Below are 101,880 nucleotides of genomic sequence, written 5' to 3'. Positions count from 1 at the left end.
AAGGAATATAGAGTAAAGTGGTATGGCAGCCGCCTAGGCTGTGGGAGAGACTCTGCTCTTATGGCTCACTACGGAGCAAAACTGTTTCCCAGCTTTTTTCGCTAAGTGCCTTATTCTCCCTCCAGGGCTCTCAGATAAGCTGCACGTGTGGCGCAGCACAGCTGCTAATGATACCAGACAATTGATAGGACACACAGTGGCAACAAGCATCTCATTCGCCATCGGGGTGCTGGTTCTGGTTCTGGTGGGAGGCAGGGAGGCGAGCCCAAGCTAATGACCCCTGGAAGGCTCTGGCTTCTTTCCCCCCCATCTCTGGCCCAGACTTCATTGCAGCGATGCTGAGAAAACTGCTGGATCTCCCTGTGCAAACTCTGCTCGCCCACCTTCCCAAAATGGGGAAGGATAATAAGCCCACCCACCTTGCGGCAAAGATGTCAGGACATGTGATGGATTGCTGACTGCAAAGCAATCTTGAGATGGCGAGGATGAAATGAGATGTGCAAAAACTGCAGAGGAGGCTTATTACAACCATGGTAATTGGGGGCGGAGTAGCAAAAGGGGAAAAAAACACACAAAAACCACCAAATTTGAGTTTGCAATAATGTTATGGGGAAGGATCATGGGCACTGGGTTTGGGGCAGTAGCTTGGGTCCATGGACCGCTCTTGAGCTGGGTTGAAAGCATTGTCTTGTCCCAGATGTACTCTGACCTTTTCCACTGTCAACTCAGAGGTCAATACCAAATCATAGGGGCCACAGCAGAATGCATGGTTTGCATGCAGAAGGGCCTAAGTTGACTCCCTGGCACCTCCATTTCAAAGGATCTGGTAGCAGGTGAAGGAAAGACCTGGAAACACTAGCGCAAGGGTTGGGATGGGGAACCTGTGGTCCTCCAAATGCTGCCGCAATTCAACTCCCATCAGCCCAGCCAGCTTCACCAGGGTCTGAGGATTATGGGAGTTGTAGTCCATCAATACCTCGAGGGCTCCTCAACCTCTGCTTCAGAGACCTGCGGCCAGTTTGGGTGGCCAAACAGATAAATAGCCTGAATTGGCTTAAAGCTGCTGCTTCCTGTGAAATTGCCTGAATGCCTTTCTATTTCCATGGACAGAATTGCTGTGCTAATTTTCATGGGTTGGTGCTAATCCACACTGCAGATGTGGAACAACTCTGCTGACCACGCAGCCCATCTTTTTCCCCTGTCAAAGGAAGGGAAGTGTTGAGGTTTGCAGCTCTTCGTGTGTGCACCCTCTTATTTAAAGCATAATGTTGTTTTTGAAAGAGCTGCTCTGCATTTATTTATTTATTTATTTGTAAAAAAGAATCTGATTCTCAATACAGTGGTACCTCGCAAGACGAATGCCTCGCAATACAAAAAACTCGCTAGACGAAAGGTTTTTCCGTTTTCAATTTGCCTCGCAAGACGAAATTTCCCTATGGGCTTGCTTCGCAAGACGAAAACGTCTCGCGGCTTTGTTTCCTTTGTCTAAAAACAAAGACATGTTTTGTTTATAAAATTAATTTATTTTCCCTTCAATTTTTGAACTGCTCTTTACAGTATGTGTGACTTTAAAGAGCAGTTAATAAACTGTTGTTGTACCAAATTTGGCTTTGTTTCGACTTTTTTTGACCATAGGAACGCATTAATTGATTTTCAATGCATTCCTATGGGATTTCGTGCTTCGCAAGACGAAAAATTCGCTAGACGACAAAAATTGCGGAACGAATTAATTTCATCTTGCGGGGCACCACTGTACCGTATCTCTGTTGGCCCAACTGTACCTTTTCACCAGATGGAGCCTGAGGAGCAAGGCATCGCCGTGCGCTAGCCAGAGAGAACATTCTAGGTTGTTAGCAGTCTCTTGCCTTTGTCTCTTGCCACAATGACCGCTTCCAAAAGAGTCCTAGCTAGTTTGATAGCTGTGGTGGTTTTCCTTTGAGGTTAGGTTTGTTCATTTGTGCCAGGCTGAAATTGACGGGATTGCTCTCATTGACTCACTGAGGGGGGGCAAACGGCCTTGTCACTGAAAACGATTTTTCTCACCTCTGGCCCCTCAGTTGTTGGGAATGTCCTGCCTTCTTTTATTGTTAAAACGACGGCAAAAACACTGGGCGAGCTCGTCGTGAAACCCAGACTGCAGTCCGGCCAGAAAGGATGCTGTGTCCTTGGAGTCCAGTATCTTCTATGCCTTGTTTGGGCGTGGACTATATCCATTGGTCATAATTCTTCCATGTAGAACGAGCCTTTATTTCTGGGCCACAAGCGGTTGTTGTGTTCTACAGTATTGATGGCCTCGGAAAATCAGATGAAGCAATACTGAATGCTGTCGTGTACAAAGCACTGTAAACATGAGGTTGCTTCATCTACTAAACAAGCCTCTCCTGTGAGGTAGAGGGATATCGTCATTCCCCCTCAGATGCAAGAGAGGGAAACGAAGCACCTTTGCTGTGTGTTTCCACAACTGAATGGAGACCACAGTAGTCAGGGTGAGAAGTTGGTTGGAATAGCACCTCAGATTTCTTAGCTTCCCACCCTAATGCCTTTAGAGAGAGTTGTGTTCCTTCAGTTGTTTTTCTTATAAAAATTAACCATGAAAGTGTGCGTAACAACAGAGAGAGAGGGAAAGAAAGATGTTGCAGGACAGTCTTCGTCAACTAGAGGCCCTTCAGATGTTTTGGACTACAACTCCCATCAGCCCCTGTGCCAGCAGGGGATGATGGGAGTTGCAGTCCAAAACATCTGAAGGGCCTCAGGTTCCCTGCTGTAGGGAATTAGATGAGTACGGGCTATGTCTGCACCTGCAGCTGGATCAGGATGAACTTTTAAAAGGAGAACTGTGGTGCAGAGGAGAACCTAACGGTGACACCACTGTAGACATGAACAACATGGCTGTACGAGCCATTGCACCTGCCTGCCGTTCCGAAGGCATGGGTTGGCTGAACAGGTTGGTTCAACCTGTCCACATGGCCTTGCACACCTCTGATGATCTGATCCTCTGCATTTGAGCTGCAGCTGACGCAGCTCGATTGGATTAATCTTTTACAGTCCAATTATGCGAGCGGTTAATTGTACCTGCCTCCAATAGCAACTGCTTGGATTGACCTGAACGTTAGCTGTGCAAGTGAACGTTAGCATGCTGCAGACTGCACAGGTGTGGAACCAAAACTCAGATTTATGCCTCACATCAATACAGGTGACTCCCCACTTACACAGGGGTTATGTTCTGGGGCTCCGTGTACATAAGTGAAATGTGTGTTGTGGGGAGCCCCCTGGAGAGTTCTTGCGGGCTTGTGAGGAGACCCTCCTGAGACCTCAAAGAAGATGTCCTCTTCAGGTTCCAGGGAGGGTCTCCACAGGAGCCAGAGGGACAGCGGGGCTTTGTTGAGGCTGCTCAGACTCCCCGCCTAACAGCTGATGTGTGAGGTCAGCTGAACTGCTGCGTGTCAGCTGAGCAGCCTCAACAAAAGCCCCATTGTGCCTCTGCCTAATGAGGAAACCCTCCCCAGAGTCTAAAGAGATGTGCGCATGCACAGTTATGCACAAGGACATCTTGCGCAAGTGGGGAGTTGCCTGTAGTGGCACTGTGACATCTCAAATGCCAAATGGAACCTATAAAGAGGCAGGATTTTTATTTTTTTTTGGCTCTGCATTATTGATCTTTTTTGGGGGGGCGGGAAACAGGTGCAAAATTGTTGGCACAAAATTGCAGCTGTTTAAAGAAACAATGGAGGGGAATTCTGAGAGGGGCGAGGAATGCTGGTGTAAGATTTGCAGTATTTCCTAGCCTGCAAAGCACACTTTGGAAACAACTATACATATGGAGAAGAAAATGGATTTTGAAATGGCAACCAAACATTCCTGATTGGTCTAGGCAGAAAGGGGCTCCCCCTGCCTTCGAACCCTCGCTCACATAAGATCTCTGACAATATTTGAAGGAAGAACATCCCCAGCCACACTCCTAGTCCCCATCCCAGTCTTCTTCCTCGTCACGAGCACCATGACCTGCACGGTTCTCTTCAGACTTGGCCGGCAAGTCGTTCCGTCTGCCAGGATCGCCAGCGGCTTGGCCTTGGCGGTCGTGTCCGACTTTGGAGAGAGCCTGTAGCACCGGGGATAGTTACTGAAACATTCAAAAGTGTCCGTGCAGTTCCTGCAGGATCCACGGTGGTCGGTAAAAGCGGTGGAGAACTTCATGGAAGCCCGGCCATCTCGGGTGTGGAAGGACTGGAGGGTGATAACCCTTGGCCGGCTGCAGCAGAAGACGGCGCAGACAGCTTGCAACAGGGACAAGTCCTTGGAAAGGAACTTCTGGAAGTTGGGCTTGAAGAACAGATAAACCAGAGGGTTGTAGGTTGCCGAAGACTTGGCAAACACAGCAGAGAGGGCAAAGGCCAAGACGGGCACCTGGCTGGCGTCGCCAAATGCTGACCACATGGCAACAATAGCGTAGGGGGTCCACGCAGCAAGAAATCCAATGCACACAGAAACACTAAGCTGGAAGAGAGAGAGGACAACTGTTAAGTTGTGGGTGAACATATCAGACGACACAGTGATTCTTCAAACAGCTCTTGTTTATTCACAGGCCAGAACAGAACTGAACTGAACTGAAGGGTTCAGCCAGCCTGCTTATATAGAGCTCCACTAAAACGCAACAGTAACCACTTTCTGTAACTATCCAATCACTGAACGTCACTTTCAATCCCTTATTTGCATATGTGGACCTGAGTGAAAACTCTACAGTATCCCCCTGCTGGCCCAGGGTGAGAACTTCGGTACATAACAACAACCAATTTAAAAATGGTAGAACAGCCTACAGGCACTTTCCCCCATGCCAAGACTCCATGGCTCTTCCACTGTCAAATTTGACTCCGGTATGCTCATACACCATTTGCAGCACATGTATTAATCTGGCTCTGCATGTGGAGCGTCATGGCATATTGGTAAGGAGTTACCGTAAGATCTGCAGATATTGCGATGAATCAGTACAAAGCTCTGCAGCTCACAACACACGCACAGAGAACTGCACTCCAAACTTATATCAGACACAAAACCATTTAAAACCAAAATGTATACTTCACCCAGCTCCGCAAAATATAGAGCAAGCAGCCCACCAAGGAACACATTGTGAGGGCAAATAATGTCCAGGCAGACAGAGGCTTATCTGCAGATTGGGAAAATTAAAATTTAAGCAGAGAGGAGGGAGGGCGGACTCCTGCTTAGATGAGGACATAATGTGGATGTAACAACAACAAACCTTGAGACACAAGCAGATTCGAATCCATGTTAAACTCCTGTGCAGATGAGCACTTACCGGTAATTTTAAAGGAATGGGATTTTCCCAGCTTCCGCGAAGAATTCAAGGAACTGTGGTTTGATGAGAGTGCTGAGAGTTCTTTGTTAAACGTTCATAACTTCCTCACAGAACTGCATTCCCCCCCACCCATTTCCCCCGCGGAAAGGATGCAGATTAATCCAGTTTTTAGGTAGGTAATATGCCCAAGGAGGTGGTGGTGTGAGATTAATCTGCTGCAGTCCGTATCATGGAAGGGAATTATGCAAGTATCAGTACGATGAAGGAGGGGAGTCAGGGTTTCTCCTTTTTTAAGTGTCGCCTCCATCCAGTGTGGGCAAGCCATGATCAGTGTCTTTCTAGAGGAAAGGACATAATTTTGAAAATCAACTCCTTGAACCCAGCAACCCAGTTGAGTCCAATAGGAACATAGGAAGTTGCCCTTTACTGAGTCAGGCCATTGATCCATGGAGCTCAGTACTTGTCTACACTGACTGGCAGGGTCTCTCCAGGGTTTTAGGCAGGGGACATTCCCAGCCCTGCCTGGAGAAGCCAGGGATTGAATTTCTGCATGCATAGCAGACGTTCCAACTCTGAGCTACGACCCTTCTTCGTGTATGACAAACTAGTTTGCTTTTTAATTATCTCACCTTAGAAGCAGGATACCATCAAATAGCACCAGCTGCCTTCAAAAAAAGAAAGAAAAGAAAGCCAGCAAACCGACCTCTCTCACCTTTGATGAGAAGCTATACATTGCGGCTGCAAATAATATTCTGTGCATGTGTATATTAATTGCATTAGTCTGTAATTAATGAGTTAATTAACTGAACCTGTGAATTGGTTAGTGCACTCGGCTGGATTATAAACAAGCCCTGGAGCTCCTCTTCTTTTTCAGATAAGCAGCCCTTAATCTACCGATGACAAAACGCTTGCAAATCAGGAGGGTAAGGTGTATGCACAGTTAAATTAAGTTGTCAAGTCGTGACAGACAGCCGTGCAACATGAGTGAGCAAATCATCCTGGTGTGATAGAAGAGCCCGGTTATATTTTACTTTTGCTCACTCCAGAGCATGTATCACTCCCCTGCTCCCCCACCCGCCACCATATGGCATACAGGAAATATGTGTGGGTGAAACTTTTTTTTTTTTGAAAAAAGTAATAATACTCTGTGCTGGAGATTCGTTATACTTCGTCCCCAAGGGGTTCTGAAAGAACAAACTGTCGGCACAAGTAAGGACCAAAGGCTGCATTTCTACTTGTGGTGAGGATGCCATGGAAATCAGGTGCACTATTTAGAAGCAAGCAAATGGCTGCCACCAAACATTATGTGCCCATATGGAAGTTTATGCACTCTAGGCCAGGGATGGTGAACCTAGAGCACCTCCAAGTGTTGGACTTCAATTCCCATCAGCCCCAGCCAGCTCAGTCCATGGTCAGGGGCCGACCAACAAGATCTGGAAAGCCACAGGGTGGACTCCAACTAAATGCTACAATTCTTGATTGTTAAACCGCTCTGGGGATTGCATTTCTCTGCGGAGAACAGGGTTCTCCTAGCAACTCTTAGCACCCTCAACAAACTGCAGCTCCCAGAATTCCTTAGGAGAAGCCGGTGTTTTAAAATGTTTGGTGTGAATGTAGCCTGAGCCAGCACAAACAGCATAACCCACAAGTGTCCCACAAAAAAAGGGGGACAATCCGTTTTCTCACACAAGAGCACGGCGGCCATTTTGGGTGCCAAGATCTTGTGCAATTTCACCTGGAAAAAAGTGTTTTTTGGGGGGCCGCAATCTCACAGAGCTCCCCAAAATGTGCATTTTTGTGAGCACGGCCCTGAAAAAGCACATCTTGCGCAGGTCACATGACTCATGCAGGAGCTCAGATGGGAAGGTGTGCGTCCTGGTTTTGGCACTCAAGTTGTTGGTGGGTATGAAACAGGCACTGGCTGCCATTTCGGCATAGTCCATCAGCTTGGCAAAACTGGCTGGAAAACTCAGGAACCAAGAGGTCAAAAACTTTAAAAAAGAATGGGAAAAACTTGCAAGTTATTTAGGAGACCACTGTAAGCAGATGGAAACGTTGGCAGGATTTTGATATAACAAATACCATGGACCGTATGGATTGATATAAAAGTTAGCATATGGAAAAATATGCAGTTGCAAATGTTCAAAATGGGACCCCATGGAGGGGGTGAGGGGAAGTCGTGAGATTCGGAGTAATCTCTGTATATGGATATATGGTTGGATTTTTATAACTTTGTATTTGTAAAATCAAATAAAAATTATTTCCAAAAAAAGAGAGAGAGAGAAAGAAACAGGCACTGATTGGAAAGAGAAAGCAGTTTCTCATGCCCTGTGGATTTTCGACATGGTATTTACTGAGACCATTCAGAGGCACTGCAGGAGGTGCTGGCTGGCGTCACACTGGCGACCCCAGCACAAGGGAGTTTTAAGACGTCAGGAAAAAACTTGAAGGTTACACTTACACATGGTGATGGTTATAACAATAATGTGCCCACCTATGCCTTTGTTCCCAATCTAGTTCTCTTACCTTAACGATCAGAGTGTGGACGCTGTTGGCTTTGGTCCGCGGGGACATATGCTGCCTGACAGCTCTTCGGGACACTTTCACAGTCCAAAGGATGAGGGAGTAAGAGATGAGGATCAGGAGGCAAGGGATGATGTAGCAGAAGACAAAGAGGGCCCCGATGTAGAACTTCGTTTCTCTGGTGGACACTTTCCACTTGATGCAGCAAGCTGTCCCGTAGGGCTCTGGCCCATAGCTGCCCCAGTTGGCCAGAGGGGCCACGGCAAAGATGAGGGCGTAAACCCAGACACAAGATAGCAGTGCCCCGGCACATGCGGGAGAGAACTTATTGCCTATAAGGACAAACGAGAGAGACAGAAAGTGAGAACCCGTCTGCTCAGAACTTCCCCTGACAGGAGGTTTTCGTTCTTTCAAAAATGATACTGCTGAGATAATGTGCTCCCCCCCCCCATCTGCACTATACATTTGAAGCAGCACCATACCACTTCAAACAGCCAGGGCTTCCCAAAAGGACCCTGGGACTTGTAGTTTGCTGAGGGAACTGAGAGTTGTTAAGAAACGCCTGCTCCTCTCTCAGAGCAACAGTTCCAGGAGCCGATTGGTTGTTAAGCCGTTCTGGGAACTGTCACTCTGCAAGATGACTAAGAGCCTCCTTTGTTAAGCACCCTTAACAAACTACAGTTCCCAAGGATTTGTGGGGAAAGCCATGACTGTTTAAAGTGGCATGGCACTGGTTTAAATCATAGAATCATAGAGTTGGAATAGACCACAAGGGCCATTGAGTCCAACCCCCTGCCAAGCAGGAAACATGCTTAGTACAGATGGGGCCTGGAATTCAGAAGCAAGGTGAGTGCAAATGGAACTAGCCATCTAAAATATGGATTGAAACCTGGCTGTCATTAAGCCTCTTGTGCCAGAACTGGTTCACTGGGTGGCGCCTAAAAGTCCCTGCCTTCCAACAGCTGCCTAAGTCTCCTCCTCTCTAGGGTTTTCCCCAAGCAATCTGAGACTCAGCCTTTGCTCCTCCCACTTCATGCCTCTCCTGGTTCTGGGAGACCAGCACGGAGGGGAGCTAGTTGCAGCAGGAGGGGGACACCCTGGCTTCTTCACCAGCCTGACTTATCTCTGCCTCTTGGCCTCCCTCCTCTCCTGATTCTGGACTTCCCTCTGACACAGAATCTCCCTGCTCACGAAGCCCTGTTACCTCTTCAACTCCCTGCTTTGCCTCCTCCCAGTCTTCTCCCGCTGCATCCTCTGACCACTCATTGTCGTCTTTCCTGGCTCTGAGCCTTCTTCCCTTGGCAGCTCTCCAGCTGGTTCCTTCCACCATTCCTCTGTGTCCAACCAATCCATGACACATCTGGAAGGCAACAGGTGCCCCACATCTACACTGACCGGCAGTGGCTGTCATCTGGAGTCTTTTCCAGCCCTACCTGGAGGTGCCATGGATTGAACCTGGGATTTTTGGCATGCAAAGCATATCCTCTGCTATGGCTCTCCCTGCAATTGTTGGAAGTTTGGTTATCCTTGATCTTAGGGTGGGGGGAGGTGAGATTCAGAGATAACAAAGTAGGTATATGAATCATGCCCTACAGAAGTTTGATTTTGCTGAACAAATGTCACAAAAGAAGGCCACTGGTTTCATTATCCAGAACAAAGGAGAAAGAAGACCTTGAAGGTGCTCAGCCAACGATAGATTAAGGTCCAGCACTTTTATTTCCCTGGCTAACAATAGGGTAACTTTTAAAGAGCAACTTCGTGTATTACACCGACGTGGTTGAGACCTGTGAGCTTCAGAAGTCATTTGAAGGTTGCAGATTGTTGCAGGTAGGAAGGGCAAATCAATCAAACATGACTTCCTCCAAGGTGTTCATTGTTGGACCTTAAATTGTACCTGTGGTTATAATATGGGAGGAAGCCATTGAAATGTGGGAGGGCAGTAACTCTACACATAAGGCTGTACATGCACAGGCTCTGGGCAGAGGTTCAGATCAGCCTGCAGAACAGCGGTGGCTAAACTTTCTTGACCCAAGGCCACCCTTGGCCAATACTCCATGGGCTGCGTGACTCTGATGGGTGTGGCCAAGATTGAGTGTGGCCGCTCCCACACTTATTTATTATTTTTTGTTGGATTTATTTGCCTCACCTTCTTCCAAGGAGCTCAGGATGCCAAACACATCAGTAATAATACAATTAAAATTTCAAATAATAATAATACAGTGGATGCTCAGGTTGCAAACATGATCCGTGCGGGATGCACTTTCACAACCCGCAGCATTCACAACCCGCAACTGCGCATGCGTGGGTTGCGATTCGGCGCTTCTGCACATGCGCAAAGCGCGATTTAGCGCTTCTGCGCATGCGTGACCGCCAAAACCCAAAAGTAACCCATTCCAGTTCTTCCGTGTTTTGGCGGTCCGCAACCCGAAAAAACGCAACCTGAAGCAGCTGTAACCCGAGGTATGACTGTAATAAGGGGGGGCAGTTTAAAACTTGCACTGTATTCCATTACAGTCCCAGAGAATATAACGTGGAATTTAACTGTTAGGGGAAAGTTGTGAAAATGGAATAAATAAACTGTTGAACAGATGGGAAGGAGGTGGTAGAATTCCTTGAGGTGGGGGAAAGAATGGAATGTACTAGTTAAGACTACGGGTTGGGGTGGGGATTCCATTTTTAAATGCTTCCTCTCTCTGTGTGTGTATTGCTTGCTTGCAAGTAGGACAATAGTATAGTAACCAGGAGTTTAAGAGAAAAAATTGTTCTTCAAGTGTCGGATCTGCCTTTTTTAAAAAAAATGCAGGTTGCCTTTTTTGTGGGGTGGGGTGGCTTTAAAATGGCACCCTCACCTTTAGTCTGACCCTCGGTAGAGCATGAAACTCTCAGCGTTGTGGGTCCGAGCCCCTCGCTGGTCAAAAGATTCCTGCATTGCAGAAGGTTGCACATAAAGGGCCCACACGGGCTCTTCCAACTCTATGATTCTAGGATGCTACAGGTTCTACCACCTCAGGGCCTCTATCAGCTCCTGCTGAATCTACAGACCAGGTCTCAGGCCAAATATCAAAGACAAGCCTTGCCAACCTGGTGTCCACCGTTTCCACCATAACCGTAGTGAAGTGGTGTCCCAAACATCTGGAATGCACCAGGTTGGTAAACGTTAGCCTAGAGAATATAATAAGGGGTTGTTTTGGAACCAGTGGTGCACTAGGAATCATCCCAAGCCCTTGGCTACCAATTGCCTGTTCTTAGGGCAAACTCACATTTAGATCTCTCCCCACCCCCAAAAAAATACTGTTTGAGATTAGGCTGCTTGCACCCAAGAAGTGGTTTGTGTCATGTGCCCAACGTCTTGGTTGAACCCACCCACTCCCTTATTGGGAGTGACTATGGCTATTATGGGATGCGGGTGGCGCTGTTGGTTAAACCACAGAGCCTAGGACTTGCCAATGAAAAGGTCGGCGGTTCGAATCACCGCGACAGGGTGAGCTTCCGTTGCTCAGTCGCTGCTCCTGCCAACCTAGCAGTTCAAAAGCACGACAAAGTGCAAGTAGATAAACAGGTACCGCTCCGGCGGGAAGGTAAACGGCATTTCTGTGCACAGCTCTGGTTCGCCAGAAGTGGCTTAGTCATGCTGGCCACATGACCCAGAAGCTGTACGCTGGCTCCCTTGGCCAATAAAGCGAGATGAGCGCCACAACCCCAGAGTCGGCCACGACTGGACCTAATGGTCAGGGGTCCCTTTACCTTCACCTTTATGGCTATTATATGACTATCCTTAGTTATCAAGGATTATTTGGGTTGGGGGGTGGCGGAAGAGGTGTTAGCAGCCCTATCCTCTTAGGAGTTGTTTCCACCTTCCCATTCTCAGTTAGGGCCATTATTTGAAATAACTATTATTTTCCGTTTTTGTTTCTCGGAGAATTGATCTCGGGGAAACGATAACGAACGTTCTGCTGAGGGGAAAAGATTTACATTTGAAGCCCTGAGATTTATGTTGGCTCCGAATGACCTTTTCCAAAGAACTGCTGGGAGAAAATAGAGCGGGGTGGGGTGGGGGCACCACTATTTGCATTTGTTGCCCTCCCTCCCTCCCTCCCTCCTTCTTTTTTTTTTTTTTTTTTTTTTGCAGAAAAGCCACAGCAAACCGCCTGACAAATAGCCCTTTGAGCACGAAACTGCATATTTACACGCGCATGCAGAGCTGCACTGGCAAATATTTTCAGAAGCCCTTTCAACACATTACCTTTAATGTCAGGTCTGATAGAAAGCTTCAGATGTGAGGGCTGTATTATCCTCTCAGTATGCAAGAGTAACTCCCATTTGCTTCGAGATGAGCGATCATACAGACACATCAACGCCTGCCTCACAAAGCAATGCACACCATATTGATGCTGCCCTTGTTAACAAGGAAACATCTGTCCTTCCTTCAGACATGCTTTTATCCGTGCCATAATCAGAAGCAGTAAATGGACTACTTGGAGTCAAGTTGCCGTGTGGGGACAGATCAGCAGCCCATTGATCAAATTCGCATTTGCTTCCCTTTGATACTAGAGCAGAAGCAGCAGAAGCAGCTTTAGGGTATGTAGATGCTGGAAAAGAGAGCTTTTCCTGGTCACTCCACAATCTAGACATATCTGTGCTGCTATCTATCTGTCATCTATCATCTGTCTATCTCTCTATCTATCATCTATCTATCTATCATCTATCACCTATCTATCTATCTATCATCTATCACCTATCTATCTATCTATCATCTATCTATCTATCATCTATCTATCTATCTATCTATCTATCTATCTATCTATCTATCATCTATCTATCATCTATCTATCTATCTATCTATCATCTATCTATCTATCTATCTATCTATCTATCTATCTATCTATCTATCTATCTTCTATCTATCTCTATCTATCATCATCTATCTATCTACCATCTATCATCTATCTACCAGCAATCGACCGACCTACCTACCTACCTACCTACCTACCTACCTACCTACCTACCTTCCTATCACTTATTCATCCTGTGTCTGGAGCAGAAAGCAATCCCACGAATGAGATCGGTACTTGCTGCTGCTTTCAGTCCGCAAATGTTATGCAATTGATTGTGTTATTCTCCTGCTTTGTTTGCATTGCTTTTCCTTTGCATTGGAATGAACGGGGTGGAATAACACAACGACAATGTAATTGCATATTTTACGCCACAAATTATGTGAAAAATACTCAGGTCACATCGTTTTGCCAACCAGCGAGCCGAATGACATCGCTTTTGGTGGAAGATGAACTGCAGCGGAAGAGAAACAGCGCTGCAAACACCAGTGTTACATGGGGTGGAATGCATGGGATGTTCTAGTACAGACAAGTGTGCATGAACAGACACACACGCTCTTAAATTCAGTTCTCCACATTTCAGCAGCAACTTGTGAAACTTCATCAGCATTTCAGTGCAATTCCCCCCCCCCCAAAAAAAAAACACAGGACAGGCTTCAGTTAACGAGTCGTATCAGCGGAGCCCTGTACAAGGACTTCCATGTGGGCAACAGGAATCTCTATCCCCCTGTGCAGCCCCTGAAATAGGCTTGAGGGGTGTCAGGAGAAACTCCAGAACAGCACACAAGGCAGATGAGGACAAGGGAGATGGTTCCATCTGACAAGCCTGAATAGTTGCTCCGATGGAACGACTGCCTTGGCACAAAGTTGAATCCCTCGCACACATTCCCATATGCAATTTTGAGTAATATACACATTTTTGCAAGCAAGTTCCCCCTAGTACACATAAAATTGATACATTATTTTCCACTAACGTATGCATCTTTCTGTACACTTTCTCCTGATACAGTGGTACCTCTGGTACGTTCTGGAGCCCCGTTCGCATCCTGAAGCGAAAGCAGCCCACATCTGCGCATCTATTTCCGTGCAAGCGCGTGATGTCATTTTGAGCGTCTGCACATGCACGAGTAGCAAAATCCGTTACTTCCGGGTCGCCGCAGAGTGCAACCCAAAAACACTCATCCTGAAGCATATTCAACCCGAGGTATGACTGTATGTGCATTTGCATACGCATTGGTTGGCTCACATACTGCATTGCAAAATTAGGAGAAATTTAGTGAATTTCTAAGGAGAGTTGTGTTTTGGTTGGTGCATTGGCTTGAAATTAGAATACATGGGTTTCTAATTAAAAAGCAAACAAAACAAAAAACCCCTCCACATCCCTAATACATACACACTTAATATATACTACACACTTGTGTAATGTGTGTGTGTGCATGCACTACAATCCTATATTGGGTGGGGGTGGACTTCAATTCCCATCATCCCTGGCCATTGGCTGTTCTGCCTGGGGTTCATTGGAGTTGGGTTCCAACCACATCTGGAGGTCCACAGGTTCCCCATCCCTGCTATATTGGTTCTAGACCAGTTTGTTATGTTTCTCCAATGGAAAACCCAAAGGAACCAGGTAACAGAAGTTTGGAGATACCTCTGCAGGCAGTGAAGGGACGCGGGTGGCGCTGTGGGTTAAACAGAGCCTAGGACTTGCTGATCAGAAGGTTGGCGGTTCGAATCCCTGCAACGGGGTGAGCTCCCATTGCTCAGTTCCTGCTCCTGCCAACCTAGCAGTTCGAAAGCATGTCAAAGTGCAAGTAGATAAATAGGTACCACTCCGGCGGGAAGGTAAACGGCGTTTCCGTGCGCTGCTCTGGTTCGCCAGAAGCGGCTTAGTCATGCTGGCCACATGACCCGGAAGCTGTACGCCGGCTCCCTCGGCCAATAAAGCGAGATGAGCGCCGCAACCCCAGAGTCGGTCACGACTGGACCTAATGGTCAGGGGTACCTTTACCTTTACCGCAGGCTGTGAACAGGGCAAGTGGGAATTTGATGAATGCTGCTGTGGTAAGGAAACTCCCCTTGCCATGCAAGGCCCCATGCAGGAGTGTAGCTAGAAACAGTGTTAATCCAGCTCTTCCATTTTTCATGAGATGCAGCGTTGGACAAAGTGAAAGCTTAAGTTGTAATAAATTACCTGCAGGAAATTGGTAAGGCTTCCAAACTGAGCAACGGTGAGGACTAGTAGTAAAGAGTAGAAGTTAAATATAGCAAAGGAATGGGCTGGAAATTATACTAGGGTGAAGACCGCTAGCCAAGGGACATAAAAGCGGTCCATATATTTCATATTATTTTCCTTTCAGTCATTTTTACTGCTCATGTTTGACATTAAAGTTCCATTTGTACATTTGGTAAAAACACTTTAAAAAAAATGGAGAAAGATTTGCATACTGAGATGCAAAGTGGCAGAAGGGCAACTTATTATTTTTTTATGTAAAATAAAATGTTTGTCTTATCAGAATTCCCCTCCTCTAAAAGACAGTTTGTGCTAGGCAAGCTGGATTTTTCTGTGCGCTCCCTTGCTTAAATCCTAAACTCTCTGATCTTCTAAAGGCTTAATTTAAAAAACAACAACAACAACCTTCAGACATATGCAAGGCTAACATTTCTTTGAAACCAGGCAATTAAAGATATGCTGAGATTAGTCGTTTCCTAGTGGGGAAATGCAGTAGTGCATTAGAGGAAAGATAAGATTGTGAGGCGGTGGAACTGTGTTCCATAGTCCTTGGGAAAACAGAAGCCGTAATCGCAGAGGGGAGGCAGAGCTGCTTGTTGGCTGAAGCTTAGTAGCTAAAGGTAGCCTTTATCTTTCTTCCACCTTCTCCAGTAATCTGTCCAAATAAGAAGAGATGTCCCTTGAGCTCCGTGTTGGCTGCACACAAAGCCCATGTGCTTCAATGTATAGTGGGGAGGTGGGGAATCTATAAATGGCATACCCTCCAAGTGTCCCGATTTTCAAGGGACAGTCCCGGAATTACGAAAGCCACACCAGGTTCTGATTTGATCCTAGAAGGCCCTTATTTCCTCTGCCAGTGCCCCCACTGTTGAGCTGGGGAAGGAGGACGACAGCGGTGGCTGCAAAGGCGCATCCCGTTGCCTCTGCATGGCCGCCACTGCCAGCCTCCTCCCTTGGGCAGCTTGTAATGGCTGCTGGAGAGCAGGCAAGGAGGGAGAGAGGCCACCACTGCCAAGGCCCTGCCCCATGTGATGAGGGGCAGGCAGAAGGCAGGACCACCCTGGGCAGGAAGGAAGGAAGGAAGGAGGAGCAGAGTGGAGTGCAAGGAGTCTTGATATATTTATTTTTAATGTTTGTGTGTCTACGTCAAATCTTGCCCTGTTCTAAAATTTATTTATTGGTACGTGTTTTTCTTCCTATTTCCTCTGCGAACAGAGCTGTCGGTAAAAGCATTTAGCATCTCTAATAGCATCTTGGATGTGGCTGGATTTCAACTTTTGGGGGAGAATCTGGGTTGGAAGAGGAAACAGGCCACATGTTTGTAGGAGCTGGGAGGAGAAAGAAGGTGCTGCTATTGATCCCTTGTGCTGCAATCTCTGGGCCCCTTCAGACTGATGTGATGTTGCCGGCGCATTCTGCCATGCGCTTGTGACAAAATAATAACAGTGCATTAGCAGTGGATTTATTCTGCTTTCATGGGGTGCATTCAGACGTAGAGAACATTGCATTAGTTTTCCTGATTATGAGGCTACTGCTTCTCTGCAGTTTTCTAATGTTCCTTTCACACTGCAGTACCTGTTGAATGACCAAACTCTGAGTTTTTGACTGAAATACAAGCAGGTCATGCTAAATTTCGTTCACACAAAGTGCGCATGGAGTGGCACGACAACAAATGTCCTACAGCCACACACACACACACACACACACACACACACACACACACACACACTTTACTGGTTTTCAGATGAAACAGAGCTAAGAAAAGGCCTGATTTATATTTACCGTATTTTTCACTCTATAGGACGCACTTTTCCCCCTCCAAAAATGAAGGGGAAATGTGTGTGCGTCCTATAGAGCGAATGTAGGCTTTCGCTGAAGCCTGGAGAGCAAGAGGGGTCGGTGCGCACCAACCCCTCTCGCTCTCTAGGCTTCAGGAAGCTATCCTCAAGCCTTCGGAGAGCGGCGGGAGTTCCCACCGGGCTCCAAACACTTGCGGATAGCAGCCTGAAGCCTGAAGCTTCTTGGGAGTTGTAGTCCAGATATTTTGGACTACAACTCCCAAGAACCCCAGACCAATAGGGCCAATGACAAGGGATGATGAGACATGTAGTCCCCAAAAAATCTGGTGAGCTCCAGGTTGGGGGGAGCTGGGCTAAGGGCTAGAATAACCCCACACTGCCCAAAAGGAAGCTTTTTCTTTTTTCTTTCGCTTCCTGAGAGAGAAAATGCACTTCTTGGCTGGGTTTACGGATGGACGGACCTGTCAATTTCCCTTATTATTTTACCCATTTCTGCAATGTGTAGTATGGGGTTTTCCCCCATATAATGCATATCCGCATGCTGATTTCACCAATATAGGCATTTATGTGCACACTTTATGCTAGTATACACATTTCTGCTCACATTGCTTGGCTGGAGAACTGCCTCGGAGAAGTGCAAATTTCAAAGGGCGACCGTATCTTGGTTCTTGTACTGTTTTGGAAAGTGTGGATTGCATCAAGTTCACCTTTAAAGAAGAACTGAATCTAATTCTTCTCCCATCCCTAGTTAGGCCATAGCAGCGTTTATGTACTATCTGGTTCAGCTGAGCATATTACACTGATCCAGTCCCACCGGCACTTGCTACTATTCAGTTTCCAGGCCCATGTTTGGGTTTTGACCTATAAAGCCTTAAGCAGCTCAGGAGCGCAAAACCTCAAGGACAGCCTCTCTTCATATGAGCCCACTTGGACCCTGAGACCATCATCTGAAGCCCTTCTTTGTGTATCCGCCTCCAGAGGGTGGCAACACAGGAACAGGGTCTTTTCTGCAGTGGCTTCCTGTTTGTGGAGTGCTCTCCCCAGGGAGACTTGCCTGGTGCCTTCACTATGCATCTTTAGATGCTGGACAAATATGTTTCTCTTTAACCAGGCCTTGGGCTGATTGACATCTGATCCCCTTTTAAAATGTGTTGTGGAATTGGGGGGTTATTGGATTGTCTTTGTTTTTATTATGTATTCTGTGTATGTGTGTGTGTGTACTGGTCATGTTGTGCGGATGCCTAATGATCGCCTTCCAAAGCAACTACTCTATTCCGAACTTAAAAATGGGAAGCGTAATGCTGGTGGTCAAGAAAAGAGGTTTAAAGACTGTCTCAAGGCAAATCTAAAAAAAATGTAGTACAGTGGTACCTCGGGTTACATACGCTTCAGGTTACAGACTCCGCTAACCCAGAAATAGTACCTCGGGTTAAGAACTTTGCTTCAGGATGAGAACAAAAATCGTGCTCCAGTGGCGCGGCGGCAGCGGGAGGCCCTATTAGCTAAAGTGGTGCTTCAGGTTAAGAACAGTTTCAGGTTAAGAACAGACCTCCGGAACGAATTAAGTACTTAACCTGAGGTACCACTGTACAAACACTGACAACTGGGAAACACTGGCCTGCAAGCACTCCAGTTGGAGAACAGCCTTTACCAAAGGTGTCATGGGCTTTGAAGACACTCGAACTCAGGAAGCAAGGGAGAAATGTGCTAAGAGGAAGGCACGCTTGGCAGATCCACACCATGATCAGCTCTCACCTGGAAACCAATGTCCCCACTGTGGAAGGACGTGTGGATCCAGAATTGGCCTCCACAGTCACTTAAGGACTCATTGTTAAAACCGTGTTTATGGAAGACAATCTTACTCGGCTACGAGTGATCACCAAAGAAGAAGAAAGATAGTAATTTTATGTTGTGAACCGTCCTGGGATCTAAGAGTATAGGACGGTACACAAATTTAATTAAGAGATAGAGAGAGAGAGTTGTGTTTCTGCATGTGCTGTTGGGGTGTGTATGGATTTGCATTGAGTGTTATGCATGTTCGAAGGCCACCTTTGCTACAAACACCAATTGCATACAGCTGCAAATAAAACATTTTAAGTGTGTTTTAAGCACAATATACAATGTGACGCTAGATGGCGATGGGGAGCCTTATGGAAAATTCAATCTATTTTTAAATATGCTTTTAAAAAAAGCATTTTCAGAACTTTTTTTTATATGTGTGTAGATTCCACCCCAGTCTACAGAGCAAGATGAATAAAATGAAAAAACAACCCCAAAAAGGAGAGAAAGAAGATAACTATAATGCCCTTTACCATATTTATATTATGTATATGCTATCATTTATCCACACAGAGAGAAGTAGACCCTCCCAGCGGCCACCTGAGAGCCTACTTCTTCTCCAAGTCCCTCACTATGGGAGACTCTTTCTACCCATTCAACCTTGAATGCCCCTCTTGGGCTGAAAAGGATTAGCCAACCCTGCTTTATGCTTTCAGATTATGCAATTCTGTCATCAAAATGCTAATTTGCGTGAGCAATTTTTATTTGCCTCTTTCACCATCGTGAGCATTTATGTCCTCCTTTACTGATGTACCAAAAGGTTCTGAATTGTCTGAGTGCAGGAAGGAGACAAATAATAATATGCCCCCATGACTGGCAGCGGTGAAAAATAAGTTGTCTCCCTCCACAATCATATATCTTAGGACTTAGAAGTTGGACACAAAATAGCAGACAGGCTGGTGATTAATCTACATATGCAAATGAAAAGGGGAAAATGGGTAGCTGCTGTATTATTTTTTTGTGCTAATTACTGCAATTTCAAACCTTTGATGAATAGGCTCCCTAATGGACAGTTCTCCTAGGAGGGATGTTGCTAAGAGATTCACGACTTTCCTAACCCTGTGAAAGAGTTGCCAAGCCCTGGGGTGGGGAGGGAGGAGGGGAGAGAGAGGAACAGAACAGAGACAGAGATGCCCAGCAAGAGGGAGGATGTTTACGTTGTGTACCCCAGCACCTACCATACGCCGGATAACAGACTTTCATACAGCAAACGGTACTCAGGGCTGTCAGGCTGGTAAGACTGCACAGGCCAAAGAGAACTCCACAAAAGGCATAGAAAGTGCACATAGCATGGTTGAACAGCCACCTGGAAGGGAGAGATAACTAGGGGAAATAAATGATTTTCCCACAAGGCCTTGTGTCCCAGGCAACCCAGTCACAGAAAGAGATGCTTGAGCATCACTGGTCCAAGCAGGACTTTGCACAGCGGCCAATAACAATGATAAAAAAGCATCCTAATCACAGAACCGCGTGTGCTCCATGAGATACCCATCCAGCCATCCCGCAACAGGAAAAGTTGAATTCCCCGTTCCTGTGTAAAATCAGTATTCAACATACAGTCACTTGTTCTTTTCTTGTAATTTCGAAAACATAGAATCAATGATTGCAAATTTGCACACAAATTATGCAAACGGAACAGCTTTTGCGTGATTTAGGCTTCAGTTCGAACCCCGGTTATCTGAGAGTAATTCATCTCAAATTCAGTAGGGCCTACTTCTGAGTAGACTTGGTTAGGATTGTTGATCCTGCCAGCAATCTGTTTCTGCTGGGCAGGGAGAGCAGGAATGAGCTATAGTGGCAAGGCAGCAGAACGCCACCCCCAGTCTTCTGACACGAGCCATGTATCGTCCATGCAGTTTTACCCACAAGGATTAGAAATTTGGTTTTACTTCAAAATGAAAACCAAGATGGCCAGGATGCAGCTTTTCTGAACTTTGGCTGGATTTTGCACACTTCCTAAGCACAACAAGCAAAAGCCAAACACCTCTTGTCATTAGAAAGTTCCAAAATGCAGAAAATTTCTAGGTGTGGTGGTGTTCAAGCAGTGGTGGGGTCAGAGCTGAACTTTCTTAAACATGGCAGATGGTTCAGATGACCCACTTAGATTCAAGAAACGCACAGTTGGATCCAGGTTGGATCCAGCAGAGTGGTCTTACGAACCATTCCAAAGGGTGGAAAGTGGGTCAAACTCTGCCACAAAAACTCCAGAAGGGTCCAGTTTGGACTTTGGCTCCTACAGCATTGCCCTACTTCAAAATCCAGCCTTCCCAAAGTTGCTTATCAACTGTAGAGGGGGAAATATGCAGGCTTAAGAACAGAAATCCATACCTTTTTCGTTTTGTGGTTGATAGTACTTTTGGGGTAGAAAATGCAAATGGGGGGGGGAGATAGCTAACGCCCTTTTATGCCCTACAGCAGTGCTCCCCAACCTTGGGCCTCCAGCTGTTTTTGGACTACAATTCCCATCATCCTTGACCACTGGTCTTGCTAGCAAGGGATGATGGGAGTTGTAGTCCAAAAACAGCTGGAGGCCCAAGGTTGGGGAACACTGCCCTACAGCACCTATCCAAATTGCCCCCCACCTGCTTTTCAAGAATGAAAAAGATGCTGGGAGCTTCAAACATGGAGCTCTCACGTCAAATGTAGTTTGGCCCTGATGCAACATCATCGCTCAAGCTAAGCCAAAGAGGGACCTGATCGTTGCTTGGAGAGGAAGGGCTGTAGCTCAGTGGTACAGACTCTGCTTCACACACAGAAAGTCACAGGTTCAATCCCTGACGTCACATATTAGGAGTAACTGCTGACAAGACTGAGCCAGACTCAGTACCGGGCCTAGCTTATGGCATTCCTGTGTTCTTAGGAAGCCATTAGCCACTCTGAGCTTTCAAAACGGAAGAGTGGAACCCAACAACATGAGCAAATGAGCAAAGCAAGCTACCTGTGTGCAAAGAAGGATGGCGTGGCCAGAGGGAAGAGGGTTGCGGTCATGCCCACATCGCTGATGGCAAGGTTCACGATGAAGAATTCGGCAGGTTTCAGGACGGCTCTCTTCCGATAAGCTACCAGCAGCAGGAGAGAGTTTCCAAAGAGAGAGACTACACCTGCGGGAAAAGGAAAGAGTGAGCCATACTAAATTCCATGTCCAGTCAGTGAACGGCTGGAGAAAGAATGGGACAAAGGTGTGTCATAGCTACATCCACTCGCAAATACCTAGCTGAGTTGCAATACCCAGTCTGCACATTCATTCTACATATTACTGTAATATGCTACTTATTTGTTACCATTATAGGGACGTGGGTGGCACTGTGGGTTAAACCACAGAGCCTAGGACTTGCCGATCAGAAGATCGGCGGTTTGAATCCCCGCGACGGGGTGAGCTCCCGTTGCTCGGTCCCTGCTCCTGCCAACCCAGCAGTTCGAAAGCACATCAAAGTGCAAGTAGATAAATAGGTACCGCTCCGGCGGGAAGGTAAACGGCGTTTCTGTGTGCTGCTCTGGTTCACCAGAAGTGGCTTAGTCATGCTGGCCACATGACCCAGAAGCTGTACGCCGGCTCCCTCGGCCATTAAAGTGAAATGAGCGCCATAACCCCAGAGTCGGTCACGACTGGACCTAATGGTCAGGAGTCCCTTTACCTTTACCTTGTTACCATTGCTGCTGCTACTAGTATTATTTAGGGCAGCTCTTCCCCAACCACTGTGGGAGCAGGGTACTGAACTAGATCACAGAACCATGGAATTGTAGAGTTGGAAGGGACCCTGAGGGTCATCTAGCCCAGCCCCCCTTGCAATGTAGGAACATGCAGCTGTCGCATATGGGGATCGAACCTGCAACCTGCAACCTTGGTGTTACCAGTGCCAAACTCTAACCAACTGAGCTACCCAAATCCTGATCAATGGCTACACTGGCAGGGGCTGGTGAGAGTTGCAGTTCAATATCATTCGTAAGACCACTAAATGCACCTTTGGTTGGATCCAGCAGCACATTTCTCACATTGCCTCCCCATTAATGTCAGTGATGCATAGGGGTATTTTGAGCCGGAATAATGCCCCGTGTGGTTTGAATGGCGGAACCCGACCTTCATGCCGGCAAAGCAGGAGACGCCGTTTTCAGCTGAATTTCATCCTACAAGCTTGAGAGCGGCAATGTCCAATTCCTTCTGCCCCCCCCCTCCACGTCCACCTCCCCCCCTTGCAGACCTTCCTGGCTATCTTCCTCACATATAGATCTGCTTTCTACAATAATATATTGTGTGCGCAAAATAAACAGGAGAAGGAACATTGTGGAGATTATGCAAAATCCAACGGGGGCTGCAGGGACAAGCTGTTCTTTTGTTTGAACATAGTTGAGACAACAGTGGTAATTAAAATTTAATGCCCTGGATTTTCCTTTTCTATTAAGTCATGCTAATTTCATTTAAAAAGAGTTTTCCTGTGTAACCACCAAAGAGATCCTGATTACTCCAAGGGCAGGCTATGGGCGATTGGAATGACTTCTTGATAGATTAGCTTGCAAATTAAATATTATGATAACAGTAACATGCTGGAGGTGTAGAACAGTCTCGATAGCCAGTTTTCCTGTGCCAAGTCCTCTGTGGCCCTAGATCAGTGGTAGCCAACATGGCGCCCTCCAGATATTTTGGGGCCCCACCAGCTAGTAACTGTCAATGGTCAAGGATGATGAGATTTGGAGTCCAGCAACATCTGGAACGCGGGTGGCGCTGTGGGTTAAACCACAGAGCTTAGGACTTGCTGATCAGAAGGTCGGCGTTTCAAATCCCCACGACAGGGTGAGCTCCCATTGCTTGGTCTCTGCTCCTGCCAACCTAGCAGTTCATAAGCACGTCAAAGTGCAAGTAGATAAATAGGTACCACTCCGGCGGGAAGGTAAATGGCATTTCCATGCACTGCTCTGGTTCGCTAGAAGCGGCTTAGTCATGCTGGCCACATGACCCGGAAGCTGTACGCCAGCTCCCTCGGCCAATAAAGCGAGATGAGCGCTGCAACCCCAGAGTCGGTCACAACTGTACCTAATGATCAGGGGTCCCCTTTAACCTTTACCATAACATCTGGAATGAGCCACATTGGCGACGCCTGCCCCAGCTTGTTCCTAAGCGACGCACATTTGCGTGTGGAGTGTGAATCACATGAAAGAATAGGAAACATATGTCCTTGTTTCCATTCCTCTCCATGATTTCTAATGCAAAGCTTTTTCTTTTTCTCCCTTACATGGCGCGTTATTAACCATATCCATTACGCATATTATTTTACAGGCTGTTTTATTAGCAGTGCAGAAAGATTACTGAGTCAGGTTTTCCTCCGTCCCGTGACCTGACGAATAATCCTGGATGAGCTGACGAAACGGCATGGAGAAAACGGTTGCGGTTGTAAAAAGCTGTACAGTCACTGACGAACACAAGGGGCGGTTAAAGGGAAGAAGAGAGTGTGTGCTCTTCTGTGTATGCTATAGGCAAAACATCTGGGAGTTTCTCTCCAGTGTTCTGATGAGGACTAGAGAAACACGGGATCCTTGAAAGTTGCTCAGTGTTCTCTACACCTTAATGCCAGCAGCTATCGAGGGTTTCAGAGACAGGTCCGGAGGGTGGCAACACGAGAACAGGGCCTTTTCTGCAGTGGCTCCCCATTTGCTCTCCCCAGGAAGGTTCACCTGGCGCCTTCATTATATATCTTTAGGCACCAGGCAACAATGTTCCTTAACTATTTTTTTGTGCTTTTATCTCGTGTTTTTATCTTGCGACCCTGAGGTCTTTTGATCAAAGGCAATATACAGATCTAATAAATAAATAACAGCAACAATTTCCCCAGCCTGAACTGGAGAGGCTGGGGATGGAACCTGGGACTTCCTGCATGCAAAACAGATGCTCTACCACTGAGCTATGGGGTGGGTATGTCTCTTGGCCTCCAGTGATGAGTCCTAATCAGATGTTCAAGGGGTCACATCGGGCTGCAGGGCTGTGCATCTAGCCATACTCCCTGATAGCACCTGATTCCTCACAGCTCCTCCCCACCTCTGCCCGCACCGGTCCTAAAGCACATGAGCTTCCACAGTGGGGACCCATGTTAAGAACATCTGCAAGGTTGCCTTACCTGCCATCTGCCCACTTTTCTGCTTTGATCAGTGGAATTGGTGGTACTGAAGGTGCCACATAAAACCCTTACAAGCCACATTTGTAAGAACTCGATGGCTTAGTGTTGTGGCGCCTACACTTCGGAACTCCCTGCCTATTGAGGCCAATCAAGCACCTTTACTGTACTCTTTTTGGCATCTGCTAAAAACAATCTTTTCTTTTCTTGAGAGAAAAGCAATGGCAAACCTAGACAGCACCTTAAAAAGCAGAGACATCACCTTGCCAACAAAGGTCCGTATAGTTAAAGCTATAGTTTTCCCAGTAGTGATGTATGGAAGTGAGAGCTGGACCATAAAGAAGGCTGATCGCCGAAGAATGGATGCTTTTGAATATGGTGCTGGAGGAGACTCTTGAGAGTCCCATGGACTGCAAGAAAATCAAACCTATCCATTCTTAAGGAAATCAGCCCTGAGTGCTCACTGGAAGGGCAGATTATGAAGCTGAGGCTCCAATACTTTGGCCACCTCATGAGAAGAGAAGACTCCCTGGAAAAGACCCTGATGTTGGGAAAGATGGAGGGCACAAGGAGAAGGGGACGACAGAGGATGAGATGGTTGGACAGTGTTCTCGAAGCTACCAGCATGAGTTTGACCAAACTGCGGGAGGCAGTGGAAGACAGGAGTGCCTGGCGTGCTCTGGTTCATGGGGACACGACTAAACGACAACAACAACAACAACAAAATCTTGCTTAGACAAGCCTACCCAGGTGCTTAGAAACCTCTGGTAATTGTAATCTGTTTTAGCATTTGTATGTTTAAAGTAGGGTTGTAATTTTTTCTCAGTTTTACTGTTTGATCTTTTGTAAACCGTTTTGAGGGTTTTTTGTTTTGTTTTTTGTTTTGCAACCAAACAGCATATAAATTTATTACATAAATAAAAGCAAAACATGTCCAAAACATTGCCATTCTTAAGCAGCATTGAAACTCATCGAGTGCAAAATCAAATTTCCGCAGTCGACATCCATTATGTGAATGGACAATTCTGAACAGGTTGGCCTGTCTTTGCCAACATGCTTGCAGCACAATTAATGAGATAGCATTTTATCTGCCCCTCCAACCCCACCCCACAAGCTAGGAGTAAATTGGCATCACCATCAAAAATTCAATCCATCAATCAATCAATCAATCAATCCTGCACCATCAAGCCTCTGTGCCGTGAGAGATTTTGCAGGACAGGGTTGGCTGTTCCTCTTTTCCTGTAACGCAGACCATAATATCTAGTCTGGTTCCCTGGAGGAAGCCTGGCTTTTCTTAAGATTGACTTCAGAACAAACTTGTCACCAAGAAAGCATGGACTGGCACTGCAAGGTTATTGCCAGACCAGCTCAAAACATCAGGATAATTGCTAAGGTTTGGCTTGATGGTCAAGGACAAAGCAATAATTTAGGGCAGTGGTAGTGGTGAGGTGGCCAGAGGGGGATTTCCAGCAAATGGCAATGGCTTCTCAAGAAACTTCCTGCATGTCTATCTTGCAGCCACAGACTTATTCCAACTTGGCATTGACAGCGTAATGCAAAAATGATGCTGAGTTATTCCTGGCAAATGAGTGCTAGTTATTTAGAGCACTTCTGTGTGACACTTTTGGAAAGTGTTTTGAAAGTGCATTAGATGCAGTTCTGGGATCCTCCGACACAAAGGATCAGAGTTGTTGGTGGAGTGCTGATTTCCACTGGAGCCTACAAGCCCCTGGAGGTCCACAGCAAAGAAGGCAATTGGTCCAGTGAGTCACGCCATGACCTCCAGTTGGAGCACTAATATGTGGACCCCGGCCGTGGTTTTGACATACAAACCCACATTTTCTTCTTCTTTTAATTAGAAATGCATGGGATTAATGTGCAGAAAGTGGAATTAAGTAATTAGGCTTCTGGATAAACCCCTGCTTTCATTTTTAAAAGAGGGAGTGGAATAGAATTCCTAGTAGTTACAGATGGGCTCCAGGACTAATATAGCTCTTTACTCCTCCCAGAACAGATTATACATAATAGGACTTGCTTTTTTTATAAGACATGCACATTAGACAAAATAAACAAAGTTATGCAGATTTATCCAATTTGCATACTTTATGCAGGTTGCAGAATTTAGCTTTGCTAGCTGCAGAATTTGGAGTTGGAGTTTTCTTTTATTTGAAAGATGAGAAATACACATAGCCTTCAACAGATGGCATAGGAGCCAACTCCTTTGCGCCCCCTGGTAAAATATTTGAGGGAGCTGCCCCTCCCCCAGTTGATGGGCATTACCATTCAAATGTTGTGCATGCACCATGTTATGTGATCAATTACATATGTGAGGCAGGGCTTACCTGCCCCCCCCCCATATTTTATTCAAGTTGACACTGAGTGCGTACGAGGAAATTTTCTTCCAGTATGTTCTATATGAAGGTACCAGTATGTTAACATTCATGAACATTGGTACACTTAAGTATTCTTGTGACTCATGCAGTGAAATGTTTTCCACACCCCATTTTGCAGTCTCCCGGTTTAGGAATAAAAAGTGAGAATGTGAGAGCATGGGACTGGTTTGACTGCATCTCCGAGCTCAGAGCACTTGCCTGAGAAGACACCCAGGTTGATCCCTTCATTTTCCAAGTTATTTTTGCCAAGGGACCATCAATCCCCTTTCACTCTGACAGCAGTGATCCCTTTTTCAGTGCATCATTAAGCATCTCCAGGAAGCAGACAGGTCTGACACTGATTAATTTCCCCTGCTGCCTTTGGAAGCCTGAAACAGACAAGTCCCCGGCAAGGCAGATGGCTGGGATCGTGTGTATCGAGTTTCTGTTCTCGTGCCGCGCTGTTAGCCCAGTGCTGAGAGTGGCTGAAGTAGAATTACCCCGCTTTTGGAACTGTGACCAGGATCACAGTCTGTGAAAGCTGAGTGAGGGTGTTCACTTATGTATCACGCACACTAAAAAGGAAACGCATCACCAGAAAGAGTGCAAAAGGGGGCGCAGATTTGCATAAAATGTGAATGTTGCCATTGATATGCATGGATGCAAATTTAGAAATAATTACTATAATTTCAATAGAAATAGAATCCATTTCACCATAGTGGGGGGAACTGATTTCCAGGTGCAAACAACTTCAAGACCCTGTTCTCCCTTCTTGTGGTTATTTACCGTATACCGTACCTGGTGCCTGGCAAAGCATCCTTCTAACAGCCCACTGTTGTTTCATCATCATCATCATCATTTATTAATTTATACCCCACCCATCTGGCTGAGTTTCCCCAACCACTCTGGGCGGCTCCCAACAGAATATTAAAAACACAATAAAACATCAAACGTTAAACAGGACTGCCATCAGATGTCTTCTAAATGTCAGATAGTTGTTGACATCTGGTGGGAGGGCGTTCCGCAGGGCAGGCGCCACTACCAAGAAGGCCCTCTGCCTGGCTCCCTGTAACCTCACTTCTCGCAGTGAGGGAACTGCCAAAAGTCATGGAACTTTGAAGTGTCAGGCATAGCCCTACTGGCTTTAGCCCAAACGTAGCAGAGTTTTCCTGCACAGCGAGGAAGCTAGTTGCGGCAGTAATGACTAGTCAGCTAGACTCAGAAGAACTATTTACAGGATTTATTAAAAGGAAAAATAAAACCAGCAGAGTTTCTGCATACAAAGCAAAGCAAAATAAATCCTCTTTCTTTCTCTCTCATAACCATACACAGCACTTCTAACTCCTAACACACCTCAGATCAAACTGTGCTAGCAATCCCTAGATAACAGAGTTGAGTGCTGCTCGTTAACCAATCAGAGTGAGTAGTTTCTAGGTCAAGCAGACCTGGGCTTTCTGCCAAGAGTAAATTGACACCAGCTGGAGTTAATTGGTGAAGCTAGAATCTGCAAGTTTCCCACGAGAACCAATTAACAGAAACTGAACACCCCCTCACAGATTCTGCTGAACAATTAACACCAAATACACCTATGTAGAAGATCATTTTTCCAGCAAACCTAAACCCTTGCACATTCGCTTGTTCTTTACCTTTGCCAATGGTTTAGTTAACACATCTGCTACATTTTCTTCACTTGACACATAAGTACAGGTGATTACATTGTCTTGTACACAGCAACGTACATTTTGGTATTTTACAGAGATATGTTTTGAACGCGATTTGAAACCCTCTGTTTTACTTAATGTTATACAAGCTTGATTATCAATGTAAACTTGTACTGGTTCTCCACAATTTACATTTAAATCTGCTAACAAATGCTTGAAATAAATCACCTCGTTGCACAATTCACTCAATGCGGCATACTCTGATTCCGTTGATGACACACTTACAACGTCTTGCTTGCGAGACCGCCAGCTGATTAAAGCTCCACCGACCATTATGACTAGTCCTGTGACAGATTTTCTATCTGGCAAATTTCCCCAGTCACTATCACAGTAGCAACTCAACATTTCGTCCTCGGAAGAATTTAATTGTAACATATAGCCAATTGTCTGTTTCAGATACCTCAGAACTTGTTTTACCCCTTTCCAGGCATTTAGTGTGGGTTTTGAGACCAATCTACTTAATATGCCTACTGCATAGCTAATATCAGGTCTGGACCACTGTGCTATATACAATAAACTTCCAATTACAGAGTGATATACATCAGGGTGTTCAAATTCAGGACTCTCATCTATGTGAAGTGTTTTTATGAAACCTGGATCCATAGGCACCGCTGCCCCTTTGCAATCCTGCATCCTGTATGTAGTCAGTAGTTGTTTAACTTTGTTCTGCTGACTAATTAGGCAGCTGCCATCTTGGGCCCAGCACACTTCCAACCCTAGATATGTCCTAACCGGGCCTAAGTCTTTCACTTTGAACTTACTAGACAATTGCTTGGCAAACCTTTTAGTTTGTTTATCTGTTTTGCAGGCATACAATACATCATCTACATAGATCAGACAAAACTCTTGATCACTGCCTGTACCACGTACATAAACACAATTGTCAGCTGTACTCTGCTTGAAACCAAATGACACTAAGGCCTCATGGAAACATCTGTTCCAAGATCTTGCAGCCTGTTTGAGACCATATAGAGCTTTGTTTAATTTTAACACTCTATTGGAACCTGTCTCATAACCAGGCGGTTCGGCTAGATACAGGTCTTCTGATATTGATGCATGTAAATATGCAGTCTGAATATCAAAATGGTTTAACAGGAGTTTTCTCTTTGCTCCAAGCGTTAAAATCAGCCTTACACTGTCCCCCTTAGCAGTAGGGGAAAAAGTCTCGTCATAATCTTTTCCAGGCCTCTGAGAGTATCCTTGAGCAACTAAACGAGCTTTGTATTTGTACTCTCCTGTCACCAGAGGTTTAAGTTTGTACACCCACCTGCAGCCTACAATCTTTGCCCCCTCAGGCGCTGCTACTGGTGTAAAAACCTTGTGCTCATTCAGAGAGGACATCTCTTCCTCCATTGCCTGTTTCCAGCGCTCTGCCTCCTCTTTTGGTAACTTTAACACCTCCTGAAAACTCTTGGGTTCTGCAATTACACTAAACACATTTGCAGTATCAGGAGAGAAACGCACCGGAGGCACTCCTTTGTTTTGTCTTTTAGATCTTCTGGGAGAAAATTTTTCTTCTGACCCACTTTCCTCCTCAGAACTATGACCTCTCTTTTGTTGCTTAGCAACTGGTCTCTGGCTAACTCCACTTTCTTGAGAGCTCTTATCTGAACTTTCCTCCCCCTCAGACTCTGACCCTCTGTGTCTACCTTCAGAGTCATGAAGCTCCTGGGAAGGTTCAAACCAAACCTCAGTATTGGCATGTAGTCTCTCCCAGCCACTATGTTCACAAAAACTGGCATTCCTGGAGATCACAATGCCATTTGTCCCTTCAGCAAAGCGGAAACCTTTTCCCAGCTCCTGGTAACCCACAAACACTAGCTGTTTGGTCTTAGGATCTCCCTTCTTTCTCATTTGTTTCGGAATTAATACCCAGGCTTTTGATCCAAACACATGCAAATGGTCAATTTTAGGTTTTTTCTGAAACAATTTAAAGTACGGGGTTGTACCTATTGTTTGATGAAAGAGCCTATTTTGGAGATAACACGCGGTGAGCATGCTCTCCCCCCAATAAGACATGGGCAAATCAGCATCATCAAGCATGGCAAACATCATATCTTGTAAAGATCTGTTTTTTCGTTCTGCAACGCCATTCTCCTCTGGGGAAAAAACGTTCGTTTTTCTATGCCCAATGCCACGCTTTTGTAACCAATCTTTAAAGGCATTTGACATAAATTCGCCACCCCTGTCCGTCTGAATCCTTTTGAGTTTAATAGACAGAAATCTTTCCACAGATGCCACCCAGCCTTTAAACTTAGTGAACACGTCACCCTTATTCTTCATGGGAAAAACCCAAGAATAACGCGTGGCGTCATCCACAATTGTTAGTGAAAAGCGCGATCCACCCCTGCTTACAGCAAATGGACCAATTACATCCATGTGAACCAGCTGTAGCGGTGACTCACTAACTCTGTCACTTCTGGGGTAAGAGACTCTGTGGGTTTTAACCTTTTTACAGACATTACAATCAAGGTACTTGTTACAACTCTTTAAATTACCCCCATCAGCCAATTCAGACATTTTTAGTACACTTTTCCAGCAAGCATGCCCCATTTTCCTATGCAATAAGTGCACACAGTTGTCATGTATAGCTTTGTTATTCACTGCAGGCTGAGATTTGCTGACTACTGCTGCAACTTGAGATCCTGCTTTAAGCCAAAACAAGCCTCCCTCTGACTTAGCAGTGCCTAAAATCTCACCAGCCTTCTTAATAATGCAACTGTCTCCTTCAAAATACACTTTAAACCCAGCTTTTAGCAAACAATCTACAGACATCAGATTGCTCCTTAATGACGGCACACAAAGTACATTTTGCAGGCATTCACGAAGACAAGGAACAAAAACTGAACCCCCCGAAATCACTTCGGAAGTACTTCCGTCTGCTAGAGCCACCTGGCTGCGCTGTGCTGAGTTCTTGGAAACAAACAATTCATCTGAATTTACGATGTGCCGAGACGCTCCCGAATCGACCACCCAGACCGCTTGTTTCTCATCAGCAATCTTGACCTCGCCGGTCACCAGCTGAGCCGACTGTTTTTGTTTGAAGAATTTCTTTTTACGCTGCTGCTGCTGCTGATCTCGTCTCTGCTCCTGCACCGGCCACTGAGACTTGACCAACTCCGGACATTGTCGTTTTAGATGCGCTGAAGACCCACATCGGAAACAACGCCTAACAGCAAACGCTGACTCCTCACCAGTACGCTGCTTTTGCTTCACCTCTGGCACGGCATGAGAACTCCTTCCAAACCGCCCACCTGTAGAAGCCTCTGCAGCCACCGACCTTTCTTGCCTCTTCTGCCATTCTTCAATCAAACGCCCAGTAACGTAACTGACTGATAAATCATGCTCCTGCATGCCTTCTAGAGACAAAACTAAATTATCCCAGCTTTCCGGGAGAGAACTCAAAATAATAGCCACCTTCTCCTGCTGGTCTAACGCACAGTCTCTTTCCTGTAGCGCAACAAACTTTAACTGTAAACTGTGTAGGTGTTCCTGCATTGTAACCCCAGGCTGTAACATTGCCTTGTACAATGCCTTGCGAATGAACAGCTTGGAAACCGCTGTCTCACGCACATGGAGTTCTTTAAGTGCTTGCCACACACCTCTAGCTGTCTTGATTCCCCTCACATACGGCAACTGGGAATCTTCCAGCCCCAAGACAATTGTGGCCCTTGCTCTTTGGTCTTTATCAAGGTCTTCATCATCAGGCTTCGTAGGAAACTTACTCACCACTTGCCAGAGACGATCCCTCTGCAGCACTGCCTGCATGCGTTCCGACCACAGCAAGTAATTGGAGTCATTCAGACGCTCAAAAGCCATCTGAACTGGTTGTGAGGCCATCTTGAGAGCGATGTCCCTGGAACCCGGAACCAGCTACTCACGACCACCGAGAGAGAGAACAGGAACCACAGCACCCAGCACTCACACGCTGCAGCTGTTGTCCTTGTGTCCGCTGCGTCACCAGCTCACCACGGTCAGGAACCAGCCAGAGTCCATCTGCTGCACCAACAGGAACAACTTCTGGAACTACTGGAACCAACGCCGTTGATGCTGACACCACCGCAACTCAGGCTGGCAGCACAATGCCCATAACCTCATGGAACTTTGAAGTGTCAGGCATAGCCCTACTGGCTTTAGCCCAAACGTAGCAGAGTTTTCCTGCACAGCGAGGAAGCTAGTTGCGGCAGTAATGACTAGTCAGCTAGACTCAGAAGAACTATTTACAGGATTTATTAAAAGGAAAAATAAAACCAGCAGAGTTTCTGCATACAAAGCAAAGCAAAATAAATCCTCTTTCTTTCTCTCTCATAACCATACACAGCACTTCTAACTCCTAACACACCTCAGATCAAACTGTGCTAGCGATCCCTAGATAACAGAGTTGAGTGCTGCTCGTTAACCAATCAGAGTGAGTAGTTTCTAGGTCAAGCAGACCTGGGCTTTCTGCCAAGAGTAAATTGACACCAGCTGGAGTTAATTGGTGAAGCTAGAATCTGCAAGTTTCCCACGAGAACCAATTAACAGAAACTGAACAAAAAGACCCTCGGAGTCTGGGCTGAACAATAGGGGTGGAGACGCTCCTTCAGGTATACTGGGCTGAGGCATTTTAGGGATTTAAAGGTCAGCACCAACACTTTGAATTGTGCTTGGAAACGTACTTGGAGCCAATGTAGGTTTTTCAGGACCAGTGTTATATGGTATCGGTGGCCACTCCCAGTCTGGGAAATGAGCCAGGTGAGCTGCTTTAGTACAGTAGACAATACTACCTTGAAATCTAAGGAACACCCAATAGGGCTCCAGTCAAGGAGTAGGAGGTGGGGCTGTATCTCAAGCCCTGGGATAAGAGAGACAGTCAATGGCTGCATAGACCCAATACATTTAAAGCATCCCCCCCCCAAGAATCCTAGTAATTGTAGTTTTTTTAAGGGTGTTGGGAATTGTAGCTCAATGAGGGGTGAACTATGGTTCCCATAATTTGTTGTGGGTGGTGGTGGAATGTGCTTTAAATGTATGGTGTGTATGCAGCCTTAGTCTTTCATTTCTTCCATTTGGGCCAAACTAGTTGTCCTGAAGGAAATCTGTGAACAGGATCTCTTGTACATTTTTAAAAGTGTTAGCAGCAGCAGCAGCAGAATTCAGATCTGGAACACCTGGATCCCTGTAGTGTGAGGTGCAACTTATAGCACTCCTCTGGGTGGCCTCTGTGATCAAGCTGAGAAATAAGGACTCAGGCAGTCCCTTAAAGTATTCTGGCCCCAAGTTGTTCAGTGATTTGTACATTAAGACAAGGGCCTTGGTACAACAGTGGGGTTGATGGAGAGTCAGAGTCCAGCAGCAGGGACACAGCTTCCCCATCCTCGCTTTGAATGAAAAATAATACCTATATCCAGTGCCAGGATTTTAATTCCCAAGAGGCTTCCAGTTTTGGATTCCTGCCTCAGGTAGCTTTCCCCTGACACATGAAGCTGTAGTGGAATCTCGTGACTAGAGCCAAACAGCAAAGCACTTTCAAGCAATAAAATAACGCTGGTTCAAGCAAACTCCAAGGTCCCCGCAACATCCCCGTGCTAGATCTGCTGGTAGCTTGCAGGTTTTCGCACAAAGCTACGTCTCTCCCCATCCCTACTCTTACCAAAGAGAGTGTAGAGGGTTCCAAAAACCAGGTCTTCTCCTTCAGATAAGGTTGACAGGAATGCTGAGGAACTGGAGGCATTTTCCATCTGCAAAAACAAAAAGGGTAGAGAAAGAAAATGTAAGTCAGGATGAATTTGGGTTAGCCGCTGAGCCACTGGTATGTGTCTCCTTCAGAGAACAGGACGGCTGTCGGGAAAGATGGCATGACTTTGGCCACGTGCCTTTTTCTGCGGGCTGCTGCCAAAGCAAAGTCAACTGCCAGAGCTCTGAGCATGTTGCTATGAAGAAAGGAACTGACAGTTCCTATTGCTGGTGCCGATGCAACTTGGACTGTGCGTTGGGTTGATAATAGGATCGGGCTGGTCCGCCAAGCTCCCGGTAATCCCACTTGATTACAGGCTGGCACATTTAATTACAGATCGTGCTGATTAGCTGCTGAGTAATACTTTCTTCTCCTTCTTAAGTTTTTTATTTAGGTACTTTACAGTAAGAAAAGGCCACTTAGCGGGTCCAGCTGTTACGCTTCCATCAATACTATTTGCCGAGGATGTTGTGAGATTCTGATCTCCCCGGCTTGCGGCTCCTCTGGGGACTGCCAGTTTGAGCCTTAATGCTAATTGCAACGGGCTTTGCCAGCTTAATCACAAAAGGAGCAGCCAAAGATTACATTTTCCGCCAGGTTCCAGGCAGCCTCTGCGTCAGGTCCAGTTTAAATGACAAATTAAAGCAACCTGGCAAATAACGACAAGCAGCGTACTAGTCCACATTTTTATTGGCCTGTTTACCATTTTCGCTTGCCTGTACATTGGTTATTTGCAATGCAACAGCAGCCTAAAAGGAGAATAAAAAAAAAACGAAAATACTAGTTCTGTTTTAAATGTTCAACTGTTTCTTAGTTTTGTCAGCTGGAGGCCATTTCCCACCTGCTACTCTGGCTTTTAACACCTGCGATAAGTATTTGTAGGACCTAACTTATGTGATTGCAAGCTGTTTTAAATTGTTTTTAACACTGTGTTTTAATTGTTGTAACTCGCCCTGGGACCAGTACATTTTTTTCAGGGGGTACTCAAGGGTACACAGTACAGTGGTACCTTGGTTTTTGAACTTAATCCGTTCCGGGAGTCCATTCGACTCCTGGAAATGTTTGAAAACCAAGGCACAGCTTCTGATTGGCTGCAGGAATTTTCTGCACTCAAGCGGAAGCCGCGTCGGACTTTCAGCTTCCGAAAAATGTTTGCAAACCAGAACCCTTACTTCCGAGTTTGAAGTGTTCAGGAGCCGATTTGTTCAGCAACTAAGCTGTTCGGGAAACAAGGCTTGACTGTACCAGCACCTCTTTTGTTGTTGTTAAGAAGTGTTGCGCTTACTGTAATAACTTCATGGTGAGTAGTGGCACCAATTTTCCTTAAAAAAGGCACTGTCTGGAACCTTAGAGTGGAGGGTGAGTAAACAGTAATAAGGAGGTGGAGAAGGAAGAGCAGGGACTGATTACATATATGAAAAAACATTTACAGTTTGGAACCTGGGCATGCAAAGTGGGGGTGGAGAATCTGTGGTCCTCCAGATGTTGTCTGACTGCAGCTCCTATACTTTTGGCTATGCTGGCTGGGGCTGATGGGAGTTGGAGCCCAACGACATCTGCCAGCCACAGATTTCCCATCCCTGATCCAAAGGAGCACCTACTGCCCCATGAACCTGTCCAGATATTAAGGACATCTTCTGAGGTCCTTCTTCAAGTGTCTTCTGAGGTTCAATGAGTGGCAGCAAGGGAATAGGCCTTTCAGTGGTGGATGGATCCCATATGTTTCTGCTTGGCTACTGAGATCAGCTGGGGAGGCATGACTCCAAGTAGCCTTGTTTTTTGAGGCAAGGTTGGTAGCTACCAGTGGACAAAGAGCAGCTGTAGACCCAGGGAAAGAGTGTGGGGCTGCTGCTTTTGTGCCAGAGCATTTGGTTGGCTACTGTTGCAGATGGACTTTGATCTGGCAAAGATCTGCTTTTAAAACCCAGCTGAACACTCTGGCATTTGTTTCTGAGTTGACTTGCACAGAATTGAGCTGCCCAAATCTCTTAACGGAATGGGGGAGGGAAAGGAGGCCTTTGTGATATAACTTTGGTTTTGACAGAACAGAACAGTTTTTGGCTCTGTAAGTTTTCACATCTGTGACGCAGAAGTGTTGCACAATGTCCAGCGGAGGAAAGGTTTACTGTAAAATGTAATCCAAGGCTCAAGAGAATGCAGATGTGAGGGCTCTCGCTCTCTTTTTGCTTCCTCCAACGGGGAGCAAACAGCTTATTGAAGGGCTTTCTATTGGTTTACTTTCATTAAACTGAAAGATGTGAACTAATCTTAGTTGGCTTCCTTAGAACCGAGACGAAAGGAGCTTTACTCAGAAAAAACAACTTAACAAGGTAATCCTTAGGTTCCCATGCACATCCTCCAACATTAAAAAACCATCAACAAATAATAACAATTATGGAAGCTATCCTTAATTGGAAGGATATAACCTAGTGCTGGTAAGCACTCTACATGCAGCGAGTTCGGATAGGGATAATTTTATAATTTCCCCTTTAGTGTAATACTTTTCTATTCCCCCTGTCTCTAGGGATGGATGAACCTGGTAAGTTCAGTTGCTCGCTTTCCCAGTCTTAAGTTAAATTCTGCACATTTCCACATCAGTTTGGAATTATGTTTTTGTTTTTTTTTAAAAAATATCCCCTAATTTACACAGTTCTGTACTGCTGCATGCTGCCCCAATCTCTGACCGGTGCAAGATTTCAGGGGTTCCAGGCTCTTAGCCAGGGTTTGTGTTTCCTTTTGGAAATGAGGCACAGGGGAGACCGTGGTAAATGCTAAATCGTGTGAATGTTGTGTACAGGGCTTTTTATTCAGTCAGAACTCACCAGAACTCAGTTCCAGCACCTCTCAGGTAGGTGCCATTGCCATTATAAGAGAACTAGGGAGAAGTTTATGAAGAAGAAGAAGAGGAGGAGGAATCATAGAACCATAGAGTTGGAAGAGACCACAAGGGCCATCGAGTCCAACCCCCTGCCAAGCAGGAAACACCATCAGAGCACTCCTGACATATGGTTGTCAAGCCTCTGCTTAAAGACCTCCAAAGAAGGAGACTCCACCACACTCCTTGGCAGCAAATTCCACTGTCGAACAGCTCTTACTGTCAGGAAGTTTTTCCTAATATTTAGGTGGAATCTTCTTTCTTGTAGTTTGGATCCATTGCTCCGTGTCCGCTTCTCTGGAGCAGCAGAAAACAACCTTTCTCCCTCCTCTATATGACATCCTTTTATATATTTGAACATGGCTATCATATCACCCCTTAACCTCCTCTTCTCCAGGCTAAACATGCCCAGCTCCCTTAGCCGTTCCTCATAAGGCATCGTTTCCAGGCCTTTGACCATTTTGGTTGCCCTCCTCTGGACACGTTCCAGTTTGTCAGTGTCCTTCTTGAACTGTGGTGCCCAGAACTGGACACAGGTGCAAGGAGGAGGAGGAGGAGGAGGAGTTTGGATTTGATATCCTGCTTTATCACTACCCTAACGAGTCTCAAAGTGGCTAACATTCTCCTTTCCCTTCCTCCCCCACAACAAACACTCTGTGAGGTGAGTGGGGCTGAGAGACTTCAAAGAAGTGCGACTAGCCCAAGGTCACCCAGCAGCTGCATGTGGAGGAGCGGGGAATCGAACCCGGTTCACCAGATTACGAGTCTACCGCTCTTAACCACTACACCACATTGGCTTATGGTGAGTTCTGGCACCTCTTTTCCTAGAAAAATGGTGTCTTCTTTTGCACTTAGTTATAGTAGAACGCTGGAATTGGAAGGGTTGTGCCAAAGTCTTCAGAGAGAAAAAATATGTATATTGAGGAAGGATTGGAAGGATTGGAACAAACCCTTATCCCTGACATCTAAGTGTAGATGATGCATGTAATGCTGTTGTTGCTGATGATGAGGATAAAACAAATAAACAGGAAACTACCAAGCAGAAAACGTATGTCCTGTTATTGCCAATGGCCGAAACAAATCAACGGAGCAGAATCGAACAGCAGATGTTCCTCTAATTGAGAACACTTAAAGTTCTTATTCCAGTACAAAACAAAAGAGACCCATCTCTGCAACAGTTCATTCCAATTTCCATTTCCATCCCAAACTCCAAAATCAGAAAAGCATGTAGGAAGATAGTCTGCAAGCAACATCCGTGCAAAGATTTACACTTGTGCAGTGGGACTTTCCCTCTTCTCCTCCCCTCGCACACCTCCCCTACCATCGCCAAATCTGCTCTGGAAGGCTGGGGGAGAGGAGGGGGAGAGGAGAGGAGAGGTGGAGGAGGAAGGGTGGGGGAAGTACCGTTGTGCAAGCAGGAATGGATGTGTTAGTTGCATCCTGCCTTGAGTCTTCTATATGTGAGTCTTCTATATGTGAGCCCTTAAGGAAGGTGTCTAATTTTCTATATGCAGGACTGAAAGGTTGTGTGCATGGAGAAGCACTGAATTATAATGGTATTGTGTTGTATTTTGCTGCTTTCTGCTGCTTTTACTGGATGCCACCAGCTGCCTTGTGTTCCTTTGTTGCAGAAAGGTTGGGGTAAGTTTATTTCAATAAAAGAGAGGAAGAAAAACTACCTGCGCTTGAAGGCCCTGACACAGTTACAGTGAGAATTCCCATTACAATGGAGCAAGTTAATTGTGACTGTGGCATTTCTCTCAAGGGCCCTGTGGCTGCTGTGCAGAATATAAGCTGCCTTTGTTTCAACATGACCTTAATTCATTTGCCTTCAACCTGCCCCTATATTCTGCCCAATGCCTTAATGACTCACCAGGCAATTTGGGACTACAACTCCCATCAGCCCCAGGCAGCATGGCCAATAGTGAGAGATTCTGGGAGTTGGAGTCTGATGCCAAATGAGGCCACTCCGTATGTAAGGATATTGAAGATGCTTCATTTGGTATCAGACAGCATTAGTCCATGTAGCCTAGCACAACCCACTCTGTTGATTTGATTTAGTGAAGTATTTCTATGTTCCATGAATAACAACAACAAGGTGGTGTAGGGAAAACAAACAAAAGTTAAATAAAATGACAACTCAGAATGAAACAGCAGCCTTTGGGTCAAACAACTTGAAAAGGAATAAACTGGCAGTAGTGGATACCAAAAATAAACATTATTTTCCACAATAAAAAAATTCCTTCCAGTAGCACCTTAAAGACCAACTAAGTTAGTTCTTATTTTCCACCTTACTGTAGGTTGTGTTTCGAAAAATAAAAAACTACAGTTTATTATGTTTATGTTTTGAAACTGATCTATATGGGGATACAAAATTCTTTTAACTGCTTAGGGCCTGTGAAGATCTTAATCCAGCCCTAGAAGGATCCCTGCCTGTAACCATAGGTATTCTCCATGTATTGCAGACTGCAATTCTCATCAGTGCAGCCAATGTACAGGGATGATGAGAATTGGAGCCCAGAATAATTTGAGATTATTGTTATGTACTGAAGTTCTCACCCTGGGCCAGCAGGGGGATACTGTAGATAGTTCAGGTCCACATATGCAAATAAGGGATTGAAAGTGACGTTCAGTGATTGGATAGTTACAGAAAGTTGTTACAGTTACGTTGTACTGGAGCTCTATATAAGCAGGCTGGCTGAACCCTTCAGTTCTGTTCTGACCTGTGAATAAGCAAGAGCTGTTTGGAGAATCGCTGTGTCGTCTGATATGTTCACCCACAACTTAACACTTATCATCGGGTTAGAGAAGGCTGCCTTAGAGAGGTGCTGCCCACAAGTGTAGGCAATACCAAGCTCGATGGACCAATGGTCTGACTCTGGGTAAGGCAGTTTTATTCATTCATTCATTCACACTGCATTTCAGTCACTCACCCTTTCTCCTTCTGCCTCCCTTTTGTCTTCAAGCCTTGCACTTCTGTTTTTGATTGCAAAGCAATTTCTCATTATGGAGTCTGGCAGAGAGGATGGCAAGGAACTCACTCGCTAATGTGTGCGCATAAAAAACAATAAAGTGGAAGTTGGAAAAGTTATGTTCACTTTCTCAGAGTGTGCCTGACAAAAATCATCATGCTTTATTGCCCTAATTAGTTTTCCTGGTATTTCATGCAAAGGTTCCAGGGTGTTTAGAAAGTTAATAGGGGGTAATAGAGTGGAACGTGCCGAGTGTTTTTCCCCCTTCTTCAAAGTACTCCTTCCCTCTGCTGATAACAAGTAAGTGGGGGGAAATATTTTGCTTGCTTTATAAGAAGCGGAAGTTCACAGAGTGGGGAGGGTGGGTGGGTGACTTCACAGCACATCTTAACGGCTGTTTGCTAGCTTGCAACTGCTATACTTAATGCCCATTTTGCTCCTGTGTGTTTCCTGAACACCTATGCAGGAGGTGAGTATCTGGTTTAAAAAGAGTCACCCATGATTGCTGTATAATAACAACAGCACATAGGTCAGAGCTGAAAATGTCTCCATAGTACAGGAGCTCTTTGCAAGCACCTCTGTTTGTTAGCGTCGCCCTTGGCGTGGGCATCATTAACCTTGCAGAGTACACAATTTCACTATGGAGAAGGGGAACTTGCATCAGGTAAAGAACAGCAATGATCTCAGTGATCCAGTGGGGTCATGCCCATAGCTGTCAAGCGTCCTTATATGGTGGGATAGTCCCTTATTGATGATGTCCCTTAAATAAACTACTGAAGGTAATGGGGTCCCGCTTATTGATGATGTCCCTTAAATAAACTACTGAAGGTAATGGGGCCCTTTCTATGTCCAGCTGTCCTTTGTCAACAACAAATTGTTGCTGTTTTTTTGTGTTGAATATATGCTATATGGTAATTTATGGACCTAATAGGTATCTAAAGCCATTTGCACGCAACAAAGTATGTATTTTATCAAAGTAATTGTTGATCTCTTATTTTGGCTGCTGATCCATTATTTTCGAGGCTGCTGGTCCCTTATTTTCAAATCTGTAAGGTGACAGCTATGGTCATGCCAGGTGGCCCTTGGAGTCCCTTCCAATTCTACAAGTCTCTGGTTCTATATGAATCCATCATATGTGGAAGAAGCACAGGCTCAAAGTCCCTGTTCACCATCACCCATGAGTCAACCATTCAGGTATCACATTGGCCTGCCGCTTGCAATCATAGGCTGGAATGATCCCAGTCTTGCAAAGCAGCACAGGGTGCTTTGGGAAACTAGGATCAGATCAGATCCCAGCCTCGCAAAATGGCTCAGGGAGGGTGGCATGAGAATGATGCCATGTACCCTTCAATCCCAGCCCCTCAAAACTGAGGCATCTGCTCTCTGTTTGTGGATAAGAGTAATAAAGCTGTCCTTCCAGGTTTTCGGTAGCTTTCCATTTGTCAGAATATTATTCATTAGGTCTTTCATGGGAAGAAATAGTGATTGTTTTAACTTTTTATAGCATTTAGCTGGGAGACCATCTGGGCCCGGTGTCTTTCCTAGTTTTGATCTTTGTATAGCTTGTTGCACCTCCATAGCTGTTATTGGCGAGTTCAAAATTTCAATTTTTTCCTTAGGCATTATTGGTAGTTTATTTTTGCCCAAATAATCAATTATTTTTTCTAGATTCTCTGGACCTTCTTTATATAGATTTCCGAAAAAACTAGTAACGTTTTTACTAATTTCCTTCGGTTCTTGAATCCATTTGTCTTCAATTTTAATTTTATTGATAATTCTATCTTCCTTTTTCTTCTTTAGTTGCCAGACAAGGCATCCTTCTCACGCCACCCTCCCTGAGCTGCTTTGTGAGGCTGGAGTCTGATCTGATCCCCAGCCTCACAAAGCACCGCAAGACTGGTTCGCGACCCCCCAACAATGCGCCCAGGACGATTGCCTCAGCAGCAGCCCACCACGCTATGCCCTGCGACTGAGCTATTAAGGCATTCAGTTTCTGAAACCAAAGAGCAGAAAGCTAAGGTTTCTGAAAAATCTGAGCAGGGCAGCTGAAATTTTATGCCCCAAAACCACGTTATGAAGGAGATTTGTAACTGATTTCCTCACTTTTTAAAAAGAGCCTTAATTGCAGCCACTGCAGGGCTGCCAATTTGTTTACAGCAGAGACATAGGGGGGAAATGGGTGTCCAACTTTTCCCCATGCCTTTTCACATTCAAAGCTGATCCCTCCTCAAGCGCTGATATTTGCCCTGCAGAGATTAATGGACCTAAGTTAGTCATGCTCATAAATTTTCATGGGCCTGCTTTGAATAGGACTACTTTTGGATGCAACCCTTTGACTGTAAAAGTGGCCCATAAGAGAAAGGGTTGAAGCAGACACACACACACACACACACACACACACACACACACGGCTACTCCAATTAATTCAGCAATCCCCGGAGGCTGCATTTCTTTCTTTTTTTTAAAGTCAAGACAAAAGATCAATCATGGATCTCCCCTGTCTCGGCCTTAAACTGAAAGTGTGGTAATGTCTCAGAATTCATTCTGACATCACTGAAGTTAAGAGGGGTTTAGCTTTGATAGAAGGCTAGGCGAACATTCATTCTTCATTTCTTTGCAGAAAAACGGAAAACCTGTCCCTAATTTTAGGCAAAAAAAGGCACCGGGGGAATCTTCAGGCCAGGGAACTGATTGTCAGGTTGGGATTAAACCTGACAAATTCCTGATTCCCAGGGCTGCATTTAGCTCTCTAGGCCATGCTACTAATTATACACTTTGATGGAACTTGTAATAGATGCTAGACTACCTAGAGAATTTCCTGAAGTGTTTCTTTTCATGAAGTGCTGATGACATTGGCTCTCACAAATGGAGCAACCACAAATTGTTATCTTGATTTTCTCTCTTCTTTTTTACAGCCATGCTCACATCCAACACTCTAGACAGACAGATGGAGCTAATTACTTCAAGTGGCAAGTAAATTGGCTTAGAGAGCAAGTGTATTTTAACGTGCTAATTGGTGCTAAACTGCCAATACACCCTGCCAATAGATTTTAAGTTCCCTGTGAAACTGGACCCCATACACTCTTGAACTGATTAGCCTGACCAGCTACTTGGCTGTGCAATGACACGTTGGCCTGACTTTCGCCTCTGAAGCAAGGAGTATTTATAGTTTTGTTGCCTTAGCTGTCCTTCAAGCCATCTTGAGAGCCAACTGGAGCCTGTTGGGAGACTCTGTGTCTGGGGTAGAAAAGGAGTCTATAATCTGAAGAATGCTAAGAATTTGTTTTGTAGATTTTGAACTAGGAAATTTGCAAAGATGATGCCAATTTTGAACTCAAATCAGGTTTGCAAATTTAGGGCAAAATCCAACCATAAATCAATGTTCATGATTTCCTCTTGATTAACAGGAGAGAGTCTATGGTATATGCAAAAACATGAAGATCAGTGATACCAAACTGGAAATGAAATTCCTACCATGTTGGATAAATCAGGATATCTCTTTATTTATTTGAACCATTTATATGGCTATAATGTTGACCCAATTAGGGTCTCCAAGCCAACTTCTACTATATTTTGGAAAGTTGTTTGTTCTTTATGCATTCGTACACTCCTAAGATAACATAAGAAATTTTTGCGGGATGGTTGGTTCCTGAGACCAAGAAGCAGGTTTCTGTGTTCTGTGTTTCTGTGTTTCAGTTACAATAGGATGATGATGATGATGATGATGATAGAATCATAGAATTATAGAGTTGGAATGAACGCCAAGGGTCATCTCGTCCAACCCCCTGGAATGCAAGAATCCTTTGCCCAACATGGGGCTTGAACCCACAATCCTGAAATTAAGAGTCTCACGCTCTACCGACTGAGCTATATATGATGATGATTTTATTACATTAAACTTATATCCCGCCCTTCCTCCCAAAGGAGCCAAGGGTGGCAAGCAGCAAGTATAAGACAAGTAAAAAAAGAATTTAAAACATTTAAATCTGTATTCCCCAATACAGATGGGAAAGACATCAACTTAGAAGACTTGTTGGAAGAAGAAGGTCATCTGCAGGTACCAAGAAGACAACAGAGATGGCAGCTGTCTAATATTCAAAGAGAGGGCATTCCAACGGGCAGGTGTCTCAACACTAAAGACCCCATTGCTACAATGTCAAGAATGGATATATAAGGGGTGAGATGCTCTTTCAGGTATCCTGGCCCCAAGCCATGCAGGGCTTTATGCACCAAAACCAGCACCTTAAACTGAACTTAATTGGCAGCCAGTGCAATTCTTTCAACAGTGGGAAAGTGTGTTGGCAATATCTTGCCCCAGTGTGTCCTTGAGCTGTTGCATTTTGCACCAACTCTCAAGGCCAGCCCCACAGAGAGCTCATTGCACTAGTCCAGCCTGGAGGTTACCAGCACATTGTTGACAGTGGTCAGGCTATCCCAGTCTAGAAATGGTCACAGCTGTCTTGCCAGCTGAAGCTGGTAGAAGACACTCCTAGCTACTCTGGTCACTTGAACCTCTAGTGACAAAGATGGATCCTAGAGCACCCCCTCCCCAACTACAAAACTGCTCTTTCAAGGGGAGCATGACCCCATCTAAAGCAGGGAACTGAACAATTGTGTAGACTTGGAAATTACCCACCCACAGAGTGGGTTTGCGATGTTCGGGAGCCAAGCCGTTCGGGAACCAAGGTACCACTTTAGATGCTAAATAGCACTGGGGACAAGCTGATGCTTTGTGGCACCCCCATAGCACAATGACCAGGGGGCCAAAAGACAATCACCCCATCTCTGAAACTGACCCTGGAAATAGGATTTGAACCACTGCAAAACAGGGCCTCCAAGACTCACCCTGCTAAATCGGCTCAGAAGGATCCCAGGGTATCAAAAGATCAACAGGGTTGCATAGTCGTCGTCCCCTCCTTCTCTCGAAGGAGGAGGGACAGTAGAGGGGACCAAGGCTGACTCAGTCCTGTAACTTGGCCTGAACCCAAACTGAAAAGGTTTGAGATGATGATGATGATGGAAGACAGGAAACTGTTTCCTGCTGACTGAGAGTGTTGATCTACCTAGTTCAGCTTTCTCTGCACTGAAAGGCAGCAGCTCTCCAAAACTTCAGACCAGAGTCCTTCCCAGCCCTATGTGGAGACACCAAGGATTGAACCTGGAATCGTTGGTATTCAACGCATGTGCACAACCAATGTGATATGGCCCTTTGCTGAACATTCACTGCCAGTTTTTAGATTTGGGGCATTGTGCTAAAGGAGCTGGAAGTGAAAAGTGGACAGACAGGATTGTCTCCACTGTATTGTCAGTTAACATGTTCACGAAAGAGCAAAGTAACCCAGCAAATCTTTATTAGCGATTTTTTTAAAAAAAGAAAGGGATCTTATGACACTGATTTGTTTTCTTGCTAGATCATGACCTCTTGCTGCTCCAACCTTAAGCTGCATTGATTTTTCCAGAGGGCTTGCTGTCATTCAGCTTGGAAAATAGCATTGCCCCTTATGAGAAGCAAGGGAGGAGCTGCCTCTTTCGATTAACACACATTGTACAAAACAAATAAAAGCAAATAGAACATTGCCACACAGATCCTGCCTTCAAAGATAGATCAGCAGGACTCGCCATGTGCCCTTCAGATGAAGCTCCAACTGCCAACGACCCTGACCATTGCCCATGCTGGCTGGGACTGTAAGGGAGTTGGAGTCAACGTCTGAAAGGTACAATGGCTTGCAGACACTTGACATCATCCATTCATCCAAGTCAGATTGGGAGCTACATCAGAATGGGAACAGCCTAATACTTTGCTGGATCATATATTTTAAGCTAATCAACAAGGTCTCTCCCCGCAACTTACCTCCATGTGCCTACCTTGCCCAACCACCTCTTGAGGGAGTCTGTTCTGCTGTCAAAAAAGCTTTTACTGTTTCCCCCCAAATGTTTAGTTGGAATCTCCTTTCTTGTAACATGAAGCTGTTGGTTTGGGTCCTACCCTCCAGAGCAGGAGGAAACAAGCTTGTGACAGCCCTTCAGATATTAGAAGATGGCTATCATATCTTCTCTTTTACAGGCTAAACATACCCAAGTATCTCAACTGTTCCTTGTAGGCTTGGCTTCCAGACCCTTGATAATATTGGCTGCCCTCCTCTGCACACATTCCAGCTTGTCAATATCTTTCTTAACTTATAGCACCCAGAACTGGACACAGCATTCCAGGTGTAGTCTGACCAAAGCAGAATAGAGTAGGACTATTATTTCCCTTGGTATGGACACTATGCTTCTGTTGATGCAGCCTAGAATAGCATTTGTTGTTGTTTTTTGCTGCTGCATCACACTGTTGACTCATGTTCAGCTGGTGGTCCACCAGGACACCTAGATCCTTTTCCCACATACTACTGGCAAGCCAGGTGCCCCCCATCTTATATTTGTGTAGCTGGTTCTTCTTTCCCAAGGGTAGAACATTGCAAATTTGCCCCTGTTCAAATTCATTTTGTTAGTTTTGGCCCAGTTCTCCAATCTGTGCAAGTCATCTTGAATCCTGATTCAAGGCTACCCCTCCCAGTTTAGTGCCATCTGCAAATTTTATGAGCCTACCTCAAAGGGTTGTTTTGAGGAATAAAATGGGAAAGGGGATATCTGTTTTTGCCACTTTGAGCTCCTGGGAGGAGAGGTGGGATATAAATGAAACAAACAAACAAACAAATGCTAGTGTTGTGACTCTGGGTGCATAAAGCATCCTCCTGTGCAGGTCAGTAGTAATAGTAATAGTAATAGTAATAGTAATTTATTATTTGTACCCCACCCATCTGGCTGGGTTTCCCCAGCCACTCCGGGCAGCTTCCAACAAAGATTAAAAATACATAAAAATGTCACACATTAAAAAACTTCCCTGAACAGGGCTGCCTTCAGATGTCTTCTAAATGTCAGGTAGTTGTTTATCTATTTGACATCTGGTGGGAGGGTGTTCCACAGGGTGGGTGCCACTACCGAGAAGGCCCTCTGCCTGGTTCCCTGTAGCTTAGCTTCTCGCAGTGAGGGAACCACCAGAAGGCCCTTGGTGCTGGACCTCAGTGTCTGGGCAGAATGATGGGTGTGGAGACGCTCCTTCAGGTATACTGGGCCAAGACTGTTTAGGACTTTAAAGGTCAACACCAACACTTTGAATTGTGCTCGGAAACGTACTGGGAGCCAATGTAGGTCTTTCAGGACCGGTGTTATATGGTCTCAGTGGCTGCCCTCAGTCACCAGTCTAGCTGCTGCATTCTGGATTAGTTGTAGTTTCCGGGTCACCTTCAAAGGTAGCCCCATATAGAGCGCATTGCAGTAGTCCAAGGGAGTAGACAGGGAGTAGTAGTAGACAGGGAGTAGTAGACAGGGAGTAGACAGGGAGACAGAAGGGAGACAGACAGACAAGCATATACACCACACAGAGACACACATCTATCTTTTATGACAATACTATTACAGAACATCAATGTCATGATACTATGGGTGATGTTAGGTCATCCAGAACATCTGGGGTTTCATTCGCCATCTTCCAAAGTGATATATGCCATCATCTGCCAGCAATACCTTTCTGTATAGGAGAAATGGGACAATCTCTATGCAAAAGAATTCACACAAGACTCTGTTGTTGTTTTACTTGAGAGTAAATCCAATTGAACGAAGCAGGACTTACAAACACACGCACAACTATGCATTACTCACACATGCGTAAGATGCATAATATGACTCATGGCTTGGTAAGAATTGATATGCAGTGTCAGGGACCAGAAGAAATCTACTTTCCAGAGAAATTTCGATTCAGATCTCTGCCTAACCACCAAGTGCTCTCAGCAACGGTGGGCATCTCATAATTTCTCAGCCCAGCTGACTTCATAGGCTCGCTGCAAGGATAAAGTGGGATAAGCTATGTCTGTTTCCTTGAAATCTTTGCAGGTCAGTAAGGGTACAAACACGATAAATAATGAAACACAAACAGCTGCAGTTCAGCATTCAAATCAACAGTTTGGCATGTACATGTTCGGCATGCAACCACTTCCAGATACCTTCGCCTGCATCTGTCATTTCGGTGGCCAAGACTTGTAATTATCCTCAGCACTAATAAACTGGCATTATAAATTTGCAAAGAACAGAAAACCACAGGTCTCTCTCTGTATCCCACCCAGGAGGAACAATGGGATAAGCCACTACCCAAACAGCCATTTATTCCACTCAACCCCCTCCCCCCCACCTGCTTTTTCATGTAATAGGTACTTTACAGTTAATATACATGTAGCTAATATCCTCTTTTACTGCCCTGTTTTATGGCTGCTGTTTTGTTTGTTCAGCTGCAGTTATTTTGGCATTAGATTACTTGCTAGTGATAATCCATCCCATTGCATTATGCTTGAATATATCCGTTTTGGGACTGGTTGGTTTAACTGTATTGATTTCAAGAATGTTATTAATTTGCAAGGCTTCTCTAAAACTCATCCCTCTGATCTCTGCCCCCTGACCCCCACCACTTCATCTTAATTGCCTGGAATGCAGTGGAAGATATTCATGCCACAAAGGGGGTATTTCCTTCCTCTCAAATCTTTTCCTAAATGTGTGGGATTTTGTGTGCGTGCCTATATCCATACTTTCATTATTTAGAAGCCAGTATACCCTCTGCCCACTCAGTGACATTTGGTAGTAATGGAGGAAAATTCCTGGCCTTCCTTCAGCAATTGTAAACATAGCATAATTAATTTTTATATAATAAGCTGACAGCCTTTGAAAGAGTGCAGAAGTTGGGGGGGGGAATCTCTTCGTGAGCTTTGCCCATGTGACAAACGTTGTTTGCACACAAAGAAAATGATCAAACCTCACGTCAGACACATGAATTTGCATATATTGGTTTCTAGCATTTGCTAAGTAATCAAGGAGAGCTGCGTGCTTTCACACCTACACCAGGCAAAGTGCACTGCGGAATCCTCTGACTCACTCAGATTTCACCTCTGCAATCGAGCGCTTGTTTTCCATAAATGATGCCTGGGTCACGATCCATCAAAGCGTTAGGCAATGTTTGCTATTTGCCCTGATGAGCTGCATTTCTCTTTGTCAGGGTCAGCTCGAAATTTGAGGGGGCCCTCAGCAAAGTGTCCACTGGTGGGCCCCCAGCTGCAGACTTCCCTAGGGGCAGAAGTATGGGCAGATATCAGCCACCATTTCCCACAATGCTTCTGATGTGGTGACACTCCAGGGCATTGTGGGAACTTTCGGCAGCTTGTGGACAGTGACGGTGGGTGGGGCCCAAATGTTTAAGGTGCTGATCCCTGTGTGCCTATTATCTACCCAGTAGTGAGTACAACTCCAGGTCTGTAGTAGTTTCTGCTGCTTGACAGAGAATTTCCATAAAGACCAACTGAACGTTCTGAAAATACCTCTCGTTGACAAGTTATATAAGAGTTTCTTCCACTCCAGCATGGATCCCCCAAACCCGGGGTCTGCAACCCGCGGCTCCGGAGCCGCATGTGGCTCTTTTACACCTTTGCCGCGGCTCCGGGGCGGATACTAGTGAGGGGAGGAGGCGCATTGTGCGCCCCGACACTCCCCACTGTGGCGGGCGCTGTACTGGCTGTGACGTCGCATGGGGGCGGTGCGTGCGTTAGTCACGCACCGTCCCGACGTCACCTTCCCGCCCGCCCGCTACATTGTAAGGGGCATGTATGCTGGTCACTGCATTGAAAGGGGGCATGTACGCTGGTCACTGTTTTGAAGGGGAGTGAAGAACACACACACACAAAAAGGTAACTTGTTAATTTAACGTTTATTTCTATGAGGAGGGTCAAACAAAGAAATAATAAAAAAGTGACAAAAAGGTTATTTTTATAATGACGAGTTTTGCGGCTCCCAGTTTTTCTTTTCTTCGGAAACGGGTCCAAGTGGCTCTTTTTGTCTTAAAGGTTGCAGACCCCTGCCCCAAACCAATCATTTATGCCTTGGCCAAACAGCACATGCCTTCCTTTCCTCTGGTTCTCTTTCCTAAAACTTTCATCAAGGGCTGCACAGTCTTTTCGTAATGAACAGCACTTCTCTCCTATTGTAAAAAACCAAAACAGCACTGAGCAGATAGCCCTCCTGTAGGAAGCCTGTCGTTGTTCCTGTCTATCTCTTGGAGACACCAGACAGGGTATTGCATGACTGCATGGGATCAGGGCCAGGCCTAAAATAAACAATAATAATCCAGGGAGCTGGTTGCCATTTGGAAAGGCCCTAAAAACAGCTTTTAATCCATAATATATCACTTCAATCATTGTTATGCATGGCAGCAAGTGAAAAGGGGGGGCGGGGTTGAGAGAGATGGGGAAACCTGGCATTCATTCTAATCAATGTCACTTTATTATTCGGCTTAAACATGTGGGGAAGTGGAAAATCTGATGTAAGCATCATTTGCGGAAAACCTGGCAGCAGCAAACCCAAAGAAGGCTGTTCATGTCTCTTTAATGGTTGTGTTGGCAGCGAGGGCTACAGCAATTATTGCTGCTCTCATGAGTAAGACGCAGCTATTAAAAGCACCAATGCACCCTTCCAGACCAAACATTGGCAAGCCTTTTCCATTCAGATGCATGAGGTTTACAAAGACTCCGTGTCCTCTGTTGCAGCATTGGATATTTTACTCTAAACCATGGGAAACAAATTGTGGAAAATGATGCAGAGACAACACATTTCCACTCTTATAAAAGCCATGTATTTAGTTCTCCCAGGTCAGTGGTTTTCAACCAGTGTGCTGTGGCACCCTGGGGTGCCTTGAATGTTGGTGCCGTGGGAAACACTAGCCTCTGTCCCTCTTTCCCTCCCTCGTCTGATACCCTCTTGCGTCTCTGCCTCCCCAAGGCTTGCACAGCTGTTTGTTGCAGCAGCCCTGGCTACAAGCTCCCCAGGTGAAGGGTGCCTCTGGGGCTGGCCAGGGGGTGCTTCCCAGGCCCCTGTGGGGCAGCGTGAGGAGGCACCTCTCTTTGGGGCAGGGGAGGCAGCTTAGAGACATGGGCTGCCCAGAGGATTCCTAAGGAGAGGGGAGAGGAGAGGAGAGGAGGCTGAGGGATCACTCCACAAAGGGAGGGTGTTCAAAAAAGGGTGAGAGGCTGCCAGCTCTGCAGGGAAGAGGGGGCATAACTGGGCTCCTGAGCCCCATAGGGGTGCCGCAGAAATAATGTAGTTGGTCAAGGGAGCAGTGGACTCACAAAGGTTGAAAACCTCTGCCCTAGGTACCGAATGTGGCTCACACATGGATGCAGAAACTGGTAAGAGTTTGACTGAAATTCTGGATTATAAAATAAATCATTGTTATTTGAAGTTTAATCATACATCTGGTGTATTTTTTTTTAATTGTGTAATTATTGTTTGCTTATTTGCTAGTTTTCCTTTGAGTACTTGCATTTTCAATGTAAAAACAAATAAATTCTAGTTTAATATAAAAAAAAGAAATTGGACGGGCAGTTTGGATACGCACAATCCTCTCTTGACCTAAGAAACCCCCATATTAAGCTTGCCAGATTGCAAACCAGAGAAGGTGCAAGCAGGACTCAGCTTTCGTCCCTCTTGATAGGCATAAGAAGCAGGTGGGTAAGAGAACTGGTGAATAAATAAGGCTGTAGGTGCTGCTGATCCATAATATCCTGCAGCACTGCCATTTTTGGAAGGTAGCACAGAAACTCCGGGTAGCAGCCTGACCACCATATCCCCTGAAGTGCCTGAATTGGGTGCTAGGACTGTGTCAGTCATACCACAAAGCCAGAGCAACACATCTCTTGGCCCAGCCGATTCTTCTGCTTGTGTTTGTGTGTACCTTTGGACAGCACTTAAAGTGCTAGCAGCTAGGCAAATGATAAAGATGCAGGAGTCGAGGTTTTGCTTCTTTCTTGTGTGAACAAGCACGCCACCTCCGACATTCCCCACCAGCCCCTTTGCTGGTGACAGCAAAGCAAACAGTTTAATAGCCGCAGCTTGTTGAGCAACAGACTGGCCCATTTTTCTTCTCCGTCGCCCCCATTTGTCTCCCAAAGAAGCGGATGAAATTGTTCCTGGGCAACAGGTAGGAATGTTTCCATTGTACTTAACCCAGACTCCTGCCTCTGTTGTTTTTAAAAATGAAATTTCATTGTGACACAGACAAGCTATTGACTTTGAGACGTGAGCCAACTGCAAATGAGCCGCCTGCTTTCGCAACAAGTTTGCTTCACGAAGCAATTTGACTCTCTTTCCCCTTGCCCGGCGCTCCATTTTGATTGAAACTGGGCCGGTGCTTTTCCTTTTTGCAGTGTCCATTCCCTCCTGCCCCAAATCAGCCAGAATTGCTGGATGAATCTGTAGCCTCCCACTTCCACGCACCCCAGATCAGCCTGAACCCCTTCATCCACCACTTATCTCTCTTGGGGCTCATCTTCTTCTCCCAATGCTTCCCCCCTGGAAAACCTGATCTTTACCACTGAATTGGAGGAAATGTCATTTAACAACAACCCTACAATTCGGGGTCACTATTGAGGCAACTGTGGGTGCAAGGGTGCCTTTGACATCTTCCCCTGGTACCCACAAAGTGTCAGGAGTGTGTGCAGGAGCCAGGCCCTGAGACCAGTAGGACTTTGCAGGCCTGGGGGCTTTGTTCTGAAGAGGCAAGGCGTGGCCTCACAGATGAGGCCACTTGGTAACTCAAAGCACCTGGTGGCAAGAGCCAGGAAGGGATATAAGGTCAGCATTTCCCTTTGGCTCTTTGCCACAGCAACGCGTTCCCTGCCTTGCTGCGTTTGGCTTCTTGCTTCTTGATCCTTGGACCCTTGTCTTCATGACTCCTTGCTTCCTGACCCTTGGACCCTTGGCTTCTTGACTCCCGGCTCTCTGACTCTTGGATTCTTGGCTTCCTGACTCTTGGCTTCTGGACTCCCGTTCCTGCTCCCACCCTGCCATCTTGCCCTCGGTCCCGATGTCCCCAGCCAGGACTTCGACTGCTCGTGAACCAGACCGTGACACAAAGGCTCTGAACTACCACCCCATTCGCTGCCCTCCTGGTCGCAAAGCGATGAGGGTAATTATTTAAGCATGGATCCTGCCTGGAAAGAATGGAGGAGAAAGGTAAGTGTGGATAAGCCCACACAGGAACAGAGTGATTTTATTTTTGGTTAAAAAAAAATACTGGCAAGTCCATTTGTACCTCAAGCGATCCTGGAGCACACTTCTTGGATCACATAATGCCATGGGGGGAAACAACAGTCCAAAACAGCTTCTGTTCTGCTGGCATCAAGGCTGGGGACAGCTTCCAAGTAGAACTGTCACAGAGGAACAATTGCTAGGGCCTTTGCACAGATTTTTGGAGGCTGGGAGCTGAATTCAATATGATGTTAAATGCATCTTTGCGTTTGAAGTGTGAGTGATTAAGAATACAGATAGCCTCAATTGGGAGGCAGCTGAGAATTATAAGGATCACAGCATGCATGGACGGAGCATGTAAGCCTTTTGCCAAGTAACCCTGAAGCTCGTGTTTGCATCAGAAGGAAATCTTCCATTGGCACGTCCAAAGCAAATACCTGCTTCAAAAGGAGGGTTTTTCCTCAGAACCACAGCTGAGGAGAAAAGAGTTAAAGTTCCCTTCCTTGCCTGATGTGATGCCCATAATTATAAGCACCCCTCCCCTGGTAATTTTCTGGTGCTATTTGAATTGTTAAAATGCCTGCATGTTAAATGCAAAGCTGTGCAGTCTGGCTGTGTTGTTTATTTAAAGTACTGATAACCCACCTGTCCACTATGGGATAGCCAGCCTCATGTAACCAACATGCTTATTATAATTAATGCATGAAGGGGTTAATACCATAGAGTAAGCTGGCCTGCCAGGCTTAGCTATGTCCACTTCCCTTACTTTGGGAAGAAATGGGTAATCAAGTCTATTGTTTTTCCCAGGGTGAAGAGGCTTACAAGCCTCTCTTGAGTTCCTGTACCAATAATTTAGGAACTTTCACCACTTTGCAACAAAGCCAAGTTTTACTCCCTATGCAACTTTTCTGACTGATGTAAGAAAATGCACATGAACCTGACCTCTCAAGAGTTTGTATCTAAAATTTTAACTTACCAAATGTGTGGTCTTTTCCTATGCTGGGGGAAGATGGAAGTTTTGGAACTTATAAGGGCGTATTTTCAAAGATCTAGAAGCCTATATTTCCACACTTTGCTGCATGTTTTGTGATTTTAAATCTCTGCTGGGATTCTCTCACTAAAGGGTACTTTCCCCAAACTTGGGTCTTGGCATCCAATATTTCCCCTTCCTATATATCCCCCCCCCCTTACACCAACATCCACCTGTATTTCCAAGGCAACTTAAGAAGCAGTTTAAATCATACAAAGAACAAACTCCTAAATCAAGCAATCAAGGCATCAGCAGCAGGAGCAGGTAGCAATCAGTGACATTCTTTATGCTTAAAACGCATTAAAAATTTAAAAAATCGAAAGCTGAAAAGCCCTAAACTGGGGTGTTCAAGGGCCAAACAAGAGTGGGGTGGAAGGCCACATTCAGTAATAGAGCTGAGGTTTCCCACCCCTATGTTAAACAGAACTGTATTGTCCAGTAGGGCCTCTGTGGTGTTGCACCCATATTTGAGAAATGCTTTCATTGTCAGCTCCAGATTTTGGGAGGGGGTGGCCACTGGGTGAGGTGTCCTCAGTGAACTCCCTCCCTAAGTGGCTCCACCTCCCTAAGCAGATCCCTTCCTAACTGGATCCACCTCCTCATCACTGCCTATTCACCCGCCCTCTCTTGCACACAGTCCAAACCACTGCATAGAAGGAAATCAAGACAAGTAGAGGCTGCTTCTTGCTTCTCCTTACTCATGTCACTGCTTGTATAAGTGAACAAGAAGGAAGAAAGATGAAGGCGGGGTGGGGCGTTGGGGCACCCACCTGTGGGGGAGGTGGGTATCAGTAGGTGCCCACTGGTGCCAGCACTTGGGGCTAGGTCATGGAGGATGTGCCAGTGTTGGTGCTCTCTTATTTTTCTTATCTTAAATCCAGTTCTCCACATTTCTCAAGAAAAAAGTGCATTTCCACCTGCTTTGCTGGACGTTTGGGATATGTGATTCCTATTCCGCCCCCCCCCCCAAAGCATTTGGGCACACTATTATTATTATTATTATTATTATTATTATTATTATTATTATTATTATTTATTATTATTAGTTTTATTTGGTGTGTGTTTGTTGGTACCCTTAACAAATATGAAAGCTGCAAAATATCCTTATGACTGCCTCTCTTTTTGTCATGTTATATTTTCTAATTTTTTTGCTTTTCTAAACACTTTATCTGAATGTGTGTGTGTGTGTGTGTGTGTTTAAAAAGGCAAACTAATATACCCGTTTTCCCAAGCAAACTTTCCTAATATAATGCAGTGTTGTATGTTAGTTTAACCAATATGTTCATTGTTTTGTCCACTTTCCCCTAAAGCTTACTTTTCTGTAAACATTGTTGGGTTGGAGAACAGCACTGCAAAATTGGGATAAAAGTGAATTGTGAACAATGGTTGTGTTTTTGTCTCAGAAAGTGTGAATTTGACAGGTTTTGGATTTAAATCCTAACTGCAGCGATTTTCTTCCTCATCCTTATCTGGGGCCATCCCTGAATATTTTCCCCACAACATCAGCTCATAGAATAACAGTATACATATATATGGTTTCATATAAATGCATATACCGTGTGATCTCGTGCATATATTTTGCAATTCAGAACTGAAAAAGCCAGAGACATTCCCTATGGATGCTAGAAACTCATAGAGATAAAGTTTCAAGGACCTCTGCTGTCTTAAGAGAAGAAAAGCGAGCACTAACCCATTTGACAAAGGTTTCCTTTCCCCAGAATGGTAATTAATCTTTGGAGGTAAGTGGGTTTTAGGAAAGAACAGCCTATAAGCTTGTGCTTTAAATAGGCTTTCCATACCCATTCAAACAGACCTGAAACAAATAGTTCAGCAGCCCCACCAGATAGATCATATTTACATTTTCTTGATTAATTTCTGGGCACCTACTTTGATCCTTTATGAATATGTCCCTCATTCATTTCTCTCTCTCCCTCAGCTTGCTTCTCTTGCGATATGGTAGCACATGACCTGGTTACGTGATGGAATCAAGTCATTATCATTTATATTTGTCATTTCTCATACCATTGTTCTGCTGGGTTTCACCTTTTATGCACTTGGGGCATGATCCAGATCTGGTCACGTACAGTTAACAGGCAGTGCAGTGTTGCACTTGGAGTTCTGTTCCTCAGTCTGGAGACCACCCAATGCTGTTGGACAACAACTCCCATACTCCTTGCCTGTTGGCCATGTTGACTAGGGCTGATGGAAGTAGGAGTCCAATGGCATCTGAAGGCTTGAAGAAGGTTGGGTTAGAGCAGGCATAGGCAGACTCCAGATGTTTGGGACTACAGTTCCCATCATCCCTAGGTAACATGACCAGTGGTCAGGGATGATGGGAATTGTAGTCCAAAACATCTGGAGGGCCGAAGTTTGCCTATGCTTGGGTTAGAGTGTTTGATTAGAACCTAGGAAACCTTGGTTCAAATCTCCATTCAACTACAAAGTCTACTGACCTTGCACCAACTGCTCCATTTCAACCTAGCCAGGAGAAAGCAGCAGGGCAAATGGAAAACCACTTGGACTCCTGCTTAGAAAGCATGAGCAGAAAACCTCCCAGACTTGTGCTTTCTAGACACAAAGCAAGCGGAAGTGTGGACAAGCCCTCAGTGTGCCACTGAAGCAAGAAGAGGAGGAGGAGTTTGGACTTTATATCCCGCTTTATCACCACCCAAAGGAGTCTTAAAGCAGCTAACATTCTCCTTTCCCTGCCTCCCCCACAACAAACACCCTGTGAGGTGAGTGGGGCTGAGAGACTTCAGAGAAGTGTGACTGGCCCAAGGTCACCCAGCAGCTGCATGTGGAGGAGCAGGGAATCGAACCTGGTTCACCAGATTACTAGACTACCGCTCTTAACCACTACACCACACTGGCACAGCCCTGCCCTGCCTATTTGTTCCCCTTAATTCTCTCAACCGGCCAGGAAGCAAAGAAGGCAGGCAAACAAATCATGGCAGGTAATGGAAGCATAATGGTATGTTTAGCCTGGAAAAGAGGAGACTGAGAGGCGATACGATAGCCATCTTCAAATATCTTAAGGGTTGTCACATGGAAGAGGAAGCATGCTTGTTTTCTCCTGCTCTGGAGGGTAGGACTCGAACCAATGGATCCAAGCGACAAGAAAGGAGATTCCGACTAAACATTCGAAAAATATTTCTGACAGTAAGAGCTGTTCGGCCATGGAACAAACTCTCACGAGAGGTGGTGGACTCTCCTTCCTTTTTAAGCAGAGGTTGGATGGCTATCTGTCGTGGATGCTTTAGCTGAGATTCCTTCATTGCAGGGGGTTGGATGAGATGAGCCTTGGGGTTCCTTCCAACTCCAAGATTCTATGACCATCTGCTAATAATTGCTGGAGTTCAATCCACTGCTGAAAGGAACAAGTATGGAGCTCAGTTGGCAACCAACAGCAGAGGAGTCCAGGTGTGTGGTACAGCCAGAAGAGAGGGGGTGGGACAAAACAAAGAGAAAACACCAGTGTGTGTGTGGTGTGTGTGTGTGTGCGTGCGTGCGCGTGTGTGTGCGTGCGTGTATGCAGAGAGAGAGAGAGAGAGAGAGAGAGAGAGAGAGAGAGAGAGCGCATGGCTGGCTTGCCTCTCAGTTCATCAGTGTACTAAAATAAGGTTGCTCTCTTTTGAACTGGTCCCTGCAGCTATTCCTTTAATAGTCATTTGATCTGCTGCTAGTGGGCCAGGTGACTTCTAGCTCCACACCACGAAAAGCTGGCCCTGCTGAGTTCTGAACGTCAAACCCCTGTAAGGAGCAAGGCAGGTTGCTTGTTCATATGGTTTCTGTCCAGCTGGCATCCGAGGACTGAAAGATCAAATGGGAATATCAGTGTGACAGCCCTGTCCGAGAGCTTGCTCTCATCATGTTGGGGGTAACTTTACCCTGAGCAGATCTCTTGCTCCAGGAAGTGGGCTCCATCTCAGGTAGGCAGATGCAGAAGGAAAAAAAGCAGACTGCCTTCACCTATAATAGTGGCATAGAAGGAGGCCTTTTAGCAGGTGGTAGCTTTGGGGCTTTCCCAGTAGTGATTTATGGAAGTGAAAGCTGGACCATAAAGAAGGCTGATTGCCGAAGAATTGATGCTTCTGAATTATGGTGCTGGAGGAGACTCTTGAGAGTCCCATGGACTGCAAGAAAATCAAACCTCTCCGTTCTGAAGGAAATCAGCCCTGAGTGCTCACTGGAAGGACAGATCCTGAAGCTGAGGCTCCAATACTTTGGCCACCTCATGAGAAGAGAAGACTCCCTGGAAAAGACCCTGATGTTGGGAAAGATGGAGGGCACAAGGAGAAGGGGACGACAGAGGACGAGGTGGTTGGACAGAAGCTACCAACATGAGTTTGACCAAACTGTGGGAGGCAGTGGAAGACAGGAGTGCCAGGCGTGCTCTGGTCCATGGGGTCACGAAGAGTTGGACACGACTAAACGACAACAGATTTGGGGAAGGGCTGCAGCTCAGTGGTAGACATTCCCAGGTGGAACATCTGCCTGCAGACATTCCCAGGTTCCAGAGAGAGACTCCCTGTTGGAAACCAGTCAGTGTAGACAACGCTGAGCTAGCTGGAGCAATGGTCTGACTCGGTGTAAGTCTGCTTCTTATTTTCCTAGGTGTAGCTTGTCATGCGAGCTACATCTGCTGAAATCCCATCTCATGCACGACTACTAAAAGTCCTTATTTGCATCTAGCCAGAAAAGCTGCAGGACAATTGTTATTGTAGCTGGATAATCTATAATATTGGGTCGTTAAATTTGGCTAGTCCATTGAGTTAAATATGACGATAACTTTGCTTGTGAATGTTGTAAAGGAAAACTGTTATGCAGCCTGGTTTTTATTATCTGAAACCTACCACTTTTATGACCTGAAACAAAAGTTTTTACTGCAAACACTTAACTCTATTTTTCAGCCCTCTCTCTGACATTTTTGCATCGCCTGACCTCAAAATGAGAAATACCACAAAACTTTTCCCAGAGGCAAGTGGCAGATCTTTAAAATCTAGTTATATCTAACTTAAGCCAGACTTTCTCACTGCAGGAACTTGCTCGCCTCAAGCCAGAGTCAAACATTTGCTTGTTTTTGTTTTTTTTTTTTTTAAATAGATTTTTTATTGCGTTTCTTTTCACAGGTTAACAAATTTGTTTACATGGCAACATACAAGAAACATTTTTTATATATATGTATATGAAGAAAAATAAACAAAGAAAAAATATTAAGAAACTTTCCTTAACGTCCTTCAACAGTCCTTCAACTTTTGGACCTCCTCACATCCTCTCAGCATTGCATTCATTGTTCTAGCCAGTTCAGCAATTTGTTATCTTGTTTCCCATCTTATTATACCTTTAAATATATTATGTTACCAATTTCAAAAATTTGTAATTTAATTTTAAGACTCTTAATAAACATAATATTTTGTTTCAAATATGTCTCGTTTTTTCCCATCAATGCTTACTTTATCATTTGCTTAAAATAAAATGCAGAAGCATAATGTTTCTTAATCGTGCGCTATCTTAACATTCAAACAACTTATAATGTTTTTGCAAATAGTCCCTAAATTTTTTCCAGTCCTCCTCCATTGTTTCTTCGCTCAGATCTCGGATTCTGCCAGTCATTTCTGCCAACTCCATGTAGTCCATCAACTGCGTCTGCCAGTCCTCCAGTGTGGGTAAATCTGGTGTTTTCCAGAACTTAGCGATGAGAATCCTAGCTGCTGTGGTTGCATACATAAACAAGGTTCTGTCCTTCTTTGGCACCTTCCGGTCCACCATGCCCAGGAGAAAGGCCTCTGGTTTCTTAGAAAAGGTATATTTAAATACCTTTTTCAGCTCATTATGTATCATTTCCCAAAAGGCCTTTACTTTCGGGCAGGTCCACCAGAGGTGAAAGAATGTCCCTTCTGCCTCCTTGCATTTCCAACACTTATTATCAGAAAGATGATATATTTTAGCCAACTTGACTGGGGTCATGTACCACCGGTATACCATTTTCATAATGTTCTCTTTCAAGGCACTACATGCCGTGAATTTCATACCGGTGTTCCATAACCTTTCCCAGTCCTCAGACATAATGTTGTGTCCTACATCCTGTGCCCATTTTATCATAGCAGATTTAACTGTCTCATTTGCTTGTTTTTGAAAGCAACTTCCCCCAGGCCAGGAACGATGGTTTGATTGTAGATGCTTATGTGCAGCTACCTATTTGAATTCAGGATCTATCTTCTATTTGTATTAAGGATGGGAGAGAAATTGGATCCAGTTGGCATTTTAAAGGCAAACCTATCTAATCTGCACTTTCTGAAAAAAACAGAAACACTCATTCTTCAAAATAAAAAATTCCTTCCAGTAGCACCTTAAAGACCAACTAAGTTAGTTCTTGGTATGAGCTTTCGTGTGCATGCACACTTCTTCAGATACACTGAAACAGAAGTTGCCAGACCCTTCTATATAGTGAGAAGGTGGGGAGGGGTATTACTCAGAAGGGTGGTGGGAATGGGAGATTGGCAGATAGCTGAGATGAGCCTGTTGACGACTCTTAACGACTGTAATAGGTCTTACAGGAAAAGGCAAGGGGTGAGAAGGTGAGAAATGGCTTAGTCATGTATAATGAGATAGGAATCCAATGTCTTTGTTCAGACCAGGTCTCTCCATGGTTTTAAGTTTGGTAATGAGTTGCAATTCAGCAGCTTCTCTTTCCAGTCTATTTCTTAGTCATTTGATCTGCCAGTCTATTTCTTAGTCATTTGATCATTCTTCAAAATTACACTGTTTGAATTTTGCAATATCGTTCTCAGATTAGATAATGCATGCAAAATTGTGTGTGCATGAAATGCATTTTAGTGAAAATAACAAATAAAAATGAATTGCAGTATTAGGAAAAAATGTGAATTAAAAATAAATTCACGCTTAAATGATGGTGAATTTTTCACAAGGATGTTGCATCATGGACCACTGAACTTGATTGAAAAAAAAATGAGAAACTGAGACAAACTGAAATGGACAGGTTCACCAGTCCCTACATGTGATGATCACATCCAGCTCATGTATTTGTATAAACTTTCACCTTCAACAGAACTTCAGCTAGCAGGAACACAAAAAGGGAGGAACAACGAAAATGGTCCTCTGGTCCTCCTTCCTCCTCCCACACGGAGGTCATGCTCAAGGAGGCTCTGGAATGCAAGCTCTTTGTTGCTGCCTTATATTAACTAGCTAGAGCCTCCTAACCGGTGCGTGGAGAAAGGCGCTTGCGAGCATCATTCTCTTTTGATGTTTCCATAATTGTCAGGATGAAGAAGCTGCTTTGCAGTGTTTAATTTTACAGCTAATGAAAATCCAGTCTCCGTGTGCTCTATATGATGAATGTCTAAGGGGGCTCGCCTCTTGCTTCCTTTTGTGTCTGGCTGATTTAAATTGATGCTAAGTTTAAACTTATTAGACCATCACTAGGTCATTAGATATACCGTACGCTGGAAGCACAAGGGCTCAAACCAAAATAACTGTGCAATCCCGAAGTATGAAATTGCCAGGTAGGTTTGCTCAATTTGGTTCAAGCCCTCAAATCCCTAGCAGAGAGAATAACAGAGTTGGAAGGAACCACGGGGGCCATCTAGTCCAGCCCCCTGCAATGCAGGAATCTTGCTCTGAGCTATCCCAAATAAGGACATATTTAGCAGTCTGAGCATTGATTATTATTGCACATTCAGCAGGTCCTAAATTTACTCTATGGTATCCCCAGTTAAATGAAGTCTCTGGATTAAAAAGAAGTCAGGGCTCCTGCACCTTTAATTTCAGCAGGTATAGGCTTCATATGAGCATAGGTTTAAAGCACATGGCACCTGCGAAAAAGAACCCTGGGAACTATAGTTTACCCCTCACAGAGCTGCGGTTCCCAGCACCTTTAGCAAACTAAAGTTTCCATAAGAATCATATTGAGTCAGTCAATAGGTTCAGCTAGCTCAGTCCTGGCAGCACTGACTGGCAGTAGTAGCCCCTTCTTTACCTAGTTTTCAGGGAAATTGCAATTTTCGACTGACAAATCAGAAATTCTGGACATACGGCAGCCCTGCTATAGATGCTTAGGCGTGAACCTGGGAACTTCTGCATGCAAAGCAGATGATCTACAGCTCTTCCCCCAGGATCCTCTGAGGGAAGCCATGTGCTTAAAATGCATAGTGCAAGGGCAGCTGTAGCCTGCCCTGCAACCCGCACCTGCTGAAACCCTCTATTCTACATCCCTGTTAAAGATGCCCTGGCCTCTTTTGCATCTCAGGTAGCCGAACAGAGAAAGAACTCAACCTGAGATCATAAGGAGTTTCTGCTGGTTGAGTGGCCAATTCTGGGTTAGATGAACCAATTGTCTAACTCCGAGCAAGGCAGCTCTGCAGTGGTGCAGTTAAGTCACCTTAGACTCTGGACATCAGAGTCTCTTTACATTGCAATGCAGGGGATGTGGCTGAACTACAACTCCCATCATCCCTGGCCACTGACCATGCTTGCTGGGGCAGATGGGACATTCAGCAACATCTGGAGGGCCAAAGGTTCTCGTCCCCCTCTGGTAATGTGCATTACTTCAAAGGGTGGTCAGCAGAGCAAGCTGCGTTGGGGGGGGGCTTTCTAGCCCATTCTCTGAGTTGTGCCCCAGACATCTGCTCCAAAGCCCTGCCCTGCCAGCCCCACTGCAGCTTCACCTGTTCATTTCATGCCCAGTGACCCAGAGACCAAGTCAGAGAAATCAAACTTCCTACAAGCATTGAGAACTATTCAAAGGAGAGGAAATTGAGGTTTCCAGGAACTCAACAAAAGACTTAGCACAACAAATCCATTAGATTGGGGATGGGGAACTACAGCAGGGGGCAAATATGGCCCTCCGTTCCTCAGTATCTGGCCCTCAGAACCCTCCCAGGCCCAACCTATGCCTCTGGGCTTTGTCGACCCTGTTTTGCACTCCAACTGTTTTTGCCTAGTTTTAATGTACCCTCACATTAATGCCTCTTGCTCGCCTAGATGAAGGATAGAGAAACGTGCGCGCAAAAAACCAGACCCTACTGTGCAATGGAGACATTTGCATTCCTTTCTCCACCCACTTTGCCCTCTGGCCCCTCCCATCCCTGGCATGTGGCCCTCGGAAGGTTGACCAGAGTGGAAGGTTCCCCTTGGGCTGAACATTCCATCCCCTTGGAATGTTCCTGCAAGCTCTCTCAACAGAGCAAGCCCTCTATAGCGGAGGTGGGGCAAGAGTTATATTACCCCAAGATCCACCAACTGGAACCAGCCACAGAAGGCATCCACTTAGAAGTAAAGAACTCAGAGCCCAGGAGTTTGCTTTGGCACTTGGTCTAAGCAGAGCTCACAGACCTTTCTACACAAAACCCCCCACTCTTGGGTAACTCCTCCCCTTGCTTTCTTCCTTTAATTGTTTTTATTCAAGATTTTCTTGGGTTACAAAAGTACATACATTGTCTATTTTCAGATCATAACGTCCTTTCTACATATCAGTTATATTTGATGTGAGACTTTGATGTTGCATACAGTATAAGTTGGGGGTGATGAAAGGAGGGGAGGTATCCATGATATACAAAATACTACTCCAGAAACCCACAACCTCCCTCTTCTCAGTCCAAAATAACGATGGGAGCTATGAAATAAACCCTACTCAATGGACTAATCTGTGGTCTAAATCAGAGGTATCATTTGAGTAGGGGTAGAAAGTTATTTGGGATCCAGGAATCTTTGATGACTAACTTCAGATCACCCAGAGATGAGTTGATTCTGATTTGCCTTCTTCCCAGCTCTGCATTATTTTTTGCTTTCACTAGGAGCAACCCTCTGTAGGTGAAGGACCTCAGGTGCAACAGATGTGGAGAGGTGTGTTTTATGCCTCTTGGCAACAAAAGACAAGACTGTGGTCCATCACATTGCTCTCTTATGTTTGTTTCCTGCTTCTCCTCCAGGCAGCTTGACTCAGGTTCCCAGGCAGCCTTCCATGGAGGCATTGACCAGGCAGCAATCTGCTTAGCTTCATCAGGTTACAGCATCATATGTCTTCAGCCCATGCTGTGCCGCAGGCTCACAATGGAAAGGTGTTCTAAGGACTCGGCCATATTTGCTGCAGACCTCGGTGCAATAAATAAACAAAACCTGCAGCCTCATTACCCTAATTGGACCTAACCTTTATTTAGTTCTACTCTGGTAATTTCTGAGTTCTCGGGTTATTGGGAGCTGTGTTTTATTCTTCCTTGAAAGCACGGCACAGAACAGGAGGCAAGTTGTATGTCTGCGCACTAATTCAGAAAACATTTTCTATTTAACAAAGGGGGAAAGGGGGAAAGCAGGGATCTCCCGAGGCAGAAAAATCCAGAATGGTACCTTACCACTCATTCATTCATACGGCGCACACAGGCTGAGGGACAATTATTCCTGCGCAAAGGCACATCGAGGAGAAGGGAAACTGCAAGAGCTTTAAAAACTGTCCCTTGCACCGAGTGTTAAAAGGCATTTGATCTGTGACGATAAACTGCTCTGTGCTGAGAAAAAAAGTCACCTTCTAATGTCTGCAGAACAAGCGGGGGCTTAAAGGAAGAGCACAATAGCCCATTTTAAAAGTTGCCTTCCTGGTGCTATGATCTCACTGTTGCTCAGCTCCCAGTCATTTGAGCAGGGCTTACAGAAGACAACATCTTACAGCCTTGTGCTCCATGGGTCAGATCCATCTGTTCTCAAGTATTCTGCTGCCCTCAAGTCTGTCTTTCAAAATCTGCTGCTGGACCACCTCTCTGCCTACCCATCCACTTAGAGCATGAAGAGATGTTTCTTAAAAAGGTAAAGGGACCCCTGACCATTAGGTCCAGTCGTGACCGACTCTAGGGTTGTGACGCTCATCTCGCTTTATTGGCTGAGGGAGACGGCGTACAGCTTCTGGGTCATGTGGCCAGCATGACTAAGCCGCTTCTGGCGAACCAGAGCAGCGCACAGAAACACCGTTTACCTTCCTGCCAGAGCGGTACCTATTTATCTACTTGCACTTTGACATGCTTTCAAACTGCTAGGTTGGCAGGAGCAGGGACTGAGCAATGAGCGCTCACCCCGTCACGGGGATTTGAACCGCCGACCTTCTGATCGGCAAGCCCTAGGCTCTGTGGTTTATCCACATAAATTATTGTGAAACTTTGGAATTTTCTTCTAGGTAAATCTCTCTCTCTCCCCCCTCTTCCGTCCAAGTTGCCATTTAAACCTTTGATACAAAGCAACAAGTGTTGAAGGGGTTGGGGGCAGGGAGGGAGTAGTATAGCTGTAAAACCAGGCAGGCCAAAAAAGAAATCCAGGAGATGAAGTTTTATTTCTGATAGATTACGTCAGATGTGTCCGTTTTTATGGTTATGCCGAAGCCATTTGTAAGGCGTTCATCTATCACTTCAGCTATTATAATGAAAGGTATGTCTGGATCAGAGTGATAGATGTGCTGCTATCATTAACAGTAAGGTACGCTTACTGCAAGTGGTTGTGCAGAAACAAGGAGATTTGTCAATTTTTTCCATTGAAGGGAGACCATAAACCAGGTCCTTTAAATTCACCTTGCACTGGACACAGGTACATCTAAGGAAGTTACAGTAATATTGCTGGAGAAATGGTTAAAATAAAATAAAAAAGCATTTGTGAATTTGATGTGCCAATTCTGCTTTGTGGTGGGGTTTTTTAAATATATAATTTTATTTTAATATAGCAGAAGCCACAGGGTTTTGCTTTTGTGGGTGGGGAGGGGGCTGTTGTTGTTTGTTTGTTTTAAAGAGCTCATCCCACCTTCAGATTCAACTCCTGCGGAAATCTGCCCTGAGAAATAAAATGGGGCACAGCCCTTTGGAGAAACCTGACCTTGATGTTAGCACGAAGTAATGGGAACAGAGGATATGGTCATGAGGTCTTAGGTCAATGTGCGTCCTGACGCCATTGAAGCAGATAGATCCAAATGTCATGGGTTTATTTTTTTCCATAAATAGCACGACACGGTTCTGCTGCTGCTGCGATGTGATACAGCATTGCCTGTGTACCAACCTCAGAGCTTCAGAGGGAGGTTCTTGGTGGATGCGCAATAGTCACAATTGTCTTCTGAGCCAGGGTGTCTGGAGTGTCAGACGGGGAGGCTGTGGAAACCAGGATTCAAATCCCCACTCAGTCATGAAACTCTCTAGGTGAGCTCTTAGGCCAGACACTATCTGTAAGCTTAACCTACCTTACAGGGTTGTGGTGAAGATATCATGGGAATGAAAAAGGACCATGCACACTGCCCTGAGCTCCTTGGAGGAAAAGGTGGGGTGAAAAGGTATGACATAAATAAAATTCATCCCAGAGCTATGGTGACATTTCCCTTCATTCTCCTCTTTGAAAGGAGTCTGTGATAATATGTGCAACTACAGGCATAGACAAAATCGGCCCTCCAGATGTTTGGGGACTACAACTCCCATCATCCCTGATCACTGGTCCTGTTAGGTAGGGATGATGGGAGTTGTAGTCCCAAAACATCTGGAGGGCCGAGTTTGCCTATGCCTGAACTAGCACATAGAAGCAACTGGATCACAATGAGGCCACAGGCAGGCAACACTTAATGAGTGCAATTATTTTCCTAAATACTTCATGCAAATTATGTCCCCCCTAGTGGTGTAGCAATAAAATTACTAGCACATTTGCAAAGTTAAGCAGGACTTAGTACGGTTTAAAATTGGATGGGAGGCTGTGTGTTGAGATTTCTGCATTGCAAGGGGGTGGGGTGGGCTAGGTTCCTTCCAATTCTATGTAGGGAAGTTTTTGCAATAGCTTTGCGAGCCTGGCCAAGTCCCCTTATGGCAATTTGGGGGAGGGGAAGAGTTAAAAGATAACAGTTTGTCTAAAGCCACCTTCTGAAATAAACATATAATGCACATACAAGGGCATGACTTGCCACTCAGAGCAAGGGGAGGGCAAACTTGGCATAACTACAGCCCTCCATTTTTAAATGAATTGAGTAATACATGTTGCTTTTTTAAAGACATAATTTTCTTGTTTGGTAGGCTTGCCCAGAGACAGAGGGCTGTAGCCAATACTCGCCCTACTCAGAGTAGACCCACTGAAGTTAATGGACATGACTCACTTAGGTCCTTTCATTTCAACAGTTCTACTCTGAGTAGCACTGACATTTGGAGGAAGCCCATGATTTGGCCATACCTGCTCTTGAGTTTGTTCTAGATGCTTTCATGTTTTTTTAAAGAATGCTTTAAGCAGTTTTAGGTATTTTTTGTTTGTTTGCCTTTTTAATTTGGGGGGTGTGTGTTTGTTTTATCACAGAAGTGTTTGCTGCCCTGGGTTCCTTTCTCATTTGTCTCTGGACCGCTTGGCTTCAAAAGATAGCCAGGGTGTTAGAGCAAATTGAACTGGACTCATGTTCAAATCTCCAGTTATGGACTTGGGAGGAATACACACTTGCTCAGTCTAGCCTACCTCACAGGGTTGTTGTGAGGACAAAATGGTGGTTGTGTGTGGGGGGGGTGAATTAGAGGTGCTGGCTTGGGCTCCTTGGAGGAAGGGTGGATACAAATGCCATGCAGAAGCTATCTCTCCATGCTCTGGTAGCTGCTACACCATGGGGCCTGCTCACCAATTTGAGGAGGAACTCAGTCTCTGGGCCGTCTTCCTACTGCTCTCATCAGTTCTAAGCTTTTAATGGCATTTTCTTGCCCACCACTGCAATAAGACCTTCTGTGCAGCGTGCCAGCTCATTACAGAGACAGTATGCAGTACTGCTCCTCATGCCAATGCTTCAGTATCAGGGGTGCCTTTTGCAAATATAAAATGCATACTGTACATTTGGAAGCTTGCAAGCACACACACACATACCACCTTTAATGCCCTAAGCCTCCAAGGGTAAACTCATTTTGACCTTTCTTCCCTAGCGTGAAACTGTTCCCATTTTAAGCAAAAAATAAAACTGCTTATCCATGGACTCTGTAGATGTACAAATCTGCTGCTGGATTTGATTTAAGCTCCATTGCTCAAGCCGGTTGCAGGAAAAGATACAGATACACATCTTACCCACTTTTAAAAAAGTTTAAATGTGTCTTTTTAAAAAACAATATTTTTTCAAGAAGCCGCAACTGCAGCTGCTATGCTGGAGAGGCTATGTCTTCTGGGTTTTTATTTGACTCTCCAAACCTGCGTCTTGGAATTCAACACAGACAAGGTACAGAGCACCATGAACTTTGAGATACCATTCTGTGAAATTGCTGGATTCTGCCTTTTCAGCCCAGCTGTCTCTGAACTTAAATTTGCACAATTTTTTATCCCAAGTTTGGATTTCAACCAGCAAGATGTGAGATCTGAAGAACGCCATTCAGCTTTGAAACATGGCAGATTTTCATCTTAGCTTCTGCTGCTTTGAATGTCTAGTATTTCTGAAGGGGGGGTGGGGGGAAAGGGTGTCACTGATAAATATGAAGTTCTATATTTAATGGAGAGTGATAGAATGCCCTTAGGCAGGGGAAAGAGGCCATAGTTCAGTGGGAGAGCACGGCTCTCGCATGCAAAATGGCCTACATCCAATTCCCAGCTTCTTTAGCAAAGACCCTTGCGTGAGACCTGTATAGAAAGTCACTGCCAGCTGATTCAGTAAGAGGCAGGTTCATATGCTCATAAGAAGAGGGGATCTGCACTATGTGTCGACATAACGACAAGCAATTTCTACGTCAATCACTTCTTCTCAAGTGAATCCACCTGCTCAGCTAATGACAGCTATTCTCTAGAGTGCTTTCTCCCATCAATAAAGTCCGTCTACAATAGACCCACAGCACTAAACAACCTGAACACAAACGTAATGGCTATACGTGCATATTCCACCCACAAAAGAAGAATGCTTCGCTCACAAAAATATAAGCTGTATGGTAGATCTTGCTGTAAAGAGGTCACCCGAGTTCTAGGAAGGAAGAATAGTGTGGGAAGAAAATGCTAGGTCTGGAAGCTTTCGTCAGCTGATTCCAATCAGCATCACATTTTTAATATATTTTTCCTCCTCCCAACAGCTCGGGGAGGCTTACATTTTACTCTCACAACAATCCAGTGAAGCTGAGGCTATCTGACCAGTCCAAGGTCACATAGTGAGCTTCGTAGCTGGCCAAGATTTTGAACCCAGCTCTCCTCAGTCAAAACCCAGCACTCTATAACCACTGCCCTATGCTACATTCACCAGATTAATTGGGGGGAACAAATTTCATTCAGTGAGGCAAAATGCTACTCGGATTAAAAATTCACAAGTTCTGGGGTGGGGTGGGGTGGGGACGACTGTTGGGTGATGGCAAAATGAAAAGGGAATGAAAAAGGTAATATTTAGAAGTTTCCCTTCTAGCAAAGAGTGGTAACTTCTTCTCATTAAAATTGCAGGTATCTCAGACAATTTGAACTATATTGAGCTATACTGAAGGTTCAGGGCAGGGATGGGGAATTTCACTTCCCATCATCGCTGACCATTAGGCATGCTGGCTGAGGCTGATAGGAACTGGGAGTTCAACAACAGGGCCCCTAGCCCTGATTTAAGGATATGCCAACTGAATGAAATGTAAACCAGTTCATGAATTGATTGATCATTTGAAAGACAGAAGAATAAGCAATCCTTTTATCAGTTTCCATCCCTAGAAAACACAGGAATCTGAGGCATCATAACACCAGCACAAACAAACTGACAGAAAGGTCCAATGATTCTGAACTTTGGGTCTAGGTCTGACTTGAATGTAGCAGATAATGAACAAGGAATGGGCCTGTTTTGAAAGAAACATTTGATTTATGCCTCCCTCAAAACTTATCACGGATCATGACCTCCCCCCCCCCACGCAGTCAGATGTCCTAGAGTAAGACCTGCATTGGACAAGGGTGTGGATTGAATGATCTCAAGGATCTTTTCCAGTTCTATGATTCCACGATCACTATTCCTACTGTAATTCCCACTGGAGTAACTTGTTCATTCTCATTCTCTCTCTCGGAATACAACATATTTCCCCTTTGAACACTGATTATGCATTGGGGTATAGTAGCAAACTCTTATGCCCACAGTGCAAAACCTGAAGATTTTGCTGGCATATCCCTGCAGAACCATATGTAGATTTTCCCCATCCTGCCATGACGTTTTCAATATATATTCCTCCAAATCATTGCGTCAGAACTGGCCCTGAGTATGCCTCTTCTGTGTCTCTGTCGCATGAGGAAATAAAGAACAGAGCGGGGTGGAGGGCAAGAGTTTCTCTGACACGCAGCCTTTGCTCTTGCAAAGAAAAAAGAAAAAAGGAAGTGTCTGTCTGAGGAACGTACGTGTGCGCACAAAGGCATATCTGCGTACCCCGAAATCGCACACACATGCCACCCACTCAGTCTTTGCTCTGAGATTTCTCCCACTTATAGCTCCTTCTCTGAGGGGGTGTATCGAACATAATAGCAATGTTATGAAGGGTCTTTCTGATACACAGTCACAGCAGGGAGGATTTGCAACTCAAAAGTGGAGAACATCCTTTGCATGCAGAAGGTCAGTCCTAAGCATCGCCAGGTAAGCCTGGGAAACTCTGGAGGCTCCCTGTCTGTCACTGTAGACAATATTGCACTTGATGGACTAACAGCCTGGCTTAGTATACCAGACGGCTTCCTATGTACCTTCCCAGGGGAGACCTTTTTTCCATCTCCATTTCGTGCCTTTGGGCTAAGATTTCCTAGTCTTATGCATTCCCCCACCCCACCCCTTCTCCCACACAGCTCCAGTGGCAGGGAGGAGGTTGTTCTCGTGCAGAAACACAACCCTCTCGATGTGTTTCCCTCTCGATTCCTAGGCAGAAGGGCTTAGGAGAAGACTTGTGGGTCACAGACTCTTATATGGGTTTCAGAGACATACCGGTCACAGCCAAACTGTACAGTTAAAGTACACCCTCTACCAAAGAATCCTGGGAAATGTAGTTTTTAAGCTAGCATCTCCAGCACTCTTGGTGAACAACAGATCCCAGGATGCTTGGGGTGGGGAGAGGTGTGCTTTGAATATATGGTGCGGTTGTGACCAGTCACAAGAGCTGTTGTCTCTCTCTCATGCATACACAGGAAGTGTATTCCTGAGGTCCAGTTTGGTGCGATGGAGAGAGCAGGGATGTAACTTGTGGCCACCCAGATGTTGCTGTACTGCAACTCTCAGCACCCCTGATTATCCCTGGCTGGGGTTGATAAGGGTTTGAGTCCAACAACATCCGGAGGACCACAGGTTAGCCACTCCTGGGTTAGAGTATTCGACTAGGACAACAGAGACTCGGGTTCAATTCCCCATGCAGCCATGAAGCTCATTGGGTGTTCCTGGACCAGTCAGTATTTCTCAGCTTAACCTACCTCACAAGGTGGTTGTGGGGATAAAACAGAGGTGAGACAATCAGGTGCTCCACCTTGAACTTCTTAAAGGAAAGATTGGGAGGAATGCCTATATAAATGCTTCCGAAGAGAAAAGATCTCTCTCACCACACACTCTGGCCTTGGAGATGTCTTTCCACCTTTGTAAAAGGCTGATAGAACATACTCTGTTGTTGGACTGAGGGTCATACTAAGCTCCCAATTCTGGCTGGGTCTCGCACACATACAGCTCATGTTGGTGCATAGCTTCTGAGCTGAGAAATGAATACACACCTCCCATTGGAGAAAATCTAACCTTTACGCTTGGCACTAAGGACAACATTATTTGCTCTGGTGTGTTTGTGTATGGGCATATATTTGAGAGAGGGAGGAGCTCTTACACACACACACACACACACACACACACACACACACACCTTCTCCTCCTTGCCTGCTTATTTTGGAAGGAATACCGTATCATGCAAATCCTTTTCTAAAGAAATCTCCCGCAGGCTTTGGAAGAAAGCCTGTACACACAGCCATGATCTCTGAGCAGGAATCACACAACACCTACTGTTTGGTATTCCCTCTCCTCCAGCTCACAAATGCATACGAGAATTTCAGATTGAGTGTTTGCACATTACAGGAGTGTACCTGTGCACACAAAGAGTTTAGCTGCACACTTGTAGAGCTGTAACATCCAATGAATGTGCAATATGGGTGTGTGGTTTGTGTTTTTTTGCGGGGGGGGGAGGGCCATAGCTCAGCCAGGGAGCTCCTGCTTTGCATGCAGAAGGTTCCTGGTAAATCCCTGGGGCATTTCCAGTCAGGGCTGGGAGAGACTGAGACCCTGGGGAGCTGCTGCCGGTGTTGCAGACAACTCCGTGCTTCAAAGACCAACATCAGGCACAGAAGCTGGCCACTTCCTTTGCTCCAATGTGCACCTGAGCTGTACAAATCAACAAGTGTGAACTTTCAAACAAACCCGTGTACCTGCAGCTTGTACCTGTGTTCAGTGCAACATGTGAACATGTCTACAGTCCGAGACGTGTTCCTTCACAGGACAGAAAACTTATATGCATACTCCTCCAGCACAGTTTAGCTTTCAGCTTCTGCTTTTAAAATAGTGAGGTGAAAAGCATAGTCCTTGGATGGAGGGTAGTACTTATTTTTATGTATCTATTTATTGTATTACATTTACAGCCTGTGCTTTCTCCAAAGAGCTCAAGGTAGCACACGTGGCTTTTCCCTCTGCCCCTTGTGAGGGGGGTTAGGCTGAGAGTTACTGATTGGCCCAAAGTCACCCAGTGAGGTTCATTCATAGCTGTGCAGGGATCTGAAACTGGGTTTCCTGAGCCATAGTCCCAACCATTACACCACACTGGCTTTCGATATCATATCCCTTGGCTGGTGATGCTGCATTGCACACAGCCACTACCGGCCAGAGTATTATCCCACCTGCTTCTATGATGTGTCTAGAAAGAGCCCCAACTCACACAAATCTTCTAACTGGGGGGGGGGGGCAGAGGAATCTCTAGCACAGCACCTGCTCTGCAAATTGTCTCCCTCTTTCTTCTCTCTCTCTTTCTTCTCTCTCTCTCTCTCTCTCTCACACACACACAATTGTAATGTAATGATCTTCACAGAATCACAGAGTTGGAAGGGACCAGGAGCGTCATCGAGTCCAGCCCCCTGCAATGTAGGAATATTTCCCCCAATGTGGGGCTCAAACCTGCAACCCTGAGATTATGTGGCTCCTGCTTTACCAACTGAGTCATCCTCAGTTGTTGTGAAGTTGTCACACACACAAACACACAACCCCTGATTAAACTGAGTCATTCATTCATCTAGCTCAGTATTGCACTACTCTGACTGGCAGTTGCTCTCCCGAGTTTCAGGCAGGGGACATTCGCAGCCCTACCTGGAGATGCCAGGGACAGAACCTGGAACCTTCTGCATGCTCTGCTACTGAGCTATGGCTCTTCCATAGCTGTGGATAGAGCCCTTAGTCTTGAGGACTAGTTACCATACCTACTCTGGAGGTAGTGGTGGATTTAAAAAGAAAAAAGTATTGGGGGCAGTTGCAAACACACAATCTCTGCTCTGCCAGGGTGTTTCTGTCCTACTTGCCGCCTATCCCAGTACACAGTCTCTCTCTCTCTCTCTCTCTCTCTCTCTCTCTCTCTCTCTCTCTCTCTCTCTCTCTCTCTCTCCCCCCTGTAATATCCAAACAGTGCGGTGGAACATTACCCGAAGTAATTGCCCCTTCATACCCAGCATTTATTAATCCGGATGAGAAGCTACTACTCATCCTGCCTCTGTATGGCGGGCCATCCCTGCGGATCGGAAATCACTCTTTTCCACCCTCAACATGCATTGAAGCGGGTTGCAAAGAAGAAGACGACCCCCCCCCCCATGACTCCATCAGAGCGAATAACCTAGGAAGTAACTCGGGGCAAGTGATTTGCAATAAGACAGCGCTGCCAAGTCTCTCTCCCCGCCGCCCCCTGGCGCTTTCGTGTGGACTGGAGGTCAAGGCACCCCTCTACCCGCGCGTGTCAGGAGCCCGTGGGCGTCCGCACGACTTTGCCTCGACTTCCCTTTCCCCACCCTCCCAAGTACCGGGCGAGCCCCGTTTCCCCTTACCTTCTCCGCGCGGAGAGGCGTGCAGCGTGTGGGCAGGGGGACTCCCGGGCGCTTCCTCCTTCAGCTGGGCTCCGTCCTGTGCACCGGCAAACTTTGGAGAGCTGCCGCGGAGCCCATGGCAGCGCCCTCCTGCCGCCGCCCTCCCTTACCCCGCGGCTGGGCAAGGAGAGCGCGGAGAGGCGCTCTCAGGGGCTGTTCAGCACCAACAGGGGGCGGACAGCGCTCCTCAACAGCGCGCTCACACCTTGCTGGCTAGCAGGGCAAGGTTAGCTGGCTGGCTGGCTGCTGCTGCTGCCGCCACCACTGCGGCGCCGGACTGTGTGTCTGATGTAGGAGCGGAGTCGCACGCAGCCCTTCCTCTGCCTGCCACCCACGGAGAGCCGCGGGTGAGTGCCGGGACCACGAGGGGGAGGGACAAGGCGCAGAGGGTGGGGGAGAGGGGGGGAGAAGGAGGGCCGGCCCGCCACGGGGGTGGGGGCAGGCGGGGTGGAATGGGGAGAAGAGAGGGGGGGCAGCTGGGACGTGCAGCGCTTGGGAAACATCTCCATTACAAGCACCAAGAACTTCAATGCCATCACTTGTAGGCTTAATGAGAGAAAGGATTCTTTTTGAAAAATTGCACTCCTCATGTGTTGATTGGCTTCCTAATACCAGGAGATCTGGGCTATCGACACTGTTTCTTGCTCAGTCAGTAGTTCCCTGCCCGCTACCCTGTGTTCATACAATCATCTCAACAAATACCACCAATCTGTGAAAGGTTATAAAGCTGTGCCAAGCCAACATATGTGCACCTAAGATTGCTGGCTGTCATTTTTGCAGCTCCTTGCCATTTGCCCCCATCTTACCACTGTCTCCTTTATGTAACTGAAGAAGTGGCTTTGAGTCCTTGGGAGCTTCTGCCACAATAAATGGGTTGGTCTTAAAAGGTGCCAAGGCACTCTGTCGTTCTCTTTGCTGCAAGAGGCCAAAACTCTGTGGCTGTCGGAACTTTGAGTTACTCGAATGAAGATGGATGCGGATTGAATCATTAATTGGCTAAAGAGTCGCACAATTAATCCATCGTAATTGTGTGACTTTTTAGCAGAGGTTTGGTTTTTTCCATAAATTAACCTGCACTGTACTTGTGCTGCTGGCTACAGTCTATGATGCAGCGTCGACTGTGTACCAATCGCAGAGCTTCAGGGAAGGTTTTTGATGGGTCCCAGACTCCTGCAAGTGAAGGCACAATAGGCAAAATTGTCTTCTAAGTCTAGATGGCATAGTGGTTAAAGTGTCAAACTGAGGCTGTGGAGACCAGGGTTCAAATCCCCACTCAGTCACTGGGTGATCATAGGCCAGTCACTGTCTTTCAGCTTAACCTACCCCACAGGGTTGTTGTGAGGATAAAATGGGGGGTGGGGGAGGAGATAACACACACTTCCAAGTTCCTAGAAGGAAAGGGTGGGATGACCATGTAATCAACAAATCAAATTTAATCCAGAGCAACAGTCTAGCAAAGGTCTATTTCCCTTCAAATCTCCTGTTTGAAAAGAGTCTGTGAGCATATGGGCAGCTGGCGTGCAACTGGATTGACAATATCATGATGGGGCATAGGCAAGCAGCGTTTAGTGGGTGCAGTGATTCTCCTAAAAGCAAGAAATACTTCACACAAATTATGCAGGGGGTTTTTTGCAACAGCTTTGCAAGGCTGGCCAATTCCCTGTGGTGCAGATTTTGAGGAGGAAAAGGGTTAAAAGCAAATATCTTTTAAACCACCGAGATGAACATTGAAGGCACATACAGTGGTGCTATCAGGGCATGGCTTGGGATCCCACACAGCAGAACAAGCTTTTGATCAATTAACTAATCGACTGACTCTTTATCCATTGTAATGCAAGCAACTCATAGTTATGGAGAAAGAACACGATTTTTAGATGTGAGGCATTGTCAATCTCCCCTGGCAATACTGGAAGCACTTTTTGTGAGCACTTGTATTAGAAATGATTTTTGGGTAAGGATAGCAGAGCCAGTGGTCTTCCGGATATTCCTAGATGACAGCTCCCATCATCCCTGATCACTGGTGATGCTGACTGCATGTGAAGAGACTTGAGAGTCCGTCAACATTTGCAGCCTGCTGGATTTTGGACACCCTGAACCCTTTTAAATCCATCCAGTGATGGCTGGTGTGCTTTGGGGCATGAAGAGCATAAGGCAGGGAGAGGCACAGTGGGTGACAGGCACAGCCAACTAACTGGGGTTCCCCTCCTCTCTTCCCAGCTAAGTTCTAAAAGGGGTGACACAGAGACTAAGAAGAAGTGTTAAGTAAGTGGCAGGCAGGTGGGGGTGGTGGCTAAGAGCAGGCTGAGGTTGGTGGGTCAATCCCCCCATAGCTCAAATAGACCAGCCTCAACTGTACAAGTCTACCTCTGAATTACCAAACATCAGGGATGCTAATAGAAAATTAATTAGGTGGCCAACATATTAACAATGTGTTTATTGGTCAGAGGCAACCAGTTATAAGGAACATTAAGGCTAAAAGGTAAGCAATCAATTAATTTTTTTCCAGTTTTACTACCGAGATCTGTTGCCAGATCCCCCCAGAGATGCTTCTGCAGAGCCTAGTCTACCTCCTGCCATGAAGCATACGCAGAGTACCATTTCCTTACCAATGAATAAGCACAGCTATGAGCTCCCACAGATCTGGGCTTAGGGATAGCGGTGGGGAGGGGGGGTTTACAGAGCAAGCTTTTCAAGCAGCTCCAAGATTGCTCATTTAAGATATAATAAAGCTTTCCCAATTCTCTATTTCACTTTCTGACTTGGGGTTGGGGAGAGTCACATGTCTCGTACTTCTGCACCATGTAGAATGCTCTTATCATCTGATTAGGGTCAGTTTGGAACCTCTGCATTAGAGCATTATTATTATTATTTGCATTTATATCCCATCTTTTTCTCCAAGGAACTCAAGATAGTATACCTGGTTCTCCCTCTCTTCATTTAATCCCCACGACAATCCTGTGCGGTAGGTCAGGCTGAGAGGCAGTGACTGGCCTGAGGTCAGTGAGCTTCGCAGCTGACTGGGAGGTTGAGACCTTGCCTCCCATGTCCTAGCCTGACACTCTAACCACTACATCGCACTGCCTTAGGAGTCCTCATTTAAAAGGAAGAAGTTTAACAGGCAGTTCTACATGAACTCAATATTCCACACCAGTAGATGGTCCCCCTACCATTACTTTTGTATAAGCTTTCTCAGTGATTTTTATGCTGCTCCTAATTGTACTTCGGCATTAACTTCAGTAACACTGCTCCATTTTCCCTCTGAACCTGACGCGCTTTGAAAACAAAATTGGCTTCAACAGCCAGCTGAGATGGTTTCATGCTACTGTGATGAGGTGCTAGTTGCAGCCGTCGTTGGGATTTCCTCTGCCACTGTCACAGCTTATGACTTTATGGATTGTTGGCTTTCTCTGTTTTATGCTGCTTAAATTTTAGTGTGCCGATTTGTAAAAATGTTTTACTGCTTAATAGCAACAGGGAGCCTCGGGCATGTGGAGCAAACATGGCCCCCTAGGCCTCTCTTATCTGGCCCCCAGGACTCTCTCCAGGACTTCCAGGCCACCAGTGCTTTTGCCTGGCTACAAAGTGCTTCTTGCTTGCCTGGACAGAGGCTAGAGAGGGGCGTCTTAGTGTGTGCAGGAACCTGTCTACTGCACAAAGGTAAAATTCACATGTAATGCACGGCCCACTTTTGCCTCTGGTGTGCGGCCCCCAGGAGGTTCCCCAGAAAAGACTGTGGCCCTTGGGATGTTCCCAGCCCCTGCTGAATAGGGATGTTGTGAACTACCTTAAGACTCCCTCCCACCCCGGAAAGGTGGAGTATAAATTGATCAACCGATTCATTAATAAATGTAGCTATCCCATACTTCTTTGCCACGAATAAACAGGTGTATGGAAGATGCTGCTGGTCTGAGCACTCTCCACAAAATAGGAATAACGGCTTGGATCCAGGGATATCTTGCATGAGTGGAAAGGCGCTTGCAGTTCTGCCAGGTTGATTGGCACCCCCCAAATCTGTTCCGGGAGGGGTTGCAGGAAAGAAACGAAGGTGAAGTCCTGCTGTGCAAGTGGTACTCTTTGCAGGGATGTCGTGGCCAGGGATTCCATAATCACCCATGCTATGCATCTCTGAATCAACTTGTGGGGCTTTGGGGGCCAGGCTAGGTATGACAATAATTGCACCACTTGCAATTGTGCTGGATTTTCTTTCATTTTCTTTCTTTTTTATTGTTAGTAGCAGCCATATGTTAGCATGGGGGTGGGGGAAGCACCTGAAATGGGAATGCAGCTGGAGCAGAGAGTCTATTTTCCTCTCCCTCCCCAACTGCGGTCCCAATCCACCTATTTCTTATCAAACAAACAAATCATCCATATTTCAGCCCGGACACTGAGGTCCAGTGCCGAAGGCCTTCTTGTGGTTCCCTCACTGGGAGAAGTGGCACCCGCCCTGTGGAATGCCCTACCATCAGATGTCAAGGAAATAAACAACTATCTGACTTTTAGAAGACATCTGAAGGCTGTCCTGTTTAGGGAAGTTTTTAATGTTGGAAGTTTTATTCTGTTTTTAGTCCTCTGTTGGGAGTCGCCCAGAGTGGCTGGGGAAACCCAGCCAGATGGGCAGGGTATAATTAATAGTTATCATCATCATCAACAACAACATCATATCTAGTCTGACCTGTAGGATATCAAAATGCAAACAAAATTTTTATTTATTTACTTTCTTCATAAAATGTATATGCCACTTGACTGTAGTTTGCAAAAAGAGAAAAATAATAAAACTATCAGTAAAAACTGTTAGGACAGCAATTTAAAACATTTAAGTACTGTAATAATTTAAATCAGCAATAAACTAAGCATAGATTAAAACACTTGTACACATTCTACATAAGGAAATAAAATAAAGACCAGTAATCAAACAAGGTATTAAGCTTGTGGCAGCATACACACAAACACACACCTTAAAGCCTTTAAGCAGTTTACAAGAAATATCAAAATTATTATTATTATTATTAATAATAATAATAATATGTTGTTCTTGTTCTTGTTCTTGTTGTTAATTAAATTTATATGCTGCCTTTCATCTGAGGATCACAAGACATTTTGCAATATAAAAACACAACAATACATAATATAGTTAGTAACAAACAAACACAATAATATTAGTATTATTTATCATATTTCTATAATTACCAATAAAGACCAAAAAAATATGTAGTAAAAACATTATGGAAATAATTAACATTAACAATAGACTAAAAAGAGCTGAAAATACATCACTGTCTATAATTCTGGATAGCCCTGCCTAAACAAAAATGTTTTAAGCAGGCAATGAAAAGAGTACAGAGTAGTCACTTGCCTGGTGTCAATCAGCAGGGAGTTCCAAAGTAGGTGCTGTCACAGCAATAGGCCTGTTTCCCCCATCCCAAGTGCAGAACGAGTATTATGCAGCACCTGTAAGAGCGCCAGTTCCACAGACCAAAGTGTTTGAGTGGGGCAAGTAAACTGGGCCCAAGATGTTGAGGGATTTCCAATAGCAACACCTTGAACTTGGCCCTGTAACAAGTGGGCCACCAGTGCAGATGTCTGTAGAATTGCAGTACTAGCTTTCTGGGTCAAGTGCAAGGGAAGCCCCCATAGAATGCATTGCAGTAATCTGGTCTTGAGATCGCTGTTGCCTGAACTACTGTGGTTAAGCTCTCCTGGTCTAGACAGACAGATGGACAGACAGACAGACCCTTTTTGCTATGGAGGCCAGGAGCTATGGCTAATGCACATATTTCAGGTATTATTCGCACTCATGTAAAGGGAAATGCCACCTTAACCTTTCAACTAAATAGCCACATTTGTTAAGGGCTTTCCATGCAACCCCCTCAGATGTTGATGAACTGCAACTCCAACCATCCCTGATGCTTGACCATGCTGACCTTGCGCCTGATGGGATTTGGAGTCCCAGAATATCTGGAGATCTACAGGTTCCCCATCCCTGATGGAAACTGCTTCCTCTGTTGCAGGCTGCAGGTCCTTGCACTCTGTTTCTGTAAAATGAATGTCAGATAGGAAAAGAAGGAATAATAAAACATTCATGATGGGAATGCAGTTACCTCTTTTTTGCTGGTCCCTCTCCTGCAGGGAGACAGGCTATGTGAGGAGCGTTAGTGATGGGCTGTTCTCAGACAATGCAGAAGGCCATTGCAAGTCTCCACTGAAATCTGGCCCTGTTTGTGTTTATTAAATCAAATCAGTCGTTGGCTCTGCCTGGCTTGGCAAGTCTCTAGTCACGACAGTCACTTATGCATCTATTGTTCATTCCCCACACATGAAAATGTTTTATTTGGCTGCCAGCGAAATGTAAGAAGACTGGCTTATACACACACACACACACACACACAGAGAGAGAGAGAGAGAGAGAGAGAGAGAGGGAGAGATGTTGACTTTTTTGAAAAAGCTACTTGCAGTTTAAATAGGCGTGGATATGTATGGCATCTGCTAAAGTAAACCAAGGGAAGACATGCTGTGCAATCTTATACATGTGTGCTCAGAAGTAAGCTTCCATGTATTCACTGTTGGCATTGCCTGTGGGGGAGAAAGTTCTGCCATGACTCCCAGGTCTAATGCTCGGTTAAGGGTTTGTGTCTACCAGCTTTCAGAAGCAGATTCAGGTCATCTTGTTTGTTGCTGTCTGTAAATGGCAGAGAGGTAGGGCCTCAGTTGTCTTACAGGCTTTTAAGGGCTTCTTTGAGTTCCTAAGAAAACACAAGGATTAAGCATTGCGTTTTGGCTGTAAGTCGTGGGATGAATAATACCCCTTTCACAGAAAACAATTGCAGCCTGTTGGAAATGTTACAAAGACAATAGACAATGGGGCAATGGGGCAGATTAAGTTGCAGTTTCGCACCACACCTCCAGTAATGTAAACTGCCAGCTGCTGTCAAGCAGAAAAATCTAAAACAGAAGACTCACCAAGCAGGTTCCAGATAGTTCCTCTTCCAGATAGGAACACACATAGCTCCATACCCTCTCAATGCAAACATTATATTAACCCTTTAGACTACATACTGTGCTTTCCACACACCTGAGAATGAGTTTGGTCTGAATAGACTCCATTACTTTCCCCTTACATAAGGACATGGAGTGTATGGGATTTTAGGGGAGGGGTAGTTTGTCTACCTTTGGTTCCCCTGCCCTCCTTTCACTCAGCTCTCACCTGTGGCTCCTAGAAGCTGTCAGCATGAGACAGAGGCCACACCCCAGGAACAGCCTCTACAATGGGTCTCAAGCCCTCCATGAGACTTCCCCTGCATGTGAAGACAGGCCCCGGCAGATTAAGCAGGTCATGACCAATAGTGGGTCCCATGGCCAAGAATGCAGTTTCTGCACGTGCTGTAGAGCAAAGTTTTCCAAACTTGAGTCTCTAGCTGTTTTTGGACTACACCATCCCTAGCTAGCAGGACCAGTGGTCTGGGATGATGGGAATTGCAGTCCCAAAACAGCTGGAGACCCCAGTTTGGGAAACCCAAACTGTAGAGGGAAGTGAGGGGCAGATGGGGCTTGTCAACCTGCTGATACATTAGCACTGCATCAAGCTTCCTGCTACCTTGCCCTTCCCAGGAAGCAACAGTGATCCACCAGCCTGGAAGCTAGAGTAGCAGCAGCAAGCCACTGTATTTTTCATGGTGGCAAAGTACCTGGCATTCCGTTGGCATAGCAGCACTTCTGCCCAATCTTACAGCCCATCACCCAATACAAAATGCAAAAGGGGCTGCAAGAGGCAGAGATTACTGCAGCATTGAAATTTTACAATTTGATCCCTTTCATGTGTGTTTAATTTGGTACCAGACAGAAGAAACTGTTTTCTTCTAATTGAACTTGTTCTTCCAATGTATTTTAGAAGCGAACCATTAATCATGGCATGTGTTTTCTTTTCCTGCCATGTAATAGAGATACTTGTGGATGTTTAATGTGGGCAAAACTCAGGGCATTTCTGAGCAGCCCAGTTTTGTGAGTTTCCCATTTATTGTGCACAGTCAGCATACCTTCCCTCCAGATTAAGCTTTTGTAGCAGGGATATTGCAATTTCCAAGGGCTCAGTCGGTAATATTTTATATCAGGGGAAATGCAATTCTTCTCCTGGACAGCAGGTTCACGTATCAGAAGAACCTATGGAATTTCATTGTTGGTTCTGTGGAGATGCCCTGGAGGGGCTGGTTGGATTAGGACAATGGATGGGAGAAGCTTAAGGAGTTGGAGCTTGACAGTCCCATGGCGGGATCCAGTAGATTGGGACGGTAAGTCTGAAAAGGATGCAGTGGGTGGTGAATCAGATCCCAAGGAGGGACCTAGTCACTGTGCGAGTCCAAATCCACTCCACCTTCTTCATCACCAGATATCCCCCCCCCCCCGCCAGCACCTGCTACAGAAGAGACTTCAGGTACCAGGTCTGGTTCTGAGGGTAGAAACTGCAACCTGTGTTAGAATTCTTCATTCAGCAAGAAATTATAGGTTGGATCCAGATTTCATTCCCACCAGCAAGAGCATCTCCTGTGTGGAGTCCTGCTCAGCAGGTGTTGCCACTGGAAGAGAAGGCAAATTCTCTCCTTACAGTCCCCAGAATGACCTCCCACAGTGCTCTGGACAACGGAATCTCTCCACCAGACTATTGATATATTTATGTATTTACACAAATATCCCACCTTGCTCCTCTCATGTAACCCAGGGCAGCATACAATGCTTTCACCAATCTGATACTGTAAAAGTGTGGCCATTTAACATACATTTGAGCTCCAGTCATCACTGACTGTAATCTTTTGCATACTCAGCTCCCACCTTTTCTCCTTTATCTACCTGTCAACAAAGGTTTCAGTTCATGCAAATGAAGAAGTCTATGGAAGTCGGTGCCATAATAAATGGGTCAGTCTTTAAGGTTGCTGCAAGACACTTTGTTGTCTTTGGTTATTGTTATTTTTAACTTTTTGTTTGGTTTTATATTTTGTCTGGTGCTTTGATGAACTCGTTTTTTTGGGGGGGGAGAAGCACAATATACATTTTTTTGTATAAGAAGAATTTATTTTGCAAAAATGATGAGCCAAGCAATAAGGAATGAGAAAGTGGAGCCCCCTTAGGCAATTACCAGCTAGCACACTAGAGACACCATGAAAGAAAATGTATTCTGCAGTTCTGACTTCCAGGAGATAAAGGTGCACATGATTCCAGTGTCTCTGGTGTCTTTGTGAGTGTAGACCTTTCCAACGCTGAGGAAGATCAGCTGAGAGGGCACTCGATATCTCTCCTTAAGCATTTTTCTTTCAGAGGATCAAAAGGAAGATGGGAATTCTGAATGGCTTCACCTTTCCCACCCCTTAGAAAAAAGGTGCATCAATTTTAATTTTGCTTGCACCCACTGGTATCCTCCTCTGATGAAATAGCTGGCTTCTCCCTAACCTTTAATACAAACTGGGGCAGTGCAGTGGGCAAGTCAGTTTGTGGTCAGGTGTGGCTCTTTGTGTGGCAGGGTCCTGAACCCTCCCCCATTGTAGAATAAAGACAATTGACACCAGAATCTAGGTTAGGTAAAGGTAAAGGAACCCCTGACCGTTAGGTCCAGTCGTGGCCGACTCTGGGGTTGTGGCGCACATCTCGCTTTATTGGCCGAGGGAGCCGGCATACAGCTTCCGGGTCATGTGGCCAGCATGACTAAGCCGCTTCTGGCGAGTCAGAGCCGCACACGGAAATGCAGTTTACCTTCCCGCTGGAGCGGTACCTATTTATCTACTTGTGCTGTGTGCTTTCGAACTGCTAGGTTGGCAGGAGCAGGGACTGAGCAACGGGAGCTCACCCCATCATGGGGATTCGAACCGCTGACCTTCTGATCGGCAAGCCCTAGGCTCTGTGGTTTAACCCACAGCGCCACCCGTGTCCCAGAATGTAGGTTAATGGGCTGAAAAAAGGCCACAACTTTATTGGTTACAGAATTAAGATAATTAGGATAATTCCCAAGAGTTATAGAGAAGGCCAGTTGATGCACATCTGCCAACCCACTTTTCACGGTGGGGAATGGGCTTTGCTTCCTAGATTCTACCATACGTTGGTTGTGCTTGAAGGATGCAGAGGGGGGTTTGCAACTAGGTGCACAAGGGAAGGGCCTTGGCTAGTGGGAGAGCATCTGCTTTGAATGCAGAAGGTCCCAGGGTCAGCCCTCAGCTTCTCCAGGTAGGGCTGGGAGAGAACCCTGTCTGAAATCCCAAAGAGCAGCTGCCAATCAGTGTATGCAATTCTGGGTTAGATAGATATATGGTCTGACTCAGTATAAGGCAGCTTCCTATGTTCCTATATTCCACTTCAACCTACAAGAGTTGTGCATAAATGGATTTCTCAAGGTGGCAAAATATTGTCCTTTATGTAGGGAACAGGTGGGAGACCTTGCTGGACTACATCATTGGTCATGCTGGCAGCATGAAGTATTATATTTATATTTGGTTATGTTTATATTTTCTTTTTTAAAAACCTTAAAACCAGTTCAATAAACAGCCATTTTCCATTTTCAGGGCAGTTTAACTGTCAATCCCTCTTCCCAGGGAACTCTGGAAATAGTAGCTCTGGGATTGCAGCTCTGTTAAGCACCCTTAACAGTTCCCAGGATTCCTTGGGGGAAGCCATGACTGTTTGAAGTTGCCTACCTTAGCGGGACCAGTGGTCAGGGATGATGGGAATTGTAGTCCCAAAACAGCTGGAGACTCAAGTTTGGGGAACCCTTGTTTAAAGCAAGGAATGGAAGCAATGTTGGGTAGACAAACTTAGGATAGGCACGTAACACAAAGAAGGATTTTGTATAGTTTTAGTCTAATGCAGTGGCGTAGCGTGGGGGGTGCAGGGGGGGCCGGCCGCACCGGGCGCAACATCTGGGGGTTAGGGTTAGGGGGCGCAAATCCACGGGTTAGGGGGCGCAAATTACTTGCCTTGCCCCGGGTGCTGACAACCCACGCTACGCCACTGGTCTAATGCTCAGAAACGCAGGTCCTTATGAACCATTGCATGTTTAGCAGTTGTAAGAGCATCATGATTTGTTATGGGGTTTATTATTATGATGATGATGATGATGATGACCTTGGAACTATTAGCAGCAAATAATAGTGTGCGGTAAAGATCCTCCGGCTTTAAAACAATGCTTGGTTGAGTCCTGGAGAACTGCAGAAATGGCACAGATAATTGAATGAATACATTGGAGAGACTGAGTCATTTCAAAGAGTAGGGTTGCCTTTTATTAATTTTATGAGAAATCAATGCAATTTAGACCTTCATTTGTATAGATTGCTTGCAGCAGTTTAATTGCTGTTGCTTTTGTAACTGCGTATGTATTTCAGAGCAGGATCTTACGTATACTTAATAGGGAGATCGCTTGCACATTGCCAAAAAGAACAAAAAGAAAACACAGACTTGCAAAAAAAAAGGAAGAAAGTGTGTTGGCGGTGGTGGTATCCTTCTGTCTTGAGAGACAATGGAGTCCGCCTCTAGGGGTGAAGTCAAAAAGTCGAACTGCTGTGTTAGCAGCATTGAAGTGACCTCCCTGGGGCGCAAGCCTGGGCAGCGTGTATGGAGGTCCTGGACTGCCCAGATGACAAAACCCTCCTCTTGGCCTCACGGATGTGGTCCGAAGGGAATCAGAGCAATACGTTTGGCACCAGCTTGGCTACAATAGTTGCTAGAAGGATGTACAGTGGTACCTTGGGTTACATACGCTTCAGGTTACATACGCTTCAGGTTACAGACTCCGCTAACCCAGAAATAGTGCTTCAGGTTAAGAACTTTGCTTCAGGATGAGAACAGAAATTGTGCTCCGGCGGCGCAGCAGCAGCGGGAGGCCCCATTAGCTAAAGTGGTGCTTAAGGTTAAGAACAGTTTCAGGTTAAGAACGGACCTCCGGAACGAATTAAGTACGTAACCCGAGGTACCACTGTATACGAGGCGTCATCTTAGGGACTCCACTCCAGATTTACATAGGTTTACACTGTAGCCTTCTGAAGGCAGAGGAGATTTCGGATCACGGTTTTCCTCCTTCTAGATTGGCTACTTTCTGGGGTTGCTGGGCCCCATCTGCCCCTATGTGTATCGCGCTAGATAGATAGATAGATAGATAGATAGAGATGCAAATTTTGAAACAATTTGTTGTTGTTTAGTCGTTTAGTCGTGTCCGACTCTTCGTGACCCCATGGACCAGAGCACTCCAGGCACTCCTGTCTTCCACTGCCTCCTGCAGTTTGGTCAAACTCATGCTGCTAACTTCGAGAACACTGTCCAACCATCTCGTCCTCCCCTTCTCCTTGTACCCTCCATCTTTAACCAACATCAGGGTCTTTTCCAGGGAGTCTTCTCTTCTCATGAGGTGGCCAAAGTACTGGAGCCTCAGCTTCAGGATCTGTCCTTCCAGTGAGCACTCACGGCTGATTTCCTTCAGAATGGATAGGTTTGATCTTCTTGCAGTCCATGGGACTTTCAAGAGTCTCCTCCAGCACCATAATTCAAAAGCATCAATTCTTCGGCGATCAGCTTCTTTATGGTTTTGAAATAATTAAAACAATTACTTTAAACTGGAAGAAAATACAACTCACCATACAGTGGTCCCTCGGGTTGAGTACCAGACTCTGCAACCCAGTCTCCCTTTTTACAGTTCTTTATATTTACACTGGACTTCAACTGAGAAAACAGAACAAAAAGAGTGTATAATCAGAGAAGCAAGGAACAAGGAGGGTTGGGTCTTTCTTACTTTAGGCCTTGTACATAGACAGGAGGCAACCAAATATGCAGAGAAACACTTCTTCAGAGATACAGAGCCAATCAGGGCACATCCTGCCTCAGCCAACAACATTCTGCTCTGCTCAATCACTAAGCAGCAGCACCCACCTCCCCCCCCCCCCATCTTGGCTAGTTGACTTCAACAGAGTTAACCCTTAGCTACACACAGAATGGTCTCTGCTGCGGCACTTGCAACATGCTCTTCAGGTAGAATACACCTTCAAATAGAGCAGGAGCAGGGAATCTTTTTCAGATCCAGAATTGGCCCACCCACCCTTCACAGGCCATTCTTGACAGCTGGGATGTCAAAAGGGATGGAGGAAAGATTTGATTCAGTTTGCACTTAAAGGTGAACTTACCTAATTTATACTTTCTGAAACAATATGCAAACCAAAGCACAGACATCCCCCTAAATTTGCACTTCTCCAAATTTTGCAATCGTGTTTTCCAGCCAATATCAAAATTCATATACTACAGCAAAGTGTGCCTATAAATGCATATATATGTATATTTTTGGGGGGACCATATTTATTTAATGTATTTATTTTCCAATGTGTATTTTTTATTTATTAAAAAAAACCTCAAAGCAGTTCACAAAAAGATTAAAACAATTAAATTATCATATGAAGACATATTATATTAGGGGAAATAGGCTTGCAAAAATGTGTATTGGAAAAAATTATGTGTATATTTGGTGAACTTTGCAGTGAAAGGCTAGTGAATTTTCATGAGGACTTTAAAAACAACAACAACAACAACAACAATAATAACAATAATTCAAATTGTTATAGAAATGGAAAGAACCAAACCTAAGACAGGAAAAATGAGAAACCAGGAAGAACTGAAACTGACATGTTCATCCATCCCTTCTAGTCAATCACCTGACATCCTATGTTATCAGGTCAGCACAGAAGAACTGAACTGTAATTAGAATTATTGTTTGCTAAGAAAATTATGTGTCTATGGTTACTTTTGTAATTTGTGTGTAATTTGGTATTTGGGGTTTTTTTGGGTTTTTTCCTTGTTGTATAAATAAAAAACTTTTTTAAAAAAGAATATTATAGTGAGGGGGGAAAGTATTTGATCCCCTGCTAAATTTGCCCGTTTGCCCTCTGACAAAGAAATGACCAGTCCCTAAACCTACCAGTAAAATTATGGACTGGTCATTTCTTCGTCAGAGGGCAAACGGGCAAATTTAGCAGGGGATCAAATACTTTTTCCCCCTCAGGAGCCATTCAGGGTGTAACCAAATTTGATACTTTTGATATTGCTCTGTATTTTTAAAGATATGTGAACGAAGGAGGCAGCTTCAGATGGCCTCCTGCATCCCATTTTTCTCAACGGCTGGGCTATTTGAATATCTAAATATATGCTGAACTATCTTAGGCTTTTTTATGTCTATTGGGCTTAATAATTGAGCTGTATTATTGAAGTGTTACTGTATTTTTCCGTGTATAGACTACCCCCCCAAGGGGTCGTCTTATACTTGGAATGTTGCAATTATCATCATCAACCTTTATTACGGTCCAGAGACCCAACAAATCGTTACAAAGCAATACACAATTCATACAGCCTACTTCCAGGTTAAACAAGCATTTTGTTCAGAATATAGGGCTCATTGGTTCTTACAACCACCAATAATTATTTATTTCTTAATTTTGGGCTCAAAAAAATAGGGGTCATCTTATACATGGAGGCAATACAGTATATTATACTATCTGTTGTGCCAATTCTATGTTAGACAAAAATTGCTTCTCTCCCCCACCCCTTCTTCTTCGGCCTTGACTAATGGAAAAACCAATAAATGTTTATATATAGAATATAAGATTATAATATTGGAAAACGTATCCTCATCCTGTTCTAAGCTTTGCCACAGGGGGGATTTTCCTGTATCAAATGAAGCCAATGAAACAGGGCTAATATCAGTACAGCAGAGCTGTTCAGTGTAACTCACGAACGTTGCACTGTCATAATAACCTTTTATCCAGTTTTGGGGCTAGGATATCTCCTGTGCTGTATATTGAGCAAATATATAGACTGGAAGGAGAAGTTGCTGAATTGCAACTTATTACCAAACTTGAAACCATGGAGAGACCTGGTCTGAATAGAGCGGTTGGATTCTTATCTCATTATACATGATAAAGCTATTTTTAGCCATCTCACCCCTTGCTGTTTCCTGTAAGACCAATTGTAGTCATTAGCAGTCATCAACAGGTTTACTATCAGCCAATCACCCACTCCCACCACCCTTCTGAGTATACCCCTCCCCACCCTTCCACTATATATAAGGGACTGGTGAATTCTGTTTCAGTGTATCTGAAGAAGTGTGCATGCACACGAAAGCTCATACCAATAACAAACTTAGTTGGTCTCTAAGGTGCTACTGGAAGGAATTTTTTTATTATGTTTTGACTACAGCAGACCAACACGGCTACCTGCCCATATATTGAGCAAAGTTCTTCCTAGTTTCCTAGCAGGCAAACGTCATCAGCTGAACTTGCATATTTCCCACCCACCCCCCAGAATAGAGTTGTGGGCTGAATTCAGCAATGCCAATTGTAAGTGGAAGGAGTCCTTCAGTTAGCGTAAGTGACTTATCCAGTGCAGGCTACTGCTGAGAGAAAGGAGTGAGGCCATTTTCAATTATTCCTAACCTGCAGCGCCCCCTACAGGCAACCTCCCACAGTGCATTTGGAAATAGGCCTTGGGGAGACAAGGGGAAGAGCCTGTTAGCATCAAGGATGTTCACAGAGGGAACATCTGGTGAAACTGGTGGTTGGAAGAATGGATGGCATTAAAAGAGCACTAGACAAATTGATGGAGAATGATTCTATCAATGGATAGGTTCTACCCCTATTGTCGGATGCAGTTTGACTCTGAATACCAGTTACTGGGAATCATGAGGGCTGTTGCTTTCATATTCTGCTTGGGGGTTTCTCATACCATCCAATTAGCTCCTGCTAAAACAGGATACTGGACTCGATGAGTCATTGCCACCTAGCATGGCTCTTCTTTTGTTCATATTTACAGATGTGTCTGAGCCACAAAATCCATCTTATAAACACAGGTTCTCCACGAGCCAGTGTCTTCATTCTATCCTACAACCTTTTAAACAGTTAAGTCTAAAGGTAAGGTGACCGTTAGTCACCTTGTGTTCTCTCCCTCCCTCTCCTGAAATCTCTCTCTTTGTCTTGCATCTCTCTAATTACCCATATTTATTATCCCCTATTAATTAATGATAGGGCAATATGATACTAAGGACGGATGTGGGAATTATTAAAACAATAACATTGGCCAGGATTCAAGCAGGTGCTTAGCCTGACGCAAGAGGGTTGCGCTAACCCAGATTTTATTTTTTTTGAAAAAAAAATCTTTTATTTTCTTTCACTGGCAGACCCCCCACCACCACCTCCATGCTGTCATTTCACAAAGTGTTTCTGAATTTTCCTTCAATCTCATGAGCAGCTTCCTATGCAGGAGTGGCGGGGAGGGGGGGGGCTGCCACTTAAGAAAAATAATTTAAAGCTCCCAATGGGCTCAACCAAACTAGGTTCACATATATTTGGATCCCAGCCATGAATAATATCAATGGGAACCAGGAGTTCTTTGCATTTAAACAAGCAAAGCATTTAGAATTAAAGAAGGGCTTTTCTTTCATTCGTTTATTGACATGGAATGCTTCAAGTAGAATTTTAATTTCTCTGAGATGGGGGGGGGAGGATCTTAGCAACCTGCAAGCAGTGTCTGCAAAGAGCGTACTAACTCTGAAGGACATTATCAGTACAAAAGGTGTGCTAAGTAGCATTATAACAAAACAGACGAGCTTTATTGTTTGTTTGTTTTTTCACATTGTTCGTTAGGGGCCTTGAACGCACTTGCAGGATTTACACTCAATACTCTTAGTGTAGCTTAATTACTTCTTAGCAAACAGGCCCTCTTCAGTCACTTTTCCATGTAACTGTGTCACACTTCCCATGAACAGAACACTAAAAGAGATTCACCAAAGGCTAATCTGTCGCTCAGCCATTCAACGGAGCCAGGTTGTTAAAGGGACCTAACATTCACATTTACTTCCGGTAAGATGACCTGGCTCACTGGAAGGCCAGATCCTGAAGCTGAGGCTCCAATACTTTGGCCACCTCATGAGAAGAGAAGACTCCCTGGAAAAGACCCTGATGCTGGGAAAGATGGAGGGCACAAGGAGAAGGGGACGACAGAGGACGAGATGGCTGGACAGTGTTCTCAAAGCTACCAGCATGAGTTTGACCAAACTGCGGGAGGCAGTGGAAGACAGGAGTGCCTGGTACACTCTGGTCCATGGGGTCACGAAGAGTCGGACACGACTAAATGACTAAACAACAACAATAACAAAGATGACCTGAGATCTCAGTGCCGTATCTTTTGCAGCACCAGAATGTTGTTTCTGTCCTGTGCCACCCCAGCCCAGCTTTCCGCCTGTAAACTGGTCCCCAGGACCCAATATTCTGACAAACTAGTACAAATGTACTAGTTTGAAAGTGCTTGGATATTTGGCACTTGGGTTTTGTTTTTCAAAGTTTAGTGAAATGTATGTGATTGAAATTATATAATAGAGACCATCATACAGCAATTTAGGCTTTTGCTGTTTCATGTGGACTTGCGATGCCCTCATCCTATGAGACTTTGAGCCTTCTAAAAGCAAGGTGTGCTTAGGAAAGGTGAGGAACAGCTCATCTTCATGAGCTGAGAGGTGTTGAACCATCCAGCGGGTGCATAAATCTGCTGTATATCACCAGGCTCATGAAGCTGAAGTTTTCTGCATGCTGAGAACCTACAAGATTGCTCCTTGAATTAATCTTCAAACATTTCCCCCGCATTTCGCAATTCATTTTTCTCTGACACTCATATATCAGGATGCTGGGATATTTTTAGCAGAGGCCAATGCACCACCAGGAAAGACGTACTGTAGATGAATGAATGGGGAACACTGTTTTACAAAACGTATGTATTAGGCAATATTGCATACAAACGTGTGTGTATATTAAGAAGAATTCACACTAAAATGCTGGTTAATGTGCAGATGTGGAGAACTGAACTTAAGGTTGGAAAAAGGAGAAAATGAGAGAAACCAAATTTGACAGATATGCCCATTCCTATCTGTGGGCATAGCCAAATGGCAGCTGCCCCCCTTAAATCAAGCAAATAAATAAAAATACTTCACTAAAAGTAGAAATAATCAGAATATTTGAAACTGAAATGCTCACTTAGATTCCTTGGATGATGTTGTGGTGTGTTCTAGAAACGCAACTGGCAAGCCGACTGAGCTTTGGGCCCTTATCATGTTGGAGATTCAAGACTTCAAGATGAAAGCCAAGCAGTTCTCAAGTTTTTGTAAGTCGCAAGACTTCGAACCCGAAGCCGAACTATGGAACACCATGTGGAAGGAGAAGAAACTCAGCAAAGAACAGTTAAAAGAGCTGAACATAGCAGATCTTCTTACCCTACCCTCAGTTGTGCACCACTTGACCATAGAGCAGAGAGTAAAAACCTGGCTCAGGCTAGTGATGACAGGGGACTGTCTCAGTGGCCTCTGCTTACTGAGTGTGCACAGAAAAACTGAATTGGAAAAAGGAGGAATTTGAGAAGGAAGTGCTGAAAAGGTTTTGGTTTTTTTATTTGTTTTCAGCAAATCCAAGTTTAGATTTTTTTAAAAAAAAAGATGAAAAAAGGAGTGCTCTTTGTAATTTTGCAAAATGTTAACCGCATGAAAGGCTAAAATGAACAATATCACTTCCTAGTTTTCAAATGACAGATTTTGACCGTTTTTTTCTGAGCACTTGGGATCAAAAGAAAGTAATCTGAAACAACTGTTGTTGAGACATTTCATTCCAAATCTACTAGACAGAGCCAGATGGAAGATGATGACAGGTGGGTGTCCTGACACCCCCCCCTCCCCAACATAAATTCTGGCTACACCCATCCCCAGCAAATAGTACCCTGTGATGTTAGGTGCCCACACAGTTTTGACTCCAGTAGGTTTTTTTTGTTGTTTTTTTTTTGCTTGAGTGTGTTTGCCAGGGCATTGTGGCATAAAACTGCCTCTCCTGGTTTGGAATGAGAAACCTAGTTGCACAAGGGCCTTTGCACATAAATCAGAAAAGCACATGAGGCGATGGTGCAAACCAGAACCCAGAAAGCCTAGGAAAGTTTCCGAGTGCCAGAGCTGGAGGAGATCTCTGAAGGTGTGAGTTTAAAATTTGGAGCGGATAAATGGGCTGTGTTTGCAGTCTTGCAGAACTGACTTCCAGAATGAACTGAAGTCCTAACAGGCTCTTTATGGGTTCTGTCGTTGAGAGAGTGAATTAATCAGGCATTACAATACACCTGGGCTGCTTAAAACGAGTGAAACGGAGTTCCCGGCTCCTGCCTCTTCAGCTGAGAGATCTGCGTACACCTCGCCACCCACATCTGCAAGCAACGGCGGCTACTGTATAAAAATGCTATTAGGCTCCCGAATGCTACTGACCCCTCCATGAGGCAGCCAGGGCTGGTTTTTATTACACGTACCTCCCAACCTTCCCCTCCAAGTTTCATATTGGATTTGTTCCTCTTTTTTTGGAAGAAAGGAAGAGGCAACGGAGTCCGGAATTACATTAAGGTGTTTTATAGTGTTATGGCTGGGAGGTAATTTGTGAATTTATTGGATTTCAGCGGTTCACTTGTACGCATGTTTTATTTTTAAATTAGATGAGGTTATCTAGTGCTCCTCTGAGCGCACTTTAGTCATTGTTAAGAGCATTGATTCACTGCAAGCCAGGACAGGAGGCAGGTATTCGCTTGATCTGCTAAGGCAAGATTGGCTTGAAAGCGATGGATTTCCCATTTCTTGGGGGAGTTTATTTAATGGCTGGTTAGCGCGTACTAATGGTATTTGATTAATCACTAACGATCTTTGGGCCGTCGTTCTCTATTCCCTCTCCTCCTCTTCCTCACTTGCCACAGACCTGTTGTCCTCTCTGGTACAGAGATCGATATGAATGTCATTGTGCAGCCCCCGTTAGAGGACCTGTAGTGCCATCATGAATTTGCATGGGGAACAAAATGGTGGTCGTGACAAGGGACACAAAGAGGGAGGGATGTGTTGGTCTAAGAAAGGATTCCCTAAAAGTCTCTGACCTGGTCAATTGCAGGGTGAGCTCTTAGCTGCATGAAAACATGACCCAAGCCTGCTCTTGCTCCCATGGTCGCAGCATGCCAATCCTAAGTCCCTCCCTCTCAAAAGTCTATTTCTGGGTTAGGAATACAGGTGGCTGACTTACAATGAGTTCTCAGATTGGTCAGAGATGCCTAACAGTGGAACAGGTTCCCTTGGGAGGTGGTAAACTCTCCTCCACTGGAGGTTTTTAAGCAGAGCTTGGATGGCCATCTACCAGGGATGCTTTAGCCGAAATTCCTGCATTGCAGGGGGTTGGACTAGATGGCCCTAATGGGGTCCCTTCCGACTCTACAATTCTGATTCTATGGTGCATCTAATTCAATTGGCTGGCAAGAGCTCTCCAGGCTTTCAGACAGTGATGTCTCCCAGCTCTACCTGAGATTGCACCTGTACCATTCTGCACCACTGAGCTATGGCCTTCCTGTTCACAGAATACCAGTCACTGGGAGTCACAAATGGGCAGAACAGTTTTGCACTCATATCACTCTTCCAAGCTTCCCACAGGTCCTGTGTTGGCCACTATGGAAAACAGGATTCTGAACTAGATGGACTGTTGTTCTGATCTAGCAGGACTTGGTCTTGTGTTCACCTGGGCTGTGTCATAAAGACATACACTGCCAAAGCTAACCCCTTTCCAAGGCTGTACGCTTTGAGAGCACCATGGGATTCTCTGCAGACTTCAAGGATACTTTTCTATCAGACGCATGAAGGATGACTTTGAGTCCGCAAAGTTCAAAACTCCACATGATGAGAGCCTCATGTGATCAGATGTTTTGGTTTTAAAAAAGGAAAGTCATTTATTTCCATTAGAAAACTTGTCAAAAGAGCAACCCCGTTCTCCATGAGCAAAAAAGATGTGGAAATTAACTCTTGGGCTACCTGGTGTTTTGCAGCAAGTGAAAGATCAGGACAATATCTATGTGTGTGACTGTTTACTGGGAAAGTTTGTTTGTTTTGCTTTAAAATACTGTTCTTGCTCCCAGAGGAGCAAAATAAAAATTGTGAATAAATGGGAGAGGGGGTGAGCAACTGTTTGGAGAGATGTTGCAGCGAAGGTGTTATGCAAGACCTGGTTTTGATATGATGCAGCCGTCACAATTTTAAAAACAGATTAACACAAATACAGGCAGCATTTGCAAGCCAGGAATCTATAGCTGCTACAGACACACCGATGGTGTGCTAACCAGTTAAGTTACCAGATAGCCCAAGGTTGCAGGTTCGATCTCCGTATGGGACAGCTGCATATTCGTGCATTGTGGGGATTGGACTAGATGATCCTCAGGGTCTCTTTCAACTCTACAATTCTATGATTCTGTGAACAAGCAGACCATCTAAATGTGAGGCTGAAGACATGGAGAAGGGTCATAGCTCAGTGATCGACCAGCTGCTCTGCATGTAAAAAGGAACCAGGTTCCACCTCTTGGCACTTCCAGGTAGGCCTGGGAAAGCCTAGAGAGTGACTGCCAGTCAGAGTAGACTGGGGTCAGCAAACTTACAGCACCTCGGGCCAGTGTCTCCAGTGCTGATTGTGCGGTGGGCTGGAGGGCGCGTGCCCATACATGTGCGCACACGCTATTTCCGGCGCACTTCCGGGTCGGAGGAGCAACGGAAATAGCTTGTGCACAGGCCTCCTCCAACCCGGATGTGCACCGGAAATAATGCTTGCGCATGCACAAATAATGCTCGTGCATGTGCACAAGCTATTTCCGGTGCTCCTCCGACCCAGAAGTGGGCAGACGTGCAGTGCAGCTAAGAGCGGGCCACGGCAGCAGGCAGCGGAGGTCGCCGTGGGCTGGATAAACGAGTCCCTCAGGCCTTATCTGGCCCGTGGACCTTAGTTGATACTGAGCTGGATGCCCTTTTCTTTTCAAAAGAACTTAAGAAGAGTCCTGCTGGATCAAGCCAGGGGGCCATCTCCTCCAGCATCCTGTTTGCACAGTAGCCAACCAGCTGACTGTGGCAAACCCACAATTAGGACCCAAGCACAAGACTTCCAGCAACTGGCATTCATTCATTCATTCAGAAACTGAGCGAAGAGGGGTGGTTCCACGATAATTACTTAGCATTTCAAAGAACTGTGGAGTTGGGAGGGACCTTGGAGGTGGCCTAGGCCAATTCCCTGCTAAATGCAGGATGCAGCTACAGCATCCCAAACAGATGACCACCCAGTCCCTGCCCAACACCTCCCAAGGCAGCCTGTGATCCACGGTTGAAGACCTTGCACTATTACAAAGTATCTCTTACTATTTAGCCCCAACCTTCTTCCTTGGGTGTCTTGATTCTCGTCTGCTCTTCTGTTGCCCAAACGTCAGGTGCTATTGAGGCTTTTCACACTTTACTTGCGATGGACCATCCTGAACAAAATAAAGGTACTAAATTTTCATAGTGTTTCGGGGATTTTCCAAAGCACTTCAAATGTGTTGTGTTAGTAACCCTGACAACAACCCTGCAAAGTAGACCAGTATAATTTCCCCCATGTTGCAGTGCAAGGAGGGGGGGGCAGAAATGACTTCCCTCAGGACTTCCTGATTCACAACTCTGGCTCTCAGCCGTAATTATCAATTTAAATTAAATAACTAATAATTCATTGCCTTCTCAAAACAGCCCAAGGTGTCCACCTCACTCTCTTTAATAGAAGGGCTGGAAACTTCCCCACCTTTTCATAGATTCCAGTTATCTTTAATGGAAAAAAACCTAAATGCTATTCTTCCTAATGACCCATTGCAGTGACCCATCATGAACCTCTAAGCCTCTGGCCGTGATTTTTATTCTGCAACAAGAAACCAATAAGAAGAACAGCAGCTTCTCTTTCCTAATGCCTTTTCCCCTAGTGGGCATACAACATTAAAGCTAATTCTCACAATATCCCTCCTGGACACTTTATGAGAATCTGTATTTGGCAAATGGGGAAACTGAGGCTTGCAGAGACTTAACTGACATTACAAATGCCACTTCCCTGGTATTCCATTAGCCTGCCCTGAAAATATAAACAGTTGTGAATACTCTGCTTCAGTGCTCCAAGGACCTGATCAGGCTGGCTGGCTGGATGAGATAGAGCATTTCATAGAATTGTAGAGCTGGAAAGGACCATTAGGGTCATCTAGTCCAACCCCCTGAAATGCAGGAATCTTTTACCCAGCGCATAAGGGATTATCTCCTTTGTTACAGAATTCCTGCCTAGAGGAGGCAAAGAAGAAGAGGAGTTTGGATTTGATATCCCGCTTTATCACCACCCGAAGGAGTCTCAAAGTGGCTAACAATCTCCTTTCCCTTCCTCCCCCACAACAAACACTCTGTGAGGTGAGTGGGGCTGAGAAACTTCAGAGAAGTGTGACTGGCCCAAGATGCGAACCCAGTTCACTAGATTACGAGTCTACCTCTCTTAACCACTGCACCACACTGGTGACCACACAGAGAGCCCTCTCTAGGAAGTTTAAGAACTCTCTGTGTACTAGCCCTGTGCTTGTCTAGCAAAACATGCATTTGTGATTTGGCTGCCAAGCACATGCAATGTTCCAGGTGTGTTCATTTCATCCTGCTTTTGGTGTGCTATAGCACAAGAGTGCCCTTACAGATGGCAATAATGCAGTAATGCTGGGGAAGCATCTCAGAACAACAAAGCAGAATGGCGTGTAGTAAAGGTAAAGAGACCCCTGAAACACCATTTACCTGTTTCGCATCAAGCAGTAATTATCTAACCCATGCAATAACCAATAGCTCATCATATGTCTTTTTGGAAATATCATTTGACAAAATTAGACCATTGCAGTTGAGCAGTCAGAATGCACTGCCTTCCTTCTTCTCTATAAAGGGACCCCTGACCATTAGGTCCAGTAGTGGCCAACTCTGGGGTTGCGGTGCTCATCTCGCTTTATTGGCCGAGGGAGCCGGCGTACAGCTTCCAGGTCATGTGGCCAGCATGACTAAGCCACTTCTGGCGAACCAGAGCAGCGCACGGAAACACTGTTTACCTTCCCGCTGGAGCGGTACCTATTTATCTACTTGCACTTTGACGTGCTTTCAAACTGCTAGGTTGGCAGGAGCAGGGACTGAGCAATGGGAGCTCACCCCGTCACTGGGGTTCAAACCACGACCTTCTGCTCGGCAAGTACTAGGCTCTGTGGTTTAATCCACAGCACCACCCGTGTCCCTTGGTGTTTGGATAGTCCAATATAAACCCAACACTTATGCACTATTATTGCATCAATGCTACAAGGAAAGGTTGCTGTGCTTGGGGGTTATTTGGTATAGAGAAAAGGTGAGCAAGAAGAGCTATGATAGAAGAGCTATGATAAAATTATGCACAGTATGGGGGAAATAGGAAAGTTTTTCTCCTTATCTCATAGCACTAGAACCCAGGGACACCCAGTGAAGCTGAATCTTGGAAAATTTGGGGGAAAGAAAGTACAGCACTTCTACTCTTAGCAAATAAACTTTGGAACTCACTCCCAAGGGAGCCAGCGATGAGCACCATCCTGGATGGTTTTAAACGAGGATTGGGGAAATTCACCAAACGTAAGGCTATCAATAGCTGCTAGAGTAATGATGTTTATACCAGTTGCTGGAAGCCACAGGAGGGGAGAGTGCTCTTGCACTGGAGTTCCCCATGTTCAGCCAATGTGAGAAAAACATGCTGGACTAGATGGGCCCCTGGCCTGATCCGGCAGGCTCTTCTTTGGTTCTTATTGTGGCATGCCACTCCAATCTGAGCGGTGCAAAATTCCAGGGGTTCCAGCTACTCAGGGCCTTGTTTCCTTTTGGAATGAGGCACAGCAGAGATGGTGGTGCCTTTCTGATATATGGTTTAGTTCCCCGAGCCTACCATGGAGGGGTTCACAGCATTAGCACCCCGAAAAGGTCTTGCTTGTCCCATAGCAGCAGCCTATTCAAGGAGAAATCAGGCCCGGCCCTCTCTCTGGCTTCCCAGACTACAGTTAGCTTCTAGCTCACACGACTCTCAACTCTGGTCTTTGTCTTTCCAATTAACAGACAGCTGAGGGAGGGTGCCGCACCCATTTGTCTTCTGGCACAGAACCAATTCCTTTGTTACCTTAAGGACTCATACTTAGGAGGCCATTATGGCCCTAGCCTGACTTATTCAGCCACTCCAATTCGTGCTGGTGGCAGGTACTGGGTTTCGGCATACAGCCAACTCTGAATACACCCCCCACAAAAAAAAAAACTACCAGTCTGCAAGGACCCCCTAGATAAGCTCAGGCTGTTGTCCGCATGCACATGGAGGGACCAACGGGAAGCTGTATCCGCTACTCTGGCCAAGACTTTGGGAGGGATTTTCCCAACCCAGGCAAAGAGGAGGCGGGCTGTTGGCGCTTCGCTCGCTCGCGCGCCCCTTCGCTCCCTCCCTCGTAAGCCTCGTTTGTTCCCTCTGAATAAAGCATCACGTACTGCAAATTGTTCTCATCAATAATCAAGACAGGAGAGGCAAAACAATGTAACGAAAAGTGCGGAGGCCCAGCGGCTCCGCCGGTAAAACAGCCCTAAGGATTTCGGCGCGGTGGGTTCTGCTCTGCTCTGTTTTCTGCGGTGTTTTGGTTGCGCGCGCGCGCGTGCTTTTAGCCTTCCTAGCAAAGCGACGCGCTCAGTTTCCAAGATCGCTCTGAATAAGCGTTCGGCGTCGCTGTGGAGATGATGGGCACTTGGCGGGGGGGGAGGGGCTGGGGGCGGTCGGCCTTGTCCTTCACATTGAGTAAAGCAAGAGTCCTGCTGTCTCTCCCTTTCCCCCTCCCCACCCGCCTTGCCCACGGACGCTTCCAGGCAGGTGGCAAAGCTAAGGTAGAGAGAGCGGGGTCCGGGAGGGGGGAAGAGAGGCGGCATTAGAGCTGCTTAAGGCGCGCAGTCACTCGCCGCGATGATGTAAGAGGTGGAGAGACCGAGAGCGTGGACGACGTGAGTGGGAACACGCAGACTAAAGAGGGTGGGCGGGTTGCAGCAGGCAGGAAGCGAGGAGGTGGACATTTGCAGCAGGCAGGGATTAAAAATCATAATAAAAAAAATTAAGCGGCTGGAAACATAATGAGAACCTGGAAAGGGTCGTAAGAGAAAGCCAGGAGGCCGGGCCGGCTAGGCTGGGTTATGAATGAAAGTCTGGGCGAATGAGTGAATGAATGAAAGGGGGAAGAGAATCCGGAGCAGCGTCTGCGTCTGTGCGCGCACGGCCCCCTGCTGCGTTCCGAACGTGCCTTGTCTGCGAGATCAAAGAGGAAATGGAGATCAGGGCGGGGGCGCGATATCCGTCCCACGGCGGGATGCAAAATTAATCAATGGGCCTCGTGGTGTGTTTGCAATCACTGCTCGCAAGGAGCGCGGTGGACAATTGCGAAGAAATTTCTTTCTTTTTCCTTCCTTCCTTCCATGTAGAATTAATGGGCTGGAGGAGCTGTCTAAACAGCTGCTTCTGATACTGGGGATATTATCTATAGGTGAGCCAAAACCTCCCGCACAAGCACCTAACAGGGGCGGGGGGAGAGAGGAGGGGGAGAAGCAGACCCTATCTCCTTCTTGCAGGCCCAGGAGATGGCGTGGAGCAGAAAGGGCAGCGGAGTTTCGATTCAGCAAGGCTCGTTGTTATAATAAAATATACCGCAGATCCAGCGCAGCGCTGATGGAAAATACAGTATTTTTTAAAAAGAGAGAAGGGAGGGGGAAGCCTGTGATGGATAGCCCCGTCGCAGCCACCTAAGTAGCGTGGCTGAAAATAGCAACACTTAGCACATGTATAACGTCTTTAGGCCGTCAAGGCAATTTTATTGTAATTATTTGTTTGTGAAGCATGAATGGATGAAATTTCCCTGGTTGGAGGGGGCACACGCACGCACTGTGAAACAAGAGAGATAAGGGCTCTTTTATATAGCCCGCCATTGTCCGCGATTCGTGCTGGGTTTTGCAACTTCTGGCTGAAAGGTCCAGCCAGAAACAGATCAGGGTGAAGCGATATAAAGGATAATGCGCAGATTTCCTTATATCTAGCCTTTGCCGTACGTGCAACACTTAAATTACTTTCTTCTCTGTCGTCTTTACAACAACTCTGTAAGGCAGGCCAGTATACCGGAGTCTCCTGCTGTAAATTGGTGGGTGTGCATGCAAAGAGTATTTTCACTCTAACACTCTCCAGACACTCCTTTGACTGTTCTTTCAAGATGATTTGTGTTTGTTCAACATTGTTTGCATCTGCAAAGCCTCTTTGCAGGGAGGACACGGTGCTTCCTTTCCAATCACTACATGTCCCGAGCTGTAACTTCCTGCTGAAGTTCTGTAACTTCTTAGACCACAAATGTTCCAGGGCGGTGGTTGCTTTCGTCCTGTTTTTGTTGAGCTACAGTGCAAGAATGAGTGACAGCGCAAGACAGCAATATTGAGTAACTTTGGGGAATGATTGCAGAACGACTAATAAAAAGGAATGGTGTGTGT

General features: G+C 45.5%; 1 protein-coding gene across 2 annotated transcripts; it reads right to left on the bottom strand.

Moving 5' to 3' along the window:
* Positions 1-2,728: 2,728 nt before the first annotated feature.
* Positions 2,729-74,744, bottom strand: LOC308588151 (opsin-5-like). 2 transcript variants are annotated; one of them, XM_081196479.1, is made up of 6 exons: positions 49,221-49,472; positions 34,364-34,451; positions 21,473-21,635; positions 19,713-19,840; positions 7,838-8,166; positions 2,729-4,494 (listed from the first exon to the last, which is right to left on the bottom strand). In XM_081196479.1, the coding sequence occupies exons 2-6, from the start codon at positions 34,449-34,451 to the stop codon at positions 3,907-3,909; spliced, it is 1,296 nt and encodes a 431-aa protein (XP_081052605.1). In that variant the 5' UTR covers positions 49,221-49,472; the 3' UTR covers positions 2,729-3,906. The 2 variants fall into 2 exon arrangements, with proteins under 2 accessions (XP_081052605.1, XP_081052606.1); XM_081196480.1 differs by lacking the exon at positions 49,221-49,472 and adding an exon at positions 74,436-74,744 and having other exon boundaries at positions 2,730-4,494.
* Positions 74,745-101,880: the final 27,136 nt, after the last annotated feature.

Source organism: Podarcis bocagei (assembly GCF_964188305.1).
Source record: "Podarcis bocagei genome assembly, chromosome: 5".
In the NCBI taxonomy this organism is placed as follows: domain Eukaryota; kingdom Metazoa; phylum Chordata; class Lepidosauria; order Squamata; family Lacertidae; genus Podarcis; species Podarcis bocagei.
Note: the sequence above shows the minus strand (reverse complement) of the source record. Positions and strands in the feature narration are given on the sequence as shown.

Bases quoted from the DNA above. Each gene is read 5' to 3' on its own strand.
- LOC308588151 (XM_081196480.1), bottom strand. From the start codon at position 34,451: ATGGAAAATGCCTCCAGTTCCTCAGCATTCCTGTCAACCTTATCTGAA. The intron at 21,636-34,363 runs GTAAGAGTAGGG...CTTTTCCCGCAG, and splicing joins AACCCTCTACACTCTCTTTG to GTGTAGTCTCTCTCTTTGGA. The intron at 19,841-21,472 runs GTAGCTTGCTTT...TCTCCCTTCCAG, and splicing joins CCATCCTTCTTTGCACACAG to GTGGCTGTTCAACCATGCTA.